Raw genomic sequence first — 109,466 nt, 5'->3', positions numbered from 1 at the left:
CGCAATGTGCCTCTGCAGAGGCGCATTGCGGGTGGTATTACTGCGGTTTCCCATTGTTTTAAATGGGAAGGAGTGGTATACACACCGCTCCTCTCACCGCTCCAAAGATGCTGCTTGCAGGAGATTTTTCTCTCCTGCCAGCGCATTGCCTCAGTGTGAAAGCCCTCAGGTTTTTACATTGAGAAGGCTGGGCAGGAGTTTTTCAGGCAGTATTTAGGCGTTATTTTTAGCGCTGTACCGCCTGACAAACTCCTCAGTGTGAAAGGAGTCTAAATGAACAGAAGCTCTGCTGATTTCTATCATCCAATCATGTGCAAGCAAAAATGCTGTTTTGCACATGATTGGGTATTCTTTGCAAAGTGAAGCTTTACCTCATTTTGGTCCTCTAGTAAATGAACCCCAAAGTGAGAAAAAAATCTAAAAGATGGGATTTCCTTTCACTTACTATGAGGTCTACAGTGCGGAAAGGGAAGGAAAATCTTCTCAGTGAAACACAAATTAAAAAAAAAATGCTGGGTTTTATCAATATTGCTACTCTATCCAAAACTGAAAAGATTTTTTTTTGCTTTAAATATACTATACAGTCAAAGGCTGTCCAGAAAAGTGTTGGAAAAATATGCTCTAATCAGACAGAACCACAGGACACCAAGGAAAAACTACGATTATAACCCGATTATCTGACACAAAAATAACAGATTGTGGTAAAGTCAGAGGATACAAGTAGGATGTGTAACAGAATATGTTTGTGACGAACCCGGAATAGAACCAAGACACAAAAGCAGGGGAACACCCCTAAATCCCTCACGTCTCCTGGAGCAGCGGTGGTCAGTAAGAGCAGCATGGCGTCCCAGACAGAGGCCCCAGAGCCCAGCACCTGGGGGAAACCGCATCATCCAAGACCCAGAACCATGACAGGCGCCACTGGCAGTCAGTGGGAGCAGGACAGACATTCAGGCGTAGCAGGATAGGCGTGTGATCAGATATTCCCCTAGGCAAAATAGATATTTCTTGAACCTTAGCAAGGACAGGGCCACTGACATATACAAGATCTAGTCTGGACATGGCTGCATAAGTGGCAGATTGACAAGTACACCTTCTCTAGAGAGGATTTTTCCAACGCCAGACATCGGTGAGGCCAAAAGTGGAGGCCCAGCAGGAGAGCGGGGAGCCCACAACCCCTCCTGGTGTCAGCCTGTCCAATGCAGGATATGGAGGCGCATGTTGAAATCCCCTGCCAGGACCACATTATCAACCAAAATATTTTCTAGGTACTGAGCAATCTTGAAAATGGGGGGGAACTAATGCGCAAATCAACCTAACCAAGGTAAAACTAGACTAAAAATGAATAAATTACATAAATATCAACTAATAAGCAGCAGCCACGACTAAAAATGCTCACGCACTAAGGGTAAATGAAAATCAGGGTGGGTGTAGTAGCGCTTGCCCAATTAAATAACCTAATATAGATATATGACAATCCAAAATGAGTGAAGGTTAAAAAACATCAATCCACCACCGACTGTGGGTCTAAAAGTGTTCCACTCAAAATTGTGTCCAAAGAATGACCACCCAAAATTTAGGAATCAAATGTGGTAAGTCATATGAGTGGTAAAATAATAATACAGAAAAACAACAATTATGCCAATCACAGCACAATGTAAATCATTAAGAACAGTGATCACAATAAAGGAAGGTAGTGACATCCAAAAAGTGCTTCAATCAAAAAAGTGCATGGTGCAACATGATTCAATAAAAAATGTGTCCACAAAATAGTCCAAAAAAGTAGCATGCACAAGTGGGCATGAACGAAATAAATAAATAATGTGCAGATCAAAAGAAATTCAGATAATGATCAATAATGACAGTGCAGTGTTGCAAACAAGTGTCCAGTGCACAATCCGTGCAAAAAATAAATATTATTCTTTAAAAGATCTTTCAATCAATAAAAATAAATAAATAAATCAGAAAAAGTATATATATTAAATATAAAAGTGCAAATAGTGCTCCAATGAATCCATTAAAAATAACTTGAGTGGTTGATGCTGAACGTGCAATCGTGCTTGTATAGAATCACCTTCAGGCTCCCCACAGTGTCTGGAGAATAGTGTGTTCCAGCCCCTTACCTTTGGAGGGCTTATAACAAAGCCTCTATGTAAATATTCCCAAATACGGCGGCTTGCTGGTCCACTCCCATACAACACGGCTCATGGGTTAAAGATGACTCTCAAATGACAAAAGGGAAGCCTCCATAGCATAAAATCTTACGATTTATTTAGTAAAACAAAATAAAATCACTCACAAACAGATGAATATAAACAGCGTGTCTGTCGTTGTGTCTCCGCTCTGCGGCCGCGAGCGGATGATGTCACCAGCAGCTCTCCACGTCCTCACGCGTATCGTGACTGACAAAACGTCACTTAATCATAGGATGATTTACATTGTGCTGTGATTGGCATAATTGTTGTTTTTCTGTATTATTATTTTACCACTCATATGACTTACCACATTTGATTCCTAAATGTTGGGTGGTCATTCTTTGGACACAATTTTGAGTGGAACACTTTTAGACCCACAGTCGGTGGTGGATTGATGTTTTTTAACCTTCACTTATTTTGGATTGTCATATATCTCTATTAGGTTATTTAATTGGGCAAGCGCTACTACACCCACCCTGACTGAGCAATCTTATTTAAAACTGTGAAAGATGCCAGTGGGGGGATGTATAGTCCCACCACCGCCATAGGCAAATTTGCAATTACCACGTGCAGAATAACAAATTACCCCCCCAGGGTCCTGATGCAAGTCTACCAGAGTGAAAGAGAAGGATTTGTGGATAGGCACACTTACCCCTCTGGCGTAGGAGGAGTAAGTTGCATGATAGTAGTAGTCCACCCAGGGTTGTTTTAAGGCCAAGGACTTTACTGCCTGTATGGTTGGTTTCCTGAAAAATACATATGACTGGGCGGTATGTTTTGAGGAGATTAAACACCAAGGAGAGTTTAATCCGGGAGTTAAGGACCCGGACCTTCCATGAGATAATGGTTAAAGAAACCATGATAGAGGGTAAAAATAGATTGGGCGGTATGGTAATACCAAGTATACAAAAGCATCTGGACCCTGGGGGGGGTGGGGTCCAACTCCATGTCCCTCCACAGCACTCCATCACAGCACCCAGTGAGAAGAGAACCTTTGTCAGCAGCTATGCAAATATATAAAATACATGCCTTCATTTGAACATTGTTAACCCGTCCCAACTCAGGGAACACATTCTCACCTGCAGGGTGTGCATGGAGGCCGTGTGGTCCCAGACTGTGTCCTCTGTGTCACCCAACCGGTGCTCGGTCTCTGTTACCCTCTGTCAGATCTTATCGAAGTTCGGATTGGGACGATCTCCAGCTGGACATGTTGATCTTGGTGGTGAGAGTCGACAGCATGGATTGGCATCCAGTAATCATTTGCATGAGGGTTGCAAAGTTGCTCTGCTCCATGAGCACATTTCATTTTAAAAAAATGTGGAGCTAGGAATGGTAGGGTAGGTAGGAGGGTGGATGATGCAGGGTGTGTGCTAATGAGGTCAGCTGGTCAACTCCTTCCTGTGTTATGACCTATAGTTTGACCAGGAAGTAAGAAATTACAAATGGATACATTTGGAAACATTGATGAGGATAAGTGAAGTAAGTGTCTGTAGATTTAATGGAAATCTTTTTTATTTTTGCAAAAAAAAGTACATTAATGCTATACTGGTACATAGGGGAACAAAAGTAAAAGGTGAACTTATCCTTTAAGAACATTTTTGAAGGACTATACCTTATTTGTTTGCACTGAAAATGTTGTTTGGAGGAAGTTATGTATATAAAAGCACTCTATTGATATCTTATGCAAGTCATGGTATAAAGTGTATATGTTGATGGTGTAATATATACAGCACAGAGGGTATAGGCGCAGCAACAATTACATTTTTATTGTCCTCATAATTTGCAATTCTCTCAAAAAAGTCCAGAGTAACCCAGGCGAACAGCTGAAGGGATTCAAGGACTGAGGACAAAAAGACACTTACTGGAACTGGAGTACTCTGGTAGCAATTTGTAATGGGCTCCAACCAGTAGCTGAGCCTTCTGGAAAAGCTGCAAGCTCTTAGGTCCCTTCTTTTCTGCCTGATCGCTGGTTCTGACAGTAAACAGCCTTTCACCTGGCTGCAGATCACTTGCCCAGCTACAGTACCTGTGCTTTATCAAGTGTAGAAATGTTCTTCTCTGGGGAATGTATCTTCTCTCGGCATGTCCAGGAACCCAGGGAGTTGTATTAGGATAGAGTGAGGCCTCGTACACACGACAGAGATTCTCGGCAGAATTCGCCGAGAAACTCGGTCAAAACCCGGATTCTGCCGAGAATCTCTGTCGTCTGTACAGTTTTGGCTCGATGGAGCCGCCGAGGAGCTCGACGAGAAAATAGAGAACATGTTCTCTATTTTCTCGTTGGCCGCGTTGTTCTATAGGAGAAGGCGGCCCGCCGAGCTCCTCGGCGGCTTCATCCCAAAACGAGACGAGGAACTCGACGTGCCAAGCACGTCGAGTTCCTCTGTCGTGTGTACGGGGCCTTAGAGGTCTGAACCTGCATCTGAGCATGGTGAGTAAATAGGCACTCCGCTACAATGCTTTTCATACAGCAGGTAACATGAGCATGGCAAGGTCATGAGCATCCTCCCTCATGGCCATGCCATGTTCCTGTTACCCTAAAACCCTCTAGATATGTGTACAGTGCTTTTGATAAGTGGTAAGCAAACCTGTAGGTTAAGGAACCAAAATAGAGCTCCCCAATCTATTTTAGAAAGACGTTATTGTCAGGTATGCCATTTATTTAACTGTATTCTATTGAGGTCCAAGTTTAGGTCAAAACTCATAAGTGGGGGGTCATTAAATGCTACATTGACACCTTTTCTCCCCAAGGTGGAGAACGTTAGATTGCAACTGTGACGAGACCCCTTGCTAGCCCAGGTCCTGCTCTCCCAACACTCCTCTGCTACCAGTGAGTCAGCTTGCAGATTGCAACGTCTGATGGTCCAGTCATCCAAGGTTCCGGGGTCCGAACTACAGCTATGTGCCGTTCAGACCCATTAAGAACAAACACCAGGCAGGCTGTATGTAAGTTCAAACAGGACTCTTTATTTTCAAGTACACAGCACACTTTTATACAGAATTTTGGAACATCCCACTCCCAACAACCGCTTTCCTATTGGTCAATTGTAAAGTATATGCAGTCTTCACTCAGGTCCTCCTTGACCATGCAAATGAGGACTTGAAATAGTCAACAGGGATTGGTCCAATAGCTTGGATAGAAAGACTTGTGTATTGAGACAGAAGCCCCAGGGGGTAATCAATGTACACAATAACCCGGTCTACTTAATTACTACCTCTGAGAGGTTACATTCCTTTTAGACAATAGAATGCTAATTCAATACAGCTGACAGGCTTCTGACCTTTAGAACAATACAAAGTCCCTTAGCGTAAACACATACATCTTCAAACATACATAATAGATTCAATTAACCTTCAATCCACAATTCTAGCCAGACGGACTGTCTCCGACACCCGCTCTTAACCTGCAGATCACAATAAAAGGTATTTCACAAGCTGGTTCCACTTAGCATTTCAAAAGCCGGTGTCCTTGCATTGAATGTCCCTCTCCTGTGTAACAGATGTCAAGTAGAAACACTTTAATATCTCAAGATCCATGACAGCAACGTTCTACAGACTGCCCACTAACAGTACACTGAGTAGAAGTACTATGCATCTGCATATTATCATAGCTACTGCTGACTTTTTTTTTATATTTTCAAGGTATCTTTAGAAGTCTCAAAATAACATATTCAACTTATGTGTTTCAGATACCCAAGCAAACCTGCTGCCTCTGCACTTCAAGGAAAGTACACTATATTATCAAAGGTATTGGGATGCCTGCCTTTACATGCAGACTGGCATCCCAGATTGGCATCACAGTCTTAGTCCGTAGGGTTCAATATTGAGTTGGCCCACCCCTTGCTGCTATACCAGCTTCAAGTCTTCTGGGAAGGCTGTCCACAAGGTTTAGGAGTGTGTCCATGGGAATGTTTGATCATTCTTCCAGAAGTGTATTTGTAAAATCAGGCACTGATGTTGGATGGGAATGCCTGGCTCACAGTTCCTGCTTTAATTTATCCCAAAGGTGTTCTATCAGGTTGAGCTCAGGGGTCTGTGCAGGCCAGTCATGTTCCTCCCCCCCAAACTCGGTCATCCATGTCTTTAAGAACCTTGCTTTGTGCACTGATCCAAATCATTTGGTTGAGGGGGGATTATGGTGTGGGGTCGTTTTTCAGGGGTTGGGCTTGGCCCCTTCGTTTCAGTGAAGGGAACTCTTGAGGCGTCAGCATACCAAGACATTTTGGACAGTTTCATACTCCCAACTTAGTGGGAACAATTTGGGGATGGCCCCTCTCCTGTTCCAACATGACTGCGCACAAGTGCACAAAGCAAGGTCCATAAAGACATGGATGAGTGAGTCCTGACCTCAAATGGTGGGCCAATTCAATATTGAAACCCTACAGGCTAAGACTGGGATGCCATTAAAGTTCATGTGCGTGTAAAGGCAGGCATCCCAATACTTTTGACAATATAGTGTATGTATAAATATGGGTTATAATCCCACTGAGAATGATCCTGTTTCTATTGCAGCAGTTTTTTTTGGAAACTTATATCACTACAATGCCATGCAAAGCTTGAACAAAAGCCAGGACCCTCATTCTATCACAGTGAGGTCCACTGGTTCAGTTTAGCAGAGTATTAACTCTGTTGACTATGAAAAGCCTTCTGTAAGGTGCTGAAAGTTCCCCTGGGCACAGGCCACATACCAACCATTGTCAGCGTCCTGCCTGCAAAGAGGACAGTGCAATTGTCTTCATCAAACAGCTGAGGAGGAGAAAAATTGGACAGTTACCAATAAATAAACATTCCATATACAGTATGCTATATTGCTTTATTACAAAGGTCTGCTTTCATTCATTCATTCATTCTGGTAGAAGTTTGTTTCCACAATGTACTAGTCTATATTTTCCTAGGTGACAAATAAAATAATTTTAACCACAATGTAACACTAGAACAGGTATAGAACAGGCTGTTGTACCTGTGGGAAATGCAGTCAAGAGGTCCATGACCTTTTTTCCAAAATGCATCTGCTGGGCAGCTGCACAGAAGCACATGGTGCCAGTGGTGCCACACACCTGAAAATGAGCTGCACAGACCACTAACTCAAAATTTCCCATGGACTACTAATATGAGTTTTACATGCCTTATACACACATTGCTCCAGCTCTCTGCCCCCTCCCACTGGATCACACTGCTGTCTAATACACACAATGCTCTGGCTCCCCCCGCACTCTGTATCACACCTTACACAGACTCATCATTGGATATCACCTTCTTATCCAGCCATGTGCTCGTGCTCAATGCTCCCTCCCGCAGTCATGTGATCAGCGCTGCCATTGGAAGCCAGCGCACATTGAGAACAACACTGGAAATAACATTGGACGATATACATCCACCACAATGTTGAATTGTGGCAGAGCCCCTGGGGACCATCAAAATTTTCTCGTGGACCATCAGTGGTCCATGGACCACTGGTTGGTGACCGCTGTGTTAAAGAGCAGCGCATTTTGGCTATGGGTGCAGGAACGCATGCTATTTACGTGAATTCCTGCACCAGCAATAGTGTGAACCTATTATAAGAGAGTAAGGCCTTGTACACACCATAGGTTAACCAGAGGACAACGGTCTGAAGGACCGTTGTCTTAGGTTAACCTATGAAGCTGACTGATGGTCCGTCGTGCATACACACCATCAGTTAAAAAACCAATCGTGTCAGAACGCGGTGACGTAAAACACAACGACATGCTAAAAAAAAAACGAAGTTCAATGCTTCCAAGCATGCGTCGACTTGATTCTGAGCATGCGTGGGTTTTTAACCGATGGTTTTGCATACTAACGATTGGTTTTGACCTATCGGTTACCAATCCATAGGTTAAATTTTAAAGCAAGTTCTCATTTTTTTAACCTAAGGTTAAATAACCTATGGGGCCTACACACGATCGGTTTGGACTGATGAAAACGGTCCATCAGACCATTTTCATTGGTTTAACCTATCGTGTGTACAAGGCCTAACTCTACACTTCCCTGTGTCAGAAGTTTTGGTTTGTTCTCAACCAAGAGGTATGTGGCATGGCACTGCACAGGTTAACACATGACCTTACTGTATAATCTGAGAAATAAAATTTCCTGTGAAAAATTACACATCCCACAATCCCTGGGTCTCTAAGTCTAGTGCTCTGTGGGTGAGATCTAAACAGTATCTGACACAGACCAAACAGGCAGAGCAATTGACAGAGAGAAAAACTTGCAGTCCTTAATCACTTTATCACTGCCAAATTTGTGATGCAACATGGGGAAAATGGTGAGCTGTGGATTGTGATTCAGAACAAGAAGTTTCCTGGTTCCTTAGCGAATAGAGACAAGCTAGGTGAATGAATACATGTACATAGGGGGATCAATCAGAAATGGCACTACAACCTGTAGCCTGGACATGGGAGCTTATTATAAGGTAAGGCAAACAAATGACACAGTGAATATAACTACTCTAATACCTAGTTAAAACAACGACAGGAGAAGCACCCTCCCATGTCACCTTTTTTCTTGGTGTCAGGAAAATTTGTCAAAGTGATTCATGCTGATAGCAGAGGTACAAAGCAGCAAAAATAAATTACATTCAGTGCTCTGGATTGAGAGAAGTTCATATTCCATGTCACAGGTTTACAACCACTTTAAGGTGTTCAAAGAGAAGTACGGCTTTTGAAAATAAAAAAGATTAATACTCACCTGATAGATGCAACATTCTGCTGAGAACTGAGTGATGAAACACCACTGATCGCACAGTTTTCCCCTCCGCTCTGAGTAGATAGTTGTAATAGTCAGTCACCAGGAGCTGACTGACTATTCCAGGGGTGTGAGTGTGCACTAGCACACTCACACCCCCAGGGCTGGACTGGGAAAAAAAGTTGGCCCTGGACTTCATCCAGACTGGCCCACTTTGACAGGTCTCTCCCATGGTGGCTGGACAACTCCCGCACCCCCCCCGGCCACCCACACCCCCTCTCCCCCTTCACTAGCCACTAGCCATTCTACTTTATTAGAGTAGAATGGCTGGTACTGGTACTCCTTTAGGCAGTACCAGTGGGGAAGCTAGACATTATTTCACCCGGGGCAAAGAATCAGTTCGGTGCCCCCCCCCTTATGGGACAAGATTAGGCATAAGTGAGAAACTCCCAGGCCATAGCTGTTGAGTCAGCTGTCTGTCCCCTCCCCCATGCTCCTCTGTCGCCCCCCCTGCTCCTCTGGTCCTCCCCCAGCTTCTCTGTTCCCCCCAGGTGAGCGCTGCGGGGAGGGAGAGGAGGTGAGTGCTGCGTGAAGGGAGAGACAGAGGAGGGGAGGGGGGCAGCGGTCCGCTGTCACTGAAGCCGGCCCACTGAGCCATCGGCCCACCGGGAAACTCCCTGTAGTCCCAATGGCCAATCCATCCCTGCACACCCCTGCAATAGGATGTGTGAGTTGAGTGATATAGGTGTCCTACTCAGGAGTATCGCAGACAGCACAAAGTATCTCTTGTAAGATGTGTTTCTTGCATCCCAAATATTGGCTGGGTGATGCTTGTGTAGGCCAGAGTTCACCATTACTCTTTTCAAGGGGCTATTTAAGCCCCTGACATTCCGGGTTATTACTGATGTATTATCCATGGTTTAGCAAAGATAGACAAAAAAAGACCAGGAGCCAATGTCAGTGCAAGTTCAGAGGGGAACCCCAGATAGGAATTTCAATGGGGAGTAAAGCACTCCCAGCAGTACCACAGTAAAACAACAGTTGTGGGACATCTCCAGCAAAAAACAATATTATAAACGAAAACCAGTCTGGTGAAGCACAACTGTGCCACAAAAAAACAGAAAACAGCCAGGAAATAATAAGGCTCGGCAGAACACCGTTGCAGGCATGAGTCTACATACATGCCTTGTACCACCCAGCAGATAGCTTCCAATGCTATCATCATACTGGTGAAGTCTCTTTGGAAAACACTTGCGCAAATACACTTATATAGGTAGTCGGGAGCAGAGAAGAAAAAAAAACGTTATGTCCCCAGCCAGGGTAATCTTACACTACTCAGCATTGCAGTGGTAGTAGAGAATCTGCAGTCAAAGATCTGCATCCTCCAATTGTTGTGCCCGCAGCGAGGGCTTATTCACATCTAGCCAATCTGCCACCTCTGTTGCTGTACTGAAAAAGTATGCCCGACCCTGAGTAGTGACTCACAATAGCATGGCATACGAAAATCCCTAGTGCTGCAGCCCTTGCTTGACATCCATGAACTTGGCTCTTTTGCATTACACCTCAGCGGAGAAGTCAGGGTAAAAGAAGACCTTTGTCCCATTATATTGAATGCTGGTTCTCTGGCCAGGTATAGCACATTTTCTCTGTCACGATAGTGGGAATGATGAGCCAGAACTGGTCTAGGGGTGTAAACTCATCTTTGCCAGAAGCGTCCAGCAAGTACTTATGAAAAAACTCATGGGTTCTCTACCCTCCACCGTCTCTGGCAGGCCCACAATGTGGATGTTAATGCATCTCAGACTGTTTTCAATGTCGTCAGCTTTATCGCTGTTGCTGTGGGCTAGACGGGCAGTTAAACAGGATTCAGCAATTAGGGGAGGAAGTTTGTCTTCCAAGTCACTGATGCCACTTTCTGCCGCTGTAATTCTTTCTCTAATTTTTTTGCAAATCTTGTCATGGCTTCAGGAGACTTGAATCAGAGAGTACCACGGGATTCCTGACAAGGAGCTGAGTCTATCGGTGCCAGTTTTGAGCGGTAAAGCTGTCAGGGAGAGGATCAGAAGCTCCATGATGGGGGTCCACTCACATGCCTGGTAGGACCACACCCCCCAAAATTTTAGCTGATCCTTGCTCAAAAAAATTGTCTTACTGTTAGACAATTTTACACTTTTACATCATCTGTGGTCTCTTGTTAATGAGAGTTTGATAAAAAAAATTGGCCAGTGGCAGGACAGTTTTGCATGAGCAAGAATATGGACATTCTGAGCAAATCACTGGCTAATTTCTATACCCTGGACAAAACAGGCACAATACTGGTTGATGAAAAATGATGTATAGCTACTAACAAACAGCTGAAAAAAGCCTTTTTTTACTGCAATGAATCAGTTTAGGGTGTTGCTGTTGCTATATGTAAACCAAACTGACTGCAAAAATCAATTCCACTGCCAAGGTAAGCCATCACTGAGGCTGTCCGTGAAAAATTGTACTGCTTCAAAACACCATGTATAGCTTTAAAGTAGCATTCAAGCAAATCCAAACTACTCTTAAAAATGTCCTCTTCCAACCACCTAATACCTATTTTGACTAAAGATCTGTCTACTTATCTATTGACAGGCCACTGCTGTCTGGTCTTGTGATCTTCCCTGTATGAGCCAATGGCAGTTGTAAAGGAAAGGAGGGAGTGCTAACAACAGATGGGCCATAGGTGCCTTTGGGTGACATCACCACTCCCAGGCATAAACAGCCATTATTACGTATTCTCTCTCCTACAGCAGTGACTGTCTGATACAGGGGAGATCAACTGACCGGACCAGATCAACCTGTAAATAGGTAAATATTTAGGGCCAGATTCAGGTAGAAGTGCGGCGGCGTAACGTATCGTAGATACGTTACACCGCCGCAAGTTTTCATCGCAAGTGCCTGATTCACAGAACACTTGCAATGAAAACCTACGCCGGCAGCCTCCAGCTTAAGCCCGCGTAATTTAAATGTGCGTGTGCCATTTAAATTAGGCTCACTCCCGCGCCGGACCTACTGCGCAAGCTCCGTTTCGAAATTCCCGCCGTGCTCTGCGCGAAGTGACGTCATTTTTTCGAACGGTGACGTGCGTAGCGTACTTCCGTATTCCCGGACGTCTTACGCAAACGACGTGAATTTTAAAATTTCGACGCGGGAACGACGGCCATACTTTATACAGCACATACGTGTGCTGTGTAAAGTTAAGGCACCCAAAACGACGACTAACTTGCGACGGGAAACTAGACTAGCGCCGACGTAGCGAACGCGAAAAACCGTCATGGATCGCCGTAAATTCCTAATTTGCATACCCGACGCTGGTTTACGACGCAAACTCCCCCCAGCGGCGGCCGCGGTACTGCATCCTAAGATCCGACAGTGTAAAACAATTACACCTGTCGGATCTTAGGGATATCTATGCGTAACTGATTCTATGAATCAGTCGCATAGATACTTTAAGAGATACGACGGAGTATCTGAGATACGACGGAGTATCTGAGATACTCCGTCGTATCTCCGCTGTGAATCTGGCCCATAGATCTTTCTTACACAGAATAGTCAGAATAGGTGTTAAGCTTTGCCTGGAATTCCATTTTAAGGTATCCCAGGCAGTATTCTGCTCCTATAGACTTAATGGGATTGAGTTTAGATTCACTGAATTTCAAACAGGGCTCTCCGAACCCCAGAAAATTGAACATGGGCAGATTCTCTAATTTCTGCTGTGAGGTATCCTCCCTCTATACGTGTCCTAGTTACTATTGACACTGGTACAGAAAGCGATGGGGAACTTAAATGTTAGAACTTTCATAGGTAGGAAGGAAAGGAGAAATCTTCTAATGGAGACCTATTCTTGTCACAACTTTCTAAAAAGATTTTTCCCTTGCAATATATTATTCTTAAAGCGGAGGTTCACCCAAATGATCAACTATATCCTAACACAATCATTGTACTATATACTTCTTCAAAAGCCACAACATTTTTTTTATTCATCGATAATTACCGTAATATTGCCTTTCACATAGAGACGTCCGGGATTCCCCTCCTGCGGGAGTAGGCGTTTCTAATGCCGCGTACACACCATCACTTTATGTGATGAAAAAAAACGACGTTTTTAAAAACGTCAATTTAAATGACCGTGTGTGTGGGAAAACGTTGTTTTATGTCTTGTGAAAAACGACAAAAAAAAATTGAAGCATGCTTAAATTTTTTGTGTCGTTTTTCAAAACGTCGTTTTTTTGTTTCACAAAAAATCACTGTGTGTAGCAAAAACGACATTTAAAACGACGTTTTTAAACCCGCGCATGCTCAGAAGCTAGTTATTAAGCGAGCTTCAATGGAAAAAAGTGGTGAACGTAACCTCGCTTTGCTAGAGCATTTTGAAAAAACGATGGTGTGTAGGCAACGTCGCTTTTGAAAATGAAGTTTCAAAAACGTAGTTTTTTAACTTCACAAAAAATGTCATTTTTTTTCATCACATAAAGTGATGGTGTGTACGCGGCATTAGCCTTTCCCTGGCGCCGCAATGCAGTGTGGGATACATTGTGAAAGTGCCTTCAAGTGAAATTTTGAGAGATTTCACATACGTGATACTGCTGCAGCTCTATCCTCGCACTGAGCATCGTCAGTTTTTTTTTTTTGTGTTCATACCATCACAACGGGGCGTGAAATATGAATGTTGCCGCCCGTTGTGATGGCAACCAGTTAGTTTACGGCGCTACTCGCCGTAAACAGTGAGCAGGCTCTAGAATGAGGTAGGCTTCCAGGAAGTGATTGCTTGTGGGCTTCACAATGCCCACAAGCCAAATGGAAACTCCCTCGGACGGATTTTATAACTACTTCTGTGCTGAGAAAACGGATAGCGGATATATGTAGCTACCAAAGAAGTGAGTGTACTTTACTATTGTTATACCCCAGTGAATGTCGAAAAAAAATAAAAAGCTTGGCCACGGAACCCCCGCTTAAATTCCTATTGTGTCTCTGAAACAGGAAATAATTAGAAATCTTCCTAATGGGACACATAAAGAGTAAAAAACTGTCAAAGGTCTCCTCACCACCTAAAAATAAAAAATAGGAACAATACAAGTATTTACGCTGAGTTGTGAAGTCATAGTTCATCACTTATGGACTTCTAAGTTGCACTCCATGATGTAACCATGAAGTTTTCCTAGTGTGTGATTGTACTTGAAAAACTTGTCATTTGGACCAGTGCTGATAAAGAAAACTAAGCTCCTTGGATTTTCATAATCCCCCAACATTATCAGAATCTGCGCTACAAGCTAAATTTACACTCTGCCCAGCAGCTGCCTAGACTCCAATTACAGTCTCATCCCCAATAGTTTTTAGACAATGTGGCTTGACAAACGCTTTCACAATCCCATCACTGTAACACAGAGCATACAATGCAGACATAATGATTGCCACGCTATTCTAATAAAGGAGGCCTCTTGAAAGATTTGGCAAATTGCTGATGGTGTTTCCATCACAATAAAAAGGATCAACAACGTCTGAAACTAAATGATTTCCTGCCACTTACCAGTTAGTTTAGCAGCACTACGCTTTAAATACTGTAAAGAAACATAATGCATAGTTTGATTTGTAAAGCATTTTTTCCAATCAGCTTTAATCAATAAAGAGTTATTAAAAATAAAAAAACACAAAAAATTTTAAGAACTGGGGGCCAGATTCACAGAAGAGATACGACGGCGTATCTCCTGATACACCGTCGTATCTCCTGTCGTATCTATGCGGCTGATTCATAGAATCAGGTTACGCATAGATAGCCCTAAGATCCGACAGGTGTAATTGACTTACACCGTCGGATCTTAAGATGCAATACTTCGGCCGCCGCTGGGGAGAGTTTGCATCGTTTTCCTGCGTCGGGTATGCTAATGAGCATTTACGGCGATCTACGCCGGTTTTCGCTTTCGTTACGTTGTTGCTAGTAATTTTTTCCCGTCGCAAAGTTAGTCATGATTTTACATGCCTTAACTTTACACGAGCCATGTTAAAGTATGGCCGTCGTTCCCGCTTCGAATTTCAATTATTATATTTTTTTGCGTAAGATGTCCGGGAATACGAAACGCCGTAACTCACGTCGCCGTTCAAAAAAATGATGTCACATAGCGCAAAGCACGGCGGGAATTTCAAAACTGAGCATGCGCAGTACGTCCGGCGCGGGAGCGCGCCTAATTTAAATGGTACACACCCCATTTGAATTGGGCGGGCTTGCGCCGGACGTGTTTACGATACACCGCCGCAATGTTGAGTTAGCCCACTCTTGGCAACTATAACAGCTTCAACTCTTCTGGGAAGGCTGTCCACAAGGTTAAGGAGTGTGTCTATATGGGAATGTTTGGTCATTCTCTCAGAAGCGCATTTGTGAGGTCAGGCACTAATGTTGGATGAGAAGGCCTGGCGCACAGTCTCTGCTAGAATTCATCCCAAAGGTGTTCTGTCGGGTTGAGGTCAGGACTCACTCGCTCATCCATGTCTTTATTGAACATGCTTTGTGCATGTGCAGCTGTAATTGCAGTGAAAGGTGAATACATATCCACACCTTTCAGATATTTATTTGTAAAAAATTTGAAAACCATTTATCATTTTCCTTCCATTTCACAAATATGTATCATTTTGTGTTTGACTATCACATAAAATACATGTATGTTTTTGGTTGTAATATGACAAAATGTGGAACATTTTAAGGGGTATGAATACTTTTTCAAGGCACTGTATGAGCTGTCATCCACTGGACCTGTCATTAACCACTTCCCGCCCGTTCTATAGCATAATGACGGTCGGGCGGTGGTTGCGTTATCCTGAATGGATGTCATATGCATCGCGGTGATCAGCGGTGCTGTGTGTCAGTCTGAGGCTCTTTACCATGTGATCAGCTGTGTCCAATCACGGCTGATCACGATGTAAACAGGAAGAGCCGTTGATCAGCTTTTCCTCACTCGTGTCTGACAGACGCAAGTATTGGAGAGCCGATTGGCTGCTCTCCTGACAGGGGGGGTCTGTGCTGATTGTTAATCACTCATTAGTACCCATTAGTGCAGCCTTTTAGTGCCCATCAGTGTCGCCTATTAGTGCCCACCAGTGACACCCATGAGTGCCCATCAGTGCCGCCTATCAATGCCCATCAGTGCCTACCAGTGCCCATCTGTGTAACCTACCAGTGCCATCAGTGCAGCCAATCAGTGTCCATTGTCTGTGCCACCTCATTGGTGCCACTTCATCGGTGCCGCCTTATCAGTGCCCATTAGTGCCGCCTTATCAGTGCCCATCAGTGAAGGAGAAAACGTACTTATTCACAAAATTTTATAACAGAAACAAAAGAAAAAACCTTTTTCAAAATTTTCGGTCTTTTTTTTGTTTAGCAAAAAATAAAAACTGCAGAGGTGATCAAATACCACCAAAAGAAAGCTCTATTTGTGGGAACAAAATTATAAAAATTCTGTTTGGGTACAGTGTAGCATGTGGATGAAAATAATTTCTGCACTTAATCCTAAACACAAAATAATGAAATAATCTGCTACAGAAGAATGTGACTGAAATTCTAAAGTGACTGAAAATAAAGGTGTGGCGCTAAATAAGAAAAAGTTTAACATGGTAGATGCCCCAGTAGAAGTTCTAGTCGAATGAAACGCATCGGCCCGGTACATTACATTACTACCCATATAGCTTTTATCTTTGAATTGTGATCACTTTTAATGTTTGTCGGTTTTTATTAATTAAAGCCCACATTTTTGACCTGCACATTGGCGCATCGCTTTCTTTTTCCTTCCATGTTCTGGTGGATTCAATTTTTTTTGAGCCTCTCAATTGTGCCTTGCACTCACCCCCAAGAGGGTTCACGCCAATCACGGGGGTTTGTCCCCGCTGTGCATGCTAGGGAGGCGTATTTATGGGACAGACGCCATTGGTTCTGGGTCTTCTTCGTCGAGTGTGGCACCCACCTTTAGGGTGGCCACATCACGGCGCCCTGGCGCTATGACCTACCTGGCCGGGGCGTGCGTGCCACGCGGTGTTCCTGGTTCCGGGACCATGTCGGCCCGGAGCATCTGAACCAGCGGTGGGGATCCAGTGAGCGTCTGGTTTCCCCTTTTTGAAGATCCCAAGCTGTGTGCTGTTCGGTGGGGAATCGGTCTGAGGAGCGCCATTGAGAGGCTGACGGTCCAATACGGCTTGGATGAGACCACAGGGGGTCACAGGTAGCTGGACACTGCAGGACTGATCACCTGTCAGTCGGTACCTGAGCGACAAGCTGAAGGAGATCCAGACGTAGCTCAATTAAGGAGGCATATCTCCAAGAATTCAACCCAGAAGGGACCTGTGGCAGAGGTATCTTTCTGACGCTCATTGAGAGGGGTCTGTGGCAGAGACTTTCTCCCAAGTTCAAGTTCACCAAGGAGGGTCTGTGGCAGAGACTTATTCCTATAATTGTCCGACTGATACTCCGGCTGCCAGGTCAGTGAGAGAGGCCTGTCCGGGTACACTAAACCCATTCCGGCGGGAGTGGTGCTAAAAAGTGTTACGTTTGGGAGACTGTTTCCTATCATTACGCCTGAATCTGCTATTCTCCTTTCTTCTTCAGCTTTACTTTCCTCACCACAAGTTTACTGTTTTTACCTGGCTGGGTAATAAAGAGCACTGCTGGACATTCCGTTTACTTCAACTAGATGTACCATACATCAATTACCCCTAGGAATTTCGGAGGAGCCAAGAGGTAACACGCCGCCCAAAAATCCAGCAGCTCCTCCGGGGGTAGTGCTACATAACACTTAGGCCCCATACACACGATAGAATCCATCCGCTGAAAAATCCCAGCGAATGGCTTTCAGCAGATAGATCCTATGGTGTGTACACTCCAGCGGATCTGTTTCCGCGGATATTTATCCCCTGGGATGGATTTCCAGCGGATAAATATTTGATGACATGCTATCAAATCTATCCGCTGGAATCCATCTCAACGGATGGATCCGCTGGTCTGTACAGACTCACCGGATCCATCCGTCCGAAGGGATCCCCCGCATGCGTCGTAATGATTCGACGCATGCGTGGAATTCCTTATATGACAGCGTCGCGCACGTCGCCGCGTCATAATCGCGGCGACGGCGCGACACGTCATCGCCAGAGGATTTCGGCGCGGATTTCGATTCGATGGTGAGTACACTCCATCGCATGGAAATCCGCGCAAATCCTCGAGAGGATTTATCCGCGGATACGGTCCGCTGGACCGTATCCGCGGATAAATCCTCTCGTGTTTATGGGGCCTTACGCACAGTATAGTCAGGACAATTTGAGGCGTCCTTGTGTGCAGGGGAAGTCTCCCAAATGACCTGTTCTGAGAGGTAAAAAGTATTTTGGGCCAGATTCACAAAAGGGATACGACGGCGTATCTCCTGATACGCCGTCGTATCCCTGTTTCTACCTATGCGACTGATTCATAGAATCAGTTACGCATAGATATCCCTAAGATCTGACAGGTGTAATAATTTTAGACTGTCGGATCTTAGGATGCAGTACCGCGGCCGCCGCTGGGGGGAGTTTGCGTCGTAAACCAGCGTCGGGTATGCAAATTAGCAGTTACGGCGATCCACGAAACTTTTTCCCGTCGTTACGTTGCCGCAAGTGTTAGTTTGCCGTCGCAAAGATAGGGCACCTTTTACAAAGTGTAAACTTACTACACCATGTAAAAGTATAGCCGTCTTTCCCGCGTCGCTTTTGAATTTTTTTTTAAATTTTTCTTTTTCCCGGCGCAAGTCTTTTTTACCCGTCGCGATTCACAAAACGTTGGCGCGTCGTAATTTGGTGCAAAGCACGTCGGGAAATTTGCGACGGGAGCATGCGCAGTACGTCCGGCGCGGGAGCGCGCCCAATTTAAATGGGACTCGCCCCTTGCGCCAGACCTGTTTACGATACACCGCCGCAAATTTCCAGGTAAGTGCTTTGTGGATCGGGCAATAACTTGGAAAAATTGCGGCGGTGTAACGAAAACGGGTTAAGTTACGTTGCGCTGCCGGACTGTGAATCTGGCCCTTTGTTTTCAAATTCATGCTGTGATTTCAATAATATTTTCCTAAAAATGTAAAATTGTAAATTCACCTTTATGGTGACACTGTTGTTTTTTTTAGAAGTAAACCTGTATTCCTTCTAGGCTAACAATACATGGGAGCCATAATCAATGAGTCAGTATGAGTCAATGAGTCAGTATCGGCAGCTTTTATATTTCCCTCAGTACGGGTTTCCTTTTAGTCAGTCATGTGAAAAATTAAGTACACATATGTACATTCATGACTTTTTAAAACATATTTGAACAGGCAAACATTGGATCTTTATCAAAACAGTGTCTACAGATAAAGGTGATACTTAAAGTGGAAGTAAACCCACCTATCATTTTCAGCCAAGGAAGCTGCCATCTTGGCCTATATTTAATCTTCAACTGCCATGGTGCTGCACATGTGATCAGTTATGACACCAGCCATTGGATGGTTTGACAGTTTGGTTGAGAGCACAACCAATGGGACAGTTAGCAATCCCGGCATGCCGGAAATGTAACTGCTTTTTGAAACTGTTAAATCGATTGGTTTACTTCCGCTTTAAATAAAAGGGCAAGAACAAATTTGTCGTTTCAATAATTTATTCAACAAACATATCAATAGATGTAATGGTGTACTGTTGAAAATGCAAGCACACCCTTGGCATCAGAAGCTGGTATTGCCCTTTCAGCAGATTTCTTTATCATTTTGAATAATTGCCCACCAGTCTCTGTCATCATCTTAATTTTGGACCTGTCAGGGTACCAATAGCAGGAGGTCTCTGGGACCCAGCATCGGTCAGAGCACCAGAAGGGCTCTAGGACCCAGCACTTCCGCCAGTACATCACATGGGCCTTTAGAGGGAAGTCAGCCCTTGGCTGAAGTGCTGTTTGATCTCAGCTATGTTTCCTGTTTTCTGTGATTTTTGATTACGACCCGCAGTAGAGTATTTAGGTTTTGTGCTGCCCTAGGCCTGCCTAACTCGTGCACCCCCTAATTAAAATATGACCAACCCTTTCTGTCAAGGCCACACCCCTGAAATTTTCAAGTGGGGACACTAGTTCTGAGGTCCTGGGGGGGGGGGGGGGGTTAATTAATTCCCTTAATTTGCATAGATTTCCTTTCACTTCCTGTTTGGCTATGGGGCAGGAAGTGAAATCTCTGCAATGAGATGGTAAAAAATAAACTGACAGGGGCTTTAACCCTCCCTTACTCTATAGAAAATAAAAGTGTTGCCTATACAGTAAAATCTTGGTTTGAAAGTAACTTGGTTTAAGAGCGTTTTGCAAGACAAGCAAAATGTTTTAAATAAATTTTGCCTTGATATACGACACTACCTGCCTGGAGTTTGCATGATCTCCCTGTGCCTGCGTGGGTTTCCTCCGGGTACTCCGGTTTCCTCCCTCACTCCAAAGACATGCTGGTAGGTTAATTGGCTTCTGCCTAAATTGGCCCAAGTATATGAATGTGAGTTAGGGACCTTAGATTGTAAGCTCCTTGAGGGTAGGGACTGACGTGAATGTACATTGTATATGTAAAGCGCTGCATAAATTGACAGTGCTGTATAAGTACCTAAATAATAATAATAATAACAATAATATACAAGCGATTTCTTGAAAAAAGAGTAGCGTCATGTCACAACTAAGTATAAAAAAGAAGAGAGGAGCCTCTAAGGCCCCATACACACGATAGAATCCATCCGCAGATAAATCCCAGCAAATGGGTTTCTGCGGATAGATTCTATGGTGTGTACACGCCAGCGGATCTCTTTCCGCGGAGAAATCTCCTCTGGGATGGATTCCAGCAGATCGAATATTTGTTGTGCTGCACAACGAATCCATCTGCTGGAATCCATTCCAACGGATGGATCCGCTCGTCTGTACAGACTTACCGGATCCATCCGTCCAAAGGGATTCCCCGCACGCGTCGTAATGATTTGACGCATGCGTGGAATTCCTTATATGACAGCGTCGCGCCCGTCGCCACGTCATAATCGCGGCGACGGCGCGACACGTCATCGCCAGAGGATTTCCGCGCGGATTTCAATGGGATAGTGTGTACACTCCATCCCATCGAAATCAGCGGATATCTTTGAGAGGATTTATCCGTGGAAACGGTCCGCTGGACCGTATTCGCGGATAAATTCTCCCGTGTGTATGGGGCCTAAGTGTAGCAATATGGTTACATTTAATGAAGGTACAATATTTTGCAACTTATTGCTACACTTAGAGGTGCCTCTCTTCTCTTTTATACCCTGTAAAAAAATGCTTTGATATACAAGTGCTTTGGATTACAAGCATGTTTCTGGAACACCAGTTCGCAAACCAAGGTTTTACTGTAGTTCTACTTTAAGCACAAATTTCTGATACTTTTATGGGGAGGACTAAGAAGATATAACCATGCCAATGGTGCAGCAGAAAACATATAGCACAGTGAGGAAGGTTTGTGGTCCAGGATGATGGTCAAAATTAGAAGCAGTGCACTAACAGTATAGCGCAAGCCGGCGGGGACTCTTTCCGTGCTGCCCCCCTGCAAAGTGCTGCCCTAGGCCAGGATACATCGTTTTGCCGACCCGGCTTGTTCCAGAACTGCCTACTGACCTTGGCCTCGGCTTGTTTAACGTATCTCCTTGGCCTGCTACCTGTCTTGATCCTCGGCTCCCACCTAACTTCGTCTTCTCTGCTATCCACCTGGCACCAAACATTGGCTTATATTGACTACTCTAACTCTATGTGCTTCACCCAAGAGGTGTCTGGATCAAGGGTATGAGGGTGTAATCTTGTAATCTCAGGCTCCGATCATTTATGTATTAACCTGATCCTATTTTCTTTGGAAGAAGGAATATAGGGGTGTATCTACTTTTTCCAAAAATGTGTATTTTCATTATTTAGATCATGAATATGGATACACCATGTTAATTTTGCTTTCAAAGATTTTTATTAGCTTTGTACAAGAACAAAAACAAGAAGTTCAGACTTTTCTCAAACAAATTTAGACAACATACCAACATAGCCATTATGGAGTATAACATATGACCTTTAACTGGCACTAGAAACCAGGAAACTCCATCTCACTACTATTACATTGCAGCCGGATCGAGGGGGAAAGGACCTCTGGCACCCCCTATGGGATCACACTGTGCCTGGAGGGTTCCCCCATCGGTCCAAGAGGTAGCTAATTGCCAAGTGGATGGAGTCGGAGCACCAGCCCCAAGCCAGCAGGCTCAGGGGCGACGATAGCATGATATACTATCATTACCATGTTAATTTTTTGTGTCATTTGTTCACATGCAGTATCTCACAAAAGTGAGTACACCCCTCACATTTTTGTAAATATTTTATTATATCTTTTCATGTAACAACTTCGAAGAAATTACACATTTCTACTTCTACTTTTTCTACAATGTAAAGTAGTGAGTGTACAGCTTGTATAACAGTGTACATGTGCTGTTTCCTCAAAATAACTCAACACACAGCCATCAATGTCTTAACAGCTGGCAACAAAAGTGAGTACACCCCTAAGTGAAAATGAAAAAATTTGGCCCAAATTGTCAATATTTTGTGTGGCCACCATTATTTTCCACCACTGCCTTAACCTTCTTGGGCATGGAGTAGGTTGCCACTGGTGTCCTATTCCACTCCTCCGTGACGACATTATGGAGCTGGTGGATATTAGAGACCTTTCGCTTCTCCACCTTCATTTTTAAGGATGCCCCACAGATGCTCAATAGGGTTTAGGTCTGGAGACATGCTTGGCCAGTCAATCACCTTTACCCTCAGCTTCTTTAGCAAGGCAGTGGTCGTCTTGGAGGTGTGTTTGGGGTCCTTATCATGTTGGAATACTGCCCAGCCACCCAGTCTCCGAAAGGAGGGAATTCTGCTCTGCTTCAGTATGTCACAGTACATGTTGGCATTCATGGTTCCCTTAATGAACTGTATCTCCTCAGTGCCTGCAGCACTCACGCAGCTCTAGACCATGACACTCCCCCCACCATGCTTGACTGTGGGCAAGACACACTTGTCTTTGTACTCCTCACCTGGTTGCCGCCACACAAACTTGACACCGTCTGAACCAAACAAGTTTATCTTGGTCTCATCAGACCACAGGACATGGTTCCAGTAATCCATGCCCTTAGTCTGCTTGTCTTCAGCAAACTGTTTGCGGGCTTTCCTGTGCATCATCTTTAGAAGAGGCTTCCTTCTGGGACGACAGCAATGCCGACCAAGTTACGGCGATCCACAAACGTACGTCCGGCCGAAGCAATTTTTTTACGTCGTTTGCGTTCGGCTTTTTCCGGCGTATAGTTACCCCTGCTATTATGAGGCGTACTCAATGTTAAGTATGGCTGTCGTTCCCGCGTCGAATTTTGAATTTTTTACGTTGTTTGCGCGAATAGGGATTTGCGCAGAATGACGTCACCGTCGGAAGCATTGGCTTGTTCTGGTTTATTTTCGAGCATGCGCACTGGGATACCCCCACGGACGGCGCATGCGCCGTTCAAAAAAAACGTTGTTTACGTCGGGTCACGACGTATTTACATAAAACACGCCCCCCATCACATCCATTTGAATTCCGCGCCCTTACACCGCCAAAGTTACACTACGCCACCGTAACTTACGGCGAAAATTCTTTGAGGATTCGAAAAAAAAATGAGTTACGGCGGCGTAGTGTATCTTAGATACGCTACGCCCGGCGGATATATGCGCCGATCTACGTGGATCTGCCCCTATATGTTTGCCTGCTCAAATATATTGAAAAATTCAAGAATTGACTTGCACCACACACACACTTTTATTCACTGCAGTCCCATACAGTGTTATGCTCAGAAAGTTAGATGAAATTGCCATTGAAGCCTACATTTTTTTTTCTAATTAAAGCTTAATCACATCATTGGATTCTGATGACATAAATAGTATAGCACATGCATCTTTTCACTTTTTGTCACATTGTTACTGGAGATCCCACTCATCCAATACAATCTCAGTATACAGAACAGGGGTGTCTGGTTTCTCCCAGTAAATTCTTACACTTACTGAGGCCAGCCCAACTACAAAACTGGAATTAGTGTGTCTTCTTTGTCAGTTTATTCCATTGTCACTGTGAATACATCCAGGAGGTAAGTTATGCGCATTATACCTTTTAAAATTCTCAATGTTAGCAAAATAATTTATTAATTATAATACAGAAAATATATTGACATTTATGTATTTGTCATTTATACTGTAATTTATGTATATGTCATATTTATAGGCTCAGATTCATAAAAAAATATATACAGGTAATGTGAATCTATGAATGATTTCAAAGCACTGACAGAGCATTACATTGTTTTTGGCCATTATTTGTTATTCATGTATTATCTATAAAGTTCTGATACAAAGCGCAACAAAACTTTTTGGATATTGAAACACTGTAAAGTATATCTTACAACATCTACAAATTATCATATGAGGAGATCATCACTAAGGCTCCATTCACACCTAAGCGACAGCCGCGTACGCGTGTAGCGGCAGATTTGCCGCGATTACAAATGTTTCTTTCTTTTTTTTTTTTTTTCTAAAGTATTCCCATTGCTGTCTATGGGAAAACTCGCCTGTCGCGTGAAAAAAAGGGTCCGGGACTTTTTTTCAGGCGACAGGCGTTGCGCGTCTATGAGATGTGAACCATCTCCATAGACGGCAATGGGAATTCTCCCCTCTAGCGACAGAAGCGTCCCGCGTCGGGCGTTTTGTCGCTTAGGTGTGAATGGGGTCTAAGGACTCAAGAATTTAGGTTGAAATATTTCCTCTCATTTAATGTGTCTCTGGGGTGATAAAGCTGAGAAGAGCCTTATATTTTTTACTTTTTGCTATAATAAATATCCCCATATCCTCATTTTAGGCCAATACGTATTCTTCCACATTTTTTTGGTAAAAAAATTGCAATAAACTTTTATTGATCAGTTTGTGAAAGTTATAGTGTCTACAAAATAGGGGATAGTTTTATGGCATTTTTATTAATATTTCTTTTACTAGTAATGGCGGCAAACAGCGATTTTTATTGTGACTGCGACATTATGGCAGACACATCGGACACTTTTCACACATTTTTGGGACCATTGTAATTTTTACAGCGATCAGTGCAATAAAAATGCACTGATTACTGTGAAAATTACACTAGCAGTGAAGGGTTTAACCACTAGGCGGCGCTTTAGGGGTTAAGTGTGCCCTAGTGAGTGATTCTTACCGTAGGGGGGGATGGGCTACACGTGACAAGACAGTGATCACCGCTTCCGATTACAGGAAGCAATGATCACTGTCGTTGTCACTAGGCAGAGCGGAGAGATGCTTGTTTACATCAGCATCTCCCCGTTCTTCCTTAACGTGAGACGATCGTGGGTATCCGTGGGACCTGTGGTTGGGCTCACGGAGGCACGTGCGCGTCCACAATGCCGCTCTCTATATAAACGTCCTTCTGCCTTTCCGTGCCATGCTGCCGATGTATATAGTCGTACGCTGGTTGGCAAGCAGTTAAACTCTGCTGCACCACTTTTACCTACTGGTAAGCCCTATTATATGGCTTACTGGTAGGTACTGTGAAAATCTCCTAAACTTGCACTGTTAAGGAGTAATTCAGAGTGCACACAGCCAGTGACGTCACTGGCGCATGCGCTCTGAAGGTCCAGCATACACAGCCAGATGTTCAGAACCCGTGCCCTAAACGGCAGCTCCCGCATGCATGCGCGGGAGTGACGTCATCACGTCCCTGGCCACTCATGTAGGCGGAGGTCGCAAACCCAGAAAGAAGACCAGGGGAAGATGTCAGCCCTTTCAGTGGTGACAGAGCTGCACTGAAGGGCTTTGTTCTAAGGTAAGTTTCTCATAATGTGCTAGTATTTCATGTATATGATGATGGAATGATCACCTTTTATTTCTAAGGTTTGAATCTTTTTTAAAAAATACACTTGCTGCAACTGCTTATCCACCCCATGGCAGCAGGTTGGATATAAATCAATTATTAAAAAAATATATATATTTTTTTTTTTATTTAAATTGGATTTTTTTTTAATTTAAATAGTTTGTTTGATTTTTTTAGATTTTTTTTATCAAATTTATTTTAATAAAATAAATCTACTGAAGGATAGTTTTCTATTTAAGCTACAATAATAATTTAGTTTATTCAGAATGAAATGGAGCTTCGTTATGTAGCATTAGAATGTATATTCTGCCATATTTACATTTTTGGTAAACTCAATTAGCCAGATTCAGGTAGATGTGCCTAACTTTAGGCGGGTGTAGCGCATCTCATATACGCTACGCCGCCGTAAGTTAGAGAGGCAAGTACAGTATTCACAAAGAACTTGCGTCCTAAGTTACGGCGACGTAGTGTAAATGGGCCAGCGTAAGCGCGTGTAATTCAAAGTAGGTTGTAGTGGGCGTGTTGTATGGTAATGAATCGTGACCCCACGTAAATGACGCGCCTAACAAGCGGCGCATGCGCCGTCCGTGGACGTATCCCAGTGCCATCCCATGCTCAAAATCACGTCGCAAATAGTCAATGCTTTCGACATGAACGTAACCTACGCCCAGCCCCATTCTGAATCGGCTTACGCAAACAACGTAAACGACGTGAAATTCGACGGCTGTTCCGACGTCCATACTTAACATTGGCTGCGCCATCTTTTTGGTGGTTTATCTTTACGCCTGCAAAATGCCTTACGTAAACGGCGTAGCTTACTGCGACGGGCGTACGTACGTTTGTGAATAGGCGTATCTTGCTCATTTACATATTCTCTGCGTAAATCGACGTACACGCCCCTAGCGGCCAGCGTAAATATGCAGCTAAGATACGACGGCGTAGGAGACTTACGCCGGTCGTATCTTAGCAACAGAGAAGCGTATCTCAATTTGAGCATACGCTTAAAGATATGACAGCGCGGATTCGGACTTACGACGGCGTATCTACTGATACGCCGTCATAAGACTTTGTGAATCTGCCTAAATGAATCCAAGCTCTGCAAGCTGAGATAACATACACTGCATTGATTCATTCACACAATTTCACTTCGCTTTTTGGTTGCTCTCAACAAGCAAATTTGGATATAATAAGGTAAAATGAATATGTAAAATATAATAGCCAGTAGGAACAAATTAAAAGTATTTTTCTCTAGCCTGGACTACTGTAACCCAATGATGAGTGGAATATTCTTGCCAGTTACTTGCTATGACTGTTTCACATGGGCTTTAGCTTGTATAAGAGCACTGTGAACAACAAGCTTTGACAAAGCATATGCAGAGCTTTCAGCAAGCTTTATTGAAGCTCCAGTTTGTAAATGTTAAACACAGATCCTAATGCCGCGTACAGACGGTCGTTTTTTGTGATGAAAAAAAACGACGTTTTTGAAAACGTCATTTAAAATGACCGTGTGTGGGGAAAAAGTCGTTTTTGAAAAACGACAAAAAAAAATTCAAAACATGCTCGAATTTTTTGTGTCGTTTTTCAAAACGTCGTTTTTTGTGTCAATGAAAATGATAGTATGTGGGATTTTAAACCCGCGCATGCTCAGAAGCAAGTTATGAAGCTAGCTTCAATGGAAAAGAGTGCCGTCGAACGTGCTGAACGTAACCGCGCTTTGCTAGAGCATTTTAAAAAACGATGGTGTGTAGGCAACGTCGTTTTTGAAAATGAAGTTTCAAAAACGTCGTTTTATTTCATGATTCAAAACGTCGTTTTTTTTTTATCATAAAAAACGACCGTCTGTACGCGGCATTATAAGAGTGTTGATTGTCACTTTGAGCAAGCTTCTAGCAGGCTTCAGCACTTCTTGAAGCTTGTTGAAAATTTGCTGAAGCCTGCTAGCAGCTTGCTTAAAGTGACAATCAACACTCCTATTAGGGTCTGTGTCCAACATTACACACTGGAGTTGAATTGTACTTTAAAAGCTTCTGAAAGCTCTGCAAATGCTTTGTCAAGGCTTGCTGTTCCCGCTGCTCCTGTACAAGTAGAAGCCCTTGTGAACAATCATCACTGCTCTTTGCTCTGCCTTATAGAATATGTTCTAATGTGTAATTAATCTTCCTGTAAAGATGTGCATTATACTTTACATCTACACTACCAGCAAATGTTTCAGGATTTTTTAAACAAATTGCATAGTACAGACAAAAGCAAACTTTTTTTTTTGATATCTGAATACATTAAATTTCAGCATTTCACTTTTTGTTAAAGGTTTTGTATCCATCCTGGTAATGGTTGTGGCTCAATTTTCTGTCATTTTCAAAGTGTGTAGCCTTTAAATTTGATTTTCTTTTTATAACCGTGCTGTTTTGTGTGTGTGTGTGTGTGTGTGTTTTACAGTATAGATATTTTTGTCACTTTTTTGGGTGAAATGGTAGGGGTAAAGTGTACCCTGTTACCAATTCACATAGGAGGGGGCCGAGGTTTGGAGGTCCCCTTTGTTAAAGGGGGAGTCCAGATTCTCATAAGCCCCCCGCCCGCAGACCCCCACAACCACCGAGCAAGGGTTGTGGGAATGAGGCATGTGGCCTGGTACGGTTCAGGAGGGGAGGGCGCTCTCTCGTCCCCCGCTCTTTTCCTGCGGCCTGCCAGATTGTGTGCTCGAATAAGGGTCTGGTATGGATTTTTGGGGGGAAAATAAAAAAAAATGGCGTGGGGTTCCCATTAACCACTTCCATACAGGGCACTTATACACCTTCCCGTCCAGACCAATTTTTAGCTTTCAGCGCTGTTGCACTTTGAATGACAATTGTGCGGTCATGCTACACTGTACCCAAACTAAATTTTTATCATTTTGTTCCCACAAATAGAGCTTTCTTTTGGTGGTATTTGATCACCGCTGGGATTTTTATTTTCTGCAAAAAAAAATGACAGAAAAATTTGAAAAAATACGTATTTTTTTTGTTTCAGTTATAAAACATTGTAAATAAGTACGTTTTCTCCTTCACGGATGGGCACTGATGGTACTGCACTGACGGGCACTGATAAGGCGACACTGATGGGCACCGATGAGGTGGCACTGATGTGGTGGCATTGATGGGCACTGATGATGGGCACTAATATGCGGCACTGATAGGCGGCACAGATGGGCACTGATAGGCGGCACAGATGGGCACGGATAGGTGGCATGGATGGGCACGGATAGGCGGCATGGATGGGCACTGATAGGTGGCACAGATGGGCATAGATGGGCAATGATAGGTGGCACTAACGTACTAATGTATGTATTGTACTAATGGATGCCAATCAGTGCCAAACAATAATGCCTGCCAATCAGTGATGTCCATTGTGGGCACTGATTGGCATCCATTGTGGGCACTGATTCGTATCCTCTATTTGTGATTGTCATCCCTGGTGGTCTAGGGTGGCATACCTGTGGTGGGCATCCCTGGTGCTCTAGTGGCATCCCTGGTGGTCCAGTGTGGGCATCCTCGGGGGGGCTGTGCTGATAATCGATCAGCACAAACCCCCCCTGTCAGAGGAGCAGCCGATCGGCTCTCCTCTACTCGTGTCTGACAGACGCGAGTGAGGAAAAGCCGATTACCGGCTTTTCCTGTTTACATCGTGATCAGTCGTGATTGGACACGGCTGATCACGTGGTAAAGAGTCTCCGTCGGAGACTCTTTACCTAGATCAGTGTTGCGGGGTGTCAGACTGACACCCTGCAACAACGATTGCTGCGATGCGCGCCCCCAGGGGGGCGCAGCAGCTCAATATCCTGAGGATGTTATATGATGTCCACTCAGGATATTGAAACCACTTTGCCGACATCTTTTTGCATAAGGCGGGCGGCAAGTGGTTAAAATCCACATACCAGTCCTGAAAGGTCTGGTATGGATTTTGAGGGGGACCCCTACACCATTTTTTTTTCATTTGGCGCAGGGTTTCCCTTAATATCTATACCAGATCTGAATGGCCTGGTATGGAATTTGGGGAACCCCCCGCGCAATTTTTTTAAAAATTTTGGTTCGGGGTTCGCCATAATATTCATACCAGACCCAAAGGGCCTGGTAATGGACTGGGGGGGGGGGGGCAATGCTGTTTTTTTCAATGACTTTTATCTGTATTGCCGGGACCCTACAATTCATTATAACCGCTAGTAGTTTTAAATTATTTTTTTTTCTTTAGAAATTTCATTTTGTGCAGAGACTTTTCTAAACACGGGAAAAAAGCACCACTTTACATGCATTCTATAGACACCCCCCAGGTATGAAATTTAAAAGAATATTTAATTTATTTAATATTGTTTCACTTTAAGCATTATTAAAATCACTGCTCCCGAAAAAAACTGCAGTTTTTAAAACTTTTTTTTGCATTGATACATCTCCCCTGGGGCAGGACCCAGGTCCCCAAACACTTTTTATGACAATAACTTGCATATTAACCTTTAAAATTAGCACTTTTGATTTCTCCCATAGACTTTTAAAGGGTGTTCCGTGGCTTTCGAATTTGCGGTGAACACCCCAAATTGTTCGCTATTCGGCGAACATCCGATGTTCGAGTAGAACTTACGCTCGACTCAAACATCGGGCTCATCCCTACCTGTCAGTGCTCAGACCATACGCCGCACACTGCATTAAATTGGTTTGCATGGCTGTTGGCCCAGAAGGAAGCCTCTTCTAAAGATGATGCACAGGAGAGCCCACAAACAGTTTGCTGAAGACAAGTAGACTAAGAAAATGGATTACTGGAATCATGTCCTGTGGTCTGATGAGACCAAGATAAACTTATTTGGTTCAGATGGTGACAAGCGTGTATGGCGGCAACCAGGTGAGGAGTACAAACAGGGCCGGCCTTTGGGGTGTGCGAGCTGTGCGACTGCACAGGGCGCCATGGGCAACAGGGGGCGCCCTGCGGCACACACAACTCACAGAATGTGAGTCACATCAGGGCCGATCCTAGATGGGGTGCAGTTCACCCAGGCGCCACAGAGGTGGGGGCGCTCAAGCCCCAGCCTGCCCTATACCACCCCAGCCTGCCCTATGCCACCACAACCTGCCCTATACCACCCCAACCTGCCCTATGCTACCGCAACCTGCCCTATACCACCCCAACCTGCCCTATACCACCACAACCTGACCTATGCCACCACACCCTGCTCTATACCATCCCAGCCTGCCCTATGCCACCACAACCTGCCCTATGGCACCGCAACCTGCCCTATGCCACCGCAACCTGCCCTATGCCACCGCAACCTGCCCTATGCTACCACAACCTGCCCTATACCACCCCAACCTGCCCTATGCTACCGCAACCTGACCTATGCCACCACACCCTGCTCTATACCACCCCAACCTGCCCTATGCTACTGCAACCTGACCTATACCACCCCATCCTGCCCTATGCCACCCCAGCCTGCCCTATATCACCCCAACCTGCCCTATATTGCCCCATCGGTCCCAATACCAACCCTATACTTGAATTTACAGGGGCCATTTGGGGGGGGGGGGGGCGCCACAGGATTATCTCGTACAGGGCGCCTGAACACCTAAGGCCGGCCCTGAGTACAAAGACAAGTGTGTCTTGCCTACAGTCAAGCATGGTAGTGGGAGTGTCATGGTCTGGGGCTGCATGAGTGCTGCCAGCACTGGGAAGCTACAGTTCATTGAGGGAACCATGAATGCCAACATGTACTGTGACATACTGAAGCAGAGTATGATCCCCTCCCTTTGGAGGCTGGGCCGCAGGGCAGTATTCCAACATGATAACAACCCCAAATAAATAAATAACCTGTGCTGTGCCATGCTGCATGCCTCATGTTTAAACACAAACTGAAACGTGAAGATTTACTCTACTTAAAGCGGAGGTTCACCCTAATAGCATGTATATCTGACCAACTCCCTTTTATCCGTAACAAGTACTGTCCGCAATTAGTTATTCTTTTTTATGCTGTACGTACCTTGTAATCCATTTTTTCAATCTACTTCTCCCCGCGGGAGTAGGCGTTTCTATGCCTAGGGGGATTGTCATCTGGGAGGTCGCCCAGATGATTGACGTCTGTTCGCCCCGGCAGATAAGGCCCCACCCCCCGTATTGCATAGGCGCGCACGAGTTACAGGGTTTCCAAAAGAAGCCGAACATACAGAGCGCAGGCGCCGTATAGAGCCGACTCACATATCCGCATGTTCTGCTTTTTACGGAAACCCCGTAACTCGTGCGCGCCTACGCAATACGGGGGGCAGGGCCTTATCCGCCGGGTTGAACAGACGTCAATCATCTGGGCGACCTCCCAGATGACAATTCCCCTAGGCATAGAAACGCCTACTCCCGCGGGGAGAAGTAGATTGAAAAAATGGATTATAAGGTACGTACAGCATAAAAAAAAACTGATTGCGGACAGTACTTGTTACGGATATAAGGGAGTTGGTCAGATATACATGCTATTAGGGTGAACCTCCGCTTTAAGGCTGTGTATACAGGGTAACAAATGAAACCATGAAACTACATGATCATTGCACATCTTATGCTGGTGAAAAACACAAGGTGCAGGTAGGAAGGATTATAATGGCTTTAAAGACGTTATTTCCTTAACCAGCAGTAGCAGACTGTGGAGAAAATGCATAGTACTAAACAGAAGTGGATGGTTTCCTCACTTTTTACATTTTTGAAGTATACAGTCATCTGCTATTCTCAGCTAAACCTGCGAGCAACATGCCCAAAATAATCTGGATATCAAACAACTAAAAATAACTGCCTAATTAGCACCTTTACTTGCTAATAAAAAAGGTGATGTACACGACAATTAACATTTGTGAGTTTCATTGAATTAAACAGATAAATGGAATTTGAATAAGAATGTTCAGACTATGCCAGGAACATAGATGGCACCTCTGGACCCCTTTACATTACACAGCCCCTCAGAGTTTGTTACACAGACACCCCCCTAACAGTTCTGGACCCCCTGTATGTTTCACTGGGGGGAGACGTGATATGCGGCACGTGGGCCGCTGCGGACTGTCACGGGCCGTCGTGGGCCACCCTATGGCCAGTCCGGGCCTGATTGGAGGCACAGGCTTTATAGGATATATATTACAATATAAGTAATCTCATGAGGACCCATTCCGAGCAGCTGTCCTGCTGCTTAAAGAACATGTAAGTAGGGGAGGGCGGGTGGAACACCAATGCTGACTATTCTGAGTTGTACGCCCCCAGAGGTTCTTTAGGCTACATAATGCGATGAACTGGGTCATTAACCCTTGCAAGGAGGCGGTAACTCCTAACCTGAAGGCGTGCTCACCAATGCCCAGGACCAGGCAGGGCCATGGTCATGTGAAAAGTCAAACATCAAGGCGTTTCTCCGACCTAGAGATGAATGCTCACAATGGTCAGATTTTATTCATTTATGTAAATTCTTTATCCCAAAAAGTAAAAAAAAAATGTTGCTATAACTGCTGAAAAAGTGTTAGTTTTAACTGAAAATTTTATTTTCTATTTATTGTTCGATGTTTTTATTGAAGAAAAGGTTTTAAAGAGTATTAGGCAAAGTATAAGAGGTATAAACATGGTGGTTGCCATATAATATTGTGTACAGTAGAAAAAAATGGAGTAAACACGTTGCATATAACAAGGTTATATGCCTCGTACACACTACCGGTTACTTGACAGCTTGTGGCCGACAAAACTGGCTGTGTGTATGCTCCATGGCAGTTTTCCAGATGGGAATCCCGGCGGGAAAAATTAGAACATGTTCTCTTTTTTCCTGCCGCGATTCCCGGCAGTCTTTTTCCCGGCAGTTTTCCTATGGGAAACACTGCGATGGAGCATACACACGGCCGGGTTTCCCGACCAAAGCTCTCATGGCAGTTTTTCTGCCAGAAAAACCGTCCGTGTGTAGGAGGAAAAAGCTGCCGAGCAGGTTCTCGGCTTTCCCGTCGGTGGGAAAACCGATTGTGTGTACAAGGCAATACAGTGTAAATGGTGGTTGCCATATAATAGTGGTGTACAAAGGGTCACAGGTTACCACATTGCTAATATCAAAGTCATACAATACAAAACATTGTGAAAATTTCAGTCTTTCTGAAATGTATCTAATCATTAAGGTGATCAGGTGAGGTTTTGTTATGTCTGAGTGTACCAATCAGTGTTAATTTTGGCAGCAAATTTTGACTTATGCTGGCCATACACCTATAGATTATCTGCAGATTTTCTATGGTCAGATATAAAAAGTGGAACAGACTCCTCCATCTACACTTAACTGTGTGGATGGAAGAATCTCCCACTGACTCAAGCTTCCATATATTGCTAGTCAGCCCCGTTGGCTCTCACAATACCTGAACATTCTGATTGGGTGCAGGCATTGTTTAGTTTGAGAGCCAGCGGGGGCCGACTAGCAAGATATGGAAGCTTGAGTCAGTGGGAGATTTTTCCATCCACACAGTTCAGCGTAGATGGAGGAATCTGTTCCACTTTTTCCATCTAACCATAGAAAATCTGCAGATAATCTAAAGGTGTATGGCTAGCATTAGTTTTAGTCTTAGGACTAAAACGGCATTTTTGATTTAGTTTAGTCCCATTTTAGTCTTCTGCAATTGTTTTAATTTTAGTCCTATTTAGTCGACTAAATCTTCCGTAGATTTTAGTCGACTAAAATTTCCTACATTTTAGTCGACTAAAATCTCCAGTAATTTTAGTCATTAAAATCTAATGGGTCTAATTAAATTGTAATGCATTAGTTAACATTTCTCAAAAATTTCCAAACTCATTATATACTGCTGGAATGAAGACTTGAATATGTTATTATTTATGGTATTGAGGTATGAACATGCACTACAGACCAGTGTTAATTTTGAAGTCAAATTTCAATTTAGGTTTAGTCTAAGACCCCATTCACATCTAGGCGTTTTTACGCCTGTAGCGCTACGCCGCTGCCGCCAGAGGGCTGAAAACAGATGTCCCTCTATGGAGATGGTTCACATCTCCACGCCGAACGCCGGACGCCTGTCGCCTGCGGCGTGAAAAAAGGTCCCGGACCTTTTTTTCAGGCGTCTTCGAGCGTTCGGCTAGGAGATGGCAATCATCTCCATAGAGGGGGTCATCTTGGGGCACATCTAGGCGGATAATACCGGCGTTTTGTCGCCGCAAATCGCGGTACAAAACGCCGCTATTTTTACCGCGATTTGCGGCGACAAAACGCCGCGATTTCGTCCGTCTAGATGTGAATGCAGCCTAAAGCCGTGTACACACGACCAATTTTTAATGTCCTAGAAAAAGCAAAGTTTTTCTCAACATGATTCTTGTCAAGCCTGCCTTGCATACACACGATCGTAAAAAAAAAAAATGCTTGAGTAAAGAGCGGTGACGTACAACACGTTCCACGGCACTATAAAGGGGAAGTTCTATTCAGTTGGTGCCCCCTTTTGGGCTGCTTTTGCTGATTTTGGCGAGAGGCGATTCATGGTTTTCAGTCTGTTACAGCGTGACGAATGTGCTATCTTCATTACAAATGCTAGTTTTACCAGAACACACGACCGCTTTTCACGACACGAAAAACGACAACATGAAAAACGACGAGAAAAATTAGAGCATGTTCTAAATTTTTAATGCCCATTTTTCACGCCGAGGAAAATGCTGAAGCAAAGAGCGGTGACGTACAACACGTACGACGGCACTATAAAGGGGAAGTTCCATTCAGATGGCGCCACCCTTTGGGCTGCTTTTGCGTTAGTAAAAGTTTGGTGAGAGACGATTTGCGCTTTTCAGTCTTCGTGCTTCTCAGTCTGTTACAGCGTGACGAATGTGCTATCTCCATTACAAATGCTAGTTTTACCTGAACGAGCGCTCCCCTCTCAAAACTTGTTTCTCAGCATGTGCGTTTTTTTCCTGTCGTTAAAGCCTACACACGACCCGAAAAACGACAATGTGAAAAACGAAGAGAAAAATTAGAGCATGTTCTAAATTTTCAATGGCCATTTTTCACATCGAGAAAAATGCTCTGGAGCCTAAACATGATCGTTTTTAATGATCATTTAAAAAAAAAAAAATTCACGTCATGAAAAACGGTCATGTGTACGCGGCATAAGTCTTATGCCGCGTACACGCGGTCGTTTTATGTGATGAAAAAAAATTACGGTTTTAAAAACGTCACTTTAATTGACCGTGTGTGGGGGAAAACGTTGTTTTATGTCTTCTAAAAAACGACCAAAAAAAATTGAAGCATGCTTCAATTTTATGTGTCGTTTTTCCAAACGTCAACTTTTACTTCACAGAAATTGACCGTGTGTAGCAAAAACGTCGTTTAAAACTACGTTTTTTCATCCGCGCATGCCCAGAAGCTACTTATGAAGCGAGCTTCAATGGAAAAACGTGGTGGAACGTAACCTCGCTTTGCTAGAACATTGTGAGAAAAACGATGGTGTGTAGGCAACTTCGTCTTTTTTTAAATTATACGCGGGAACGACGGACATACTTAACATTGAGTACGCCACCATATAGCAGCTTTATCTATACGCCGGAAAAAGCAGACTAGAGACGACGTAAAAGAATGCGACGGCCGCTCGTACGTTCGTGGATCGTCGGAAATAGCTAATTTGCATACTTGACGCGGATTACGATGGGAATGCCACCCAGCGGACGCCGAAGAATTGCATCTTAGATCCGAAGGCGTACGAAGACGTACGCCTGTCGGATCTAGATGCCGTCGTATCTTGTTTTGAGGATTCAAAACAAAGATACGACGCGGGAAATTTGAAAGTACACCTGCGTATCAGTATATACGCTGGCGTACTCTCTTTGTGGATCTGCCCCTTAGTCGTATTTTAGTCAACTAAAATAGTATTCATTTAATCGAATAAAATGTTTTAGTCGACCAAATTAACATTGGTACCAATCTGTCCAGAGTGCCCATTGTCTACTTGCAGGTTTTATACGACCTTTGGATATGGCAAACATGCCCTCATATGTACTATGGGTGTGTGTCAGGCCCCTTTCACATTGACGGACCGTTCAGGTACGCCTGTCCGTTTTGACGGCAGACCTGAACGGCCGCTCCATGCATCTTTATGGAGCGTCGGAGGTCAGCGGAGACATGGAGTAAACAGGGGCATTGTGAGCTTCCACAAGCACAGTGGCAATATACAGAGAATACTGCAATGTAATAGCAACAGCCAGGTCCTTATCAGGACTTGGGCAAGGAGACAGCGCAGCTACATACCATGTTCAGTTGGGAATTCCAGGATACCACTGATATAACCTGTGTACTAAAAATATATGTTCTGCTAGAACAAATGATTTGGAAAGATGCTCACACTAGCTTTGTCCAACAATGTGATGATATGAATCATGGTTTTATAGTAAGCGTTGATGAATAAACCTTACAGCATCACTGAAACACACAAGAGAATGGAATGCGTTATATATAAAGAGATGTGAGATTACAACAGAGCATATCACAATAGCAATAACACAACTTCAAAATAAACTTGACATTTAATGCAGCTGTCAGGCTAATCTCTCTTTGTGGCTGGCTCCACGGTAATCGGAGATTTTAAGATTGCTTTAATGACAAATTCAGATCCCGTACCAAATAGGGCTGTAACAATAAAACAGAACTTTGTGCTCTGATTTTTGGGGATTTTTAATTATAGAGTCGCTGCTTATTTAGATCAGTGGTAACCTCACTGAAGCTTTAATAAGTATGTAAACCCAACATTTCATATTCCTGATATGTGCCTGCTGTACCATGTGCGTGTATGAAAAACGATCCTGTTCTCTTTATATTGCTTCCTTTGTGTGAAATCGCTGGATTTCCTGCCAATCCCTTTGCTTTCCTATTAAAAACTGACCACACTAAGCAGGAGAATACACAGTGGTAAGTTCTCTAGCGTGCTCTCCTCCAAAGATTAGATTTGTCCTGACACCCCACCCCACAGCCTTTCACTGGGAAGCTTAGAATGCTGCTGCTTCTCTTCCCCCCAGCTCTTATGCAGCTGAGAACATAGTGAATGTGAACAGTTATAACAAATGGGGGGGGGGGGGGGTTGCCTTTCATTTCTATTTCCAACTGTTTTACAAGTGTGGGTTTACATATACTTTAAATAGAAAAAAGGGGGTAAGAGGACCTCTTTAAAGAAAAGTCCTCAGGATATTGGGCCGCTACGCGCCCCGGGGGCGCGCATCGCGGCGATCGTTGTTGCAGGGTGTCAGTCTGACACCCCGCAACACCGATCTAGGTAAAGAATCTCTGACGGAGACTCTTTACCACGTGATCAGCCGCGTCCAATCACGGCTGATCACAATGTAAACAAGGAGAGCTGGTTATTGGCTTTTCCGCACTCGCGTCTGTCAGACGCGAGTAGAGGAGAGCCGATTTCCCCCCATCCATTTTGCATGGTAGGAGATTGTGACCGTCTTTCTATGGAGCTGGTTCACATATCTCCTCTGTGGCTCCAGTGCGAATTTGTACAGGGGTCCTGTGTGTTCTTTGGTCCTTGGTTTCAGGTCTGAATTCAGTCCAAAAATGTGTGCTGAAATCGGACCTGAAACAGTGGACCCCTGCTGTGAGCCGCATGCGGCAATAGTGTGAACTCAGCCTAAAACTTATGTAGGAGGATTTGTTTAATCTCTGTGTATCATCTGAGGCTGTTCAATTTACTTTGTATAAGTAAGGGTTTACATCCACTTTAAGCCTGCTAGTGAAGTCCACCTAATACAGTGTCCTGTGAAGGTGTGGCAATGATGCTGCACTGCTACCAAATTCAGAGCAGAGTTGTCATATAGGCTGTGTCTGCTTTTACTACAGTGAGATGAAAAAGTGTTGCAGGGGGCATGACTATCAGTGTTACTTATCACTACTGATTCACCAGCCTGAAGTATGTTATTTAGCAACTGGCAACACATAATGCTGCCCACTGCTTTCTAGACTGACAACCCAGCCCCTCCCAGATACTGCTGGAACCCATCCAAAGTCAGCTCCAGTATCTTGCAGGGGGAGCATGTGAGACACATACTAAGGAGGATTTGGCTCAGTCAGAGATAGTAAAGGATTTGTTTGTGCATCACATAGTACCTTTGGTACTTGTGTAAACTGCCTTTAGTTGTACTTTACCATCCAAGCTTTGCTGGCCCCAGATACTTCAAAGGACAATAGGATCCACCTTGCAGAAAAGTGATGTATTTTTGTATTGTAGTTGTGATATTCACAATCTACAATGTAACTCAAGAGTTGCATATTAGAAAGAGATCCTTTCTAATTAAAGAGGAAGTAAACTCCTCTGTTTTGTTTGTACTGTAAGACTGTAAGATTGGGGGGATCAGACTCCAGCGGTAGGTGCATTTTCCAGTGAGTACGCCAGTCCAGAACTGAGTTTTTAAGGGCCTGGTAGCCCACTTTTATTTAAAAGCACAAAAGTTCACAAACAAACAGTATTTCTGCATCTTGCATTACCAACAGTTTAGCCTCCTGGCTTCCATACTTGCCACCTGGCTGTTTCAGGCCTTTAGCCTGGGCCTAAGTTCTGTTCCTCAGAAAACAGTTTCCTAGAGATAAGCTCAAACCTAGCTTTCTCCTGATAAGCGTCTTGCTGCTCAATCATCAAACGACATCTGCCTACTGCAGACATGCATGCTCTAGCTGAACTCATGCAGCGTCTCTGACTCCTCTCAGAGGGATGGGAATCCACCGGATTCCCAGGAACAGACTTCCTGTCTGTTGGGTGGGGCTCTGAGCCATGTCAGGTCAGAACAAAAAAGCTGTGCAATTAATGTGTCTTTCTCTCCAAAATCTGGCATAAACCAGCAATCTTTCACATAGCACAGAGTCCCACCATCACAGAACCTATAGGTAAGCCTTATTATAGGCTTACCTATAGATACTGTAAATATTTCCTAACCTTGCACCATTTAGGAGATATTTAATGTATACGCCAGCTATTATGTCATCAATGCATGCACTCTAAAGGAACAGCCGCTCGTGCCGTTTCTTCAGGGCCTGTGCCGTGACTGGCGACTCCCGCGCACATGCATCATTGCAGCTCCAGGCAATCACATCACCGGAGACCGCATACCCAGAAAAAACACTGGGGAAGATGTCGGCCATGTCAGCAGTGTGCGGGCCCCGCTGCAAGGCTTTGTGATAAGATAAGATAAGATAAGTATTTCATAATGAGCTAGTTTGCCTTTGTCTTGCATTTTTTTTTTTTGTTTTGTTTTTTCACAGGGATTTACAACCGCTTTAATTGAAATATTAGTTTGCTGCAAAGTCTGGTATCTCCCCTGAGCTGCAGACACCATTGGAACCACTGAGTTATGTGTTAGTTTGAATTGATACAATGTTCTAACTTAAAGTGATTGTAAAGGAGATTTTTTAATTAACAAACATGTTATAATTACCTGCTCTGTGCAATGGTTTTACTCAGAGTAGCACGCACCAAACCTCCTCTTCTGGGATTCGGTGCTCCTGGCTCCTTCCCACATCTGAGTGCCCCCATAGCAAGCCACTTGCTATGGAGCCATTCGTGCTGGCTCAATCCCATGCCAGGCTCTGTATGTCCATTGATATGGCTTGGCCCTGCCCCCTGCTCTCTCCTCACTGGCTATGATTGACAGCAGCAGAACCAATGACTCCCACTGCTGCCTCCGTGTCCAGTGAGGAGGGAGGGAGTGGAGAGAGCTGCTGCTCTCAAGTACAGCGCTGGAGCGGGATTTAGGGCAGTGGGGGGTAGAGGGGGCGCTGAACACAGAAGATTTTTTACTTTAGACCCCGCCACTAAAACAGCGCTAAAGCACCTCAAAAACTAGCAGAGCTTTAGCGCTAGCGGCTGGGCGTCCCAGTTGAAGCTGGTCTTAATGGATAGAATGCATTAAGGTAAAAAAAAAACTTCTGCCTTTAGAGCCACTTTAATTCTACAAATGTTGTTTGGTTCAGTACTTCTTTTATTGTGATGTATGTATGATGATATCATCTCTAATAAATTGTGAGTTTCTAAACTCTAGTTATTTATCTACAGGTGAGCTTAGCGCCTGACAGCATGTCTGACACAGAAGAAGTGGATTATGAGTAAGTCACCTATTTGTAGCCTATTTGTTTACTATATAAAAAAATAAATGCTGACAACTTAAACTCTGGTACAATAGGTCTCTGAGATTATATTCAGCAGTTTATGTTTCCATGTCTTTGTGATTAAAGCATAACTATTGGTAACTTTATAAGCCTGCATGAATACATAACTAGCATGGCACACTGTATAGCATAATAAGCATTTTAGTAATTAGCGCAAGTTATCAGACAGAGGCTTAGATAATAGAGCAGACAATAGAAAAGCCAGCATGTACATGGTTTGATCAACTGTATCGATCCTAAACAGACTCTACATTACAGACATGTAGGCAGAGCAGTAACTGACATCAGCAGAGATGTTGGGCCATTGATCAGAAACAGCACAGACAAGCTGAGTATACAAATAGAGTGCTAACAATTTGCAGGGGTAATCAAAGACATGACCTGGCAAAAGTCAGGTAGACCTGAATCTAGGGCATGAGCAAACAGGCTGAATGTCCAGTAGTCTTTAAACACTCTTGATTAGGGCAGGTGAGCACTTCAGAAAAGTGTTCTGTAATGCCAAGTATTGACCAACAGATGGTGAAGTCTCAAGGCTGACTGCTACATGCTTTTCCCTTTCCCTATGGTTCCCCACCAATCATTAGGGCTGGGAGCTAAAGAAAGACATGAATGGAGTTTCCTCACCAGGGTTAAAAAACATTGATGTAGCTCTTTTGCTACAAGCAGCAACTGAACTGCCATATATCTACAGTTTTTTTTTTAATTAATGGAGAACTCTGAGAAAGAATAATATCTTTGGAGTAAAGCCAGCCATTGATGGATTGAATCTCAGCTGGTTCAGCAAGGGATCGGCTAAAATTTGACCCATCTTTGTGCAGGCTGGTTGTATTGAAGTTGGTCCATCAATTAAATTCAGTGCAACCAGCCTGGCGTTTCCAAAAGTAACGAAATTACAGTTTTAAGTGCAAATTAGAGTACTTAGGCTACAAACAAATACAATATGCAATTGCCAACATGATTTAAGGTAGATAATAAGGAAAAAAAACATTTAAAACACATTTATTTTTGATATATTAAGATATTAAGTAAGTAGCTCAGGGACCGGCCTCAGGTGAGACATCAGATGAGACCTCACTGACACAACACGTCCCCTCCTGAGTCACAGTCAGGGGCGGACTGACAACTCATGGGGCCCCCGGGCAATAGAAGAGTATGGGGCCCCTCTGGCTTACAGATGGCCACCACGCCAGGAGGTAGTGCAGAGGCGGGCAGCTAAAATCTTGGGATATTCACATTAAAAGCATGTCATTTTCGGACATATCAGGGACAGATCTAAAAAAAACACAGATTTTTACATACTGTCCCTGGTTTTACTGAGCCTGGCAACCCGGATGGGGCCCCCTAGTGGAATGGGGCCCTCGGGCAGTGCCCGAGTGACTCAATGGTCAGTCCGCCCCTGGTCACAGTGACAGTCTCTCTCCAAGCCAAGTGGTCACTCCAGTCCACTCCAGTCTAAACAGCACTGACGGTCCTGGTCCCAGCCTGCCTTGCTCCCATACCGCAAGCCCACACACGAGGCTCTGGTCACTCTGCTTGGCTCAATTGCACCATGACATCACACGACATGCTCGGGCACCACCTCCCCTAGAGCCGTCCAATCACACTGTGGCAAGCACTCGGATGGTCCCAGCCAGCTCTGGACCAAACCGGGCGTCACAGCCATATTTTTTACTGGCAACCTTCTACTTTTACTGGCATTTACTGTCAGGAAAAAAATCGCCTGTTTTTTACTGGCTGCTAGTAAAAATGCTGGCGGTTGGCAACACTGCTGAATGTGTTGATGGAGAAATCAAGCAGTTTTCTTTCCTTCCACCCATAGTGAAAATATAGAAAATTGCATAATCTAGGGGCTGCTTAAGGCTATAAATACTGTGAATTGATATTTACTCACCCCTGAGCTATACCTATGAACATAAATTATGTATATTTATTAGAACAACACTACTATAGCACTTTATCATTCACCTTGCATACTGAAATCAAACTGAGAATTGTTGAAGGTAAATAAATGACAATTTTAGACCTTATAGTTTATTTGTTTACCTTTTAAATTAGAGATAGAGCTTTTAAAGGGTATATTAGGTAAATAGACAAGTACAGTTGGCAATATACTATGAGCTTTATGCCAGAGCTTCCTAGAATAGTGGGGCTCCAGACTTGGGTATCACCAGAAAGAATATGCATTCTTTATGATGGGCGCCAATTAAGTAGGGGCTTGGTGAGATATTTAATGGGTCCAGAAAAAACAGAAATCTTGGGTGGTCTTGGGTAAAAACAGGAAACAGGACAAATTCGTTATAAGGAACTAATATTGAATTACTGGGAGTTCTGAAGTCCTAAAAAGGTTTCAGATCTGAAATAGTTTTCTTTGCTAAAAAAAGAGACTTGGAATGTACTGTAACTTTAAAACATAGATGATTAACATACACGCTTACCTCAAGTTCCTGGATTGAGTTTGTTTTAGGGAACAGTTATGCCTGGTACACACTATTCGTTTTTTGTTGTTCAACCTAGCGGGCTTAACGATAAAAAACTGAGGAGCTCAGGGGGAGCTTGCTGTACTAACAATTCGATGTTAGTACAGCTATCTCCCCGCTGAGCTATTGTCTTCTGACAAGGATACAGTGTATGTTTTTCCTTTTAATTTGTTTTTATACTTATGGATACCTACCTGTGCTAATTCATCTACTGTTTTTTCCTCCTATAGGGAACAGCAAGAGGGTAAGTTGCATTTTGTCCCATTTACCTGCTCATGTATTCATTTTCAATGTACACATGTAAATGGGTTTCAGAAACGGGTAAGAAATTCTTGAGTCAGTGACCCAGGAAGCTTTTGGGTTGGCATGTAAGCCAGGTAATTAGATTGTAAGCTCTCATGAGCAGAGCTCTCTTTACCCTCTGCTCTTATCGTCTTGAATTATATTGTACTGTCTCCCTTTATATTGTAATATATATAGTATAATAATGCTATACATTTTTAGAAGAAACATTCAGCATTAGCAGCCTACGTAATATTCTTGTCGTAAGTTTAAAACAGCATTCTTAAAGGGCAAGTTCTGTATTCATCAAACAATCCCCCAATCCTGCCCTCTAGCCCCCTTAATATACTAAGTTAAACCACCCCCTCTGCAGGTACTTAAAGTACTTACCTCTGATGATGATGGCAGCCCCTCTACTACACAGATGTAAAAATCTCCTGCCAGGATGCCAGCGCCCGTCCACTAATGTCCCATAGACTTGAATGGAACATTGCTCCTGCAGTAGGGATACATTCTATTCCACTGTTTCATTTCATTTCATTTTGTATTTGACAAACCACATATTTGACAATAAAGAATGAAACAGGCAAAATACACTAACATAAGATTTACTTACTAGGCTTATAACACTGATAAGTTCCTTCTCTTATTCCACAGCGTTGGTCTCATTTAAAATCCATTATAATTGTTTTTCTTCGTAATCATTTTTCTTTTACTATAGTTATTACTAACAGTTTTTTTTTTGCAATACACCTTTTCAGTTATACTTCTCATCCCTACCTAAAGATTTATAAAAGCAACAATAAAACAGATTTTTTATTTATTTATTTTCTTTGTTTCTTTCTTGCGATTAAAAAAGAAGAGGAACAGGAAGGAGAAGGTGAGGTTACACATATTTTTACACACAGTGAGGCTAATTTATTAGGGGAGTAAAGACTGTGAGATGTTTTGTTCTGTCAGTTCACATATATAAAGGCCTCTGCACAGCTGAGACTAATAAAGAGGTCCTACTACAAGGTAAGATGTCCGCCTAGGAATGGAGGCATTTTCCATACAAAGCTCTACAAAGCCTCAGGACCGTATTGCAATTTGAAAGAAAAGGAAGTTTGTATTCCCTATATCAATCACAAACAAGCCTCTCGCCATGTGTAGGTGACAATCCCAGGTGACATTTATACAACATTGACAATCCTGTTTGTCAGTTCCTCCCAAAAAATATATATATATATATATACACCCACACCTTTTTTTCTACACCCCAGTTCCTACGTTTACATTCATAGGACATGGAAACAAGGCTAAAAGACTATATGTAGTGATATAATATGTCCAATAGTGGAGTGCGATTAGATAATTGATATTTAGATGTTAGTATGATGACTATAAATTAGTTGTTCCGCAGCAACACACTAGGCTCTCCAGAGAATGCATTTAATTTAACTTCCAATAACGAACAAAGTCCAAAGTCCACAGACGATACAAAATCCAACAGAGCATATAATTCAAATCTCTTCCTAAACCTGTGCCTCCATATCAGAGAATACATAGAGAATATATTCTGATCACTTCCAGACCTGTGCCATATTCCTACAGAGAATACTTAGGGAATATATTCTGAGAGACAAGACTGAACTCCAGGATTATATTCCCTATTCACTGAATAGCTGAGCAATTTGATTGGCCGTCTTTGATCTACATCCTGTCTTTCAGAGTGACACGTAATGACCCCAGCCGGAGTCACTAATTAGTATACATCCTTGCATAATAATAAGCTCCCTCTAATAAGTAATTAGATTACATGTGGCCTGAGTAATGGTTTGATTGGTTTGATGTGTAAAATAGACCCATCCTGTCTCTTTGCCTATTGACAATCGACAAGCGTCTTTTGATGTGTAACATGTAATTACAGGTTTGATGTGTAAAATAGACCCATCCTGGACTGAAATCTGGCCTGTTTAATTTTGGACTTACAACATATAATAATACGACATTATATATCCATATATATATATATATATATATATATACACACAATATCCCACACAAATCGGACAACATATTACAACATATATTACAACACTATACAAAAACATAGGAACTGTCTGGGGTGCAGAAAAATGGAAACGGGTGCTCTAGAGTCAAAATTTGAAATATTTGGCAGTAGCAAAAGGCAGTTTGTTTGTCATTGCTGTTATTTGAAATATTGTAGCATGTATGCTTTGACTTCTAAACTGTGGGCCGAAACAATTTACCATAATGCTTTAGCTGATTTTCCTTTGTTTGCTGTTTCTGCAAATTATTTGTGTTGTGAAGTGGATGAGGAGCCTGAGCCAGAGATCGCAGGTATCAATATTTGTTATTATGCTTTGCCATGTAATTATTTATGTGTGTATAACACTAAATTACATGAGATCTTTAAGATTAAGATTTTTATAAGAAAGTGCAGTGATTATGTGCAAAGTCCAGTAATAGGAACCAATCTGATATTATATATTTGTAAGTTCTGATTGGTTCCTGTATTTTACTGCACTTTACACACCTTCAGTACATTTTGTAGAGTTTTTTTTTTAAAGTGGCTGTGTAGGCAAAGTATAAAAACCCTCTTAGCAGCCTAATAGGATTACAGGTGACTACCGTATATATGCCCCCCTTCTGGGGAAGATTGAGCAAACACTCATTGAATATAAAAATAATACTCAGAAAATATTAATTAAACATGAATTACATTTTAGCATTCTAGACAAATTAGATACTTATTGGAATGATTTTCCAACCTTTTGTTAAATCTTTCTCTTTAGACAAATGGTTTGGTAAAATTTTATCACCACAAAGGAATTTTTTACTGAAAGCCAATTTATATTTTTTGGTGATACAGCCTTTTTGGAAACATAATAGTGAACATAGGATTAGTAAGTTCTCCTACTGAATAAGAACTTCAGTTATGGGGAACAGTTCACAAAAAAAAAACGATCTGCCCGAGACGAGCATGCACCATGGGGGCAGTGCCATGAGGTGACATTGACAGGTGGCAAGCCCCTTACCTATATAGGAGCTGTCCAACGGCAGAGCAGGTAGTCAGCGGTTAGCCTTCGTCGCGGGTGGAGCGTTCTTTTTTTTTGTTCTGTCGGTTGTGGCGGGCGGTTTGATTGACGATGGATCTACATCGAGGGACATTGTTTTTTTATTTTTAATAAAGGAGTTGTGAAAAACTGTGTGTGTGTGTTTTTATTTCTTTTTGAAACTTTTTTGGTGAATAGGTTGTTGCCAGAGGGCCTGGTATGGATTGGAGAGGGGGCACCACACCATTTTGTTTAACATTTTTGTACTGCCGGAAATGGTATTGTATTGCCAGCAATTTAAATAAAAAAATTTTTCCGTATTAGGCTGGATTGCAGTTTTAGTGCTTTTTGTATTTTGTAGATTTGACTACAGTCCATTTAACATGGTTTCCTATGGAACACGTTCTGTAGTGGAAATCTGCAAAATGCAAAAAGTACTAAAAATGCATAGGTGTGAATCCAGCCTAAATGTCAGTTTTGCTGAAGCCGTTTCAATACACGGTACAGATGCACCACTTTACAGGCAGACTAAGGGGACCCCAAAGGCACTATATTTAAAGGAATTGTTCATTTTTATTGTTCCACTTTAAGCATCAATAAAATTACTGCTCTTGTAAAAATTACCTTTTTTTTAAAAACATTTTGCATTAATACATGTCCTCCAGAGCAGTACCCGGGGCCCCATACCCCTTTTATGGCCAATAACTGTCATATAAGCCTTCAAAATGGGGACTTTATATTTTTCAAGTTCGTGTCCCAGGCTCAGGTCCAAAATTTTTATATGTTCAGGAGTTCTGAAGCAAACCGAAACAGGGGGGTGTTCGACCCATCTCTACACATGCCAGAATGAGAGGAACAAATCCTATTATTTAAGGTTAGCTCAACTAACTAACTGTAAATGCTTTTAAAGTATTGACCATTTAGGGTGTCATTGCTTCTGTAGTTTCTTTGAGACATATTTGACATATTTGGTATCCATGAAAACATTTCATCTTTTAAGTTTAAAATACATTTTTGAGATTACTGTGTGTGTGCTCATTAAAATTATTTGAGTGTAATAATTACTGAAAATATAGGTTTGATAAGCAGTTGCTCAAAGTTCATACAACATAAAATGCAAATGCCATTAAAGGTCAATTGAATTAATAAAATTCTTCTTTTTTTCATGTAAAAAAAGGTGAATGTATGTGAACAAAAAGAATTGGTAGTGAAAGAATTACAGTTATATGTGTATGTCATATTTACACATAAACTTGGGAATTTGTGAGACCATTTTGTTTTATACTCACATATCACTGCATTGTATTACTGCTCTTGTAAAAATTACCTTTTTTTTAAAAACATTTTGCATTAATACATGTCCTCCAGAGCAGTACCCGGGGCCCCATACCCCTTTTATGGCCAATAACTGTCATATAAGCCTTCAAAATGGGGACTTTATATTTTTCAAGTTCGTGTCCCAGGCTCAGGTCCAAAATTTTTATATGTTCAGGAGTTCTGAAGCAAACCGAAACAGGGGGGTGTTCGACCCATCTCTACACATGCCAGAATGAGAGGAACAAATCCTATTATTTAAGGTTAGCTCAACTAACTAACTGTAAATGCTTTTAAAGTATTGACCATTTAGGGTGTCATTGCTTCTGTAGTTTCTTTGAGACATATTTGACATATTTGGTATCCATGAAAACATTTCATCTTTTAAGTTTAAAATACATTTTTGAGATTACTGTGTGTGTGCTCATTAAAATTATTTGAGTGTAATAATTACTGAAAATATAGGTTTGATAAGCAGTTGCTCAAAGTTCATACAACATAAAATGCAAATGCCATTAAAGGTCAATTGAATTAATAAAATTCTTCTTTTTTTCATGTAAAAAAAGGTGAATGTATGTGAACAAAAAGAATTGGTAGTGAAAGAATTACAGTTATATGTGTATGTCATATTTACACATAAACTTGGGAATTTGTGAGACCATTTTGTTTTATACTCACATATCACTGCATTGTATATCATTGCTTAGCTTACACTTTGTTTACATCTGTTATGACATCAATAACTGTTGCTTGTGCTAAATGCTTGTGCTTCTTCCTATGTTCATCTTTGCTTTGCAATGTGTCTGTTTGATGTTACAGAAGATTATGGAGAACACATAGAAGGTAAAACATCCAAATAACCTTATATCTCTATATTCTGTTGTATCAGATCATTACAGAAATGCTTGTACAGGAGATATAAAAATCAGCATGTGATTCCAATTGCCAGAACAGTCCAAACCTGAAATATCAGTTTTCGGGTGGAGTTGGTCTTAAAGTCTTTCATTTTAGGGTTTGTGATATGAGTCTTCCATAGATGAGCGAATACTCACCAAGATAAGCAATGACAGATCCACCCCTTCTTGTTGTGATCATTACACTGTCAAGCTCACTAAAACCTTTTAATATTATCTGTTTCCCATGTAAAGAACTGAGAGAAATATGCCATTACTAACCTCCATCTTAAAATGCTAGTAGCCTGGCCCTAGTTTCAATACTTTGTGAGCCCATGATCAGGATTAGGTATGCAGCAAGTGTAGTTATAGTCAAGTCAGTACTGGCAAACACAATTGTTCTAATGCCCCATACACACGGTCGGACTTTTGACCAGCCGAAATCAACGGAATTCCATCGGAGTAAAAGAGAACATGTTCTCTGTCTAAACTCCGACAGAATTTACGATGAAAAAAGTCTGATGGGGCATGCACACGGTCGGAATTTCCGATGAAAAAAGTCAGTCGGATTTTACCTACATGTTTCCCACTTAGTTAATACCCTTATACCCCAATGTATCCCACTTTTATTTGCTTTGAAGTACTGTTCTTATCTTGTTTTTAAAAACTAGATCCAATGTGTATGTCATACCAACTATACAATTGTATCTAGGTTTCCATTTGATCTAATGGCTTTGGATATTTACAGTATGAATTGGATAATTTACACCAACCATTTCTGTAATAATAAAAGCTGAATATATATATATATATATAGATCTAACAAGAATTGATATGATAAAGTTCTGACCAAATAGGGCTTTTTGCAAATGTATGTGGCATTTTCTGTGCTAACACCAACTTATGTGTCTGTAATCTTGCTATTTTTTTTTATAAATAAAGAATTAGAAAAAAAAATCCTTCCATTTACCAATACATGACTCACGTTGGATAGCACAGTGGTTTAGGGCTCTTTTACACTCAAGTTTAAAGCAGCCTAAAAGCACATTATAGCATTAATGAGCATTTAGGATATGTTTAACAGGAGTTCATGGTGCGTCAAGCAACACTTCTCGAATGCCCTCAGTGTTTTTTTTTTTCCTTACAGGGCCTAAATGGGAAATTACCACCTTTGAAGCCACCGCACTGTAAATATTGTAGGTCAGCACAGAGTGGCACTGTGGACACTATGCCCCATCCTAGATTTGACAGCATAAAATGGATATATAGCGAAAATTTTCTTTATTGGTACGACACTACTCAAACAATAGTTAAAATACAAAAGGTTTTATTTAGTAAGCAAAATATGATTAAAAGTTATAAATTGGTTTCAACTATATTTTTTTCAACATACAAAAATTTGTAACCGGTGACCAACATTAACCTTCCTTTTCCTAATCTCCATTGTTTGAGTAGTGTTGTGCCATTAAAGTCCATTTTCTCTATATATCCACTTTATACAGTGTGTTTAATCAAGATGCAGTTTTAATACGTTTGAATAAAGGTTAATAGAGGCAGTTGCAAAGCATCAACGGGAGCCTTGTTTTTGCCTCACAGCAATGTGAATGCCAATGCCGCGTACAGACGATCGGACATTCCGACAACAAAACCGTGGATTTTTTTTCAGACGGATGTTGGCTCAAACTTGTCTTGCATACACACGGTCACACAAATGTTGTCGCAAATTCCGATCGCCAAGAACAGCACTATTAAAGGGAAGTTCGATACCAAGCGCGCCACCATTTGGGCTCCTTCTGCTAATCTCATGTTAGTTGAAGTCTGGTGAGAGACGATTTGCGCTTTTCAGCCTCGTGCTTTTCAGCTCTTCAGTTTGTCAGAACTCTGTGTGAATATCAGCAGCAAAACAACTTCATTATTCTAGCATTATAAAGAAGAAGAGAATGCGCTGCATTAAAAGATAAAAAAAAATTGCAACGTGACAAATGTGCTATCTCCATTACGAACACTAGTTTTACCAGACCGAGCGCTTCCATCTTGTACTTGATTCGGAGCATGCGTCGGAATTGTCTACACACGCACGTAATTTACAAGAACGGATTGTGTTGTCAGAAAATTTGAGAAACAGCTCTCAAATTGTTGTTGTCGGAAATTCCGACAGCAAATGTCCGATGGAGCCTACACACGGTCGGAATTTCCGACAACAAGCTCCCATCGAACATTTGTTGTCGGAAATTCTGAGCGTGTGTACACGGCATTACACTACAGTGTGAATACCTCCACCCGCTCCCTATTGTAACAATTCTGTGTGGCATTGATAGGCGTTCGAGAAGCGTTAAAAACGTGACCCAACCACTTATTTTCAACACATGTGTAAAAAAGACCTTAGTTGTTAACACTGCCTTGGAGCACTGGAGTTCTTGGTTGGTATCCCACTCAGGACACTACCTACATGACGTTTCTATGTTCCCTTTGTGGTTCAATGGGTTTCCTCCCACACTCCACAGATTGCTGGTAGGTTCATTATCTCCTGTCTAAATTGACCCCTAGCATTTGTGTGCATATATGATGTTGATGTGAAATGGGGACCTTAAATTGTAAGCTCCTTGAGGGCAGGAAGTGATGTGAACATACAGTAAATAAAGTGTGATGTAAATTATTGGCGCTATATAAATACCTGTAATAAAAATATGCATTTGTTTTGCATACTACGATAACGTCGCATATCTTGCATTCAATCCTGAAATAAATGCATCTCTCTATTTTTCTCAAACAGAGGAGGAGCGCCCCAGGCCAAGGTGAGAATATTTGATTTTGTCAATATGTTAAAGTGACAGGTACATCTCTCACAGTACAGTGTGTCCTATTATATCTAAAAAATCATATTAACACTTCAGCCCTCACAGATTTAAAAAAATAAATGTTTTTTTAACAAATATTATATTTAAAATTAAAATATGAAAATGGATGGGCCTATCACGATGGTCAGCATTTTAGTATTTTATAGAAGCAATGTAAAAAAAAATAGGATGATCAAAATGGTAATTCAATCAGTGTTGGATCAATATAACTCTTTATGGAACTTTTACATGGCAACCAATATAACCAAAAAATATATTATATAAAAAAATATATACATTTTATTACGGTATTCACAATTTAAAATAAATTTAAAATAAACCTCCATAACATCACATAAAAACTTCTGGTTAAACACTGTCATTGATGTTTTTATAGGATGTTATGAGCCCCATGGAGGTTTATTTGAAATTGTGAACCATAAAATGTATATTTTTTTATATAATATGTTTTTGGTTATATTGGTTGCCATGTAAAAGTCCCATAAAGAGGTATATTGGAGTATTTCCTGTAAAAAAAAAAAAAAAAGAAAAAAGGAAAACCCCTGTCCAAGTTGCTGCGGAAATTAAAGCTTTTTCTTTTTAAATTTCGGAGTGGAGAGGGATTCGATTTATTGCTGTCTGTGTTCCCATTAGGGATATTCACTCTCTCTGTTTGTCTGATGGACCGTTATTATTTTAAGTAAAAGAACATCTCAAATTTAGGTTGACATCAGAATACTAATAGTGGGGAAATCTTCCAATAGGGAAACTAGTTCTGGTGACGCTGGTGACACGCTGGTATTCCTTCACTTTGGAGGGATTTCTTCTCACTTCCTGTTTTGGCTATGGAACAGGAAGTAAAGGAAAATCTCAACAATACATATGGCAAAAAAATAAAAACTGAGGGAGGTCTTACTCTAACCCAAATGAAAAAAAAATGTTTTCCTTTGGTTACACTTCAACTAATTCCGGACCGCCCACCGCACATATATTGTGGCAGGGAGGCCCGGCTGTGCGAAACTACGTACCTGTATGTCGTTCGCACTTCCTGGTCTGGGGGGGGCACGCTGCCCGCGACCCACTCCTGCTGTGATTGGATACAGCAGGAGCCAATCAGCAGGTCCAGCGGCCGCGATGGCCGCTGGCCACCCATGATCCTTGGGGAGAATGACAGAATGGCAGACTGCCTATGTAAGCAAGGCAGACCATCGTTCTGCCACAGAGGAAGAGAGATCTGTGATTCCTACTAATCAGGAACACAGATCTCTCTCTTTGTCTAGTCTAGTGCCACACAGTTAGAAAGCACACACAGGGAACAAATTTAACCCTTTGATTGCCGCTGATGTTAACCTCTTCCCTGCCAGTGTCATTTATACAGTGTCAGTGCATTTTTTTTAGCACTGATCACTGTATTGGTGTCATTAGCCCTCAAAAAGTGTCACTTATGCCACGTACACACGATCGGTTCATCCGATGAAAACGGACCGATGGATTTTTTCATCAGATATCCGATGAAGCTGACTTTCATCAGTCTTGCCTACACACCATCAGTTAAAAAATCAGTTCGTGTCAGAACGCGGTGACGTAAAACACTACGACGTGCTGAGAAAAATTAAGTTCAATGCTTCCGAGCATGCATCGACTTGATTCTGAGCATGTGTGGATTTTTAACCAATGGACTTACCCACAGACGATCGTTTTGTTCTATCGGTTTTTTAACCATCAGATAATTTTAAAACAGGTTCTAAGTTTTTTCATCGATGGGAAAAAAAACGATGGGGCCCACACACGACACCAATCGTGTGTACGCGGCATTAGTATGCAATTTGTCCACTATATGCTAATTGTGATTTTTGTTTTTACCAAAAATATGTAGCAAAATACAAATTGACCTAATTTGATGAAGAAATTAGATTTTTTATATATTTGTATTGGATGTGTTTCATAGCAAAAAGTAAAAAAGTAGTCTTTGCTCTTTTTTTGTTTATAGAAAAAAATTAAAACCGCAAAGGTGATTAAATACCACCAAAAGAAAGCTCTAATTGTGGGGGGAAAAAGGACATAAATTTTGTTTGGGTACAGATTTGCACGACCGCGCAATTGTCAGTAAAAGTAACCCAGTGCGTTATCGCAAAAAATGGCCTGGTCATTAAGGGCCAAAAATACTTCCAGGGCTAAAGTGGTTAAAAAGTAATTATGAAATGGCACCCTTCCAAAGTGATAGTGAGGAATATATAGAACTGTGAGTGAGAAGAAGCAGACATTAGGTCAAAAGCGCTGACAGGTGTCAGACTGATAAAGGGTTGGCATATTAGCAAGTGGTATGCAGAATATAGCGTGACATTGAAGGAACGAGACAAAAAGTCTCCTTTAGAGAAGTTATCGGAAATTTGGCATGACAGTGTGTATGCAAGACAGCTTGAACGGAATTCCGTTGGAAAATTCCGTCAGGCCCCGTACACACGGTCGGACAAAACCGATGAGAATGGACCGAGGTTCAGTTTTATCGGTCCAAACCGACGGTGTGTATAGCCCATCGGTCTGTTTTCCTTCGGTCCAAAATTTTAAAACATGCTTCAAAACCGAACCAATGGACTGCTGCCCGATCGGTCCAAACCGATGGTTAGTACAGAAAAGCAACGGTTCAAAACCCGCGCATGCTCAGAATCAAGTCGACACATGCTTGGAAGCATTGAAATTTGTTTTATTCAGCACGTCTTGTGTTGACGTCACCGCGTTCTGACCCGATCGGTTTTTGGAACGATGGTGTGTACAAACATCAGGCCACTTCAGCGGTGAACCGATGAAAACGGTCCGTCGGACCATTCTCATCGGTTTTGTCCGACCGTGTGTACGGGGCCTCAGAGTTTATCAGGGCATTACTGGCCTCTGAGCCGCAAAATCAGGCCTCGGTAACAAAGTGGGATTTGCTAAAACTGGTGCACACAAAATCTGGTGTAGCTGTGCATAGTAACCAATCAGCTTCCAGGTTTTATTATCAAAGCTTATTTGAACAAGCTGAAGTTAGAAGCTGATTGGTTACTATGCACAGCTGCACCAGATTCTGTGTACATCATTTTTAGGAATATCCTTTTTACTTACTGGTTTCCTTTAACCACCTAAGCCCCAGACCATTTGGCTGGCCAAAGACCAGAGCACTTTTTGCGATTCGGCACTGCAACGCTTTAACTGACAATTGCTCCGTGGCTCCCTAACAAAATTGTCATTTTTTTTCCCACAAATAGAGCTTTCCTTTGGTGGTATTTTTTTTTTTTTTTTTTTTTCCGCCTCAGAGAACTATCAGGATATTCAATCAATTTGCGTTCAAATCGCAGTCTCCTTAGTTCGCATCATGGTTGGAAAATTTATTTATCTATCCATTTCATTTTCTTCCCTTTTTTTTATTCCCCTTTTTTTTTTTTTTTTTTTTTCTTAAATATATGTCAGTAAATATACAAAAGAAGAGAAAGGAAAAAAAACTTAAATACATAAATAGATACATTAGTTTCCCCTAGCCGAACAAACCCTCGTCCCACCCTCAAGCCGCCCCCAACCCTTATCCCCTCCTTCCCACCCTCCCCTATCTCCGGAAATCTGTCTCCTATTGAATCACTCTTTGCCCATTAACCTTCCTACACTGTATCATATCATCATATCATCCTATCAATATACCTTGGTGCAAGTTTAAAATTAGCCCAGTCCTGCCATTTTCGTTTAAATCCGCCTTCTCCTTCCTCTCCCATGTACCTGAGCTGTTCAGCATAATATATATCACTGATTCTGCAAAACCAGCTCTTCTCTGTCGGGCTCATAGGGTCCTTCCATTGTTTGGGAATCAGACTCTTTGCTGCATCTAGTACGTGAGGAAGTAAAGTTCTCATGTACTGTTTAGTTGACATTTCTGTCCCATGGAACAAGCAGACCCATGGATCAGGAAGTATTTTAATTCCGGTTATCTCCTCAATTACCAATAATACATTATTCCAGTATGTTTTAATTTTTGGGCAGGTCCACCATATATGTGACATAGTTCCCACTTCAAGACAGCCCCTCCAGCAATATTTGGAGGTGTCGTCTTGATAACGGTGTGCTATGGCCGGGGTTATATACCATCGTGCTAAACACTTAAAATTCATTTCGATCAATGCACAATTAAATGAAGTCGTATGCGTCCTTTCTAATATTTTCCTGACCTCTGTCTCGGTTTTACCCGTTCCCAATTCCTCTTCCCATTTATTAATATAAGGAGGGAGACCGGGGTCTTTCAATCCCATCAATATTTTATAAATTGCGGAAATCGCGCCCCTTCCCTTTGGAGCTAAACACAGACGCTCCAAAGGAAGCAAGTGTCTATCTGACCTCAGGGGGGAGGGGAAGGAATCTACAAAATGTGTCAACTGCAAGTATCGCCACCTGTTCAACTCAAACAATTCTTTTTTTTTACTTAGTTCCTGGTAGGTAAGAATTTTACCATCTTTTAATATGTCTTTTAATTGTGCATCTGGTTTTTTAATCCAGTTACCAAACAGGTCCATTTTCCCTGGTACAAAAAAATTTGTGTCAAATAAAGGGATTAGTGGGGAGTTATAGCCCCATCTATGTTTTTTATGTGCCCTATCCCATATAGACGTGGATGCCAATGTGATTTTGTGCATGTGCGAATTTATTTGTCTAAAATGTGGCGGTATCCAAATCTCTTTTCCTAACCGTGACATATTTGAGCAACTTTCTATTCTCACCCACCTTTTCTCTTTGTTATCTCTGACCCAATCAATCACCCGTGCCATGTGAATAGCCCTATAATATGTGTAAATATCCGGTACCCCCAAACCACCATGTTCCTTATCTCTAATTAACACCTCCATACTTATGCGCACTTTTTTGTTCCGCCATATAAACCTATTTAGTAACTGTTTTAGTATTTTAAAATAAACACCCGGTAATGCGATTGGTAACATTTGCATTATATATAATATCTTAGGGAGAGTAAACATTTTAAAACAATTTATTCTCCCTAGTAGGGATCTTTGTCTCAATGCAATTCTCTTTAAATCTTTTTTAATATCATTTAATAATGGTATATAATTCTGCAGGTAAATTAGGTCAGGGGATGCTGTAATATTGACTCCCAAATATTTTATCTCGGTATCTTTCCAAATAAATGGGAACTCTTGCTTATATCTCCGTACGTCCTGTGCGTTCACGCTAATATTGAGGATTTCTGATTTTAGAGGATTGATTTTAAAATTAGATACGTCTCCATACAATTTGAGGGTTTTTAATAGATTCGGGAGTGTTATAGTTGGGTTCGTTATAAATAATAAGATATCGTCGGCGAACGCTGCAAGTTTATGTTAATATAAATTAAAATAAAAAAATAAATAAAAGAGGGGACAGGGGGCACCCCTGTCTAGTCCCATTGAACATTTCGAATGTCCCTGACAATGTCCCGTTCACCTTAACTCTTGCCGTTGGGTGTTTATACAGAGCGCTTATCCACCCCATCATTTTTGGACCGATCCCGATAAACTCCAATGTGTTCAATAGAAATCCCCAGTCTACCCTGTCGAAAGCCTTTTCGGCGTCTATAGACAGGAGTAGACCTGGGGATTTACTATCTTTTATTATCTGTGTCAACAGAAGTGTTCTGATGCTATTGTCCCTACCTTCCCTCCCGGGGACAAAACCTACTTGATCAGTATGTACTAAATCTTTCATGATTGTTTTCATTCTCCCTGCTAAGATTTTGGCGAACAATTTTACGTCTGCATTTAATAGCGAAATAGGTCTAAAACTAGAACATAAGGAGGGATCTTTACCTATCTTAGGGATTACTGTAATTGCAGCCTCCAGAGCCTCTTGACGAATATCCCAGTTTAAACCGATACCGTTTATATAGGAGCACATCCTGGGGATCAGAATGTCACTGAACTTTTGATAGTATGCAATTGTTAGCCCATCGGGGCCTGGGCTTTTCCCCTTTGGTAACTCCTTTAAATTATTACGGATTTCCATTTCCGTTATAGGTTCTTCTAAAAAACTAATTTTGTCCTCTGGTATTTTATTTAAACATGTGTTACTTAAAAATTTTTTTGTATTAACTCTTCTCCTTTTTGTTTTTTCTGAGGTGTCCCCTTGCGATATCGAATACAACTTCCCATAGTATTCTTGAAATACTCTTGCAATTTCTGATGTTGTATGTACCTTACTCCCTTTGCCTGTTTGAATACTTTCTATAAAATTGCCCTTAAATTTGTTTTGAAACCCTTTTGCTAGGTATTTACCCGACATGTCGCCCCATTGATAGTTCTCTTTCTTACGTCTGTAGGATGCCGCTCTATTATCATATTCAATGAGATCTCTTAATTCCTCTCTTTTTAAGATAACGGTGCGCTCCGCTTCCTGCTCTCCTGTTAGTTTATGGGTCTGTTCAAGATCCAAGATAGTTTTATATAACTCATCATATTTTTTCTTAGTTTCTTTTTTTTTCGCTGATCCTATTGCGATCAGTATGCCCCTGATATAGGCCTTGTGAGCCTCCCAAACTAATGATTCCGACATGTGTTCGGAACAGTTTGTCTTGAAATACCATTCCAATTCCTGTTTTATCCTTACTACAACCTCTTCGTCCTGTATTAAATCCTCGTTAAGTCTCCATTTGGTGTTGCTTTTGGGAGCTCCCTCGTTTTTTAAGTTGATTGAAACTGGCGCATGATCCGACAGGGTAGTTATCCCAATTCCCGAACTTGTCACTACATCCAGTGAGCTATGATCCACTAAAAAAAAGTCGATCCTAGAGTACGTCCCGTGCACAGCGGAGTAGAATGAGTAATCTCGTGTTTTCGGATGCTGAATTCTCCAAACGTCCATCAATTGGAGTTGGTGTAATTTTTTTTTAAGTAATTTTCTTTGTGCATCTCCAGTCCGCTGTGCACGGGACGTAGAATCGAGGTCCAGATCCAGGCAGAGATTCATATCACCCGCCACAACTGCCCTGCCTATCCTGAAATCCATAAACATCTCAATGACCCCCTTAAGAAATCTCATGGAGTTCTTATTTGGACAGTAGATGTTTGCAATAGAATAGTCCACTTCGTTTATTTTTCCTCTAAGTAGGAGATACCGCCCCTCGGGATCTACTTTTCTCTCTGCCAGGACGAATCTAACTTCCTTGGCAAACCCTATGGCAACCCCCTTTGCCAGTTTAGTCGGTGAGTCTCCATAGTACCATAGTGGGTATTCCGGTGAACTTATTTTAAGATTTGACTCCTGCGAGATATGTGTCTCTTGTATGAGTACTATATCTGCTTTAAGATGTTTAATTTCTCTTAAAATATTACCCCTTTTTAACGGGGAATTTAATCCCCTTACATTATATGAGAGTATTTTTAAGGTTCCCATAGTTCTACCAGATAATCCCTCGCCCCCGGACCACTCCCGTTACATTGTTATTATTATATTCAGTTGTTATGAATTGAATCATGTCACTCGTCATCTTACATAGATAGGATTTCCAAAAAGCATCAGGGCAAAGCCACAATAGGCAGCTTATTTCTGATACTGATAACCGGAGATACTCCCCCCCGAACCCTCTCCCACACCCCCCCACCTCCCCCCATTTACTCTGTACTATGACCCCTATATTCACCCTAACCCTCCCCCCCTCCCTCTCTTCCCCCACCAATAGGGGCATTACGGCCTAAAATAGGCACCTGGATCCGTGGCCAACCTGCTCCACCCGGCCCACGGTTCTCGCCCCAGAGGTTGAGCTCTGCAAGTGTGACTACATCCCGAACTGCCCCCGCCCCCCCCCCAACCGGAGGCTGGGGGTGGGTGAGTAGCCCCAGGACCCCAGAACTCCCCGGGCTCACACCAGCCGGTCCCCCCCCATCCCCCCCTAACCCCCCCCCCACCCCCCGGCCCCCCTCATCATCTCCCCTTTTTATTCATCTTATGTGGATTTTTTCTTAATTATTTTCCTCTTTTATTTCCTGGGATGAGGTTCCATGTCTGATGACCCGGTATAGGTGATATCTTCTCTTGTGGTTCATTCCATCCAGGTATCTCTATCAATGGAATGTCCAGTCTCTTACAGAACTTAGTCATCTCTTCAGGGAACCTTAAGGTCGCGGACCTGCCCTCCTTCTTCCCGATTAAACACGCTGGGTAACCCCAGGAATATTGGATACCATATACTTTTAAATGTTCAAGTAGCGGTTTTAATAATCTCCTTCTAGAGAGGGTCTCGGTGGCGAGGTCCGGAAAAATCTGTAATTCAGTCTCATTGAATGTAACCGGCCTGATGGTTTTAAGACGCTGCCATATCTGTTCTTTATCTTGGAAATTATGAAATCTTGCGATCACGTCTCTGGGAATTCCGGCTGCCAATTCCACCGGTTTTCTAATCCGATGAATTCTTTCAAATTTGATTTTTTCCGTTTCTGTTTTACACAAAATGGGGCCGAATAATTTATCGAGTTTTACTTGGAGGTCTTCTCCTTCCAGATCTGGTAGACCCCGGATCCTCAAATTTTTCCTCCGGTTCCGATTTTCTTGATCTTCCATACGATACCTCAAGTTCCTTTGTTCTATTTGTAATTCCTTCATTTGCATTTTTAACTCTGACACCTCAGCTGCTTGGCTATCCAGTTTTTCTTCAGTTTCTTCCACTCTTCTCAATAAATGACTCATGTCTTCGTGTACAATCGTTATCTCATTTTTTAACGAGAGCTCCATTCGTGAGATTGATAATTCTAGTCGCGAAAACATCTCTAATAGCTCTGTTTTTGATGGGGGTAAATCTTTATGGGTGGCACCGTGTGGTTCCGCAACATCCTCCTCAGACTCTCTGATTGTCGCTGTTTCAGAGTACCTTCTCTGTCCATTTTTTTGTTGGCCCAATGATGGTCTGCTTTTGGCCCCAGATGTTTCGCTAGGACAGTCTTTGGAAGTGTCTTGTGTCATGTATTTTTTTATGGTGCCAGGGCTGGCACTTATTTTGGGGGCGTTAGCCACAATGCCCCCTACTGGGCGGCCTCTCATTTCCTATATTCAGTTGATGAACCTCTAAAGATAGAAAGGTGTCCTTTGTTTTCCTTAATTTATCTCTTTCTCCTTTATCTCACGTCTCCTGCTCAGTCGTCTCCCATCCTTTGATATTTAAAGTGTAGTGAGAACCTGCGGACTGTGGGAGCAATGTGAGCTGGTAGGTGAGCTTGAGCTTGAGCTGAAAGGTGGTAGGAGGCAGGGAAAGAAAGCCACGCTTCCCCGCACACTATTCTGGCACACTATTCCCCACACACCCCACGCCCCTTGTGATCCCTTAAAGTGGCAATCCACTATCCACTATCCGCTTCGGTTTCTGCTTCAGCCTCGCTCACTAAAGTGCCCTGTAGTGCGCTGTCCCCTGACACGCTAATCACAACTCCATCGCTTATAATTGTAATCATTTAAGATGACTTATAGTTACCTATAGTTACTTATAGTTGCATACAGTTGCTATATAATTAGCTTATGTTTAGCTGATAGTTAGTATTTATTTAGTTAGTGACAGTCTTCAATCGGCCAACCGCTTCAGCACTTATCATCGCTTGCTGGAGTGCAATTTTATAGTTGACTGATGGTTGGCGTTTAGATAGCATTAGATAGCATTAAATAGCATTGGGTCAATAACAGTCTTCTATCGATCCTCCTCTATCAGTAATCTGCTGCCGCAGTAGCCACATTCACTGAGGTGCCTTTATATATGCCTTGTATGCCTTTGTATGCCTTTGTATAATAAGCTGATGGTGATTGACATTCAGGTAGCATATAGGTTTTATCAATGGTAATCAATGGTAATAATGATAATGATAATTACTGTCTTTCTATTAGTCCACTATCAGTAGTCTATCAATAGTCCTTTGGTGGTATTTGATCACCTCTGCGGTTTTTATTTTTTGAGCTATAAACCAAAAAAGAGTGACAATTTTGAAGAAAAAGCAATATTTTGTACTTTTTTGCTATAATAAACATCCCCAAAAAATATATAAAAAAATATGTTTTCCTCATTTTAGGCCGATACGTATTCTTCTACATATTTTTGGTGCAAAAATTTGCAATAAGTGTTTATTGGTTGGTTTGCGAAAAAGTTATAGGGCCAGATTCTCAATGGAGATACGCCGTCTCCAGATACGCCGTCGTATCTCTGAGTTGCACCGTCGTATCTATGCGCCTGATTCATAGAATCAGTTACGCATAGATTTCCCTTAGATCCGACAGGCGTAAGTCTCTTACGCCGTCGGATCGTAACAGCATATTTACGCTGGCTGCTAGGGGCGTATACGCTGATTTACACGTCAAAATATGTAAATGAGCTAGATACGCAAATTCATGAATGTACGCCTGGCCGACGCAGTACAGTTACGCCGTTTACGTTAGGCTTTTCCCGGCGTATAGTTACCCCTGCTATATGGTGGCGTAAGTGCGGCGTACCAATGTTAAGTATGGCCATCGTTCCTGCGTCGAAATTTGAAAAAGTTACGTCGTTTGCGTAAGTCGTCCGTGAATGGGGCTGGACGTCATTTACGTTCACGTCGAAACCAATGACGTCCTTGCGGCGTATTAGGAACAATGCACACTGGGAATTTCCACGGACGGCGCATGCGCCGTTCGGGAAAAACGTCAATCACGTCTTGTCACAGAACATTAACATAAAACACGCCCCCCTGTCCCACATTTGAATTAGGCGGGCTTACGCCGGCTGATTTACGCTACGCCGCCGCAACTTACGGAGCAAGTGCTTTGAGAATACAGCACTTGCCCGTCTAAGTTGCAGAGGCGTAACGTAAATCGGATATGTTACGCTGCCGCAAAGATACGCGGATCTACGTGAATCTACCCCATAGCGTCTACAAAATATAGGATAGTTTTATGGCATTTTTATTAATATATTTTTTTTTTTACTGGTAATGGCGATTTTTATCATGACTGTGACATTATGACGATCACATCGCACACTTTTGACGCCATTTTGGGACCATTGTCATTTTTACAGCGATCAGCGCTATAAAAATGCACTGAATTCTGTAAATATTATACTGGCAGTGAAGGGATTAACCAGTAGGTGGCGCTAAAGAGGTTAAGTGAACTGGATGGACTTGTGTCTTTTTTCAACCTGACTAACTATGTAACTATGTAAGTGTGTCCTAGGGATGTGTTCTAACTGTAGGGGAGATGGACTACATGTGACACGACACTGATCACGGCTCCCGATTACAGGGAGCGGTGATTAGTGTCCTGTCACTAGGAAGAATGGGCAAATGCTTGTTTACATCAGCATTTCCCTGTTCTTCCACTCGTGAGATGATTGCGGGTATCCCCGCGGACATCAAGTTCGCAGGACCCACGGTCACACTCACGGAACTTGCGGCGGGTGCACGCATGCGCCCACAATGCTGCATCTTAAGGGCAACGTGTATATACGTTAATCTGCCCAACCGCGCCATTCTGCCGACGTATATCGGCTTGACACGGTCCTTAAGTGATTAAAAGCACTTTTCCTTCTGCATTACTAACAAATCAAATGAAAATTCACTTTAAGAACCTAAACATTGTAAATTAAAATGATTTCCCATTATACAATTATTGTTTATTTTATTTAACCAGCAGGCCAATGATGCCACAGCTTGCCCCTCCAAAAATCCCAGAGGGAGAACGAGTTGACTTTGATGTAAGTAATCCTTTATGAAGGCTTTCATTTTTTTGATTCAAGGAGACCCTGTGACATGGGAAAATGTTTTAAGGCAAGCACATACCTGTGAATAGAAGGCTACCTACTTATCTTTCTCAGAGTAATTACCATTTTTTTTTATAAAACAGCCATGGATTTCTTCAAGTGCAATTTTTTAAATAATCTGAATTTGGGAATTTGAACCCATGTGTCCCAGTACTTAAAGCGGAACTTGTCAGAACCTGTACTCACCGAGACCGAGATGCTGAGGGCGGCTCACCTTTGCGACCCTGTGCAGACCACTCCCTGGAGTTGGGACAGAGGAGGGACGGCACAAGGAGGCACCGGTGCCGGGAGCTGGTAGGCAGACTTGGTGCAGCTGACAGAAGCAGGGCAGGTGCAGAAGACTGGAGACAAGCGTTGGTCAGGCAGGAACTGGTAGGTAAGTCCGGTAGGGTCCACAGGAAACAAAGGTAAATCCGAGTCACATGCCGAGGGTCAAGAGCAGGAGAGTTCAGAGGGAGTCCGTGAGAGCAAGCCAAGGTCAAGGGGCAGGAGACAACAGCAATCCAGGTAACGTTAACCAAAGGGTCAGAGGTTCCAGGTGAGAGGAGAGTCGTCAAGAATTCCGGGTCAAAACAGGCAGGTACGGCAACAGGTAAACACATAGGAGCTGAAGACAAGCCAGCAACTTGTTTAGGGGATGAGGCCAGTTTAAATAGGAGAGTCAGTCCTCTGATTGGCCACAGAGCTGTCACGTGCACGCCCGTGCGCGCGTCCACGCACACGGCGCGCCGCTGTACCGCGCATGCGTGCGCACATATTGCGCCCGGACGTGCGCCAGTGCCCAGTTGCCCCGCGCATGCGCGGGAGCTCAATGGAGCCGGGAATGGAGCCCTGACAGTGCCCCCCCCCAAGGGGCGGACTCCGGACGGCCAAACTGTCCATCACCTCAGGGTGCTCCGCATGAAAGGCCCGAATCAGATGAGGGGCATGGAGATTTCGGGAAGGCTCACAGGAGTTGTCTTCAGGGGGATACCCCTTCCATTTGATGAGGTATTGTAATTGTCTTCCTCTCTTCCTACAATTCAAGATGGCTTCCACCTCAAATTCCTTTTCCCCCTCAATCTCCACTGGTGGTGGCGGCAGTTCTTCTCTACCGTTGAAGGGGTCAGACACAACGGGCTTAAGCAGGGAGGCGTGAAACACAGGATGGATCTTGTAGGACCTGGGTAAAGCCAACTCGAAAGCTACTGGGTTGCTTTTTCGCCTGATCTCAAATGGCCCGATGAACCTCGGACCCAGCTTCCGAGAGGGAATAGGTAACTTGAGGTTGATGGCGGATAGCCAGACCTTCTCACCCTCTTTGAAGACAGGGCAATCCTTCCTCCCCTTGTCATGGAACCTCTTATAGTCCTGCTGAGCTTGCTGCATGCTTTCCTGTAACTTCTGAAAGTTTTGCTGGATGCAGGTCACACGTTCCTGGACCGCTGGCACAGATGTTTCCGGGATGGAGTCCGGCAAAAAGGAAGGGTGGAAACCGAAGTTAGCCCAGAACGGGGTTTGGTTTGTGGAAGAATGTATGGAATTATTGTAAGCGAACTCGGCTGTAGATAACAAGGAGGACCAATCGTCTTGGGAGACTGAGCAAAAGCATCGTAGATACTGTTCTAGCGTTTGATTAGTGCGCTCTGTCTGGCCATTACTTTGAGGGTGATAGGCCGAGGACAGACAGATCTCCACTTCCAAAGCTCTGCAAAGTTCCTTCCAAAATTTGGATGTGAATTGAGTACCTCTGTCAGATACTATGCTTTTGGGCACTCCATGGAGCTTGATAATTTCTTTAAAAAAAAAGATTTTGGCTGTGTCTGCCGCGGAGGGCGTACCCACCATGGGCAAAAAATGCGCCATCTTAGACAGACGGTCCACCACGACTAGGATCGTGGTAAATCCGGCTGAAGGAGGCAGATCGACAATAAAGTCCATGGAGATGTCAATCCAGGGCCGTTCTGGGATAGGAAGGGGTTTCAGCAGCCCCCAGGTCTTCGTGTTCGGCCCCTTACTCCGCTGGCAGCGAATGCAGGAAGAGACATAATCCTTGCAGTCGGACCTCCATTTAGGCCACCAGAAGGAGCGAGAGATCAGTTCGGAAGTTTTACGAGCACCAAAATGGCCAGCCAATTTACGATCATGGAAGGTGCTGAGGATTAACTGTCTTGCCTCTGTTGGAACAAAAATCTTCCCACGAGACCACAGCAGGTCGTCCTTTTTCTCCAAGGAGGAAACCTCATGATCAGGGCACCGTTGGCATGCAGTCTTTAGAGCAGTCAACAAATCTGTTTGAGGCAGAAGCAAAAAATTTTGAGGTGACAGGATAGTGCTGGGCTCGGAAGTATCGGGCGTCTCCGGAAACATCCTGGAGAGGGCATCAGCTTTTCCATTTTTTGCGCCAGGACGATAGGTAATATGGAAATTGAAGCGAACAAAAAAAAGAGCCCAACAGGCTTGTCTGGGCCTAAGGCGTTTTGCCGACCGTAAGTATTCCAGGTTCCTGTGGTCCGTGAAAATGATAATGGGATGCGCTGCCCCCTCCAGCAGGTACCTCCACTCCTCCAGTGCAAATTTTATGGCCAGTAGTTCTCTATCGCCTACGTCGTAATTGCGCTCAGGAGGACTTAGTTTCCGAGAGGCGTAGGCTACTGGGTGAAGAAGCGACTTCGTTCCCTGTCTCTGGGAAAGAATAGCGCCTGTAGCAAATTCCGAGGCGTCCACTTCTAGAACAAAAGGTAGCGTAGAATCCGGATGACAAAGTACATGTCCCGAGGTAAAGGCCGCTTTGAGTTTGATAAAGGCCTCCTGAGCCTCTTGTGGCCACTGAAAGCGGTGCCCCTGGCGGGTCAACTTGGTGATGGGAGAAACAATTGATGAAAAACCGATGATGAATCGTCTATAAAAATTGGCGAAGCCAATAAAGGGCTGAACGCCCTTTTTGTCTGTTGGAGGTGCCCACTCCTGAATAGCACTGATTTTCTGGGGGTCCATGGCTACCCCATTCACAGAAATGATGAATCCTAAAAATTGCACTGATGTCTTTTCGAACTCGCATTTTTCTGATTTGAGATAAAGCCTGTGTTGTCTCAAGATGGTGAGAACCTGCCTGACATGTTGCCGATGTAATTCTTTTGTGGCTGAAAAGATGAGAATATCGTCTAAGTAGACTACGAGGAAGTCATCTAAAAATTGTCGAAAAATGTCATTGACTAGATGCTGGAAGGTGGCGGGCGCATTACAAAGCCCAAAGGGCATGACCAGATACTCGAAGTGCCCGAATCTGGACCTGAACGCAGTCTTCCACTCATCTCCTGCCCTTATTCGGACCAAATTGTAGGCGCCCCGGAGGTCCAATTTAGAAAAAACCTGAGCTGATCGGAACCTTTGAAAGAGCTCGGGGATTAGAGGCAGCGGGTATCGGTTCTTGATGGTAATTTTGTTTAACTCCCTATAATCAATGCAGGGTCTAAGCGATCCATCTTTTTTCTCGACAAAGAAGATCCCCGCCCCCGCTGGCGAGGAGGAGGGACGGATGAACTTCTTTCTTAAATTTTCTTCAATATAGGCCTTGAGGGCCTTCAACTCAGTCTCTGACAAGGGGAATATGCGCCCAAAGGGAATTTCAGATCCGGGCAAGAGGTCAATGGGGCAGTCATATGACCGATGTGGTGGGAGACAATCGGCTTGTTTTTTGTCAAAGACATCCTTGAAGTCTAGGTAGGCTGGAGGAACATGCTGTAGGTCTTCAGGTGGAGTAGCTAACGTGGAGCAGGAGACTGGAACGGGTGCAAGGCAGTGCTGGGAACAGTAGGTGGAAGAAAAGCTGACTTCTTTCTTGAGCCAATCAATGCAGGGCAGATGAACTTGTAGCCAAGGGAGACCCAGAATGATAGGGAACATGGGGGACGGAATCAAGTCCAAACAGAGGAACTCCCGGTGCCCAGAATCTGAGATGGCACAAAGAGGAAGGGTTTCCTGGGTAATCAATCCGGAACGGGGGAGAGAGCCGTCAGCCAGATGAACTTGCAGCTGAAAATCCTTGGTACGGCAGGGGATACGCAGCTTTTGGGCCAAGGATGAGTCCAAGAAGCAGCTGCAGGCCCCGGAAACAATTATCGCCGGCAGACGTGTTGCCCCTTCCGGGAGCTGTAGGGAAAGAAAGAGGATAACATAAGTCTGAGGCAAACTGGTAACAGGGAAATTGATAGCAGATGGAGGTTTCGACTTACAAGGCCTTACTGGGCAGGTGCGCAAAAAGTGTCCGGCGGCTCCGCAGTACAGACAGAGGTTAGATTGACGCCTCCGAAGTCTCTCTTCTGGAGTCAGAGGGGCCCGTACTATACCAAGCTGCATCGGCTCTGGTTCGGGTAATGAAGTGTTTGGTGGAGCTGGGTGAGGCAGAGGTACTGGAGCATATCTTGGTGGAACACAATTAGGCCGGGTGGACTGGAACCTCTCCGAACAACGTTCTCGAAGGCGCCTATCCAGCTGAGTGGCGGTTTGGATTAAATCCTCAAGAGAGGCAGGGGGTGCTGACCTTGCGAGCTCATCCTTTAGGTTCTCAGAGAGGCCCTGACGGTATTGGTACCTGAGGGCCAACTCATTCCAGCCTGTGTCAGCAGACCACTTTCTAAATTCGGCAGTGTAGTCTTCCACCGGCCGTCTCCCTTGATTCAAGTTGTGCAGAGTACCCTCTGCTGTGGCTGCACGTAGAGGATCGTCGTATAATTTCCCCATGTGGGTGAAGAAGGTGTCAATAGAGTCAAGTATTGGACTGCGTTGTTCCATTAAGGAGTGTGCCCATGCTTGAGGCTCATCAGAAAGGAGAGAGATTACGAATCCAACCTTAACAGCTTCGGTCACAAAAGTTCTAGGTTGCAAGGCCAGATAAAGAGAACAGGAATTCTTGAAAGCCCGGTATTTCCGGCGGTCACCTGAGAATCGCTCGGGCATGGAGACCCGAGGTTCGGGATTACTCCCCATCATGGCAGGGCTTGCAGGAGCTTGGGCAGCAGAAGGTCCGGGTGAAGAGGCTAGGGCTGCAGCGGATGGACCTGGGGAACCGGCCAGTTGTTGGAGGCGGCCATCAATCTGGAGGTAGCCTTCCTGAAGCTTCTGGACTGCCTCTGTTAAGGCGGAGACCTGTTGGCACAGCGTCTCAAAGGGTGAGCGCGCCCTGTCGGTCTCAGACATCTGGCTGGCTTGTACTGTCAGAACCTGTACTCACCGAGACCGAGATGCTGAGGGCGGCTCACCTTTGCGACCCTGTGCAGACCACTCCCTGGAGTTGGGACAGAGGAGGGACGGCACAAGGAGGCACCGGTGGCGGGAGCTGGTAGGCAGACTTGGTGCAGCTGACAGAAGCAGGGCAGGTGCAGAAGACTGGAGACAAGCGTTGGTCAGGCAGGAACTGGTAGGTAAGTCCGGTAGGGTCCACAGGAAACAAAGGTAAATCCGAGTCACAGGCCGAGGGTCAAGAGCAGGAGAGTTCAGAGGGAGTCCGTGAGAGCAAGCCAAGGTCAAGGGGCAGGAGACAACAGCAATCCAGGTAACGTTAGCCAAAGGGTCAGAGGTTCCAGGTGAGAGGAGAGTCGTCAAGAATTCCGGGTCAAAACAGGCAGGTACGGCAACAGGTAAACACATAGGAGCTGAAGACAAGCCAGCAACTTGTTCAGGGGATGAGGCCAGTTTAAATAGGAGAGTCAGTCCTCTGATTGGCCACAGAGCTGTCACGTGCACGCCCGTGCGCGCGTCCACGCACACGGCGCGCCGCTGTACCACGCATGCGCATGCGCGCGCACATATTGCGCCCGGACGTGCGCCAGTGCCCAGTTGCCCCGCGCATGCGCGGGAGCTCAATGGAGCCGGGAATGGAGCCCTGACAGAACTTTACCCATAACAACTTGTTAAAAAATAATGTTCTTTAGCAAGGAACATACATCCCACATTAATAATTATGCTACCATAATGAGTGCGCGATGTAAATTGCCTCCAGCATTGTTCCTGATTCTTCTTTCCGGAGGCTGCCATTTTGCTGAAGCCCAGAGCCCCTGAGAAGCAGTAAATCTTCAGGACAGTGCCAAAAAATAGAGAGCAACAGAGCATGTGCAGAGCAGGGCGGGACACTGGGGTTGATTTACTAGAATTGGAGTTCAAAATCTGGTGCAGCTCTGCAGAGTAATCAATCAGCTTCCAGGTTTGTTTGTGAAAGCTTAACTGAACAGTTAGAAGCTGATTGGCTACCATACACAGCTGCACCAGCTTTTGCACTCCAAAGTTTTAATAAATCAACCCTTGTGTATTACTGCAAAAAGGGACACTTCTTGAAGAAGTGGTATTACCGCGAAACCGGTCGAGGTCGCTGGCTGGCTCTACCCATCAGATACTTGACGGTCTTGTTTCATTACATTGCCTTTCTGATCTGTGGGGCCTGTCCCTAATGCTTTTAAAATTGTATATTGTTTTATGTCAATAAATATTCTTTTATATTATCCTTGTGTATTACTGAATTTTAAACAGTATAGGCACTTATTTTTTATTTTTATTTTTTATTTTTATATATCTATACCTAAAAGGAGGCAGCATGAAGTGATTTACCAGAGCTCCATTTTCAGATTATGTAGTTTCATGGTGTCATGTGTTGCTCTGTATGCACAGCTTGTAGTAAAGTAAAGATTCACATTCTGGTGTCAGAAGTTCTGTTTTTGTTTAAACATTTGGCATGGTACTACACAGGTAATGCATGACCTCTGTCTGTAGTCTAAGAACTGACACTTCCTGTAAAGAAATGACATACCCCACAATCCCTGGGTTTGTCAGTCTAGCACTGGTGCATATGCAGTAATTTGAGTTGACACAAAAAGCAGAGCATTCACAGAGAGATTACCATGCTGAAAGAGATGTGTTTTATCTCATTAGCACTCCCACATTTTTGATGCAACACGGATGAAATGGCAAGGCATGAATTGGATATTGCATGACCTGGAACAAGAAGTTACTTGTCCCTTTAGTGAACTGGATTAAGCTAGGTGAATGAATACATGGACAAAGGGGAAGTCGTTGCAAGGGAAGGCAAACAACTGGCACAGGGAATATAATGACAATAATATAGTACCTACCTAGTTCAAACCACATAAACATTTAAAAAGTTTACAATGCTTTTTTTTTTCTAGTGTGCGATATCCATAGAAGCAAAACAGTTTACTATTGTCTTGACTAGTGAGAAAAAGGTTTCCGTTTTTGTGAGCACATTGTTCAATTAATCTCAATGTAGGCCATTCAAACCCTTTAGACAAGCAGTGGGAAAGTGCTGATCACGTGTAAATTGCAGCATTGCTAAACTTTTTCTGAAAATATTAGTTCCCTGGCTGCCATGTTAAAGCTATGCCTTCAATTTCTGCACTTTCTGAGTCACTGACCTAAAACAAGTATGCAAAATCAGTTTGGCATATTTGTTCCACATCATTTAAATTTTTTATTTTTTTTTTAGAAAGATTTAGGCTCTTAAACTGCCTCTATGCAGATTGTTACGTACCTTGTTAAGTGAGGTCAACAGGACCTATGAATGGAGGACAAGCCAAGCTGATGATTGCAAGGTCCATCTCCTCCATTCATAGATTATGTTTCATTCATAGAAGCTGTAGTACACGTATGCCGCATACAGACGATCGGACATTCCGACAACAAAACCGTGGATAAATTTCCGATGGATGTTGGCTCAAACTTGTCTTGCATACACACGGTCACACAAATGTTGTCGGAAATTCCCAACATCAAGAACGCAGTGACGTACAACACGTACGATGTCACTAGAAAAGAACAGTTCAATACCAGTCGTGTTAGTAGAAGTTTGGTGAGAGACGATTTGCGCTTTTCAGTCTTCGTGCTTTTCAGTCCGTTACAGCGTGATGAATGTGCTATCTCCATTATGAACGCTAGTTTTACCAGACCGAGCGCTTCCGTCTCGTACTTGATTCAGAGCATGTGTGGAATTCTGTGCGTCGGAATTGTCCACACACGATCGGAATTTACAAGAACGGATTTTGTTTTTGGAAAATTTGAGAACCAGCTCTCAAATTTTTGTTGTCGGAAATTCCGACAGAAAATGTCAGATGGGGCATACACACGTTCGGAATTTCCGACCAAAAGCTCCCATCAAACATTTGTTGTCGGAAATTCCGAGCATGTGAACGCGGCATAAGACTGTAATAGTGCATTTGAATATTTTTGTCAAATGCAAAAATCTATCACCTCTACTCCGCATAATTAAAAAATACATTTGTAATGGCCAATAACGTTAGCACATATCAAGATATGCAATTTTACAGCATGTAGAAAGGGAGATCATAATTACAACTTTCCCAAAGTTTACATGGAGAAGAATTTCACATGATGATGTTATATTTTTTTCCACAGGACATCCATAGGAAACGCATGGAAAAAGATCTTTTAGAACTTCAGACATTGATTGACGTCCATTTTGAACAGCGTAAAAAGGAGGAGGAAGAAATTATTGGATTAAAAGACAGAATAGTATGTATAGTTAATACTACTTTCCACCACATTCATTAAAGTACTCACAGCATTACATAGCATAATCTATACGTGCCATAGACCTGGAATCTCCCTTCATGAACCACCACATTGTGGAGTGACAATTCAAAACTTTTGTTCACCAAATCACCTTCTAGTGTGTGGGATCTTGCATACCGTACGTGTGTTATCACTGCCAAACCTCCTCCTGCCTTTAGATTACTTTTAGAAAGCTGCGAATAAACAAAAAAAAACAGAGGAGCCTCCAACAGTATCAGTATATTGTAGTTCAGACATCCCAATTAGACAATGCTCACCTTTTGGATGTGCAATCACAGCAATCAAACTTGCAAAACGTGTTCTCTGAGTTTGAGTGATACAAGGAGATCCACCTCTGTATAAGTCTACCATCCAAAATTCTCATGTGGATGGTATCAGTATATGGGGTCGATTGGAGAAATTGTGCCCTTTTGATGGTATCGGTGGAGAGAATAGTGCCCCACAGAGATTTTGCTTTAAAGAGTCCATGTTTGTGTAGCATTCATTATCTGTTTTGCATTGTACTGCAGTGTATGCATTCTGATCCTGTTTTGAGTTATTGCTTCAAAATGTGCACCTCTTTAGTGAACTACAAGTTACAATTATTCCTTTGGCTGATTACCCATCCTGTTACAGTTTCACAGACTTGGATTTTGAAGGAGTATTTAACCATGTTGGACCAAATTCCCTACCAGTCCTCATGGGTCAGTCTTAGGTCTGTGTCCAATTAGTGGTGTAGTTGGGTGGGGGCCTTTAGGCCTGATTCACACCTATGCATTTTTAGTGCTTTTTGCATTTTGCAGATTTGCACTACAGTCCATTTAACATAGTTTCCTATGGAACACGTTATGTACTGCAAATCTGCAAAATGTAAAATGCAATAAAATTGCATAGGTGTGAATCAGGCCTAGCAAGCTTAAACAAAGTATTTGGGGTTTCTATAAAATATCTATCTATCTTATCTAGCTTATCTATCCTATCTATCTTATCTATCTAATAATATTTGGGGAACATTGGGCCAGATTCACAGAGCAGATACGACGGCGTATCTCCTGATACACCGTCGTATCTGTTGTTCTATCTATGCGACTGATTCATAGAATCAGTTACGCATAGATAGCCATAAGATCCGACAGGTGTAATTGTTTTACACTGTCGGATCTTAAGATGCAATACCGCGGCCGCCGCTGGGGGGAGTTTGCGTCGTAAACCAGCATCGGGTATGCAAATTAGGAGTTACGGCGGATCCATGACGGTTTTTCGCATTCGCTACGTCGCCGCTAGTCAAGTTTCCCGTCGCAAAGTTACACTTTTTTTTTGGTGCCTTAACTTTAGTCAGCAAGTGTATTGCTGTCTAAAGTATGGCCGTCGTTCCCCCGTCGAAATTTAAAAATCAACGTCGTTTGCGTAAGCCGTCCGGGAATACGGAAGTACGCTACGCACGTCGCCGTTCAAAAAAATGACGTCACGGCGCGCAAAGCACGGCGGGAGTTCGGAAACAGAGCATGCGCGGTAGGTCGGGAGCGCGCCTAATTTAAATGGCACACGCCCATTTAAATTGGCCCGCCTTACGCCGGAGGCCGCGGGCGTAGTTTTCATCGCAAGTGCTTGGTGAATCAAAGTGCGGTGTAACTTATCTAGGATAAGTTACGCCGCCGCGATTCTACGTGAATCAGGCCCATTGTTTCTAATATTAGACACTTCTTTCTGAGCAACTTCGTACCAAATGGCAAATGTAATATCTGTTTTGATAAAAGGGGTCAAAATCTTCAACTAGTGATTAATACAACTTTTTACACTGAAGTAATGTGTGGTAATGCATACTGCATATTAAGGTGTTATTTAGACAGGCGTAATGTAACGCACGCTTGTGCAAGGACTGTGTTTGTCCGCATGGGGTGCACAGGTATTCCATGCATCCCTGTACAGGCAGTTACATTCATGTCAATTTAGAGGCAATGGCAGGATGGTCACAGTCGCTATTTCCAATTTGACAGCTGTGAAGCTGCGCAGCTCCCCCCCCCCCCTCCAAAAAAAAACAGGATGTGTTTATAAATTCACAAAATATAAACACTAACCCATGGATTTATCCAATCACCCAAGAGAATCAGAAAGAAATGTTTTTCTGTATTGGAGCAAATTGACCACACTTTTTAATTCTCTTTGCTTCCTCTAGATCACATGTGCCCGCAAGTTGAATCCAGCCCGCCAGGCCATTTCATGTGGCCCTCACATCCAGGCCTTTTTTGTCAGCCAGAACCCTGCACACTGTGCATAACACACCCCTAAACCCTGTAGTCTGTATGTAGAATACGCCTCAACCCTGCACTCTGTACACATTGCACTCCTTAACTCTGCACTCTGTACATGGCGCACCCCTGAATCCTGCGATTGGTACATAACGCACCCCTGAACTCTGCACTCTGTAGATAGCGCACCCCTGAACTCTGCACTCTGTACATAGCACGCCCCTGAACTCTGCACTCTGTACACATTGCACTCCTTAACTCTGCACTCTGTAAATGGCGCACCCCTTAATCCTGTGATTGGTACATAACGCACCCCTGAACTCTGCACTCTGTACATAGTGCACCCCTGAACTCTTCACTCTGTACACAGTGCACCCCTGAACTCCACACATAAGGCACTCCTAGTATTTATTGCCCCTTTGAGATCCTCCCACTGGAAGTACAAATTGGCCCCACCCACCATTTGATGTGGTTGGGGGGGGGGGTTCTGGTTGAGTTCCTGCACCTATTCTAAGAAAAAAAAGGATACATTTTTGTAGTCTTACAAATACAACTGACCCTTTGAGGGCAACCATAATGCTGATGCCCACAATGAAATTGAGTTTGACACTTCTGCTCTAGATTAACTGTGGTGTTAGGGTTTCTCATTTTACTGATGAACAGTTGTTTTTTTAACTTAACTATGTAACTATTTGACTTAGGAACATCGCAGAGCTGAACGTGCTGAGCAACAACGGTTTAGAACAGAAAAAGAGCGGGAGAGGCAAGCCAGAATGGCGGTAAGCAAAACTATAACAATATACACAATTGTAAGGATTAGTATTTAATGATGAGTTATTTCAGATAATGAAGTATTAAACTCATTTATGTCATCATTCAATTCTATTAGCTACTGGGGCAGGGGATAACTGGTAAAAAAAAAGTCCCTCTTAAACAAGGATGTTTTCTGAATGCACTGAGTCTGTGTGCAAGTGCATAAGTTGGGGCCCCTTGTGCAAGAAAAAGTAAATGCAATGCGCCATGGCAAAAAGTGGTTGTGGTTTTCATTGAGCTAAATATGGGGCATAATGTTGCTTAAAATCTAACTGCTGTCTTGCACACAACATAATATGGGAGATGCCTCTAATTGTTCCTTGCACCTCTATTAACCCTTCCTTAGACAATAGAGGTGACACACTGTGAGCATTTACTCAGTCTCTGTAAATGTGCAGCTTAGCTTAAAGTTGCTTCTCCTACCTAATTCTATTGATTACTGTACCTGTTCCTAGATGGGATAACAAGTTTTTCTTTTAGTGTCATTTTGAACAGCCTTGTAACCTTAGTCAGCCATTGCTCTGCTCATTTGGGTGGTACACATACAGGCTGTCAGCAATGATTTCTACATGTGGCCGTTAAACTTGACAAATGCAGCACAGTGGTTACTTCCCACTATATGTGTTGCCACAGTTACTGGTGATCTCTACATCAGCACCTGTGCCCGGAATCACATCAATACCTTTACTGCCCACGTCCCAGCATATAAAATTACAGCATTGACCTTATTCTTTACACTGCAGCAGCTGGAAGTGTCACAGGTAGGGATGAGCCCGATGTTTGATTCAAACATAAGTTTGACTCGAACATTGGGTGTTCGCCTGTTCGCCGAATAGCGAACAATTTAGGGTGTTTGCTGCAAATTTGAAAGCCGCAGAACACCCTTTAAAAGTCTATGGAAGAAATCAAAAGTGCTCATTTTAAAGGTTAATATGCAAGTTATTGTCAGAAAAAGTGTTTGGGGACCCGGGTCCTGTCCCATGGGGATATGTATCAAAAAGTTTTAAAAACTGCATTTTTTTTCGGGAGCAGTGATTTTAATACAGTAATGAATGTTTCCCTTGTTTAGAACAGTCCCTGCACAAAATGACATTTCTAAAGGAAAAAAAGTAATTTAAAACTACTTGCGGCTATAATGAATTGTTGGGTCCCAGCAATACAGATATAAGTACCGTAATTGAAAAAAAAGGCATGGTCCCCCCCCAGTCCATTACTAGGCCCTTTGGGTCTGAATCTCAGGAACCTGTAAGGGGACCTACTTGGAAGTTGGAACCACAATAGAGTGAGGGTTTGAAAAAAGATGTGAGGCTCCTGTCCTGCTGTACTAAAGGTGAGGGGAGGGCTTGATTTATACTCTTCCCTCCTGAAATGTACAATCTAGCAGACCTAGATTCCTGCTTGAATAATGTAATGTAATGAGTATTAGATATAAAATAACCTCAGTCTTTCATATAAGGCCCCCCTATTAAAGTCTAAGACAAGACAACCTCTGGTCTCTGCTAAGTTATCTATCCCCACACATCATGGTGTGCAGTGTCTGGGAGTATATGTGGATAAGGACCTTAAGTCCTCTTTTTTCCTGAAGGTGATTTCCTCCTTGTGCCTCAATCAGGAGATTGTCTTTAAACCTTTGTGTCCTACTCTGAAATATTTTTTTCTATATTGCCTTGATGCAGAATGCGCTGTAAGAGTCTACCTCTTGGCTACAGCCTCTTTTAGGCAATTGAATTCAATTTTTGTGCTTCCTGAGGCTGGGTATCCGCAGGAGGGGTCCATGCTTCTTGCCTCACTATTACTAGGTGGATTAGACAAGTCATATCCTGGGTCTATGGTCTAAAGCAGGGATATGCAATTAGCGGACCTCCAGCTGTTGCAAAACTACAAGTCCCATCATGCTTCTGACTCTGGTGTCATGCTTGTGGCTGTCAGAGTCTTGCTATGCCTCATGGGAATTGTAGTTCTGCAACAGCTGGAGGTCCGCTAATTGCATATCCCCGGTCTAAAGGATAGTGTTGCTCTCTTACCTGTTAGAACGCACTCTATTAGGTCTGACAGTGCTTCATGGGCTTCTAAGCATAAGGCAACTGTCTCAGATTCAAGGCTTCTACCTGGTCTTCTGTTCACGCAGATATGGATATTCAGCCCTGCTCTGATGCCAGTTTTGGACGCAGAATGCTATAAGCTGCTGTCTGAGTCTGTTGAACCTTTCTTGAAATGTTGCCATTTGCTTGCTGTGTTGCTTACCCCTAAGTTGGACTGGTTTTAGATGTCCCATGGTCGAAGACTAAAGGTCATGTGTCCTGTACTGTACGACTAAGAAAACAGGAATTTTTTTTCCTACCAGTAAAGTTTGTGTCTTGCAGTACAGTGCAGGATCCTCCTCATAGGTGTGCACACATAGGGTGTAAGGTGTGCCTGGGCACACCCTAATCACCCTGTACTATGCAGATTCCCCCTGCTGCCTGGCTGCAGAGAAAGGGACTGGGGAATCTCTGTCCTCAGTCCCTTACTCTGTCTCAAAAGTTAGAAATCAGGGGGCTGTTTAGACCACTGATATTTCACCAAAGCCCCCAAACAGGGCTCCTAAAAAAATAAAAATAACTAATATTGAAAAATAATAATAATAAAAATAAAATTGTAAAAAAAATAATAATAATAATAATACAAATAAAGATAAACTACTGACACCGATCTCTGCCCTGCTGACAAAGCCCTACTGACTTGCCCACTGCCATATATGGTATATTACACACGCATGTGTGTTTTAGCTTTGGTGTGCACACCCTAATGCAATAGGCTGCACACACCTATGATCCTCCTATGAATGTATTACCTTTATTACCTTACAAAACTGAGGCCCCTGAGGTGAATAGTTACTCTACCTCAAAGAGTGTGCTTATCCATGAATCAAAATAACATTATTTTAAAAGTTTGGAAAGTTGCAAGCAAGAGCAGTGGGGTATTTGTTCAGTGGTGTTATAAAAAATGTGTGCAGGGGGGTGAAATTAATTGATACTTTTCATTTTACATCAATGTCCTCCACTCTGCCTCCTGCAACGGGAAAAGATCTGTATCAGATTGCCATGCACAGTCAAGAAGTGCACAGATAAGGGGTGTATTTTGGCCCCAATCTCCCACTGTCATATAGTTTATAATTTGAGAAAATCTTCCTCTAATCAGGAGGAAGGCTGTAGGGTGGAGATGGTCATTCTTCAGAGACAGTCGAAGTAATACAGCACCTTTCTTTAGGTGTGAGAAACAACGAGGCCAATCATGTGATTGCTCAATGGAGTTCGGTTTTCATGGAGTAATTATGGCTCAGGGATCATGTACTCCCAGTGAATCCTAATGCCCTGCGGTATGTGGGATACTCTTGAGAAGAAGGACTGCTCTGTTATCCCAGATGCATCAACCACAATTGAAGTTATTATGCTCCTGTTGTTAAGCATAGGCCCATTCTGCTGGTCAACGTATGCTCTATGAGAGGTTGGTGAGGTTCTGCAACAAGAAGAGAAATGTCCAACTAAACTGAAAATTTAAATGAGTAATTGGTTGGGGATGTAAGTGCATCAGAACTACAGTTTAAAGCAGCCATACCAAAATTGCATTTTTGGAGTATCCCACTCAATTCCCTCAATCGTATCCCAGTTACTCCAAAAATAAAAATAAAAGAACAATATGGGCTTGTTATTTAGCCAAAGAGTGAGTGTAAAAGTGTGCCTGGCTGGGGGGCAACCTGCTGGGCAATTTTCCAGCAGCTTTCTACAGGGGTAGTGCTACACAATCACTTTAGGTAGAGGAGTATAATGATTCCCCTCCCACTTTAGCTAAGGGCATTTGGGTTCAACCACAGACAGTTTTTTTACTATTCCAGAGAGGGCTTTACGCACATTCACATTGCTTAGCATGCATGCACTAAATATGAAAATAATATATCTGCTGCTAGACAATAGACATGCAGATATTTAAATATTCTAAACAAACAGTAAAACTAGGTTCACACTGCAGCCACCTCTGAAAAGTGATCCACGGTGGATTGCTTTTAGGAGAGTGGCTAAGCAGCAGCTTTCAGGCATGTGGGAGGCAATCCTTCTGAATGTTTGTTTGTTTTTTCTTTGTTGTAGTGGAGGTATGGCACCTATTGACTTGAATGGATGAGTCTAAAGCCTCGTACACACGATAGGTTAACCAGAGGACAACCGTCTGAAGGACCGTTGTCATAGGTTAACCGATGAAGCTGACTGATGGTCCGTCACGCCTACACACCATAGGTTAAATAACCGATCGTGTCAGAACGTGGTGACGTAAAACACAACGACGTGCTGAAAAAAACGAAGTTCAATGCTTCCAAGCATGCGTCGACTTGATTCTGAGCATGCGTGATTTTTAACCGATGGTTGTGCCTACTAACGATCGTTTTTGACCTATCGGTTAGGAATCCAAAGGTTAATTTTAAAGCAAGTTGGCTTTTTTTAACCTATGGTTAAACAACCTATGGGGCCCACACACGATCGGTTTTGACCGATGAAAACGGTCCTTCAGACCGTTGTCCTCTGGTTAACCTATCGTGTGTATGAGGCCTTACAGGCCATGATGCCTGTCAACTCGACAAGCCACGTTAAATTTGCTACACCAAATGTACAACCCCCCCCGTCTGTATGTCAGGTTTTAGGTGGGTGGTAATAAAGGTGGTAAGGACTTAACATTATTGATCATTTTAGAGCAAAACTAGCATTTCCATGAAAAAAATAATTATTGATATAAAATGCAAATATAGAGTTATATAAATATGAAGTAGTGAAATAGTTCTTTTTTTTTGTTATCAAAAAGGTTTTTATTGCTCACAAAACATACAAACACTGAAAGAATGACATCCCACACACAGTATGCCAACAGTCACGACAGCGAAATTGCAGGTCAAACATCAAAAGTACTAAAAGAAATTATGTTGCATATTCAAAATATCATCTCTACCAGCTTGACACAGTTTTACAGAACCCCCTTCCCTGCCCGCCCTTCCACCCCTCCACCCTTCAGATATCCTACCAAATGACCAAGCAGGAGTCCCTGTTAGTTAGCCTCTGCCCCTACATCCCCCCAAGTAGCCTTGCCTGTACCAACTCCAAGGGGCTCAGCCCAGGTGTCGCGAGCCATGGATCCCACAGTTTAAGAAATTTCCCTGCGTTCCCTCTGTGTTGGTATATGTATTTTTCCATTAAGAGTGTTCTACCCACATGTTGTACCCATGTCTTGGTCGAAGGGGGTTCCCTCGACTTCCAGTGAAGGAGAATGTCAGGTCACCTGTAGCCAGGTGACGAGTGCACCCCGTTGGGGTCAGGGATGCACCACAGGGTGGTGAACCCTATGGCCGACTACTGCTAGCAGAGACGAAGCGTGAACTTAAGATCACCCAGGGCGCGGAGTCTAAGACCCAGTTTTGTATTCACCAGAGCCTTTGATGGTAAGGATGGTCTTGGCCGCAACTGGGTCCAGGTCGCATCCCCGAGATTCCTCAAGTCACACTCCGCAGGGAGAAAGGGAAAGCAGTCAGCAGGACAAACAGTGGTGATGGGCAAGCCGAGGTCAGGGCAACAGGCAGACAAGGATAACCGTGGGACATGCAAATAGTCAGGGGCACAGGCAGACAAGGAAGTCAGGAACAAGCCAAAACGGTACACGGAAGATGAATGAAGCACTCTGCAAACAGGAACTAGCAACTACACTGCAGACAGGAACTAAGCATAGGAACACTGTTGAACAGCACTGCAGACCTGTAGAGCAACAGTTAATATAGGCTTCCTGGGATGGACTAGGGTGGAGCCATACAGGAAGAGGAAGTGATAAAAAGGGGAACCAGAGCAGGGTCAGCCTCTAATGAACACATGGAGATCAGGTAAGCAGACAGACTTGTTGCATATTCATGACAGAGAATGAGCTTTCTCGCCTGGAACAGTGCCCTGGCGAATGCCACTCTGGTCACCTCCTCCGCTATCGCCCCCTCCAGAACACCCAGCAGGCAACAAAGTGGGTCTAGTGGAACGTTGGTCCGGAACACTGAATTCAGCGTAGCCAGGACCTCCGTCCAATATCTATGCAGCTTGGGGCAACGCCAGAGTAGGTGAATCAGATCTCCCTGGGTCACCCTGCAGCGTCCACACAGCGGATCGGGAGCCTGACCTATTCTGTAGAGTTTTACCGGGGTGAAGTGCACCCTGAGCAATATATACAACTGAGAGACCCTCTGTGACACATTTAGCGAGCAAGTATTACGGCCTGTAGTGCCTCCTCCCACAGTTCCCCCTCAATGGGCCCCATGTCTGCCTCCGAAATAGTTCTTTAAACTGTAGCTAACATATACGATTATTTTTATTGTATTGTTATACACAAGCAAGCATTTTTCAGCTGGTCATATAAAATTATTAGGGGATAGTGGACTTATACAGGCCCAACTCAGCTAAAAAAGTGAATTGCTCAGCTATAGTAAAAATAAAAAACTGCTCTGACTGCAATACTCATCTTATCTCCCTGCAGTATTTCCTGATGGCCTCTATATGCCCGCAATCTTCCAGGTGCAATTCATTAGACATGTGCAATTCCTTTTGAATTCGGTTTATTAAATTTGGAACGAATTAACGAAAACCTGTTTAGCAAATTTTTCAGAATATACGTAAATTTGAATATTCGAATATTCGTGAATTCGTAAATTCGAAATTCGAAAACCCGAAAAACTGAAATAATAACTAACTAATAATAACTTAACTATTACTGTGATGAATTATTCAAAATAACGAATGCCGTAGCTTAAAGGGTGGAACATAATGAATTATTAATAATAAATAACAATAATATAATAACTTTTTATTATTATTATTATTAGTTTCCGTCCCGTTCCATTTGTTTAGATGCGGCATTCGTTATTTCGGATAATTTATAACTTCGGATAAATTTGTATTGGTTATGCTCACTAACAGCCAAATTTGAAAGAAAATTCCAATACCTATAACGTAATAGTTATTATTAGTTAGTTAGTTATTCTTTAGAAATTTCGGATTTTCATTATTTTTTTCAGATTAACTCATTTATGAATTTACGAATTTGAAAATGTATGAATTTACGAATTACCCGAAAAACGGAAAAAAACAAAAACGAACAAGTTTTTTGGCAATGCACATGTCTACAATCCATCCAGTATCATTTAAACCACTTAATTTGAGCGTAGGTCATCATGGGCCCACCCCCCATAGTATAAAGATGCAAAAAAGGGCAATGACATTGTCCCGTAACTGGTGATCCCTGATTTATTGACTATTGTCCAGAATCATAAAAGAGGCAAATGGGAGGAGGATCACCATAACACTATGTAATCTTCCTGAAGACTTCCATGTACAAAATAAAGAAAAAAATATTGGCTGTGGGCATCCAAGGGTGCAAAGGGAAGGGAACTGAGAAGGAGGAAGGTGAGATCAAAATTGAGTTTGAAGGACTGGGTTTGGTTGCAATGCAAAATGTAAACCATGTTCACAATCTTTATAGTTTTACCATTACTAAACACAAACTAATCATGCAATCAAATAAACCAAAAAGTAGGAATGTTCTAAATACTCTGTAATGATGCTTCCATTGGTACAATCAAAGCAATGGAACAAACTACATTATATAAGGACAAACCTGAGTAAAAAAGTAATGCATCTCTTTCTACTCCTCCTTATTGTTACAATAATGCACATACATTGAAAAATATACACTCAATTTTCTTTTCTTATTTCCCAGGAAGAAAAAATGAGAAAAGAAGAGGAAGAGGCCAAAAAACGTGCTGATGATGATGCCAAGAAGAAAAAAGTACTTTCCAATATGGGTGGACAATTTGGAGGAGGTTATCTAATGAAGGTAAGGCATTAATAAAACTAAATAAATAAGTAATTAATTGGAAATGTATATTTTTTTTCCAGCTGAACAACTAACAAATTACCTCCCCCGAGCAAACAGTAAGTACTCTGATGCCGCGTACACACCATCACTTTATGTGATGAAAAAAAACGACGTTTTGAAAAACGTCAATTAAAATGACCGTGTGTGGGGGAAAACGTTTTATGTCTTGTGAAAAACGACAAAAAAAAATTAAAGCATGCTTCAATTTTTTGTGTCGTTTTTCAAAACGTCGTTTTTTGTGTCAATTAAAATGATAGTGTGTGGGCAAAACGACGTTTTTAAACCCGCACATGCTCAGAAGCAAGTTATGAAGCTAGCTTCAATGGAAAAAAGTTCTGAACGTAACCGCGCTTTGCTAGAGCATTTTGAAAAAACGATATTGTGTAGGCAACGTCGTTTTTGAAAATGAAGTTTCAAAAACGTTGTTTTATTTCATGATTTAAAACGTCGTTTTTTTTTCATCACATAAAGTGATGGTGTGTACACGGCATTAAAGCCCAACTTGGGGGAATTTTGAAAATTCTCCCTTGCACTTTGTTTCAGGGGAGAGTAAAAGCACTTTTACTTATCCGATCTTCATCTCCCCCAGCAGAGAGCACTCCCCCCCATTCTCTGTATGTAAGTATTTTAAATGACACCAGAGGCTTCTGTCCTCTCTACCATTAGCATTTCAAAAACAATCTGACACTCTTACATTCAAATATACCCCGCTGGCATCCATCTTTAATAATCCAATTTTTCCAGCAGGCCTAGACTCCAAAGCCTTTTAATTGTGGCTGAATAAAGGTCTATATCCAAAAGGGACTATATCACCCCTAAGGGACCCCTAACAATCAAACACTTAAAAAATGATGAAAGTGTTAGGGAACTTTCAGCTGCCAGCTTTAAAGCATAAAACATGCCAAAGGATCTTCTGCCCAACGGACTTCTGTTAGCGCTGAAACGGCTGACAGCTGGACTCTGACCGTACTGTAGCTAAGCCCTTTGTCTAGGGCCGATTGCAAGAACTCTAAGACATTATGAAAGGGAGACTCAGGATTGAACCAAATAAACTAGTGCCACCTCAAAGCGCTTTTCCACACTCCATACCATGTAGCATTCAAGGATATCTTCAGATAAAATTAGCAACATCCTCTGAACCTCTGCTGCTATGCCCATCTGGGCTAGCCTGCTTCTTACAATAGCCTGGCCGTCAAATTGAGCTGTGGCATATTGGGGTGAAGCCTGACCTCGGAAATGCCACCGACAGAGCTAACAACAATTGCCTCAACAGCAGAAACAATGGATGATTTGTCTACAGGATTAGAGAAGTTGGAGAAAATACATAAACGTATACGTTAGAACCGGGCGGAGAACCCCCGGCAGCTGAGCATTGAGAGGAGATGCAAATAATCCAGTTCCAGGGTGCCCCACTGAGCAAACAGTTGTAGGAGACATTTCTGATTCAACATCCATTCGTTTTGATCCAGAAAGCATGCTTAAGTGTCTGCTCTTGCATTCTCCATCCTGGGAAGGTAAGAGACTGACAAGGCCAACAGATTGCACTCCACCCACGGAAAGATTTGCACCGCAATCCGCATAAGGCTCCTTGTTACTCCCTGATTCAAAACATATTCTACTGCTGTCCTAATACCTCACTCACATGATGGCCCTGAAGTAGTGTTGCAAAGGTCAGTAATGCCTTCTGTGCCGCCATCCACTCTAGACAAACAAGGAATCGCTCCCTTTCATCTTCCTCGAGCATCCCGGTCCTGACAGTGATCTCCCCAACCTTTTAGACTCACGTTGGAAGTAAGTGTGGTCACTCTGTGACTAAAACCGGAAGGCCTTGCCTTAGGTTGCCCGGTTTTAGTCCACCATGTCAAAGCTTGCTTGACAAAACGGGGAAGCACTATCTGCTGACATAGAGAGCTCTTGTCCAACTGCTGGAGAAAAGCAAACTAAAGGTAACTGAGATGCCATTGAGATCAGGCCACTATGGGGACTGCTGCATTCCATCAGCCCCAAGACCTCCATACAATGTCTTGCTAATATTGAATGACTTGGACCGTTGAGATTGAGGGATATCTTCTTATGCGGCCTAAGAAAGCTCTTCAGACCAGTTACTGGTTTTGGAAGGAAAACTGGACCTTGCCAGAATAGATGACAATTGCACAAGGTGAGTCCAAACAGCTCTATTAGAGTGTTTTGACCACAGGCTTCATGAATTGTGACAATTGTGTCTAGCATCACCTTAAAGGGGTTGTAAAGGTTTGTTTTTATTTTCTAAATAGGTTCCTTTAAGCTAGTGCATTGTTGGTTCACTTACTCTTTCCTTTGATTTCCCTTCTAAATGTTTTTTTTCTTTGTCTGAATTTCTCACTTCCTATTCCTCCTCAGTAAGCTTGCCCCCATCATCCGATCTGTTGTTGCTGGGGGGTTAGTCAGCATGCTCGCCCCCTGCCTTGGGACTACATCCCTGCGGATGTGATCTTTCGTTTGGACGAAATTGACTCACTCCAGGAACATGTGCGATGGGAGTATGGACTGTGTATGACACTGGAGTCGCACAAGTGGAAACAAAGCCCTAGAGTGTATTTCCCAAGTGTTCAAAGAATGTGACAGCCTTTTAGGTGTTGTCAAAATTCATACAGGGCTTAGCCTGCCAATTTAAGGCAGTTCTAGAGCCTGCCAAACCGGAGTGCAAAAGTCCACAGTTTGTTTCCCATACACCTGAAAGAAAACTCTTGCCTGAATGGTGCCCCTTACCTTCTTTGCAACAACTGGCTACCAGGAAGAGTTAACACTCATGGCTTAGGAATATAAGTAAATGGCTTTGCAGCAAACTGGCAATAAGAAATACAAGGAGGTAGCCGCACACAGTCTTAGGCTCCATGCACACTGTAGCTGATAAAAGCTATAAAAAAATGCCAGTAGCTTTGCAGGGAGCCTTTCAACGTTTTTTTAGCGTTTTTGCAATAGCTTTAATCAGCGTTTTTGAGTGTAGCTTAGTGTAGCTTTTTTTTTTTTTCTTTTACTTTTTTTTTTCAATTGATAAAAAACGCTGGCGCCTGCTTTTTTGAGCGGTTTTAAGCGTTTTTGGCCGTTTTTGAGCGTTTTTCCCCGTCGAAAAACGTCACTTTGAGCGCAAATTTCGGGCGTTCAGAAAAAAGCCAATAAACTCCAAAGCTCATTAACACTAAAAAACTCCCAGGTGTGCATGGGCACATAGGCTAACATACAGTTCAGTTTATGGGCTTTAAAAAAAAGCTTCAGTGTGCATGGAGCCTTACTGCAACAGGGATCTGGCTCAGTGAAAATCAAATCCCTGACAAACAGGCATACTAAGTAAGAGACCTCTGGTAACTTAATATATTAAAAGTTACCCATCTGCTTTAAATTATAGCCCAGCAGACTAATATAGCAGTTCAAAACAAATTTAACGCAATCGTTATAAACTTGTTTGGCAATAATACCCCAAGGATGGTTCCTTTTATTTTAGCAGAGGGTGGTCCTGTGGGGTCAGGGGGGTGGAGCTGGCCCATCCATAGGCTGACATGGTTAGCCCCAGGAAATGGATGTACATCTGTTTACATCCTCCTACCTTTTGAGTCTGCCCAGAGGTGAAAAAAAAATATGATTTTTCCGGACCTAAACATATGGCTACCCATAGAGCCATCATGGGTCTGCCAATGACCACTGTCAAAATGTAGACAAAAAAATGAACAAACCATGAAGTCACAAAATTGGCGCTGAATGGACAGGGAGGCAGAGTGTATGGACAGGGAAGCAATGTATCCCTCTTGAAATTATAGCACTATGTGCTGCTAAATTAATAAAAAAATGTAAATAAATATAAGTTCTACAAGTTCCAGTGCCAACTGTATACTTACATATGGACCCTTATAATCAGTTGGCTAGGAAGGTTAGAATTCCTACTTCATGCTCTGGTTCTTGGGGTATGGTGAGGAGAAAAAAAATGGGTGCCAACTCTAGTCTTTTTTACTTTTTTATTGCTGAACTAAAAAAGAAATAAAGCGTTACTGGATCTACCGATTACCAACAATACAGACCTGATCACGGATGTGGAAATATGGGGAAATTTAGGTAACAGCGATCCCAGGTCAATTGGCTTCAGTATAAATCACACAAATAGGAAACATAAGGGGAATACAAAGACACTAAATTTCAAACAAGCCAATTCCCCTGTTTCACCTCAAATGCTTTCATGTGTGGGTAACTAAAGTGGAATCCAGGCCATGTTTTCAAGGTCACCTTGGCAGGGTGGAATCAGAGCCAGGTTTTGCTTCAAGCTCTTGACCAGCAGTAGGTGGTCAAGAGGTTGCCCTGGCCTGGGACTCAGGAAGCTACCTGAGAGAGCATTACATGTGGAATAAATCGCTCTGTAAGAGAAGGAAAAGAATCTGAGAACATTCTAACACATCCTCCTGATCGCTGTCCACTTTAACCCCTTTTGCCCAGAGCTCTTTACTTTTAGACCAACAACTTATATGGTCTACACTAGGGCTCCAGGGGTGCAACCAAGCACCCGTGGCCCATGGTACACAGGGGCCCAGGTTACCTGGTGTGTGTTACTTGAGGGTGTCAGCTGCCACAGCTAGAAGGGCAATTCCTTTTTACTAGTCACCACCTGCTCCTAAGCCGACCAGGTGTGCACAGATAAGACAGCTTCATCTTCCTCTCCAAAGTTGCTTAACCCAGGACATGACAATTCCTTTGTTGGCTTAGACAATAATGAAGCATTACATGACTATGCTTTAAACTTTATTTAACAATTAAACAGGATATAAACAGTTCCACAAGCTGGTATACAGTTCACTGCACAGGATATAAACAAATTCCACATATTGGCAAATAGTTGCAAGATAAAAGTTATACATTGTGGCAATGAGAGCAACAAGTCCATCCAGCTCTACAAGAGGGTGTGCTGTGGTGCTACTTACAAGCTAGTATGTTCTTTACAGGCCCTAGGACCAAACACTTTCCTTTCCCAGGCCCCCAGAGGGAGCGCTTCTCCTTTACAGCTGTACCCTGCTGTGGATAAATACCTGAATTAGCTCCTCCCCTCAAAAACGTAAAGGTAAAGGACTGGGCTAACCCAGAAGACACACCTCCTGAGGGGAGTGGCCACAAATTAAACGGGGAAGCCTGTCTACAAGATTATTAGTGAAACAAGTTCCAGGCTTCTGAAAAAAAGCATTGTACTTAAAGAGTAAGTTTACCTTTGCACGTGAAAAAATAGACAATCATGGATGAATTTCATATGGTGATACACTTAATTTATATTTGTGTCTTCCAGAATCTTATTGTTTCATGATGAATGTGTATGTGCTGCTGGGGGCAATAAAGCTGCATGAGCAAAGTCCAGGTCCCGGATTCACAAAGGACTTACGACGGCATATCTTCAGATACGCCGTCGTAAGTCTGAATGTGAGGCGTTGTATCTCGGCGCCTGATTCAAAGAATCAGATACACCAGAAATTGTCTAAGATACGATTGACGTAAGTCTCTTACGCCATCGTATCTTAGGTGCATATTTACGCTGGCCGCTAGGTGGTGCTTCCGTTGATTTCCGCGTTGAATATGCAAATGAGCTAGATACGCCGATTCACAAACGTGCTTGCGCCCGGCGTATTACAATACGCTGTTTACGTAAGGCGTCCGACCGGCGTAACTTTACCCCTTATAAAGCAGGGGTAAGTCATGTTAGGTATGGACGTCGGAAACGTCGGAACAGCGTCGTATTTTACGTTGTTTGCGTAAGTCGTCCGTGAATGGGCGTAGGTTACGTTCAAGTCGACTAAACACTGAGCCAGCGTAAGTTAGGGAGAAAATTTGATGTGATACTGAGCATACGTGCGCATGCGCCGTTCTTTAGGTGCGTCATTTACGTGGGGTCACAATTCATTACCATACAACACGCCCCCTACCAGCCTAGTTTGAATTAGGCAGGCTTACGCCGGCCCATTTACGCTACGCCGCCGTAACTCAGGGCGCAAGTTCTTTGTGAATACGGTACTCGCCTCTCTAAGTTACGGCGGTGTAGCGTATCTAGGATACGCTACGCCCACACAAAGATACGCCCTCCTACGTGAATCTGGCCCCAGGTTCTTTTTAAATGCCTTTCTGTTGATAACATGAGTTTCATTGTATCGCAGGCAGAGCAGAAGAGAGGAAAGAGACAGACAGGACGTGAAATGAAGAGAAAGATGCTGGGCGAGAGACACAAACCTTTATGTATTGATCACATGAATGAAAATCAGCTAAGGTACTTATGTGTGTATATCTTTCAAGTCTCACTGCACTGCTTGGACGGCTACACTCAGCAGGATCTCTTAATATATCAAGAAAAATATCATTTACACCCTGTGCTATAACTAAACGTCCTGCAGGTACAACCAATTATTTTTGTATAAAAAAGAAGAAAAGTGACACATGCTATAGAGATGGTAGAGCTGCTCGCCCCGGAAATGATAGATAATGGAAAGGTTTCCCCGTTTTTTGTGGGGCTTTTAGGCAGCAATGTCAAAGCAGTAAAATACTGGTAGCTATATAAAAATATTATTTATTAAATAGAAGGAAGCTTAGATGTCGCAGTATATAGAAGTTACAATATAAAAACAAATATAATGGTAAAATATCACATTCCATGGTACATTAGACATAATCATTACACATGATATAGTATTCCATATTGTAGTACAATGTTGATCCCCGACGCGTTTCGACCAATTAGGGTCTCTTCAGGGGGATAATTATTTCTAAAGGGTATATCACAAAAATATAAAATTAATATAAAAATAACATGTCAGTAATACATCGCATAGATTCTAGCAGAGGATATATTTACCGCTAAACATGGAATGAAAGATATTGGAGCCACTGAGTAATCTGAGGGGATTTCTCAGTCCTATGGGAAGCCCCCGCATTCCCGAGGGTGAGAGGTCCACCCTTAGGCCCCGTACACACGAGAGGATTTATCCGCAGATACGGTCCAGCGGACCGTTTCCACGGATAAATCCTCTCAAAGATTTCCGCTGATTTCGATGGGATGGAGTGTACACACCATCGCATTGAAATCCGCGCGGAAATCCTCTGCCGATGACGTGTCGCGCCGTCGCCGCGATTATGACGCGGCGACGGGCGCGACGCTGTCATATAAGGAATTCCACGCATGCGTCAAATCATTACGACGCGTGCGGGGAATCCCTTTGGACGAATGGATCCGGTAAGTCTGTACAGATGAGCGGATCCATCCGTTGGAATGGATTCCAGCAGATGGATTTGTTGTGCAGCACAGCAAATATCCGATCTGCTGGAATCCATCCCAGAGGAGATTTCTCCGCGGAAACAGATCCGCTGGCGTGTACACACCATAGGATCTATCCGCAGAAACCCATTTGCTGGGATTTATCTGCGGATGGATTCTATCGTGTGTACGGGGCCATAGGGGTCTTCAGGGAGCCTCAAAAAGTGACACCCCGCCTGCAATGAACACCCAGAATGGCCGTATTTAGATAATTGGATAAATAATTACAGACAAACCTGATTGATGGCTAGAATGTATATTTGTATAAGAGAGTAAGGGCAGAGATATAATGTTAAACAAGGCATTCCTGAATGATCCAAAAAGGAAAAAGTATAACTAAACGATAAAGAATAGTAAAGGTGATAAATTGTGGGGTAGTGAATATAAAACTAGTGACATAATGTGAAGCATACTAAGGTGTGTAAGTGAGATGTAAATAATGATTTAATAATGATAGATATAAAAATGCAGCATTAGTGCAAGTGACAAACTGCAAAACCAAACCAATTCTTTTTTACAAACAAACAAATAAAATGTATATCAATGGTAACATTGGGGACCATTAGCTCTCGTGGCAGATGAGTTTGTCAGTGCTCTGGTCAGGAAGGGGGTAAATTCTTCCGGGGCTGAAGTGGTTAAGTTAAAAAAAAACTTCTGCCTTTAGAACCACTTTAGAACCCAAATTAAGAATATTTAGTAGTGTTTCTACTGCACAGCTTTGTTTACAACAGTGTCTTCTTTTAAATGACAGGGAACAAGCAAAGGAGCTGACAGACTGGATGTTTCAACTGGAATCTGATAAATTTGATCTTATGGAGAAAATGAAAACTCAGCGATATGAGGTATGATTACTATCTACATATAAAAAAACACACGTATATATAAAATGTGCAGTTCTAGGATAATCATCTTTTATCCTTCTCTTCTAGATTAATGTCCTCTACAATCGCATCAGCCATGCACAGAAGTTGTAAGTAGTGTTAGCCTTCTTTTAGAGCATATAAATTGCAAGTTTATTGAGGCTGAATGATTTTTGGCCTTTGAGCAGTACATAACATACTAACATGCATTGCTGTCCAATAACACAATATTTAAAGCTGCAGGTCCATTAAAATTCATGTAATATACTACACTTAGAGTGTCGCCTCTGTGCTTTCTCCCCAGGCATATTTTAGTCAAGTGTATCTTCTCACTTAAAGGGGTTGTAAAGGTAAATGTTTTTTCACCTTAATGCATCCTATGCATTAAGGTCAAAAAACATCCAAGGGTACCGCCCCCCCCCCCTGAACCCCCGTTTTACTAACCTGACCCCTCGAAAGTCCCGCGCGCGTCCACGTGATCCTCTTCGGTTCCCAGCCTGGCCGTTGATTGGCTAGGCTGGATGGATTGATAGCAGCGCAGCCATTGGCTGGCGCTGCTGTCAATCACAGCGGATGACGCGGTCCCCCGGGGGGCGGGCCCGAGTGATACAGTCGGCGGCTATGGCCGCCGCTGTATCACGGGAGCGCGCTCGCAAAAGCTTTATACCAAGCTCGCTCGCATGAAGGTGGAAAGCTTTTGCGAGGAGGAGCCGAGACAGCCGCCGAGGGACCCCAGAAGACCGGATTTGGGGACACTCTGTGCAAAACGAGCTGCACAGTGGAGGTAAGTATAACATGTTTGTTATTTAAAAAAAAAAAAATCTGCCTTTAGTGTTCCTTTAAGAGTATGTAAACCCAACATTTTATATTCCTGATATGGGCCTGCTGTACCATGTACTTGTAATAAAAAAAGTATCCTGTTCTCTTTGTATTCATGGGCGTCCACTCCATAGGGCAAGGGGGGTCAATTGCCCCCCCCTGGAAGTCAGAGTGGACTGCACCGAGAGTGACGAGATTGCTCCGTGTATGATGTGTCTCCCCTCCCCCGCCGTCTCACTAGCGGCATAGTGTCAGTCCACCCCGCACTAATGCTGAGTGCAGGAGGATCCGAAGAACTTCAGTGAGCTTACACTGCTTGCTGCTGATTGCATGCAGGAGGGAGCCGGTGGGCGGGCCCAGACAAAGGGGAGGCAGCTGAAGAATCCAGAAGCATGGACGAGGATGCGCCCATATCTGCCAGCTTCCTTTCTATGGCGGCAACAGCACACCCTTTCTCCTGGGCACAGGCTCCTTTCAGGCTGGGAGGCTCGATCTGGGCTGTAACAAAGCTCCTCTATAGGTGGGCGGAGCAAGTGACCCTACACAGACTGCAGCCTGATCACTGCTTCCTGCCCAGCTGACATCAAGGCTCACCCTGGGGAAGAAGATAAGAGGACAGATGCCACACTGCATATCCCCCTCCCGTGAGTCCCAACCTGTTTTGCCTTCCAAGCTGTATGATTCTGTGCTGTAAACCTGTTCTGCATCTTGCAGTGTGCAGGTTTACTGGAAAAGAAAGGAAAAATCTCGGCTATGTCAGGAATATATTGGGACTTTTCAGGCTCCAGATGGATGCATTCCGCACACACACATATCTTATTAAAAATTATTATTTTTGATAATGTGCAATACTTTCTATGTAGAACCTGAAAAGTCCCAGGCCCAGATTCAGATAGGGGATTCTGGAAAATCATTCCACCACAGAGAGAGAACAGAACAGACATACAGGTAGTGTGCCAGATTCAGAGAGAGATACGATGGTGTATCTCCTGATACACCGTCGTATCTCAGAGTTAGGCTGGTCGTATCTCAGAGTTAGGCTGGTCGTATCTATGCGCCTGATTCATAGAATCAGTTACGCATAGATATGCCTAAGATCCGACAGGTGTAACTGTGTTACACCGTCGGATCTTACCTGCAATTTAAAAATGGCACGGGGGGGGCGTTCTCGCTGATTTACGCTGACATATATGTAAATCAGCGAGATACGCAAATTCACGAACGTACGCGGACCCGACGCAGTGTTGTTACGACGTTTCCGTAGCGGTTTTCCCGGCGTATACTTACCCCTGCTTCTATGAGGCGCAGCCAATGTTAAGTATAGGCGTCGTTCCCACGTCGATTTTGAATTTTTTTACGTCGTTTGCGTACTCCGATTCAGAAACCTGCGCGCCGCAAGTTACGCTCACGCCGAAACCACTGAGGTCCTAGCGACGTCAGTGGGAGCAATGCACGCCGGGAAATTTCGCGGACGGCGCATGCTCATTTAAATCGTCGCGGGGACGCACCAGATTTAAATAGTACACTCCCCCTAGCCGCGTAATATCGAATTCCGCCGGAGTTTTACGATACCCCGCCGCAAGTTTTTAGGTAAGTGGTTTGTGAATTACCCACTTGCCTCTCAAACTTGCGGCAGCGGAACTTAAATCGCATAGATCACGCGGATCTAAAGATCCGCTGATCTATGTGAATCTAGCCCCCAGAGTCCAGTTTTATGGAAGCAAGGGGCCAAATAGGTGGCTACCACTTTGGAGTTTTCACTATAATACGGATTTTCCATCTATTGAGCTGAGTGTTCCAGCTTAAGCCTTTTTGCCTAAACACGAGAGTGCTAGGCCATTTATTGCGGTAAGTGCGCATTTCCGAAGGGTGGTGGAATCACGCATACACTGTGGTGTGGTGGAAGTACATCTTAAGGATCCTGAATGGAATTTCTCTGTTTATGAAATGTATTTTTATGTCCACATATTTAGACATTTTTGCCATTTATTTATTTGTGTGTGATTTCAATTGCACTTATATATTGTTTCACATATAAGGTGTATTATTCACTTATTCACTCTGTTATTTATTTAACTATATGTTGATTTATTTTTTCTATGTGAGCGCTGCTTTATATCACAAATGACACATGATTCATATTAGGTGGCATTTTATATGTATATACATTTTTCAGTCGTGGTATACAGATCATCCAAAAAGCTAGCAGTATTTTATCATAAAAAGATTTATAAGCTGTGGGCACAGTGGGGGGCGGATGAACTATTTTCATTTTACTGGGTTTAGTAACACTTTAACTGTGTAAATTAAAGCGGAGGTCCACACAAAAATGGAACCTCCGCTTTTCGGAACCCTCCCCCCCTCTGGTGTCACATTTGGCACCTTTTAGGGGGGATGGGGGGGTGCAGATACCTGCCTAAGACATGTATTTGCACCCACTTCCAGGCATAGACTCGGGAGTCAAGTCCCTCCCCCCCCACTGTCTTCTTGGAAACACACAGGTCCCAGAAGACAGCGGTGACCAGTTAGGAGGCGCATCGCGACTCATGCATGCGCAGTAGGGAAATGAAGCCACAACGCCAATGAGGATGGCGGCAGGGCAGCCGAGAGTCGAGCGATTGATCGGCTTCAGCTGCCGACATTGCGGGCACCCTGGACAGGTAAGTGTCCATTTTTTTAAAGTTAACAGCTGCAGTATTTGTAGCTGCTGGCTTTTAATATATATTGTTTTAGGCGGACCTCCGCTTTGAAAAATCTCTGGATATTTTATTGGAGTAGATCTCAGTAAGTGATCTGCACAAGTATGGTTATCAATTAATTAAAGTTTGTGCAAGAATCCTGTCCTATATCATATTCCATGTAGTATTAAAGCTAATCGTCACTTTCACTCTGACATGGTGAATGTTGTCTCTGGTGCTAAATTTAGTTGAACAGAGCACACTCTAGCAGTGTTTTTTTCCTCTATATCCTGTCCCCAGCATACACACCTCTGTTCCCTGTATCAGTGCCAGCATAAGGGATGGTCCCTCCAGTACCCAGTATCCTTCCTGAACTATAAAAAGAGAAAAGTACTGGATGTTTTTTGCACTCATTCAGCTGTCCTTTGCAGAAGAGCCTTTTTCCTGTCAACATTATTGAAAGCTTACTGCTTACATGCTCTACATGATAATGTTAGTCAGAGGACCCAAATGATCATATCAGCATTGCAATTGCAAGAGAGTAGACACACACCGAGATGTGTATAAAGGAAAATTTATTATCATACTTACCGTAATTTTCCTTTCCTGATGGACTCCATGGCAGCCTACGTGTGGGTTAATCCCGCCTCCTCTCCAATGTGATAGGACCCCATACCCATAAAAGTTAACTCACCAGTAGCACCAGTGTTCCGTAACTATCCCGACTCCATAATTTCAGGGTGGGAACTCCGTCTGCCATGGAGTCCATCAGGAAAGGAAAATTACGGTAAGTATGATAATAAATTTTCCTTTTTCCTGACTGACTCCATGGCAGCCTACGTGTGGGAAATAACTAGCCAAACACACGGGTGGGTATGCTGAACAGAAATATATTTAATTTGTCCCGTCAGCCGACAAGACAGATAAACCAAAATTTACAGAAGACAGTGCTGCAGGTTCAACACAGTAATGGGACATAAAGGTGTTTATAGAAGACCAAGAGGCCGCTCTACAAATAACGTCTGGCGCCACATGACGGGCTGCTGCCCAGGAAGCTGCCATCCCTCTCGTGGAGTGAGCTGTTACCGCCTGCGGAGGAGCCAAGCCCTTTGCACAATAAGCCTGTTGTATCGTCTGGACAATCCAGGATGCAATTGTTCTTGAAGATGCCTTCTTCCCTTTGTTCTTGCCTGAATGCAGGATGAACAGGTGATCAGATCGTCTGAATGTAGATGTAACTTGCAGATATTCAGTGAGTATCTTGCCCATATCCAGAGGGTGAGTCTCATCAGAATCTGGGTTTTTAAAGGTAGGGAGAACTACTTCCTGATTCTCATGGAAAACCGACGAGACCTTCGGTTTGGAGCCCAGCATGGGTATCAGAACCACTCTGTCTGGGAAAAAGGTGAGAAATGGCTCCTCGTGACCTAGAAAACCGATCTCGGACACTCTCTTGGCCGAGGTGATAGCTACCAGAAAGGCTACTTTGGCTGAAAAGTTCTTCAACGAGGACGGGGAGGGCCCCGACATACTAAGTCCATTCAAAAAGTCAAGTACTAACGGGAGATCCCATTTGGGGAATCTTGGCTTCCTCAGAGGTCTCAATCTTGAGGCTCCACGAAAAAACTGTTTGATTAGTGGATGGGTTGCCCAAGGAATTCCAGAAAAGGCTGAAAGTGCTGAGATTTGAACTCTTAGTGAGCTTACAGACAGAGGTAGGTCTAGTCCTGATTGAAGAAAGCTTAGGATGTTTTGGATTTCTGGGTTCTTGAAGGAACTGCCCGCGGTTAAAGAAAATTCCACAAACTTAGACCATATTCTACCGTACACTTTATTTGTGCTTCCTTTCCTTGAGCTCATAAGGGTAGAGATCACCCGAGAGGCGCAGCCAAGGGTTTCTAACCTTTCCCTTTCAAGAACCAGACCGCTAGTTTCATTTGAGCCGGACAGGGATGGAGGAGCGTTCCCTGGGAGAGAAGGTCTGGTCTGCATGGTATTAGAATTGGGTCCTGAAGACTCAGGTGAACCAGAAGAGGGAACCATGGCCTGTTCGGCCAGCATGGAGCCACCATTGTAATTTCTACTTCTTCCGCAAGAAGTCTCTTCAGGAATTTCAGAATTATTGGGATCGGGGGAAAGGCGTACGCCCTCTGAAACCACCACCGATCCGTTAGGGCATCCGTCCCGATTGCCTGGTTGCAGTAACCTCTTGTGTAGAATTTTTTCAATTTGGCATTGTTCGGAGAAGCAAAGAGATCCACTTGGGGATTGACTCCCAGGGACAAGATCCAACGGAAGGACTGATCGTGGAGAGACCATTCGTTGACGTCCACCTGAGTTCGTGATAGGAAATCCGCTTGGGAGTTCTGAATACCTGGAATAAAAACCGCCGTCAGGTTGACTAGGTTCACTTGGGCCCATTTCATAATGGGCTCTACTTCCTGGAGAAGGGATGAGCTCCGAGTCCCGCCTTGTCTCTTGACATATGATACTGCTGTGGTGTTGTCCATCCTTAGTATTACTGACCTTCCTTTCAGCAGTTGTGAAAAGGACTGTAGGGCACACCAGGCCGCACGAAGCTCCAGGGTGTTCGAGCCTGGATTGTGGAGGCGAGCGTCCCACCTGCCTTGCGCCATGCTTGTGCCGCACAGGGCCCCCCAACCGGAGCCACTGGCATCTGTCGTCACTGTGACCCACGAGACTGGAGCGATGGAGTGACAATTCAGCAGATTCTTCGGTTGAAGCCACCAGAAGAGGCTGCCCCTCATTGACGTTGAAATGTGGATCCGCTGATTCATGCTCCCTGATTTCCACTGCCTGAGAAAGCCGGATTGGAAGGGACGTAGCCTCCAGAGCGCCCATTTTACCATTGGTGTTGTGGATACCATTGTCCCAATGATCTTCAAACATTGATGAGCTCTTAGGTGACGAGTACTCAAGGCCCGGGAAATCCTCTCCTGAATTACCGGAATTTTCTCTGTTGGTAGAGAGATGGTCTTCCTTACTGTGTCGAATTGAGCACCTAGATAGGTTAGACACTGAGTTGGCTCCAGATGGCTTTTTGCCAGGTTCAGGAGCCACCCGAATTCGGACAAGGTCGCGATGACCTGATCCCTCTGTGCCAAGAGAAGGGTCTTGTCTTGGGACAGGACCAGGAGGTCGTCCAGATAATGATACAGACGAATCTTCTTCAGCCTGATGAGAGCTACCAGAGCCAAAAGAACTTTGGTGAAGACCCGTGGGGATGTTGTTAGGCCGAAGGGTAGGCACACGAACTGGAGGTGTTCCTGGTTGACATAGAACCTGAGGTATTTGTGCAGCTCTGCTGCTACTGGGACGTGGAAATAGGCATCCTTTAGGTCCACGGAAATCATCCAGTCGCCTGGCTGTATTGCTTGTTGGATGGTTGATAGAGTTTCCATTTTGAACTTTTTGTGTGTTATAAATCTGTTCAAATATGTCAAGTCTATGACTGGGCGCCAGGTACCGTTCTTCTTTTGTACTAAGAAGAGAGGGGAGTACACCCCAAGAAACTGTTCGTCTTTTGGGACGTGTATCACTGCTCCTTGAATCTTCAGGAGGTGAATGTAGTCTAGAAGGACCTGTTTCTGCTCCAGTGACCCTGGAAGAAGGGTGGAGATGAACTTTGGACAGGGAGGACTGGAAAAGGACCATGCGTGTCCTGAGGTCACGGTCTTGATGACCCAAAAGTCCTTGATTGAGGCCGCCCAGACGTGCCGATAAAGGAGTAGACGAGCTCCCACACGATCCGCTTGGGCGGGCGTTGTCTCAAAAAGATTTCCCCTTGTCGCGTCCAGTTGACGCCTGAGTAGTTGGAGTAGGTTTCCGGTAGGAGCCTCTACCTCTGCTCCAATTCCTTCTGTAGTTTCCACCAGGCCTGTAAGCACGAGCTTCCCTAGCGCGGTCCGGGCTGTATCGCCGAAATTGAGGCATTTTTCTTCCCGTTTGGCGCTTGTCCTGAGGAAGGAAACCAGACTTGCCGCCCGAGACTTTGGAGATGGCATCATCTAGCTTGTTGCCAAACAGGGTTGATCCTTCAAAAGGAATCTTGCACCAATTCTGCTTCGATGATGGGTCGGCAACCCAGGGGCGTAGCCAGAGGGCCCGTTTCGCGGTCACAGAAGAAAGCATAATCCTGGCTAACAGGCGGATTAAGTCGACGGAGGCTTCGCCCAGGAATGCGACCGCCAGTTTTAACTCTGCCGTGGCTGAGTTCTTGGCTAGTTCTTCAGAGACGCCTTTGAGGAAAGAATCAACGTTTTCCGTCCAGGCTTCCATGGCCTTTGATAATGCCGCTAAAGCTAGAGCCGGTTTGCAGGCTGTGCCCGCAAGGCCATAAATTCTTCTGAGGTCCTGGTCCATTCTTCTGTCCAGGCCATCTTTGAAAGAGACGGAGTCAGCAATAGGTAAAGTGACGTGTTTAGCAAGTCTCGTTACTGCCGCATCTACTAGAGGAACATTCTCCAAGTGTTTGACCTCTTCCTGTTTGAAGGGATAGAGCTTTGAGGCTTTGTTAGCCATGGAAGATTTCTTGTCCACCTTGCTCCATTCCTCTTCAAAAATACCCTTTAGTTCAGTCAAGAACGGGAACGTAGGGCGTTCTTTCCCCAAGCGTTTAAAATATTTTTTCTGCTTGGCTGGAGAAGCGGGTTGTTCTTCCCATAAGAGAGCCTCTTTAATCGCTTTGACGAGTGGCGTCACCTGCGCGAAGTCAAATTCTAAGCCTTCTTCGTCACTCTCTAGGTCACCTTGAGGAGAAGCCGGAGTGGAGGCTTGAGGCCGGGAAGGACCTGGATCCTCTAGGATCTCCAAGTTTGGAGAAGCAGACCCGTCAGTGTTGGTCTGAATCTGCGTGTGGGGCATATGCTCTTTTAGAGTTCGTTGAACCACACGTTCCACCAGAGACTCGATCCGATGACCTTCAGTCTCTTTTTCCCCGACCGCATGGGCGTAGCATCGGTCGCACAGTGACTTGCCCTCCGGGACATGAGTGTCACATCCCCAGCAGGCTCTGCGATCAGAGCGACTATCATGGCGGTGGGAGCGGTGTCTTGAGGAGGAATGTGAGCGTCTCCTCCGGTGGGAAGATGTAGATGGAGAACTCCTTTTGGATTTTGATCTGGAAGAATGATGCGGTCTGGCAAGGTCATGGGACTGGATTGCGGAGATAGGATCTGGATCAGGAGGGCTTTAAAGAGAGACACATAGGGAGGAAAATTGTCAGACAACACATATTGACTGTGACTTCCACCCCTAGCCCCGCCCTTATCCTGCACATACCTTGTGCGTGAGGGCTGGCCACCTGTAGACGGTGACTGGTCCATGACTTAGGACCTGCGTAAAACAGCGATACGGATCCGAAAAGGAAGAAAACCTAAAGTGTCAAAATAATGGAAAGATAAATGCATTGTCCCTTTAAGATTTTTTTTTTTTTTTTTTTAAAATCCTGTTATTATTATATATTTTTTTTTTTTTTTTTTTTTACACAAATGAATAAATAAATAAATTATTAATACATTAAATAATTTGAATGACCAACATTTTAAAATCGCTTGCACAGATGAGAAGCAATACTATATGCTAGTACAACATGAAAGGCTAATACAGCAGGGGGAGCCCTGCTCACTGACCTGGCAAAGAAGAGTATCGCTCTTTGCGGCTGCACGCCTGATCAGGGAACATCCCAATGTGCATAGGCGAGCAGCCGCTTTTTAAATCACCCGCCGGTGACGTCACCTGTCGTCCGCGCGCCTGCGCGGTACAATCGATGCGACGGCGCGTGCGCGGCCGCCGCAGATTCGACAGACTGCGCATGCGCGAAACCAGGCCTCGCTCTGAGAGTGGGCACAGCGCATGCGCGGGGTACTGGCGCTCGCGACCAGGAAGCAAAGTGCGAGCTGGAACGCAGAAGCGCTCCAGCCGCCATGGGGACAAAAACAGACACAGAAAGACAACAAATAATACAAATAGGCGACTGCCATGAGAGAATAGGACCTTGCCAGCCGTGATGAGACGTCTTCAGCACACATAGCAAACGCCCAAAGGGTTGCTGCAAAAGCTCTCCACCCGCCCATGGCTGGGATCCGAGCTGCACCGCTCAGGTGTGCCATCCTATTCCTGTCCTGAGAAGTTTCTAAATTCATGGAGGAGGAAAAAAAAGGAACACTGGTGCTACTGGTGAGTTAACTTTTATGGGTATGGGGTCCTATCACATTGGAGAGGAGGCGGGATTAACCCACACGTAGGCTGCCATGGAGTCAGTCAGGAAAAGGGCTTTTTCACACAGGTGTGGAATTCTAAACCAGCCTTTGACATGTGTTAACACACCTATAGCATTAATGACGGCTTTTGACATGTTGCACAAGCATCCACAGTCAAGTTAAGGCGACGCTCCTCAAACGCCATGTGATGTGTGTTTTTTTTATCTCTTTAAAGGCTAAATTGGAAAAAATACCACTTTTAACACTTTGCAGTTGCACCTTAAACCTACTGTTAATGCCATAGGTGTGTTTACAGTCTGTTTACGGCTGGCTTATGGTGCATTTAATTAGAAGTGATTGGAGGACCTTACAACGCGTCAATGCCTGCTGAACTATGCAGGCAGCATTATTTTGGGATCTGGCTTGGGGATAACAATTAACTGTAATAAATCACAGTTGTTCCTGCTTACACCCTAAGGCTCCATTCACACCTAGGCATAGGGCGTACAGGCGTTTTTACAGGCGATTTTTACCTATGTTTTTGTCGCGCGTATATGCGCGTTTGCGTGCGTATGCGCGCGTTTTCGCACAGTGGCGTTCGACGTTTTTGTACTTTGTCTTTTTCCATATTAGCCAATAAGAAAAATGATCATCCCTGACATCACTTGTTGCTCTCCTAGGAATTTTTTATTCCTCTTCCTGGGATTTCAGCAACACAGGCGTCAAAACGCTTGTACAAGCGCGTGTTTACGCACAATACGCGCGTATCAGGCGTTTTACATTGACTTCAATGTAAAAAAAAAACGCTCAAATACGCGCATATCGCGCGCTAGGAGCGACAAAAAAGGGTCCGGAACTTTTTTGAGCTACAGGCTACAGGCGTTTAGGCGTTCAGATGTGAACCATCCCCATTGCCTTTCATTACTTTTCGTCCCTCTGGCGTTTGTGCGCGTCGCGCTACAGGCGTAAAAACGCCTAGGTGTGAATGGAGCCTTAGGCTCCATTCACACTAATGCTTTTTTTGATGCATTTTGCAGAAATGCAGGGAAATTTTTTAACATGGTTTCCTATGGAACATGTTCACATCAATGCTTTTTTGTGCCTCTGCGTTTTTGGAAAGGGTCAGGGACTTTTTTTCCTGCAAAAGCAGCGTTTTGCATGCAATAGAATTCAATGGACCTGCATCCAAAACGCAAGTACCACGATTTTGCCGCGATTTGCGTTTTTAACCTGTTTATAGCTAGTTGTTAAAGGAAATGTAAAAAAATAAAAATTACTGGCTAAAAAAAACAAAAAAAAACGCAAATCGTGGTAAAATCGTGGTAAAAACGCACATCAAATAATGCAGCAAGCACCTAAAAAAGCATTGCAAAAACGCTCAAAAGCAACATGCATAGGTGTGAATCGAGCCTTACAACCAAAAGGAAAGACAAACACTTCGCTAGGTTGATGGGTTCAAATACTTTGGGGTAAACACCTGACTCACAGAAGGTTTTTTGGAAAATTCTCACACTGAGTCCTGTAGTTAACCTTATTAAATGTTTTTTTTTTCACAAGATGAAGTTGTTTCATAAAGTATGGGATCCATGGAATAGATACCTGACAAATGACCCCGGGACACTCACAAACTAGACCTATTCTCGTGAGATGGGTCTCTGGGCACGGAGCCCTAGCTCCCCTCCCCAATTTCCCCTTCTCTGGCGTCTCCTCTACACTTTTTCTCTACTTTGTTTCATCCCCCTCTCTTTTAAAAAAAAATTGATTATTGGGTTTTAATTTTTGTTGTATTGGTTATGTTGTTTTTCTCACTCACCCTCGGCAGACTATTGTTTACTTGCACTGTGGAGGGCGACACCCGCGCAACCGGAGGAACCAGACTCCCCCGATAGTCAGATGGGGAGCTGGTTCTTCCCAGCGTTTGGAGCATCCGCTAAAGTTTAGGATTGGGAACATGCTTTAGGTCATAGACACATTGGTACTGTGTACAGTTTGAGATTCTTAGTTGAGAAAGGTATATATACGCAGTGGCGGGACAAGGTCATCCAGCGCCCAGGACAAAGATGCTAAACTGCGCCCCCTTTCCATTAGGGTCTGGGTCCCCCCCCCCATCCCTGCAATAAATCATTGCGCGCCAGGGGCAGCCGTCCCTCCTGCCCACCCCTTGTCCCGACCCTGTATATACCACACTTATTTGTGCAAATATGTTGCAGTCCACATTAGTAGATGAAACTAGTCCACGTCTGCTATACAAGGAGGATTCCTCAAGTATTTTAGAATGATCAATGTATGACTCCCTAAATACGTTGTATACTGCACAATAAAAAACTGAGATCTTTGTACCTTGTATTGTAAACCTTTAATAAAAACTATTTTTTTTCCCCCCCAAAGTTTGCATACTCCTTCTTTGGACAAAGCCTTAGGCCCCTTTCACACGTGCGGACAGTATGTCCGTATTTCATCCATCCGTTTTCGGATGAAATACAGACATACATGTATCCCTATGGGATAGCGGGTGTCAGCTGACACCCAATCTCATCGGTCCCTGCTATGGTCTGATTCTGCAGACGGAGGAAAATCCTATTTTTTCATCCATCTGCGGATTGGGTGAACACAGACAGACGGTCCGTGCTCATCCGATCCCCCCATAGAGGAGAGCGGAGATCTGACAGGGCGGTCCCTGCTGAGCAAGCGCATGAGAACAGTATGGATCCTCATGGGATCAGTACATTTGAAAGGGGCCCTACCCCAATACCCCAAAAAAAATTGACAAACTAATTGGGGTTGTTTTTTCCTTTGTGAGGGCTGGGGAGGACACCAAACTTGCAAGATAAGCCCTATAGCTGCTCCTTTCCTTGGGAGGAATGGCCCTTCCTAATTTAAAATGTTACTACTGGGTGGCTGTTCTAGTTAAAATACGCTATTTCAACCCAGGGACAACCCATCGCTGACCCTTGAAGTGACCCTTCTGGGCAGGGCCGGCCCTACCATGGGACCCGATGGTACCATTGTACCAGGCAGCACTTTCAGGGGGGCAGCAAATTGCCGCCCACACGCCATCCCATTCCGCCAGCTCCGCTCTCCACTCCACTGTGGGGCTAATTGCCGCCCGACCACTCCTCCCCTTCCGCTCTCCGCTCCACTGTGGGGTTAATTGCATCAATAGAGCCATAACAGGTCCTTTTTATACTCCTATACACTCTTTTACTCCTATATACATGTATAGAGCCATGATAGGTCCACTTTAGTTACCATGATATAAAATAATGGATGTGGGGGCATTTTGGTGGGCGTAATTTTTTTTTGGGGGGGGGGGCAGCATTTCATTCTTGGTACCAGGCAGCACAATGTCTTGGGCCGGCACTGCTTCTGGGATTATATGCTATAATAACTAGTCATCTAGTTTCTAGAGGCCCTCATCCAACTCTAATGTTACTCCCTTATGCAAACCACTCTTATAATATATAATAAAGCTAGGACAAAATACTACACACAACACTCTCTCTCCGCATACCCCTCTCTGGGGAAATCCTGCTCTTTCTCACATCAAACTGATATTGCATTCACAGGTTTGAGCTAGTCGGAGCATTGTGACCTTAAAACATATCATGTCGGGTGGGATACTAATGAAATTTATTGAATTAAAGCTTAAATTTAACCTTATATTTTACTGATTTTGGCAATTAAGACATGTGGCTGGGGCAAAATTCCTGACACCCATTGATTTGAAATCTGATCCCATTGAGGGATTCCTCACCTCAAGCGTGGTCAGGAAGCCCCCCTCTTCTCTATACCTGCGACTGCTTTCTTATACCCCTAAGCTGCCTCTGGTTTTCCAGAATTTGAAGGAAGCCATAGCTGACCTTATAGACTTAGATGACTGGCATGACTGCTTAAGTTGTCATCTTCCTTCTACAATTTCAGCATAGAATAGGTTTATACAGCTGAAGTTTCTACACAGAGTCCATTATACTCCACACAGGCTCCCTACTATCTACCCGACTAGTCCATTATGCACAAGATGTCAAGCTGACCCAGGTACTTTTATTCATATGGTGTGGATGTGCCCCCTAATTCGACCATTCTGGCCTGGTTGGTTGACTATATTGACATAATCAGGTGGACTGACTTTGGAATGGATCCCTTAGCGAGGCTCCTTGGTACCATAGATGGGGTAGAGACAGGCCATCACTCAAAACTGTTTGTTTTCTATGCAGCTTTCTATGCAGAGAAGAGAGATTTTCGTTAACAGGAAACTTTCTACTCCTCCACCCTTATATGACTCATGCCTGGCAAACGAGTGTTACTAAATTCCTGCTTATTTACAAACTAACAATGAATGTAGTAATTGTCCAAGAAAATTTGCTAAAATTTGGGCTACCTGGATTGATGTACATGGTAATTAACTGTAACTATTTGGATACCTAATCTTTGATAGCTTCAGGGATTAGTTGAAATTGTTTTCTCCTATCTGAAAATGTATATCAGGCCTTTTTACAATGTGCTTTTTTAGGCCCCTTCTATCACTCCCCTCCAGGCCTGGACTGGGACAAGAATTTGGCCCTGGACTTCATCCAGACTGGCCCACTTTGGCAGGTCTCTCCCATGGCGGCCGGACAACTCCCGCACAAACTCCCCCCCCGGCCACCCAAGCCCCCTCTCCCCCTTCACTAGCCACTAGCTGTTCTACTTTATTATAGTAGAATGGCTGGTACTGGTACTCTTATAGGCAGTACCACTGGGGAAGCTAGACATTATTTCACCCGGGCAAAGAATCAGTTTGGTGCCCCCCCCCTTATGGGACAAGATTAGGCAGAAGTGAGAAACACCCAGGCCATAGCTGTTAAATCAGCTGTCTGTCCCCTCCCCCATGCTCCTCTGTCATCCCTCCTGCTCCTCTGGTCCTCCCTCTGCTTCTTTGTTCCCCCCAGGTGAGCCCTGCGGGGAGGGAGAGACAGAGGAGCGGAGGGGGGCAGCGGTCCGCTGTCACTGAAGCTGGCCCACTGAGCCATCGGCCCACCGGGAAACTCCCTGTAGTCCCAATGGCCAGTCCATCCCTGCTCCCCTCTCTATATAACTGTTTTCTTTTATCCTTTTCTGGCCTATGCTTTATGCCTCTCCCCATATACAATATTTTTATAGACTAGGCTTATATAGAAATGAACCCTTTGAGAGCTCAAGCTCATGAATGCTTATCTATATAAATTGTCCATACTGTATGGTAACTACAATGGTAGGAGAAATTAAGGCTACACCTCTTGATACTTATTGAGATATGTATGTGTTCCTTGTCTTTCAAAGTGAGACTGCTTGATCAAACAATGTAATGAAATTGCAGTTCTACTGAATCTGCAAAGTACTAAATGCTGCGAGTATATTGTATGTTATTATGAAACTCAATAAAAAAATGTTAACTGTTAAAAAAGATATACCAAGCAATAATAGCATGTACCATATACTACCCTACTCTCATTTTCCTTACGTCACAAACACCCCATCTGTATGTAGCGCTACCCCCGCAGGAGCCGCTGGTTAGATTTGGGACGGCGTGTTATGTTACCTCTGTGATGTGTCTAGGGATGATGATGATGATGATGAAAACAATGACGGAATGTCCAAACAGCAGGGTGTCGTTTTCTGTGCTTTTATTACTTGCCCAACATGGCAAACAGTCAACTTGAGGTAGATAGAGAAAGGTTGGTGAAAGGAGAATTTGCAGATTCAGGCCTATGGATAACGGAAGCAGTCCTGCCTCCAATGGGACTTTAACTCACGTCGCCACTCCAGCCGGAGTGGGTATAGTGTACCTGGACAGGCCTCTCACACTGACCCGGCAGCCAGGGTATCACTCGGAAATCTGAGAAGGAACAAGTCTCTGCCATTGACTTGGCTCTCATAGAATTAGAATTTGGAGTGGAACCTCTGCCACAGGCCCTCTACTCAGGAACGTAGATAATAGAATGAATCCTCTCAATCAATAGAATTTTGCCTGAATCTCCCTCAGGTAGACTTCTTGGTTTCAGGGGTCACCGACTGATAAGTTGCAACATACAACTTCTCAGTGTCCGGTCACCCAGATCCCCGATAGATTGTCTAAACCCTGTTGGATCACCTGCCTCCGGGCTCACCTCAGACCGACTCCCCACCGAACAGCACAACTCGCTTGGGATCTTCTTCATGGAATGTGGGGACCCAGTAAGTCACTGGGGCCCCTTTGCAGCCTCAGTTGCTCCGGGCCATGAGGGCCCAGGACTGGGAATTCCGCGTAGCACGTGCGCCCCGGCCTGGTAGGCCATATCGCCGGGGCCCGTGATGTGCGCACACCCTAAAGGTGGGTGCCGCACCTGGAACGAGCGAAATGGCGTCTGCCCTAGAAGTACCCTCCCCCAACATGCCCCGCAAGGGAGAAACTCCTCTGATTGGCTGCTGGCAGGAAGGCGCTACCGCCTGGACCCCTCTGGCGCCACCTGCTATCCAGAGATGGAAAGGCATCTCTGGAACACAGAAAGAAACCACAGGACAGTCCAGCCTGGAAGAAACCCAATTTACATAAATAAACATGGATGAGAGCAAAGTAACTCTCTCATCCCCCTCTAAATTTAACATAGCACCTGTACTGAAAGTACACAGGCGCTACATGTACATTGTGTGCACTGTCACAGCCATCTCTTCCCACCACCTCTCTAAGGCCCCGTACACACGAGCGGATCTCCGCTGGAAACGGTCCGCCGGACCGTTTCCAGCGGAGATTCCTCCTCCGGATTTGGATCCGATGGCTTGTACTCACTGAATTCATCCGCGGTGACGTGTCGCACCGTCGCCACGATGATGACGCGGCGACGTGCGTGACGCTGGAAGGTAAGTACTTCCACGCATGCGTCGAATCATTACGACGCATGCGAGGGAGGGGAGCGGACGGATTGATCCGGTGAGTCTGTACAGACCACCGGATCAATCCGCTGGTCCCGATTCAAGCGGATAGATTTCTTAGCATGCTAAGAAATTTCTATCCGCTTGAAATGGTCCGGCCCGAGGAATCTCCGCGGATAAATATCCGCTAGGCCGTACAGACGACCGGATTTGTCCGCTGGAACTGATCCGCGGATCAATTCCAGCGGATAGATCCGGTCGTGTGTACGAGGCCTAACACATTGGTTCCCCATTATACCCTCTGTGTTTCCCCCCTGCACATGCTGCCCTCAATCATATTTTACGCAATCCTCTTCCATGCATACTGCCTGCCATCATTCCCTCTGCATTCCTCTTCTGCACATTCTGCCTGCTGCCATACCCTCTGTACACATCTCCTGCACATCATGCTTGCTAAGACACTTTAACATTATTTGTGATATCCCCAACTTTAGTCATTCTAAAATAGGCACAGTTTTGCTAGAATATTGTAAAACAAAATTGAATATCTTTAACTGATTATGTTTTCTTTACACATACAGCAAGAAAGGGGCAGGAAAAGGTCGTGTTGGTGGACGCTGGAAATGAGCAGCCATGATAATTGCTGGCCATCCCTGAAGTGCCTTGTGATGGACATTCTTTTCTGTAGTCTTCATTGTGTACTTTTCCTAGACTATCTTCAAAATTCAGCCCACTAGTAATCTTCTATTATGGATGCAGGGATGCACAGAAAACCAAGTCAAAGGGATTCAACTGCTCCAAATATTTTGCTTGCTAAATAAAAGAAAGCAATGCAAAATCCTATGTGTGAATTCTTGTGTTTCATACATTTTCAACAACATCTTATTTAAACCATCATTTATCGAAGTGTGATATATTATTACTGTGGTGTTCTCATACTCTGATTATATCAATACATCAATACTCTGAAATCTGATCTAGTGCACTACTACTAATGGATCACTAAAAACAAGCTATGCACCTGAAGATTAGACATGGTAGTGTTTTCATAGGTACACTGGTCCAGCTTGAAACAATATAAGTACGGTATGTACGTGCCATACCTATGGGATCCCTGTGAAAACTGGAAATCACTCTAGATGGCACTGCTGGACAGCAATCTCCACTTGATTCCAGGTCCTGCGCTGAGCGGAACTGAGACCTGAGACCTAGTGATGACCTCTTTGGGTCTTACATAAGGTATCTAATGAAAAGGAACCAGGGAAGCCAAATATAAGCAGATTAAACTTCAGCTTAAAAAAACTGCAATGTTCAGATGTACAAAGCTGAGGAAGACCTAGACACTAGGGGCCAGATCCACAAAGAACTGCCTATCTTTAGGCAGGCGTAATGTATCTCAGATACACTACGCCGCCGTAACTTATAGCGGCAGGTTCCTTATCCAGAAAGAATTTGCGCCATAAGTTACGTCGGCGTAGTGTAAATGTGTCGGCGTAAGCGCGCGAGATTCAAATGTCTGAGATGTGG

General features: G+C 43.6%; 1 protein-coding gene across 6 annotated transcripts; it reads left to right on the top strand.

Moving 5' to 3' along the window:
• Positions 1–23,912: 23,912 nt before the first annotated feature.
• TNNT1 (troponin T1, slow skeletal type) lies at positions 23,913–108,780 on the top strand. 6 transcript variants are annotated; one of them, XM_040325761.1, is made up of 14 exons: positions 23,913–24,068; positions 40,888–40,937; positions 43,708–43,721; positions 44,619–44,639; positions 48,952–48,975; positions 51,799–51,820; positions 63,512–63,572; positions 72,039–72,155; positions 75,145–75,222; positions 83,027–83,143; positions 89,344–89,453; positions 91,246–91,336; positions 91,424–91,464; positions 108,521–108,780. In XM_040325761.1, exons 2-14 carry the CDS (start codon positions 40,909–40,911, stop codon positions 108,564–108,566), a joined length of 771 nt encoding a protein of 256 aa, XP_040181695.1. In that variant the 5' UTR covers positions 23,913–24,068; positions 40,888–40,908; the 3' UTR covers positions 108,567–108,780. The 6 variants fall into 6 exon arrangements, with proteins under 6 accessions (XP_040181695.1, XP_040181694.1, XP_040181697.1 ...); XM_040325760.1 differs by having other exon boundaries at positions 63,509–63,572; XM_040325763.1 differs by lacking the exon at positions 48,952–48,975 and having other exon boundaries at positions 23,914–24,068.
• Positions 108,781–109,466: the final 686 nt, after the last annotated feature.

This window comes from Rana temporaria, chromosome 10, assembly GCF_905171775.1.
Source record: "Rana temporaria chromosome 10, aRanTem1.1, whole genome shotgun sequence".
NCBI classification, from domain to species: Eukaryota; Metazoa; Chordata; class Amphibia; order Anura; family Ranidae; genus Rana; species Rana temporaria.
Note: the sequence above shows the minus strand (reverse complement) of the source record. Positions and strands in the feature narration are given on the sequence as shown.

Bases quoted from the DNA above. Each gene is read 5' to 3' on its own strand.
- TNNT1 (XM_040325760.1), top strand. From the start codon at position 40,909: ATGTCTGACACAGAAGAAGTGGATTATGA. The intron at 63,573-72,038 runs GTAAGTAATCCT...TTTTTTCCACAG, and splicing joins GAGAACGAGTTGACTTTGAT to GACATCCATAGGAAACGCAT. The intron at 91,465-108,520 runs GTAAGTAGTGTT...TTACACATACAG, and splicing joins ATCAGCCATGCACAGAAGTT to CAAGAAAGGGGCAGGAAAAG.